The sequence below is a fragment of the Lynx canadensis genome, chromosome D1 (genome assembly GCF_007474595.2).
Source record: "Lynx canadensis isolate LIC74 chromosome D1, mLynCan4.pri.v2, whole genome shotgun sequence".
NCBI lineage: Eukaryota > Metazoa > Chordata > Mammalia > Carnivora > Felidae > Lynx > Lynx canadensis.
In genome coordinates this window covers 115,074,220-115,198,695 of record NC_044312.2, presented here as the reverse complement: position 1 = coordinate 115,198,695, position 124,476 = coordinate 115,074,220, and the positions used below count along the sequence as shown (strand labels likewise).

At 57.6% G+C, this 124,476-nt stretch overlaps 6 protein-coding genes and 2 long non-coding RNA genes across 15 annotated transcripts; 4 read left to right on the top strand and 4 right to left on the bottom strand.

Moving 5' to 3' along the window:
• Window positions 1-14,125: 14,125 nt before the first annotated feature.
• LOC115525056 lies at window positions 14,126-19,017 on the bottom strand. Its single transcript, XR_003972290.2, has 5 exons — window positions 18,904-19,017; window positions 17,874-18,475; window positions 16,810-16,999; window positions 16,432-16,649; window positions 14,126-16,046 (listed from the first exon to the last, which is right to left on the bottom strand). It is a non-coding gene; the product is annotated as an uncharacterized LOC115525056 (long non-coding RNA).
• On the top strand, window positions 16,284-25,953 carry ANO9 (anoctamin 9). Its single transcript, XM_032594957.1, has 23 exons — window positions 16,284-16,355; window positions 16,438-16,563; window positions 16,744-16,889; window positions 17,723-17,769; window positions 17,897-17,955; window positions 18,039-18,112; window positions 18,364-18,498; window positions 18,609-18,705; window positions 18,895-18,955; window positions 19,065-19,147; window positions 19,268-19,372; window positions 19,448-19,609; window positions 19,698-19,734; window positions 19,952-20,063; window positions 22,559-22,616; window positions 22,730-22,827; window positions 22,980-23,119; window positions 23,237-23,389; window positions 24,144-24,291; window positions 24,861-24,962; window positions 25,044-25,137; window positions 25,256-25,368; window positions 25,475-25,953. Exons 1-23 carry the CDS (start codon window positions 16,332-16,334, stop codon window positions 25,500-25,502), a joined length of 2,202 nt encoding a protein of 733 aa, XP_032450848.1. The 5' UTR covers window positions 16,284-16,331; the 3' UTR covers window positions 25,503-25,953.
• Window positions 25,954-26,461: 508 nt separating this feature from the next.
• On the top strand, window positions 26,462-35,017 carry SIGIRR (single Ig and TIR domain containing). Of its 7 annotated transcripts, none has more exons than XM_030331990.1 (10): window positions 26,462-26,482; window positions 30,678-30,830; window positions 31,747-31,945; window positions 32,354-32,487; window positions 32,608-32,748; window positions 33,101-33,244; window positions 33,615-33,717; window positions 33,784-33,934; window positions 34,186-34,375; window positions 34,692-35,017. In XM_030331990.1, exons 2-10 carry the CDS (start codon window positions 30,824-30,826, stop codon window positions 34,853-34,855), a joined length of 1,233 nt encoding a protein of 410 aa, XP_030187850.1. In that variant the 5' UTR covers window positions 26,462-26,482; window positions 30,678-30,823; the 3' UTR covers window positions 34,856-35,017. The 7 variants fall into 7 exon arrangements, 6 of the variants coding, with proteins under 6 accessions (XP_030187850.1, XP_030187851.1, XP_030187853.1 ...); XR_003972288.1 differs by lacking the exon at window positions 26,462-26,482 and adding an exon at window positions 28,077-29,072 and having other exon boundaries at window positions 34,186-34,601; window positions 34,692-34,781; XM_030331993.1 differs by lacking the exon at window positions 26,462-26,482 and adding an exon at window positions 28,080-29,072 and having other exon boundaries at window positions 32,390-32,487.
• An 825-nt stretch (window positions 35,018-35,842) lies between these two features.
• On the bottom strand, window positions 35,843-47,016 carry PKP3 (plakophilin 3). 2 transcript variants are annotated; one of them, XM_030331985.1, is made up of 14 exons: window positions 46,936-47,016; window positions 45,145-45,340; window positions 42,959-43,038; window positions 42,194-42,819; window positions 41,977-42,100; window positions 41,356-41,560; window positions 40,842-41,016; window positions 40,289-40,406; window positions 40,047-40,217; window positions 39,785-39,970; window positions 36,839-36,992; window positions 36,438-36,630; window positions 36,273-36,360; window positions 35,843-36,061 (listed from the first exon to the last, which is right to left on the bottom strand). In XM_030331985.1, exons 1-14 carry the CDS (start codon window positions 47,014-47,016, stop codon window positions 36,026-36,028), a joined length of 2,433 nt encoding a protein of 810 aa, XP_030187845.1. In that variant the 3' UTR covers window positions 35,843-36,025. The 2 variants fall into 2 exon arrangements, with proteins under 2 accessions (XP_030187845.1, XP_030187844.1); XM_030331984.1 differs by lacking the exon at window positions 46,936-47,016 and having other exon boundaries at window positions 45,145-45,403.
• Window positions 36,519-37,666, top strand: LOC115525055. The gene is made up of 3 exons (XR_003972289.1): window positions 36,519-36,610; window positions 36,873-37,013; window positions 37,117-37,666. It is a non-coding gene; the product is annotated as an uncharacterized LOC115525055 (long non-coding RNA).
• A 7,772-nt stretch (window positions 47,017-54,788) lies between the features above and the next one.
• B4GALNT4 (beta-1,4-N-acetyl-galactosaminyltransferase 4) lies at window positions 54,789-67,691 on the bottom strand. Its single transcript, XM_030333239.1, has 20 exons — window positions 67,541-67,691; window positions 64,396-64,499; window positions 63,917-64,012; window positions 63,732-63,827; window positions 63,552-63,642; window positions 63,369-63,469; window positions 63,121-63,188; window positions 62,829-62,907; window positions 61,690-61,756; window positions 61,412-61,546; window positions 61,225-61,334; window positions 61,044-61,144; window positions 60,857-60,957; window positions 59,820-60,714; window positions 57,037-57,326; window positions 56,738-56,891; window positions 56,510-56,582; window positions 56,244-56,397; window positions 55,777-55,903; window positions 54,789-55,367 (listed from the first exon to the last, which is right to left on the bottom strand). The coding sequence occupies exons 1-20, from the start codon at window positions 67,689-67,691 to the stop codon at window positions 55,244-55,246; spliced, it is 3,117 nt and encodes a 1,038-aa protein (XP_030189099.1). The 3' UTR covers window positions 54,789-55,243.
• Window positions 67,692-112,713: 45,022 nt separating this feature from the next.
• On the top strand, window positions 112,714-113,929 carry LOC115525096 (interferon-induced transmembrane protein 1-like). Its single transcript, XM_030332066.1, has 2 exons — window positions 112,714-112,996; window positions 113,568-113,929. Exons 1-2 carry the CDS (start codon window positions 112,811-112,813, stop codon window positions 113,760-113,762), a joined length of 381 nt encoding a protein of 126 aa, XP_030187926.1. The 5' UTR covers window positions 112,714-112,810; the 3' UTR covers window positions 113,763-113,929.
• Window positions 113,930-118,778: 4,849 nt separating this feature from the next.
• LOC115525095 (interferon-induced transmembrane protein 3-like) lies at window positions 118,779-119,890 on the bottom strand. Its single transcript, XM_030332065.1, has 2 exons — window positions 119,571-119,890; window positions 118,779-119,067 (listed from the first exon to the last, which is right to left on the bottom strand). Exons 1-2 carry the CDS (start codon window positions 119,817-119,819, stop codon window positions 118,876-118,878), a joined length of 441 nt encoding a protein of 146 aa, XP_030187925.1. The 5' UTR covers window positions 119,820-119,890; the 3' UTR covers window positions 118,779-118,875.
• Between the last annotated feature and the right edge of the window lie 4,586 nt (window positions 119,891-124,476).

Here is a 124,476-nt window from a genome sequence, read left to right as displayed (position 1 = left end):
GTGCTCGCTTCAGCAGCACATATACCAATCAGACAGCCTGTAAGGTTGCAAATTCAGAAGCTGTGAATCTGGGTAGGAATCCAGAGCCAGATACTCGTTCAGATGAAGGAAGGACTTGTGAATCCTGAGCCTTCTAACCATCCAGAAAAAACAGCTGAAAAGATGAATTTGTCACAGGTTCGTGATGAGGCTGTTTACAAAAGGCCATAATCAAAATAGATTTTGTCTTTCTCAAGGTTTTGGGAAATGCAGACAAGGGCATTGTCTTTCTGTGAAAGAGAGAAGCAGCAGCAGTGAGAAAAGGTACAGGGGCCTGTCTGGACGTCTCGGGACAGCGTCTCGTCAGATGTCCTGTGCTTCAATTCTGGGAAGTCCACTCTCAGGACACCAGCTGGTGCGCAGGGCTGGTCGGGGTTTGGTGCTGTCTTCAGATGCGTCGTGTGAGTCCAAGAGTTTATTCCCCGGAGTCTGGCAGCACGAGGGTTGGTTCAAAGTTCCTGATAAGGGCCTTTCCAGTGAGGTTGAAGAGAGCCTTTCTGGATGTGTCATCTTCCCACAAATGAAGTCTCCAGATTGCAAGCTATGATGCTTCAGGTCGTTGTCTCCAGGAGCCCACTGTGAAAAAGATTGCTCTACCAAAGCATGGTTACTTGCTTTTTAATGTTTGTTTATTTTTGAGAGAGAGAGAGAGAGAGAGGGAGCTAGTGGGGGAGGGGCACAGAGGGAGACAGAGAATCTGAAGCAGGCTCCCCGCCATCAGCACAAAGCCTGATGTGGGGCTGGAACCCACAAACCATGAGATCATGACCTGAGCTGAAGTTGGATGGATGCTCAATGGACTGAGCCACCCAGGCGCCCCAAATCACGGTTACTTTTAATGGAGGCAATTAGGCCTTTACGGTACTGACGTGTATCTCCTTTCAGCAACTGTGGGTCAGGGAGGCAGGGCCAAGTGCACTGGGCATCTTGTGACTGCCTCAAAGGGTGAGAGTCTATGAGTTTCCAAGGGAGTGGATCTGAGGTTTAGACGGACCAACGGCAGTTCTTCTGACCAAGGTATTTGGACGGTCTCTGCAAACTGTCCAATTAAGTCTTAAAAGTTATTTGTGCATCTGACAAACTCTGAGGATTGGGGATGAAATGCACGGTGACAGTGCTATAAAACCGGCTGGACAGCACAGACTTGCCAAAGCCACCGGCCAGTAAAATGGATTGCCTGGTCCTATGCAGTTCAAGAGGTGTTCCCAGGTAGGGATAATCTTTTCTAACAGAATTTTAGCCACAGAAGAAGCAGTGGCCTGTCTGTAAGAGAAAACTTTGGCCCAGCGAGAAAACATACAAACCGTGACAAAAACATATTTATGTCCACGAGATGGGCCAGCTGTGTGAAATCCATGTGTGTGAATGGGATTCTGTGGATGGCACTTCGGACAGTTAGGACAGGAAGGTGGGCACTTCTCGTTGCCTCATTAATATTTCCCCACCCGTGTTGGGTCACGAGTGCTGTCACTTCGTCAGTAGGTTAAATGCTCGTCCAGGGGTAAGTAGTGGGAGTTTTAGACTTTCTGATGGGGCCAGATTATTATTTGGTCCAAACCAGAGCTCTCTTCCTTTCCAGCCAACGGTTCTTAGATTTCCCCCTCTGGGACCAATTGCTGGGCATCCACATTATCATATGAAAAAGCACCCTTCGGACCAGATTGGCCTTGGGAGCAGCGAGCTGTGGCAAATGGTGTCCGTAGGGCGTGAGGCTGCTGAGGGATAAGGGTGCTGTTTATTGCTTGGAGGTCCCGGACAAAACTCCCACCTCAGTCACTGAGTTTTCTCAAAGTAGGTGTTCCGGGGACGAGTACGGGAGGCAGTGAAGCCCCAAGCCTGGTAGTCCTCCGTAACGGGCTTGATGCCTTGAAGGGCGTGCTTATTTACAGGGTATTCATTCGTTCTTGTTGGGAGGTGCACCGATACTGCACTCTGCCTGTATCAGCTGAAGATTTTGCCCATAGAGAGGGTAGTAGAGGACCCACTAGGGGCCAACAGCCAGTGTCCTCAGACTCAGCGATAGTGCCATCGAAGACACAGCATAAAAAAGATACTGAAGAACCATTTAATTTTCCCTGGTTGCCTATTTTGATTACTATTGTCAAATTCTAGAATTCTCTCCTCCTTTTGGGAGAAGCAAATTCTGACATGATGCTTTTCTAAGAAATCTCAGCCCAATAAAGGAGGACTAGAGGCAGAGGAACTGAGGAGAAAAGGGCGCATACCCCTCAAAGGGCCAGACAGGAGGAGTAGGCTCAGAGACAGGAACCTGTTGGGGTTTATGAGAGAACCCCACCATTGGAACCGTGTTAATACGTTGCAGCAGGGGCTGCATCATAGCTGTGGGCTGGGCACCAGGCGCACAGTTCCAGGGCCAATAAGGACACAGAGAGGTTCTCTCCCAATCTGGAGAGAAAGGACCAGAGTCCCATCAGGAGGAATTAGGAGGACACTGGGACAGCCTCACGGGAGCACTCCGTCTTCCCCAGTGCCTTGGCTCTTTGTAGTAACAGCAGAGACAGGAGGCAGGGGTTGGGTTTGTTGAGGGGCCTTCATTTGCTGGAGCTGAAAATTGAGGATTGTAGTGGTCTTTCCTTTAGGTGACTCCTCGAGGATGCCAGCGAGCTGGTTTGCCAAATTAACTCAATCCGGAGTGGACATAGTTTCCCATTATATCTTGGTCCTTTTAACTAAAAGAGAACAACCCCAGTTCAGCCTGTCAATGGACATGGAGTTAAGAGCTACCAAGGTGGATTCAGCATCTACAGCAATCCAGAATGGCCTTCGAAGATAATTTGGAGTAGATGGTGATAGTCATGAACAGGTTCGTCAGGCTTTTGTGTGCAAGCCTGGATCTTGTTCTGATCGACAGGCTTAGAAAAAGCTGTAAGCATTCAGTGGAGATTTCCAGTGAATGTTCTAGCATCTTGCCAAAACTTAGGCATCTGTTTCTTTAAATCCCTTCCAGGATGTTCCTATTAGGATGCTTTCATCCAGTGTTTGGCCCGACCCTCACCAACAAGCATGTGGACCCATTGATATAAATCTGAGCACTCAGATTAGTAAATTTGAATAACTATGTTAAATTCTTCAGCAAATTTATGGGGTCTCAGTCACTTTAGGAAACTCTTTCACTATGGCTCAAAACTCAGCCTTAATCCAGGCAACGTAAGCAATGTGGCGTTCTTCGGGACCCCAGCAGAGTTTACTGTAGAGGGGTAGGTATTAATAGGCTTGGGAGAGGAGGGGTGAGGAGAAGTTTGGAGGGAAAAGGAAGCTCAGCAAAAGGGTTAGAATGAGAGATGGGTAGAGGGGGGTTGGGGACAGTGAGGAGAGAAGAGAGGGAAACGGTGCCAGAGGCGGGGCCTGAGTGCAAGGCCGCCCCACCTGTCAGGAGACAAAGAAGATGGGGAGGGGACAAGGCCTCAGAAGCCATGTGGCCATCTTTCAATTGTTTGCCTGCCTCGGTTAGTTTACAAATAGTACTTTGCAAAAAGGCAGACTTTGAATCCAGAAACTGTTTGGAAGTCTCAAGGTATCAATGAAAATAAGCATCCAATTCAGTTTTGACAATTTTAGAGCCCATGGCTGTCCGATTGAGTTGTGAGGAAGGGAAATTTGGGGAGCTCGAAAGTTCCCCATAAAGGCCATTGAAGTTGTAAATTGTTTTTTGTTAAGTTAGTCCATATAAGAATGCACGTGAGGAGGGACCACAGTTTTTAATCATGGAACCGGCGGGGCTCCCAGAAGAGTGGGGGTAGGGGCACGCTCAAAGCATTTTGATCACTGGGATCCCATTTCCCAGAGGCTTTTATCCAGAGCGAAGAGGAAAATTCCTGAACAGCACAGCCCCAGTAGGAATGGCTGGGCTCTAGAAAGGAGTCAGACAAAGGCCAAACGAGTACTCTCTGAAAGGATAAAGCCTTAAAGCAGGTCCCGAATAAAGCCTGGAGAGCTCAAAACAGAGAGTGAAGCACAAATCCAGGCAAAAACTCACATTCAAACCCCAGGGTTGGCTAGGAAGCAGTGAGCCCAGCTGGCGCTGAGGGTGCTGGCACCTGTTTGCTCACCAGCCTCAGTCGCTGGGTGGGGTTGGGGGGGGGGGCGGTGTGTGTGTGCATCCTGCCTGCATCCCACTTCTGACACCTAGTAATGTTTTCCTTAAAAATAGATCTGCCAGTTATTTTACCAGCGAAATGGGTTTGTTTATTCAGGAATAGTAGAAGATTGCTGTTTGGGACAAGCAAGCTGTGACCAAACCATAGAGAGTTCCCTAGAACAGAAGAGAGAAATGCTCTTTTATAGAGCAAGTGGGGGAGTTGGGAGGACCTCATAAACTAGAAGTCCATTGGACTAAGAGCTGGAAGTGTAGTGACTTCTCATTGGCTGGGCCGTGATGGTCCCCCGTTGGCTGGGTTGTTGAGGGAGAGGGAGGGGAGAAAACCCTCCTTCCTTCCCTGGGGCTGTGAAGCCCACTGGGAATGCAAAGGGCTGCGGGAGTGAGGGATGCACATGAGAGCTCCTCCTGTTGGTCTCCACTGAGTGTGAGTCAGGTTTCCTTTATTCTGTTTCACTGTATAGATATCTATATAGAGATGTACTCACCTGGCGCCCTTTCCCAGGCCCACCCACCAAGCATGGGGCCTGATTGTGATGTGACTCCAAGTCGCAGTCCCTGACCACTATGCTGAGCCTCCCAATAGGCCAGGCACCAGTAGATGTGCAAAGAAATGCTGGCCCCAGGAGGTGTGCTCTCTGGCTTGTGAAACCGAATAAAGGAACCCTTGTTTAGAACGGAGTTGGGAGACCAGCAGGAAGCGTGCTCACTAGTTGTCAACTGTAGAGCCAACAGGAAGAGACACACCTCGCAGGTGGATGCCACTTTACAACCCCAGGAGGAGGAAGCGAGCTTTCCTCTTAGGCAATAGCCTAGCCAGCGAGAGGCCACTACACTCCCAGCTCCCACTTTACTCCAGGGGACTTCTGGTTCACAACAGGCCCCTAACCACCCCCTTCCTCTGTTCTGGGAACTTGCCTGTGGTTTTGCTGTAACTTTTGTGTCCCAGATTTTAATTCTCTGCTATTCCCAGATAAACTCATTTTGCTGGTAATTATGGTTGACGGTGTTATTTTTAAGGTTAACAGGCCTTCCAGGATGCCCTCTGTCCAGCCCTGGGCCAACTCCACACCCCAGGCCCTGACCCCACCCACACGGGTCTGGGCTGCCAACTTCTCTGTGGCCACCGTCCAGTGCACGTGCGAGTGTGAGGCTAGGGCTGCACCTTGGTCTCCGTCCCAAAGGCCACAAGGAGTCACACAAGGTCACTTTCACCCGAACTAGGACCGTGGTCCCCACTGCACTGGCCTGCACAGACTGACACGCCGAGACTTGCTTTATCCAGGGAAGCGATGCTGGACCCGGGTGCCTAGAGCAGGTCAGCCCCCACCCCCCCTTCTTTCCAGCAAGCACCCCACGGGCTGGTTCCTCACTCTGCCCTGAGGGCCCCTCAGAGCCATCCTCAAGGCCCCTTTTCTCCACCCCAGCTCTGTTCCGCCCAAATTCCCAGTGCTGCCCTCTGCTGTAGGGATAACTTCTTGGATATGGGTATTTCTCCCAAACTGTGCTGGGAGCCACCCCCCTCCTACGTGAAGGGGGCCACTGCCTCTCCAAGGCCCAGACACTGGACAGGATAGGGCTGGGCGGGGGTGGAGCTGGATAGGGTCTGTCAGGTTTGGGGGCCGGAGTGGAACACTGGGCAGGGGCTGAGCCAGACCCCCGGGGGGTGCCCTCTGCCCTGAGTGCAGACCACATGTTAGTTAACAGTCGCCACCAGGCTCTGGCCACATGCCAGTGAGAATTCCCAAAGCTTTACAGACGCTAACTATTGTGGGGCACCTGGGGGGGCTCAGTCGGTTGAGCATCTGACCTCTGCTCAGGTCATGATCTCATGGCTTGTGGGTTCAAGCCCCACATCGGGCTCTGTGCTGACAGCTTGGAGCCTGAAGCCTCCATCGGATTCTGTGTCTCCGTCTCTCTCTGCCCTCCCCCCGTTCATGCGTGCTCTCTCTGTGTCTCAAAAATAAATAAGAACATGAAAAACAAAAAACAAATGCTAACTACTGTGACCTCCACACCCTCTCGGGTTCTATTTTTCGTCCCTGGCTGAGAGACGGAGATGCTGAGGCACAGAATGTTGGTGAGCCCCCTACTCTCAGCTCTTCTGTCCCCACCGGAACCTAGAGCTTCTCCCGACCCCCCTGCTCTGCAAGGAGCGGTCCACCTGCGGCCTCGCCCCTGGGCCTGAGCTCACCTCCACCATGTCCCCGCCTGGACCACTACCCTTCACTCTGGGTACAGCCTGGCTCAACCCTCCCTTCAGATACACGTGGCCTGGCAGGGTCCACCATGGGACTCAGGAGCGGGGAAGTTGTCTCAGAAGCCCAGCACTTTGTGGCTCAGGAGGCCTGGTGGCAGGTCAGAGCACTTAGCAGAGCAGCTCTGACGACACGGTCCGACACCCCGTGCCTGGGGCTCGCGGGGGGCCCGAGTCAGCAGGACTCACCCCGCCTGGGGAAGGGCCCAGTGGCCCTGGGCTTCCTCAGCCACACGGGTGATTGCCTGAAGGCCCAGGCACCGGGGGCTGTGAAGGCGGCCAATTCTGGCCTCTCGCAGGCATAGCTGGTCCTGTGAGCACAGCACATGGAGCCTCAGATCCCAAGGCTCCCGAGGCCCGAAGGACCCACGTTCGTGGTGGTAAATACTGAATGTATTCACGGAAATGCTCTCGTAAAACACCCTTACAGGGAAGGGAGAGAAATCTGCGGGTGTCGCCACGACGCCTGTAAGTCTGTAAAGGTGAACACACTGCGGAGAACTCCCCCACATTCTGTTTTCTGAGGGCTGACGGAGAGGTTGGGGCTACGGGACTGTCAGCCCAGGCAAGAACGACTCTCTGCTCCTTAAAAACAGGAGCTGCTGGGAATTTAAGGCCCAGAGGCCTTGGCTAGGGGAGCATCAGGGAGACAGAGCTGCCCCCGGGGCGAGGACATCAGGGCCTGGGGTCCCCACCCTGAAGCCCTGGTCTGACAGGCAAGGACCTGTGTCTGGCCGATCCCAGAAGCAGAGGCCCAGCCTGGGAGAGGAATCTTCCCTGCAGGGGCCTGAGGACGGGGGTGGGGTGGGGGGAGGTGGGGGTGTCTGCTGCCCCAGACGGGCGCTGTGAGCCAGAGAGGCCAGACGGAGGCCAGGGGCATCTGGGACCAGCCCAGAGAGGGCTTGGGAGACCCTGACTCCAGCTGACCTGGCTCTGAGCCTCTGGGAACTGTCCTCACTGAGACATCAGAGTATGTTTGGGCCACGAGACAGGCCACTGGGGCCGGGAGGGCAGATTCCCAAGGTGAGGACGTGCCCGTTCCTGCTTGCAGGATTTTACCTGGGGCACTCCCGGTGGCTTTGTCATCCTGACCCCCTCCACAGCGTGGCCACCAGCCCCCGGTTAAAAGGAGTCGAGGCATGGGGCGCCTGGGTGGCTCAGTCGGTTGAGCGTCCGACTTCAGCTCAGGTCACGATCTCACGGTCGGTGAGTTCGAGCCCCGCGTCGGGCTCTGTGCCGACACCTCGGAGCCTGGAGCCTGCTTCGGATTCTGTGTCTCCCTCTCTCTGCCCCTCCCCCGCTCATGCTCTGCCTCTCTCTGTTTCAAAAATAAATAAAAACATTAAAAAAACAAAACCAGGGAGTCGAGGCAGCCTGGAGGCAGTGGGAACGGGAGGCCCGCCTCCTGCTGTACTTTGGCCTCACGGAGGGCGCCGGCTGGGCAGGGTGCCCTGGAGCTGGGAGGAGGAAGGAAAAGGGAGCAGGGTCCAGGGTCCATGGCCCACGGAGGCCTCGTGCTCTCCCCAAGACAGGGCAGCATGGAGCCCGACACGGGTTCCATCCTGCGACCCTGGGATCGTGACCTGAGCTGAAATCGAGAGTCAGACGCTCAGTGAACTGAGCCCCCCAGGCGCCCCGTAATGATTCAGTTTGTAAAAATGATGTGTGTTATGGAAAACTTGAGGAAAGCAAGCTGAGGGAAGAAAAGCGTAGCCCTCCATTCACAGTTATATATATTCAACCTACTCTTCAGTTATTTTAAGGCATTTTCACTCAGTTGAGACAAAAAAATGCATATGTGTTTTTAATCTGTGTTTCTTCGCTTAACTGTGTAACATAAGCATTTTCCCACATGCTCGTAGCACTTTGAAAGAATACTTTGTAACGGCTCAGCGGTTCTTTCTCAGACGTCTCCCTGCAGTTGGACACGGAGGTGGTTTATAATTTTTGCCTCAAAGGACAGATTCATATACATTGTCATTATTTTGGGGTTTTTTTCCTTAGGATAGTTTATAAAAAGTTGAGTGAATAAAGCATAAGCAGTTTTAAGGCTTCTGATTCTTTTTGCTGAATTGCTTTCCCAAAGGGCTGTGCCAGATGGGACCGGGTGATGAGATTGGCCTTTGTCTTACATCCTTCACCGAGAGTAGGACACCTGTCCCTGTCGGGCCGGGCATTCCTCCCCCACCTGGGCTGGAGACGCCTGCGATGACGCCTGTGTCAGGGGAAATCCATTGGGTTGTTTTAACATGATGCGAACGTAAATGCAGACAGACCCCCCCTGCGCCGGTGGAGTTGGAGACCAGGAGGAGACCGAGCCCAGGAGCTGGCTGGCAGCGTGGACCATGAGTTCGCATTACTCGTGCTCAAGAGCCCTTGCCTCTGTTCCCTGAACTCTAGTGGGCCATTTGAAGCCTGTTGGCCTGTGCACACTCCTGTGTGACCCCTAGCGTCCTTCTACCTTCTCAGGAAAAGTGATCGTAGTTCCCAGGCTACCTTGCAGGAAGTTGTGGGCAAGTGACCAACTATGTGACAGGTGGAGCGCCCCTCCTTCACTTTCCTCTCCCTGCTGGCTTGAATGTGGCTGTGATGCCTAGTGGTTTAGCGGCCACTTTGAGCCATGTGGTGAGACCAAGAATTTACAGTGGCAGAACAACAGTTAATACTAGTCCTGGACTAACCCTGCCATGGGGACTCCGCGGCCTCAGTCTTAGTGCACGTGTCTGGGTTTGCTCCATCACACCCGCACAGACTCTGTGCCGCTAGGTCCCTCTCTCGGTCCCTCTTTGTCACAGTTTGGTCCTGGCCCCTGCTGCTGTCACAGCCTGCCACGGGGTTCCCGAAGCAGAAATGTGGGTGAGATGGAGCCACCTAATCCCAGAACAAATGTGTGTCAACGCTGGGCCTGGACCACAGGGTCACATGGGCTGCACGATGATGTGCCCTGACGCTGTGGGCGCCGCCTGTCCCCAGTGACCTCAGGTGCCCACTAACGCTGTTCTATGTTTCCACGTGCCTCGCCCTGCTGCAGTTCCGCTCCGTCCTCAGCTTCCGAGCCGGGTGCCCCACGTCCCTGTTGGGGGCACTCTGCTCTCTGGTGGCCCAGAGCCTTCCCCAACTGCTGCCCTAGGACCATAGGATCCATGCGGCCCAGGGCCAGCGTGTGCCCTCAGGATCCCAAAGGTCCTCCCCTCTCCCAGCTGGGGTCCACAAAGCAGGGGCTCAGGGCAACAGTTTCTTCTTCATCTTCAACCCTTCCTGCCCATTTTTCCTCTAAGGGAACAAACACTGGACTTGGGGAGTGGGAGTCAAGGGCTGGATGCTCTGGGGGCGGGGGGCTGGGGGAAGTGTGTCCTGGGATCTGGAAGAGCGAAGCCTGGGATAGTGGGGAGTGCTCATGCGCTCCACTCATGCTGTACCCCAGGAGGGAGGTGCCAGTCTAACTCATCTTATAGGGGAACCCCCCTGCAGGTGAGGGCAATGCCCTCAGGTCGGGGGAGGGGTCCCCACCTGACCAGGTCCTCAGGAAGGTGTCAACACCCCCCCCCACACACACACACACACACAGGGAGGGGTGTGCCTTCCAGCACAGGAGTGGCAGCAGAAGGATCAGCCAGGAGAAGGAGGAAGAAGGAGGGAGGGGTGAGTCCCACGCGGAAGTCAGGTAGGACGCGCCCAGCTGCCTTGCCGCCACACTTCGGTCCAGCTCTGCGGGCACCGCGATCGATCGCTAGCCCCTCGCCAGGCTCTGGGACCAGCATGCAGGTGAGTCGGGCTGGGCGGGGTCCGTGCTTGTGGCCAGGCCACGCCCACCCCGTGGGCCCCTCCAGCCAGCCCTGCCAGCCTCGCCTGGAAGGTGCCCGTGGAGGTTCCCTGGAGCCCTCAAGGCTGAGGTGAGGGTGGCCAGAGCTCAGACGGAGCCCCTGGGTTGGCTGGGGGTTGGAGCAGGACAGAGGGCAGATTTCCTCCTGCCCAGCCAGGGATTCTGGGGACCCCCAGGGCCAGGCCTTTAGTGCATATGTAGGGCCTACGAGAGGAGAGCTTGTCCGTCTCTAGACTTTGCAGCTCTGCCCTGCAGAGGGAGAGGGGGCTCTGGCCTCCAGGGTGGGCTGACCTGGGGTCGGGGAGGCCCAGGGTGGCCGACCGGGCCCTCTGCTCCCTGGGAGTCCTGCCCCAGGCGGGTTGGTGGCCGGCTGGGGGATGTTGGACTCTGATTCTGGGAGGCAGAGTAGGAGACTGTGGGCGTCCCAGGGAGGTGGGCGGGAAAACATCCTGGGAAGACATCGTTTCTCCCCTCTGCCGGGGAAGGCCATCCGGGCCTGGGCCAACGACTGGGTAGCTCTGGGAGGAGACCCGTGCCGAGGATGAGAGCGAAACCAGCCTCCCACTCAGCCTCCCTGGGGCTCTGCCAGGTGTGGGCCAAGCAGGCGGCCTCCCGCCCCACCTTTGCCCGGGGCCTCCTCGGCCCTTCCAGAATCAACTCTGGCACCCGGCTGCTCAGGCTAGCACACGGGCACACCTTAGCCTGACCCCAGCTTCCTCCGCCAGCCCTTTCCCCTCATGCCAGTCCCAAGCTGGGGTGAGGGAGACACTCGGGGCTGCCTAGGGGCGGGTGGGGAGGGGGCACGGGGTTTGGCTTAGGCTCGAGAATCAGTGCCTTGAAAGGGACGTACGCAGATGCAGACGGCAGGGAGGACTTGGCGGCCCCAGCCACGAGCGGGATCTGAACACACCCTTCCACTCCAGTCCCGTCCGTGGCTCCCCATGGCCCCAGCGGCCTGAGCAGCTTCCATAATCCCTCTTCTGCCAACCCCCAGCCTCACTTCCTGGCAGCTCCCTTCTTGCTCTTTACGCTTCTGCCAAGCTCAAGTGCTGAGTTCTGAGTCCCTGGGAGTACTAACTACCAAGTCCTTGTTGATGCTGAGCACTGAGTCTCTGGGAGGTCCTGAGTACCAAGTCCTTGGAGGTGCTGAGTACTGAGTCCCTGGGAGGTGCTGAGTACTGAGTCCCTGGGAGGTCCTGAGTACCAAGTCCTTGGAGGTGCTGAGTACTGAGTCCCCGGGAGGTCCTGAGTACCAAGTCCTTGGAGGTGCTGAGTACTGAGTCCCTGGGAGGTCCTGAGTACCGAGTCCTTGGAGGTGCTGAGTACTGAGTCCCCGGGAGGTCCTGAGTACCAAGTCCTTGGAGGTGCTGAGTACTGAGTCCCTGGGAGGTCCTGAGTACCGAGTCCTTGGAGGTGCTGAGTACTGAGTCCCCGGGAGGTCCTGAGTACCGAGTCCTTGGAGGTGCTGAGTACTGAGTCCCTGGGAGGTCCTGAGTACCAAGTCCTTGGAGGTGCTGAGTACTGAGTCCCTGGGAGGTCCTGAGTACCAAGTCCTTGGAGGTGCTGAGTACCGAGTCCCCGGGAGGTGCTGAGTACTGAGTCCCTGGGAGGTCCTGAGTACCGAGTCCTTGGAGGTGCTGAGTACTGAGTCTCTGGGAGGTCCTGAGTACCAAGTCCTTGGAGGTGCTGAGTACTGAGTCCCTGGGAGGTGCTGAGTACTGAGTCCCCGGGAGGTCCTGAGTACCAAGTCCTTGGAGGTGCTGAGTACTGAGTCTCTGGGAGGTCCTGAGTACCAAGTCCTTGGAGGTGCTGAGTACTGAGTCCCTGGGAGGTGCTGAGTACTGAGTCCCTGGGAGGTCCTGAGTACCAAGTCCTTGGAGGTGCTGAGTACTGAGTCTCTGGGAGGTCCTGAGTACCAAGTCCTTGGAGGTGCTGAGTACCGAGTCCTTGGAGGTGCTGAGTACTGAGTCCCCGGGAGGTCCTGAGTACCAAGTCCTTGGAGGTGCTGAGTACTGAGTCCCCGGGAGGTCCTGAGTACCAAGTCCTTGGAGGTGCTGAGTACTGAGTCCCCGGGAGGTCCTGAGTACCAAGTCCCCGGACACTGATTGCATGCTGCCCCCCAGGGCCTGTCCCTACATGTTTCCCTCTCCCAGGAACGCTGCCCCTCCTTTTTTGCCTCCTGCCAGCCTGTTGCCCTACAAGGCCAAGCTCCGGGCCGCCTCTCCAGGCCCCCGTGTCTACTTACACCGCACATCACCCTCAAGCCTGCTCTGTCGCAGGCTGCGTCATAAAGGGTCTGGGGATGGGTGGATGGACACATGCGACGAGGAACTGACAGGAGACAGACGGACAGCTGAGGAGGTGGAGGGGGGCTGGGGGGGTGCAGATGACTGGCTTCAGAAGTTGAAGAGAGAAGCAGGTGTGGGGAGACTCGCTCAGGAAGGGTGGACCCGGGGCGTCTGGGCTGAGTAAGCGAGGGTGGGCTTCTCTGTGCTTGTACACTTTAGTGGGGGCAGGAGGGTCCCCTGCTGGCTGATGAAAGTCTGGGATGCCCATGGGGCCCAGGCAGAGGTGTGCTGTGACCCCAGGGTGAGATGTGCCACGGAGAGTGAGGGGCGGTCCAAACGTATTCCTTGTGCAGCTGGGGTGTCACCCGTGCGTGCTCCATGTGGCCCACCTGATCAGGAGCTGGGTGGCAGTCCCACCTGCACAGCAGTGTCCTCAGTCTCACTGGTGACCTAGAGGCCAAACTGGGAAGGACTGCCCCAGCTCTAACTGTTCGTGTCCTGCGCTGTCGGGGCGGGAATGTCTCCCAGGAGTTGTGGCGTCTCCAGAAGTTTCCTCGTTTGGAGCCACTCTGGCCCGTGTTACGCCGTGGGCCCTGGCCCACTAGGTGTGCGGCTCGCCGGGGGTGGAAGCTGGAAGGACTAAAGGGAGAACAATATGGGTCTCCGAGCCTGCACCCCTCATCTGTGCAGGGACTTGCCTGGGGTCTGCACACGGCCGAGGCCAAGTGTGTGGGGACAGCCCCTGTCTCTGCCCTGGGGGCCCGGGGGCCTGATGGGCACACACAGCTTCCTGGAGGTGGAGCTTGCTGGAGGTGGGGGCGACTTCACACAAGTCCAGTCCCCACGTGTGAAGGCCTGTCACCCCGGAGGACAGACGGACCGATGGACAGCCTCGTCCTGGAGGCCGTGGCTGTGGCTGTGGCCCACACAAGGGACTTGCATCCAGCGAGTGACCTCAGGGACGGTGAGCCCAGAGTACATGGGGAGCAGATTCTCAGAACCTGGTCCCTGTCTGGCCGTGGGGAGGAGGACGGCCAAATGGGAGGGGGGACCCTGACCTGACTGCCCCCGTGGGTGCCTGCCCATTGTCGGGGGTGACCAGGCAGTGACCTGGGGGGGAGGGGGGTCTCTGTCCAGTGGCGGGAATCAGATCCCCACTGTCACTGAGGTCAAGCACATGAGGTCCTGTCGGTGCCCGGGTCATCGTCCAACACGGCACTTGCTGAGCCTGTGGTGGGCGAGTCACAGAACCCGAGGCTGATGACCTGGATGTCCCTGCTCCCATCCAGTTGAGACTTTACTCTCTTCCCCGAGACAGAGGCACGTCAGCCCAGGGGCTCTCCCCGTCCCTGCAATTCTGTGAACGGCAGGTTTCTCCTCTGGCCCAAGACGGGACAGGAGTTTCAGACACTGTAAGCCACATCCGAGCGCTAGAGGCTTGTTGTCTGTGTTAGCCCAGGCTTCTGAGATGGACACAGGGAGAGTGGGCCCGACCCGGGTCCCACCCTGGGGCTAGTAGTTCCTGGTGTTCCTGGGTGGGGTTGCAGGTTTTGAAACCAATAAAAAACAGATACCCAGTTAAATTGAATTTTACACGGAAACTTTCTTTTTAGGTATAAGTGTGTCCCATGCAGTAACTGGGACATACTTATACTACAAAGCATCTGTTGTCTGTCTCGGATTCAACTGGGACTGGGCAGCCTGCATTCTTCCTGACAGCCCTTCAGGGCGGACCGGCTGGAGCAGTCCAGGGAGGCTTTCTGAAGGAGGCAGGTCTTGAGCTGGGTGGAAAGTGGTTGTGGCAGGGAAGGGGTAGGAGGTGGGCGGACCAGCAGGGGGAAGGAGGCCTGGCAGCGGGCAGGATAGAGAGGAGGGTGTGATGTGGTGCCAGACGGCCACGGCCCACACTGAGCTCGTAAGCCAGGAGAAGGGCGGCAGGGGTGGTGGGCTGGCAGGAGGCCATGGCAAGAGCCCAGCAGGAGCGAGGTGGGTGCTCTGTGGGCCCAGCCCCCAGGGCGTCCCCCGCACCCTCATCCCTGGGACGCTGCAGGGTCCCTGCGCCTCCCCGGAGAGCTGCCGGCTGGGAAGCACGCTTAGCGCCACACTGGGGTGCAGGGCGCGTCCTGCGGCCAGGCCGGAAGAGGTGGGCAGTCTTGCCTGAGGGCGCACAGGGTTGGCAACCCAGGCCCTGGGCTCCAAGGCCAAGGTCCCCTCCACATCTCAGCCTGGAGCTCCCCCCTTGGGACCCACTGTGACTGTCTGCCCTCGTCGCCCGCCTCCCGCACCTCCACTCCCTCGGCTGCCCGGCCCCGCGGCGAAAGGGCCCAGGTCTGCCTCGCGGCCTGCTGTCCGTCTGCTCATGAGGAGTGAGGCCTGAGCCCGCCCCCTCCCCACCTGTGCACGTTTAGCGCCTCTGTAAAGATTCCTGAGGGGTATAGAGACAGCACGAGGCTTCTCAGCGCCCCTCGCCCTGCTGCCCCGATGCCACAGCCCCGTGGCTGAGGATCTGGCCAGAGCCTAGAGCCCGACACGGGCACCTGCACTCCGATGTCACCAGCTGCCCCACTTGCGTCCTTCCTGTTCCCGGGTCCTTGCAGGATCCCACGTGGCACTTATCCTCACGTCTCCTTGGGCACCTCCCGTCTGTGACGTTCCCTCTCTCCCTCCTTGTCCCTGGCCATCCGGCTTTGAGTCTGCTCAGGCTCTGGAGAAAGTCTGCTGTTTTCTCAAGCTGACCCAGGACTCCGCGTTTTGTGGGGGGGGGGGTCCCTAACAGCTAACCCATACCACTGTGACCTAGACCTTCATCATGTAGGGTGGGGGCCGCCGCTGGGCTCCTCTCCTTCCCCTTCCCACGCGTCCTTTCTCGGCCGGGAAGGCTGGAGCACACTCACAAGGGGGAGCACCGAGGGAGGGAGAGAGAAGGCCCCGTGCTGTCCATAAATGCCGCCACAGTAACGGGGGCCCAGGAGGGGCCCCGGGGGCTGTGCACTCGTCCGCCTCCTCCTTGAGGTTCTGCCCCTGACTTATGATCCGTCCGTCTGGACGTGCCTGCAGCACGTACCTCTGGGGCTTCTCATCGACTTTGTCTGAGCTCAGAGCCGTGTCACGTTGGTCCCCAGGGCTCCGTGTGTCGCAGCCCGTTCACGTCTCTGCTGCGTGATTGTCCACCGTGCGTGGGATAACTTCATCCAGCCACCTGCTGGTGGGAACTCGGGCTATCGCCACAATTCCTGTATGCAATATGCTACCGGAACCATCCTGTGCAGGGGTAGGTGGCCCGGCTGTACAGTCTAGGATGTTCAGCTTTGTTTCGCAATTCGTGCGCGGGGAATCTGTTCGAGGCGGTCGGGCCACTGAAACGCCCGTAACCCAGTGGGTAGAGGGGATGCCTCCGGTGACCTGACCCGTGTTTCCCTGGCCGTCTAGAGTTCCCGCGTCTTCCTCTTCTGCGAAACCCCTCTCTGCTGCTTGTCTTTTCTCAAGGATTTGAGGAGCTGTTTGAGGAGCTGCTTCATCACCCTACATGATGAAGGTCTACGTTTTTGAACAGACCTTTGCCGGAGGCCCCGACGCCTCTCCAGCCATCCTTGCTCCTTGTGGTCCCAGCCCCGCTTGCAGCTTCCCCCTCGTCCGCTCATTTTCCTGCACCCCTGCTTTACGTGTTGCCCCGTGCTGCCCCCTCGGTGCCGAGGCGCCCCGGCCGGGAGGGCTCTCCCCGCAGGAATGAGCCCCACCCTCCTCTACTCCCAGGCTGAGGAGAGCCTCCGGATCCTGGTGGGGACCGAAGGAGACAGCCTCCCGCTGATGGAGATCAACGTCGCCGGGGAGGTGAGTCCCCTGGTGAGGGGAGATGGGTCCCACCCATCCCCGGGCCCTGGGCCGGCCCCAGCCTCGCGCCTCCTACCTCCAGACCGAGGCCTCCGAGCAGTGGGATTACGTCCTCGTGGCTGACCGCCGCACCCAGAGAAACCCCAGGCAGGCCTGCCGGCAGCGACGGTTCCTGGAGGAGCTCAGGACAAAGGGCTTCCATTACAAGGTGTGCTGGCTGAGCGCCTGGCTTGGTGTGGGGCACAGGGGACAAGTGTGTCCCGGGGGCCCGGAGACACGGCTGGGGCCTCGTGCCTGAGGTGGAAGGGACAGGCCGGTGTCAAACAAGGACGAAGGGGATGCTTTCCAAAGTGGAGCGGAGGTCCCCAAGCGCCCTCCCGCCCCCCAGAGGATGGAGGACGGCGAGAAGGTGTTCTTCGGGGTCCGAGCCGACAGCAGGATCTTTGATCTGTACCGCACGCTCCTCATGGAGCCTGAGGGTCCTGCCGCCAGAGTGCAGCCTGCCAGGCCAGCCCCCATCCCAGCCGCCACCAGGTGAGAGGCTGGCCCAGAACGCCGTGGACCTGGTCCGGTCAGGATTCCAGGCGTGGTCTCGTGCCAGAGGTCCCAGGGGCCGGGCTCCGTGACTCGGTGTCCGCGTCTGTCTGTGATAAGGGACAATTCAGTTCTTGCTTCTAGGAGAGTTCTGGAGGTTACGTGTGTTCCCCGAAGGGACGGCGGGATTTGGACCGGCCGGGAGGACCCTCCCAGCCAGCCCTCCCCCCACCCCCGCCGACCTGGGATGTGGGTCCCCACCTCCCCTCTCCAGACCAGCCGCGCCCCCCCGGACCTCTCTCCTCAGCCTCCCAGGCCTCCCGGCCTCTTCTCTGCAAGCATCTCCTTCCCCTGCTGAGACTCCACCTTCCACACCACTCTACCCTCGCTCCCCATATCCCTCCTCCGTCTCCTGCCTCTCTGAGCCTCAGTCTCCCCGTATGCAAAATGGCTCACGGGGTGCGAGGGGGATTTGTGCATGTAAAGGCGTAGAGTGTGCTCTGAATGTGCGGGGGCTCCAGGTGGGAGGTGTGATTGGAGGCGGGGAGGGGGGGTCCAGGCCCAGTATCTGGGAGGGAACGATGCAGGCCTGAGCCCTGGGAGGGGTCCTGGGAGGGGAGGGCCTACCCTGAGAGAGCCCCATCCTGGAGCCGTGGGGCACAGGCCACAGGAGGACTTAAGAGGTGGGGGTCGGGCTCCCAGGTGAGTCCTAGATTCTGGGCTCTGGTCAGGCAATCAAGGCAGGCAGGCTGGAGGCTCCACTAGGGACACAGAAGGGCCTGGGACCTGGCCAGACAGAGGATGGGGTCCCCTGAGGAGCTCTTGTGTTCCAGAATCCGAATTGTCAACTTTGTACTGAACAGCAAGACAGCAGCTGGTGGTAAGGATGGGGTGGGCAGGTGGCCTGTGCAGCGCCCCACCCCCGCCCCAGGAGGGGTGTCGATGTGGGGAGAGCAGGGCAGGGTCCCCCCTCACTCCTCTGACCTGACACTCCCTGTGACCTCCAGACACGTTAGAGGATTTGGTGAAGAATGGGGTCTTTGAGACCAGATTCGCCCTGCACAAGGTGAGGGGTGGGCCAGGGCTGGGAGAAGTCCTGAGGGTGGGACTGGAGGCAGGGAGCCCTCGCTGTCTGTCACCTGTGCCCAGGGGGAGGACGACCTGAAGAAGAAATGGGCCCGGTGGAGAAACATGGTGCACAAGCAGCCGATTGATGACATCAGGTGACACTGCCTCAGACAAATCACCTGCGCCCCCCCAGACACACCCGTGGCCCCACAGACACATGCATGTGCCCACCGACACGCCCAAGATCCCCAGACACACCCGTGTCCACGGCAGACAGTTGTGTCTGTGCTCCTGGGTGGGACACAGCAGTCTGGTCTCCCCATGTGGCACCTGGACCCCAGCACTGGCCTGTGGGGTCACATCCGGGGGTGGGGAGGGGCGGCCTGACGGGGCAGCCTCCCCACAGGGACTACTTTGGCGAGAAGGTGGCCCTGTACTTCGCCTGGCTGGGCTGGTACACATACATGCTGGTGCCCGCTGCGGTGGCCGGCCTCGTCATCTTCCTGAGCGGCTTCTCCCTGTTCAACGCCAGTCAGATCAGGTGGGGATGGGAGGCCTGGGGCGCGGGGAGGGGGGGGGACAGGACCCCTCAGGGACCCCTCCTCCCCGAGTCAGGGGAGAGCCGCCACCAGCCCATCCCTGCGCCCTCAGCAAGGAGATCTGTGAGGCGGACGACATCCTGCTGTGTCCTCGCGGGGACCATGGCCGCAAGTACCAACGGCTCTCGGACACCTGCATGTTTGCCAAGGTATGCGGCTCCGGGGGTTCTGCTCCCCCCCACCCGGGGGTCCCCTCCGGCCTGTCCTCTCCCAGCCGGGGGTCCCCTCCGGCCATCCTCTCCCATGAGCAGGGCGGAAGGTCTGCCCCTGCAGAGCCGTGGCGTGGGGGGCGGCAGGCCACAGAAGGCTGTCCCCAGCCTGGCTGCCGATCTCCCCAGCTCACTCACCTCTTCGACAACGAGGGCACCGTGCTCTTTGCCATCTTCATGGCTCTGTGGGGTGAGTCGCTGGGGCGCTGGGAGGGAGGTGGGGGGGCGGCCTGAGCCCCGGGGCCACTCCCCGCCCCCTGCCACCACCCCAGCCCTGCCCCCTCTTCCCCCACCCTCAGCCACGGTGTTCCTGGAGATCTGGAAGCGGCAACGAGCCCGAGTGGTCCTGCACTGGGATCTGTATGGGTGGGACGAGGACCAGGTGAGCGGCCGGCCGTGCAGGGCTCTTTCCAGCGCCCCGTGCGGCCCCCACAGCGCGTGGGACGCGGGTGTCCCCGTGTGGCAGGCCGTCCCCCGACTGAGTGTTGCGTTCCCTCCACAGGAGGAAATGGCACTTGAGCTCATTAACTGCCCTGATTACAAGCTCCGGCCACACCAGCACTCCTACCTGAGAAGCACGGCCATCCTCACTCTGTGTCTCTTGATGGTACTCCTGGGGGGCCTGCCGGGGGGGGCTGGAGACCTGGGCTGGCGACAGCCCTCCTGAGGACCCTCCCCGCAGATCTGCCTCATGATCGGCATGGCCCACGTCCTGGTGGTCTACCGCGTCCTGGCCGCCGCCCTCTTCAACTCCGCCCTGCTCTTCCAGGAAGAGCAGGTGACCACGGCCGTGGTGGTGACCGGGGCCCTGGTCCACTACGTGGCCATCCTCATCATGACCAAGGTGGCTGCAGGGGGAGCGGACAGAGGGAGGGCGGGGCGGGGGTCTCCACCGAGGCCCCAAGTGAGCCGTCTGGTCTCCCGTCCTGCAGGTCAACAAGCGTGTGGCCCTCAAGCTCTGTGACTTCGGTGAGAGAGGAGGCGTCCGGCGCCTCTCTGGCCTTGGGGGGAGGGGTGCGCGGGGGAGGGACAGGACCCTTCGGGGCTGGGAGCCTGGGTCCCTGGATCCTCTGTGTCTCCGCCGCCTCTCACAGCTGGCAGACAGGTGAGGGCTGGCGGTGTCTCTGAGTTGTCGGGAGAGGGACAGGTTGGGGACGGGAGAGGGACAGCCCCCGTCTCATTCTAGAGAAGCCCAGGACGTTCTCAGAGCGCGAGAGCAAGTTCACCGTCAAGTTCTTCACTCTGCAGTTCTTTGCCCACTTCTCCTCCCTCGTCTACATCGCCTTCATCCTGGGCAGGTAGGGGCGGCCCCTCCCACCGCCTGCCTTCAACTCTTTTCCCTTTAAAGGAAATACCTGCTCATCTTAATTTTTAAAACGGTTTGTGCTCAGAGCAGTTGGAGCCCAATGTAAAACCACGTGCAAGAGCCCACGGTGAACCCCCGGCTCTCTGCTCCCTGCCCTCGAGGTGACCCTGTAACCGTTCGGTGGGTCTTTCCAGAACTTTTTACACATTGAAGTACCCACACATATACACCTGTGGACATACACTGCTCTCTCCTGTAAATAATCCTATCTTCTCTTTACGCTGAAAACATACTATGGGCACCTCCCACATCCGCATGGATGCTGAGGCCTCATTTTTAAAACCACGCTATGAGCGCTATTTTGTGGAACGTGCTGGAATTTGTTTTCTCAGTTCAGCTGGTGGGCGTTCGGCTCATCTCCAATGTTTGAGCTTCATAAAGCTGCATCCCGCGTAAGACACACGCACCCCCCATTCCCTTTCCTTCTGGCAAAACGGACATGTTTTCGGTTCAACCAACATACACTTTTTTGTCTCTTCTGAAAAAAATAGTTGCTTCACCTGTTCTGTGTGTTTAAATAGCACAAGACACAAACATATTGCCAATTGGTTCCAAACTCCAGCAGAACTTACAAAACCAACCCAAACCACACCAACTCCTCCAAGTACGTTCAAAGACATCAGGCGGTGCCTAGACCTGGGCCGTCCTTGGAGATGCCCCCGCCTAGGGGCCTGCCCCTCCCCTTGCGGCTGTGTGTGCTCACGCTGGGTCCAGGGAGCCCCTGTGGTCTGCCGTGTGGGACCCCAGGTTTCCCAGGCTTCCTGAGCAAGGGTCCGTAGGAAATCGCAGGCCCCTACTGCTGGAGGCAGACCTCTCCCTGCTCTAACCTCGGCTACGCTGGCTTCTGAAATCTCTCAGCAGACTGTCTTGGTGGGTGTTTTCACTGGACGGGCTTGAGCGGTTCGCCTCTCTCCTCTGCCTCGTCCACGGCGATCTCTGTCCAGGATCATCTCCACCTCCACACAAGTCTCCTGCCCTATTCCTTTCCAGGAGTGCTCTCAGCAGTGCGCCCGATGTCTGGGCCTCCCTGCTCCTGCCTCTCCCCTCCCCAGGCCTGCCGGCCCTTCCCTGGATGCCCACTTCTCCTCTTCTCCCGACCTCGAAACATGCCAACGCCCCGGTATCTGTCCTCATGACCTGACGTCATCTAGACGCATCAGTGAGGCCCGCGTTCCTGTCTCCAGCACAGATCTCTCCCTGAAGTCCAGACTCACGGGTCCGGCTGCCTCTCGTTCCCCCTCAGATGCCCCGGCGGCACGACGGCCTTACCGCCCGCTTGTCCACGCCGTCCCTCCTGCGCCCAGAGCCCTGGTCCCCGCACATTCCCCACCTTCCCTCTGGCCCCACGCTCTCTTTGCTGCAGTCTCTCTTACGGGACCGCAGCCCCCTGAGGGGTCTTTGCCGAGTGGGCAACCACAGCAGGCTTGGCCTGTAGAATCGACCTCAGTCAAATGGACAGAAATGACCAGGCATTTGCTGGGCCCGGAGCCTCGGGTCCTCCAGTCGCGAGTGGCTTTCATACATCTTGTGTCTTTGGACACAGACGCCATTCCTTTTGTTTGGAAATGGGACCTTCTGAACGGACCGCCTAATTGCTTTTGCTTTTTTTCCTCCCGTTTTTGCTCCAGCTTCTGGGAGTTCTTCTCGGCACTGTTTCCCAACACTTTGATCGAATGTTTTACTTCTGTACACGCACTTCCCCTCAGGGCCCTCCTTTGGACAGTTCCTTCACAGCCTCCTTCTCATGCCCCCTGACCCCATGGCTTTTCTTGTCTGAGGAGCTTCCTCTTTTTTCCCCTTCTGCTCTGCGATTCCTTCTATGCTTTCCACGTTTCTTTTACTCTTTTACTCTTTCCCTAATGGTCTCCGATTTGGATGTTAGCGGCCTCCTTAGATGTCCTCCTTAGATGTTCTTGGCCCCCGTCCATCAGTGAGAAAGGCGCGTGCCAGTGGCTGTGCTCTGGGCCACACCTCTCCCGCGAGGGGCTTTTGCTCTGTCAGTCCCTGCATCCTGCCTGGTGGCAGAAGGAAGCTTGTCAGTGTTGCCGGGAGCTCAGTGGGGGAGAGACAGTATGGGGGTCTCAGTATGCAGTGGTCCAGTCCCCTAGAAGCGAGACTCTGTCTTCCTGACTGTTGGCCAGGAACCTGATTTTTGGTTTAATGCAGTTTGTATTTTTTTTTATCATGTAAGGTAAAGGAGGTGATTTTAAGCACAAAGTAATCCTGTGTGCACGGTTTCAATGGGGAGAAACTGAGGCCACTCCTAACAGGTCTTGTCAAGCACCTGTCTGCGCCTGGGATGGCCGGGCTGCTTGTGTGTGTGTGTGAGTGCGTGTGGAGGGATGTGTGTGGATGTGGGCAGGTCCCCCACCCCCACCCCATCAGAAGCAAGGTCTGCCCCTCCTCTAGCCTAACTGTCCTTCCTAGGATCAATGGTCACCCCGGGAAGTCTGTGCGCCTGGCGGGGCTGTGGAGGCTGGAGGAGGTCAGTCTGTCCGGTACACTTTGTCATGCTGTCCCTGAGCACCACCCCCCACAGCCCTGCGTCCCCATACCTGACCTCCCATCCCCACCCCTGACCCCCCCATCCCCCCACAGTGCCATCTCAGTGGCTGCATGATGGACCTGTTCCTGCAGATGGCCATTATCATGGGTCTGAAACAAACACTCAGCAACTGCATGGAGTACCTGGGCCCGTGAGGACCTCCCTCCTTCCCTAGGGCCCTCTCGCTTCCCCCCCACCCCAGGGAGCCCCCCCCATCTCCACATCTCCCAGAGCCAGCAGTCCCAAAGGGTCCTCAGCCCCCAGTTCCCCTCCCTGTTCCCCACTTGTTCTCATCACCCCCAGGTGGCTGGCCCACAAGTGTCGCTTAATACGGGTCAAGCTGGGCCACGCATCCGAGGACCCTGAGCTCAGGGACTGGCGGCGCAACTACCTCCTGAACCCAGTCAACACCTTCAGCCTGTTTGATGAGTTCATGGAGATGAGTACGTGGGGTGGAGTTGGGGGCCTGACCGCGAGTCTCAGGGGCAGGTACTGGGGGACTGGCCGAGGGGGCGGGTGGCGCGCCCCACGGCACAAGGGGACATCTCCACACCCCCCAGTGATCCAGTACGGCTTCACGACCATCTTCGTGGCGGCCTTCCCGCTCGCCCCGCTGCTGGCGCTCTTCAGCAACCTCGTGGAGATCCGCCTGGACGCCATCAAGATGGTCAGGCTGCAGCGGCGCCTGGTGCCCCGCAAGGCCAAGGACATCGGTCAGGGGCCCGACTCGGTGGCGAGGAGCACGGGCGCTCCAGCCAGGGGCGGGGTGGCGAGGGGTGCCGGGACCAGGTGGTGCCCTCGAAATGATCCCAAGATAAGCCCCCTCCCCCCAGCCCTTCCCCAGGTTCTGCCTAGGCTGAGAGCTGGCCTTGGAGAGTGGTGCTCAGGCCCCGGGAAGAGGCGGGGCTGGTGTGCACCCGCAGGCCCCTGCCTCCCTCCCAGAGGAGGATCCCTCCCGGGGGGGGGGGGGGCCCAGGCAGAGGAGCTGGGCTCTGAGAGCCCGGAGCTGAGGGAGGGAGGGGTCCAGCACCTGGGGGCAGGGGCTAAGAGGTGGCCTCCGTCACCTAGACTGTCCTTGCCGAGATGGCCAGGTATCAGGGAAGAGCAGAGGGGACTGGGTGCTGGGTGTGGGCAGAGGGAGAGGTGGGGGGGGGAGAGGCCCCACTCTAGGGCCCAGGTTAAGGTGTTCTGACCCGGGAGTGGGGCAAGCTTGGGGCAGCTGAGGGGTTCAGGCAGAAGATGGGGGCCAGGGGGGACCTGAGCCCCTCCTGGTCTATGTCCGCCACGGCCCAGGTTTTCCTCGTCAGTGAATGCTGCCCACTGAGCAGAGGCATGGGCAGAGGTGACAAGGCCCCATGACCATCCAAGCTCCCAGCCTTGGGGGACCATGGGTGGAGGTGGGGCGGGCAGTGACAGAGGATCAGGGTTTGAGGAAGCAGACTGCTTCACCCCACTGCTGTGGCCCAGGGACCTGGCTGCAGGTGCTGGAGACCATCGGCGTGCTGGCGGTCATTGCCAACGGAATGGTCATCGCCTTCACATCGGAGTTCATCCCCCGAGTTGTGTACAAGTACCACTACGGCCCGTGCCGAAAGGGGGCCGACCCTGCAGTCGAGTAAGGGGGCGCCAGGGGAGCCTCAAACTGTCCCGAGACGCCTGGGAAAACTGGCCCAACCACAGCCCAGCCCTAGGGGAGCGCAGGGGAAGGGCTTGATGTGGCCAGTGTTGTCTGTGGTTGTCATGAATCCGGGCCTGAGGGGGGTCCTGCCCTCCCATGACAATCTGCCAGGAACCCCCATGGGGGAATTAAGGTCCCAGCAGGAGCTGTTTTCTGAGCAGCCACCACCACAATGACTCCCTCCCAAAAGTCAGACCCTCTGGGGTCTGCTCCACAGAAGAGGGCCGAACAGGGGACCACTGCTCCTACAGATGGGGTTTGCAGGGGTCTCCCTCCAGGAGGCTCCCCTTGGTTTTTGCCACGGAAGGCAGGGGGGGCCCTCTGAGTCCCTTCAGTCACCCCCAGAGGCCCCTCTCCCACGCAGAGAAATGAAGGGGGTTCCGTGCTGTGCTCCACCCTGACAGCCCCCGCCACACAGGGATTAGCTCCAGGAAAGCACCCTGGAAGCCAGGAGAGGCCACGCTCTGCAGCCCACACCTGCCTCTGCCCTTCTCTCCCTCCCCCAGCTGCCTCACAGGTTACATCAACCACAGTCTGTCCGTGTTCCACACCAAGGACTTCCAGGACCCCATCCGGATAGAGGGCTCAGAGAACGTGACTGAGTGCAGGTCTGGATTCCCCCAGCCCCCGTGAGCAACCTCTGAATTCCTGCCCTCGGCCCCCTGACCTCAGGTGCTTCCGCCCGCCAGGTACCGGGACTATCGCAACGCTCAGGACTACAACTTATCCGAGCAGTTCTGGGTCCTCCTGGCCATCCGCCTGGTCTTCCTTATCCTGTTTGAGGTGGGCCAGAACCGGGGGAGGGGCCCCACAATGGAGGCGGCTCTCTCCAGCCCTTCTCCCTGGCCCCCCAGCCCCTAAAATGCCTGCTCAGCCCTTGTCCCGTCCCCCCCACGTCCAGCACGTGGCCTTGTGCATCAAGCTCATTGCCGCCTGGTTCGTGCCCGATGTCCCCCAGTCGGTAAAGAACAAGGTTCTGGAAGACAAGTACCGGACGCTCCGGGAAAAGATACGGTATGGGAGGCTGAGGCCAGGCGGGGGTGGGCCGGCTCGAGGTAGGGCCTCACCCCGAACCCCAACACTTCGCCCTGATCCCCAACAATCCCGGTCCTGCCTCCAGCTCCAGCCGCAAGAGCACAGATGTGTAGGAGACCCAGAGCTGGCCAAGAAGACTGGTGCCCGGAGCTGGTACTCAGAGCCACCACCACCTACCCCCCCCCCCCCACCGCTTATGTGTGGGGTCCCGGGAGGCCGGTGTATACGCGGGGTCTTGGAGGGCCTGCGTGCATTTGAGGTGTTGGTGAGCAGCACTCTGTGGTCTAGGAGGCCTGTTTCACGTGCTAGGGCTCAGGCTTGGTACAGCCCTGACTTGAACTCCGACTGACCCCTGCCACCCACAGAACTGGGGTGGGGGGGGTGCTTCTCAGCGGTCAGAACACAGGAAAACCAGCCCAGTCTCCTGAGCCTCTCTCTGACTTGTGGGACCCATATCCTACCCCCCCCCCCAATTCTGGCTGGTCAGGGGGCCCTGACCCCACCTCTCTGGCTCTCCTCAGCCTGAAGAACTTTCTATAATAAAATAAAAACTTCTTCATGTCAATTCTGGGCCTCTTGTGGATTGCGTCTGTCCTCAGGGCTAGATGGGAAATTCTCCCAGATGGAGCAAAGTCTGGAATGTGGTAGCCTCCTGGTCCTCCTCTGGTTTTCCGTGGGTTTCCAAGCGAGCAGCGCCGCGTTGAGATCCTACCGTCCCTGCACGGGAGGGTCAGGGGCAGGCTTCCCGGAGGAAGAGCTGGGGAGGAGGGGCAGAACCAGAACGGTGCCCCTGGGGACAGTGGAAACTCTGAGGAGTCCCCCAGGTCCAAGACTCTGCCGGCTGGTTGGGCCGGTTCGCCCTCTGCCCCCAGGCTGCGTGGCTGCAGTTCCGAGGCTTCCCGGCGCCTGAGAGCAGGACGGTCTTAAGCGCCGGACTTGGGCGCAAAGCGGGACTCTCGGGTCCGCCCTCAGGCCCTGGCTGCTGGGCGGGGCTGCACCTGCTGCGGCCGCCGGGATCGTCGCCGCTGCGCACCTGGCTCAGGTGAGCTGCCCCGCCCCCGCGGTCGGCGCGATCCCCAGGTCTTGGCAGCAGGTGAGTGGCTCAGACCCACGGAGGTGAGTTGAGGTCGCCGGCTCCTGGGAGCCGGACTAGGCTTGGAGCTTGGGGGCCCCTTGTCCCGAAGAGCCTCTGGGCCGTGGCGGGCGCGGTCCCGCAGGAAGTGGCTCGGAGTCGGGCCGGCTGTCCCCGTCGCCCGGAAGCCTGAGTTTGTCGGCGTCCCGGCCCCGTGGGCCTGGCGGCGGAGCCGGGGGGGGGGGCGGGGGGGAGGGGAACCGCAAGGGCCACGTTTCCCGCTCCGCCCGACGTGGGCAGTGGCTTCCTCGTGACCTTTGCCCAGGGGAGGGAGGTGGGACGCGGAGGCGCGCGGGGACCCTCGCCGCCGCCCGCAGCTCGGATCCCAGGCGCGAGGCCTCCCAGGGCCCCCGGGGCGTACCGAGGAGCCGGCTGGGGCCGTGCGCGGCGCTGGTCGCCGGGCGGAGCTACCGTCACGCGCGCGCTCCCGCCGTCCGTGTGTGGTCCCCACCTGCCGTGCTAGGCCTGCGCGCCCTCCGCGCCACCGCCGTGCGCGCCCGACCCGCCATCCACGGCCCCCTCGTGCGCGCCCCAGTCCGCCCTCGGCTCTCGGTGCGCGTTCCCATCGCGATACCCGCGTCCCCGCCCTCTGTGCCCGACCCCCACCCGCGTGCTCACCGCGCCTGGAGGGTGGGGGCGTGCTAAATCCGGATCGCCCCTGACTAAGGCGGAGCGCCGGAGGTGGGGTGTATAGTGGAGGAGAACGGGGCGTGTGGCCCGGGGGAGCGGGACAGAGCTCCTCGCCTGCGGGGCCGAGACCTTGTGTGCAGTTCTGTCCTGCGGGAGACCCGTCGGGGGGCGCAGCAAACGCGTGGCGCACAGAGGGCTGCAGGCCCGCTGAGCGGAAGATGTAACGAGACCGTGGGGTCCTAAGCAGCAAACCAGACGGCGGAGGGGTGGCATCGCCGCCCCTCCCCACCCCCTTCCCCCGCCGTTTCCTGCGCCGCCGCCGCCGCCGCCGCCGCCGCCGCCGCCGAGGGAGCCAGACTTCCAGCCAGAGCACAAGCAGAAGACCCGGAGCTTTCTAGGAACCCCTGGGGATGGGGGTGGGGGTGGGGTGGGGAGGGGAGGGGCGGGGCGGTTCTTGATGGTGCCTGAGGCGACGTGGGCTGGTGGGCGCTCACCGTGGAGCGTGAGCCTGGGGAGGAGGGTGTAGTTCAGAGGAAGAAGGCGGGGCCGTCCTGGCTGTGAGATGGTGGCACCGGGGGACGCACACTGAGCGACAGGAAGTCTGGCAGGCACTTCGAGAGGCAGCAAGGCTGCTCGGGGCTCTCTCTGTGTCCTCCCTGGGTACCCCTCGGCCGGTCACTGACGACTGTATGCCCGGTGCTTACACCATCCACCTGTGGGCGTCGGGCCCATTGAGGCACCTTCCAGGAGGGGCTGGTAGCAATACCCGCGCGCATCCAGGAAGCTGCAACTCGGTGGGGAGAGGGTGCGGGCAGGTCTTCCGGTAGTTCTGTGGGACCCTGAGCCCTAGATGCACCATCAGCTGAGGGTCTTGCCAGCCATGGGGTGGGGGTGGGGGTGAGCAGGGCTGGGGCAGGGTCAGAGCAAGGACAAATGAAAGCCAGTACTGAGGGTGGCCCACTGGTGGGCCTCTGCTCTGGGTAGGTGAAAGCGGGGACAGGGCCTGAAGGGGACCCTTGCCCGGTTTCTATGGGTAGTGATGCCAGCCACCGATTTCTGGGCCCTGAGTCCCACGTCAGTCTGGGAGGGAAAGTGACAAAAGGGGATGCCAGCTGCCTCGCCTCCCCCCCCCCCCAACAGCTGGGCTCAGAGCCCAGGCACCTCTATTGAGGCCTTTTCTTGTTTCCTTATCTGGAAAAGGGGGGACTGCCTTCCCATCCCAGCCTGAAACTAAGGTCCATGTGATACCACAGCCCCTGTCTGGGCACTGTAGGGGGGAAGTGGACCGGGAGGGAGCCCAAAAGCTCTGCCCAAGGCCCCATTATTGGCAGGAATACCCACAGGACTCCCGTCACCCCAGCAGGTCACAGGCCAGATGCACATTGGAGGCTCTCACCATCCTGAGTGTCACTCTGTAGGCTGTGTCTGGGAAGCGGTGACCCTATGCGATTGTGTGCGGGATGACCCTGACTGGGGGGGGTCTCCTTAGGACCCCCTCACGTCACCCGGGGCCCCAGCCTCTCCGCAACCTCCTCTCCATCGCCCAGGCTTGGCCTCGGGAAGTACACTGCCTCGGTGGGCTGGGGTGGGCCCCGGAGGAAGGAGCCGCTTGACTCGGAGTTAACAGGAAGAAGTTGAGCAGGCGGGGCAGGGGCGAGAACCACCAACTGCGCGCCTGCCTGGGTGGGGTTTGGGGTCAGGAGAGGATGTGACTGTAAAGCCAGGAAGCTGCAGGGAAAGTTCTGATTAAAACACACACACAAACAAAAGGCAGGTCCTCAGTGTGCTTGGCGATGTGCTCTGGGGCTGCGGTGCTGCGGGCCGGACCTGGGGCCCAGCTGAGCACACAGTTTGCTCCCAAGCAAGCATCAATGACCTCGACGACCGCCATCCCCCCCCAGGAGGAGAGAGCCGGAACCAGGTGACTTCGCGTGCTCCCCCCGACAGCCCTGCCGCTCCGCGTGGGCCTGTGTGTGCCTGTAAGAGCAGGGGGTGACAGGAGGCTGTGTGCGCGCCATGGGTGGCAAGGGCAGGTGTGAGATGCAGCGTGCGGTGTGGGGTTTGTACAGATGCTCGAGGCCACGCGCCCTGTGGGAGCCGTTGCAAGTACGTGTGTGCTGTGTGTGTGGCCACAAGAGTGCTGGAGGTGCGGGGGGGGGGGTGCATGTAGTGCAGGTGTGCATGGGGAGAGGGCTGTGTGTGCATGTGGTGTGCAAAACAGACCGTGCAGGGGAGGGTGCGCAGGGGGAGGTTGTGCAGTTTGGCCTTACCTTCCAGGAAGGCCGGAGACTGCCTCCCTGGGGGTAAAAGATCTTAAGAGTTTGAAAGGTGTGAGTGTTACTGCAGGAGTTTCCCTGGGACCCGCCGAGCTGGGGACCCCGGGGAGGGGGTGTGCGCTGCCCCGTCTCCCACAGTCTCCCAGTGGACTGGTTCTGCTTCAGGGACCTTCCCGAGACTGCCCCCCACCAGAGGGCTTCGGGAAGGAACCTCCTCACCAGTTCCCTACCTGATGCTCCAGCAATCCCCGAGGAAATTGAGCCAGCCGAGCCCAGGGCTCCTGGGGGTGTGGAGGCTGGGCCAGGCCCACGGCGGCATCACCCACGCAGAAGGAACGCAGGGGAGGCTGAGAGACTTGGGGCCCTAGGCTTGGGGAGGACAGCCCTAGGCAGGAGTGGAGTGAGGTCTCAGTAAGTACCTGCTGCATCAGCTGGGGCTTCGAGGAGGTGGCCCCAGGCCTCTGGCTCCTGCGCTGGGGGGTTTGGCCCCTCCTTTCAGCCCAGGTCGCCCTAGAGCTTTCTGTGTCAGGAGGCACCTGCGGCTGCTCCCAGTCCGGGTTCGGATGGTCCCAGCCCCACAGAGGAGAGGAGGGTCACCCGTGGTGGGGTGGGGGCCTCCCTTGGAGAACTAGACAATGTGGACAAAGGTCTTTGGTTTTGGACATGACAAACGGGGCGGGGGGGACACGGGTGTGGGACCCGGAAGGAGGGGGGACCCACAAGGCCTTCTGGAGCAGACTCAGTCCAGCCAGGCCCCCTCCCTCCTGCCTTGAGGACTGTGGCCTGGCTCAGCTCAGGTGCCCTGTCCCCACACACGCGTGCACACGGGACATGTCCAGGACAAAACGCTACGGCTGGGAGTATGGCTCCGAGTCCAGCAGCCCACACCCACCCCGTGGTGGCAGGCAGGTTGCATGTGACCCTCGGCGCTCAGGGCCTAGGTAAAGCGAGGTCTGCACCCTAGTCCTCCTTGTCTGTGGCGTCCCTATCCCGGGGAATAGTGGGGACACAGCCACGTGCCACCCTATGAGGGGTGCCAGGGGGCCCTCCCTGGGCCATCGTGGTGACACCGGAGCAGGCGAAGGTAAGTGTGAGGGCTCCCCAAGCCCCCTGGGCCGTGCCCACTCCAGCATGAGGTGCCACACATGATGCTGTGCTGGTGTGTGTGCCCGGCACCCTCCAGGCAACTGGTACGAGGTTACGTGTTAACTCATCCTGTTCTTGTTTAACTTTCTCCTTTGGGATGGCAGCAGCCTCTGACCCCTCCTGGTGTCCTGACTGACCGGCCACAGAGACAGAGAGCCCCGGAGGACCAGTCTGCTCAGCTAAGGAGCCCTGAGGAGCCGGGGGGGTGGCACCAGTGCCCAGCCTGCCCCGAGAAGGCCCCGGCCAGACCATGGCAGGTAGACGGGTCAGAGAGGGACAGGCACGGACCCCACTCCCACCCCCATCCCTCGGGCTGGCTCCATGCTGTGATGTTGACTGGCCTCCGGCCAGGGGTACAAAGGCCTCTACTCACCCCTCCCACATAGCCCAAGGTCCTGACCCCACAGTTAGGGCAGGCCCTGCGCCTTCTCCTTGCCAAAGCCTCTAGACTATGGTCGTGGAAGTCAGTAAAGCCGAGAGACACTGGAAATGGCAGCTAGTGGGGGGCCCCTGGGGGCAGGATGGGTAGGTGTGGGCCACCGAGAGACCACACCACCAAGATGACGGTGGTCTCCTCTCACGTCCCCTGGGACTCTTCGCCCTGATTTAAAGATCAGAAAGCGTAGGTCTCAGGGAGGTGGGAAAGCTTGCTCGTGGCCAACAGAGGAAGGTCCTGGAATCCCATGCTGCCATCCCAAGTGGAAGGAGTGGCACGCTCAGCACCTGTGCCCCCCCAAACCCCTGGTGTTTACACTTGTTGTAGCTCCCCCAGCAGAGGGGCCGGGGGAGGGGTGCAATGCCTGGCCGTACACCTGGGCGGGAGTCACAGTTGCCGGCAACAGGTGCACACAGAAAATGTGGGAGCTGGGCTCATGTCCCGGGTGGGTGGGCAGTCAGGTGGGCCCCCTGAGCTGGGGTGGGTCAGCTCAGCTATGACTCTGGCCCCTGCCTTCCAATGTCCTCTGAGGACAGAGCAGCCACATCGAAGGCAGGCAGAACACCCGAGACCCTGCCAGGCCCTGTCCCCTGTGGGACCTGTGCATGGACATGGTGAGGCCACCAAGCATCACATGGCACTGACCGTCTTGTTTTCTCCCTGGCCCACAGACCATCTGTGGTTGGTGGGAGCCCAGCATTCCAGGCATGGCTAATCACTGGGTCCTCTCTCTGCAGGTGTCTGTGACACGGCCCCCAACTTCCTCTCCCCGTCTGGAAACCAGGCCCTGGAGCCTGCCCTGGGCAGTGCGGTCTCCCTGAACTGCACGGCCTGGGTGGTCTCTGGGCCCCACTGTCCCCTGCCCTCAGTCCAGTGGCTGAAAGATGGGCTGCCGCTGGGCAATGGAAGCCACTGTGGCCTCCATGAAGACTCCCGGTAAGAGACTGGGGTGTTCAGGGTCAGGTGACTACCCTGGTTATACCCGTGGCCACCTATACCCTGGTCTATAACCACCTGGACACGGGCAGAGTGCCACTTCTGACACAGACCAAGGGTCAGTGACTGCAGGGACATATGGCCCCTTGTAGACAGCCCAGGGCCAACGGTGCTAGCACAGTCCTATGGCCTGAATTAGGCACTGACCCCCCAAAACCCAGACCCAAGATCACGTGACTGCCCCAGACAGATCCACACCCCCACCAGGTTTTGGCCACTTCTCTTAGCTTTTGGCTCAAGGGCTACTCAGGAAGCCCACACCTGCATCCTCCGTGGGTCAGTCCAGGGACATCCACTGATGCTCTCAGGCCCCAGGTAAGAGGGTTGGGCCTGGCCTGGTCTCCCCAGGATCAAGGCCAACTCATCAGAGGTGCTTGTGTCCAGTGTTCTGGGGGTCAACCTGACCAGTGCTGAGGACTATGGGGTCTTCACCTGCTCCATCCGGAATGTCAGCTCCTCCTCCTTCACTCTTTGGAGAGCTGGTGAGTGGGAGTACACTGGGTGGAAGGTGGGAGGCCTGGGGGGGGGGGGGCTGGGGAGCCTTGAGGCTTGGAGAATGCCGGGTGGAGGTGGCAGCGGTTCAGACTGCAGCTCTGTCCCAGGCCCAGCTGGCCACCTGGCGGCAGTGCTGGCCTCACTCCTGGTCCTGCTGGCCCTGCTCCTGGCGGCCCTGCTCTATGTGAAGTGTCGACTGAATGTGCTGCTCTGGTACCAAGACGCCTACGGGGAGCTGGAGATGAACGGTGCGTGGGACCAGGATGGACGAAGAGAATGAATCAGCTATGAGACCTCCCTAGGCTCAGTTTTGGGTGGGCGGGTTGCCCCGGTAGGTGTGGAGGGGGGACCCTGGAGGTCCCTCAGGGGCTGTTGAGGACGCAGTCCAGGAAAGAGGGCAGAGGGCTGGGGTCGGCAGAAGCCAGATAGGCGGCCAGCATCCAGAGCTGGAGGCGGCGTTGTGGGCGTGCGTGCGGGATCTGCCAGGTGGGATCTGCCAGGTAGGCAGGCCTGGTCCCCCCAAGCTCGTGGGGAGGGGTTAGAGGACCCGGAATGGGCGGGGGCCTGGAAAGCCGGGCGCTGACCCTTTGCCGTCCGCAGACGGGAAACTCTACGACGCCTACGTCTCCTACAGCGACAGCCCCGAGGACCGGAAGTTCGTGAACTTCATCCTGAAGCCACAGCTAGAGCGGCGTCGGGGCTACAAGCTCTTCCTGGATGACCGCGACCTCCTGCCACGCGCGGGTACCGCAGGCCCAGCCTGGTGGCCTCGCTCCAGTCCGGAGACCTTGCCCGCCCTCCCATGGCCCCGCCCCGTTCTGGGACCGGGCCCCGCCCTCCCATAGTACCGCCCCCGTTCCGGGACCGGTCCCGCCCTACGTGGCCCCGCCCCATTCTGGGCTCAGGACCGCCCCCCCATGGTACCACCCTCGTCCCGGGGCCGGGCCCGCCCTCCGTGGCCCCGCCCCATCTCCGGGCCCCGCCCCCGTCCGAGACAGGGCCTGCTCCCTGTGGCCCCGCCCCGTTCTGGGCCCGGGCCCGCCCCCCGGGGCCCCGCCCCATCTCCCTCCGGGCCCCGCCCTTCCTCGGCCCCGCCGACGCCTGGTTTTCGCAGAGCCCTCCGCCGATCTCCTGGTGAACCTGAGCCGCTGTCGACGCCTCATCGTGGTGCTGTCGGAAGCATTCCTGGGCCGGGCCTGGTGCAGCCACAGCTTCCGGTGGGTCCCGCGCAGGGTGGGGTGGGCCCCCGCCTCGTCCCCTCCCTGACGGTCCCGCCCGCGCAGGGAGGGCTTGTGCCGGCTACTGGAGCTCACGCGCAGGCCCATATTCATCACCTTCGAGGGCCAGAGGCGCGACCCCGTGCACCCCGCGCTCCGCCTGCTGCGCCAGCACCGCCACCTGGTGACCCTGCTGCTCTGGAGGCCCGGCTCCGTGGTGCGGAGAGGGGCGAGGGGAGGGGCGCCCTAAGGGGGATGGTGGTACCGGGCTCCAAGGAGGGGCTCCTCCGTGGGCAGCTCTGTGGTGTGGGGACTTGTGGATGGGACCCCGTGGGGGTGAGGGTTCTGTGGCCTGCTGCCCAGAAGAGGGGCCTCTTTTGAGGCCCCTGGCGCCAGGTGAACGCATGCCTCCAGGTGTGCTCTCTGGGGCCAAGGCCACCAGGCTAACAGCCCAGTCCTGGCCCCCAGGCGCCTTCTTCAGAGTTTTGGAAGGAGCTGCAGCTGGCCCTGCCACGGAAGGTGCGGCACAGAGCCATGGAGGGAGACCCCCAGACCCGGCTGCAGGGTGACAAGGACCCCATGCTGATCGTGCAAGGCCACCTGCCCGAGGGTCGCACCCTGCACCTGGAGCTGGACCCCGACCCTGAGGGGGACCTGGGTATGCCCCCCTGGTCCCACCCCGACCCTGAGAAGCTTGGCCTGGGGCGGAGGGGGTGCACGGGGCTGAGGAGCCCAGAAAGGGGTCCAGGTGGCGGGGACTTCCTCCCTGCAGCCCATCGGTGGGCTTGACCCCCAGCACACCCTCACTGCCTCTTTCCCGGAGGCACGCGGACCCAAGGCCTGCCTGGGAATCTCCAGGACCTCCGATGCCACTATGCAGGAGGGTGAGCAGGGAGTGACCCTCATTCATGGGTCCTAGCAGAAGTCAGGCTGTGGACAGCCCAGCCTCAGGCCTGGTGGTACCCTCTTCCCAGGTGTCCGAGGGCCTATCTTTGGGGAGCCATTAGCTCCACCCCATGCAAGTGGGGTCGCCCTTGGAGAGGGCCGGGGCAGCGAGGTGGATGTCTCGGACCTCGGCTCCCGCAACTACAGTGCCCGCACGGACTTCTACTGCCTGGTGTCTGAGGACGACGTGTAGCCTGCACCCGCCGGAGCGTCAGGATCACCAAGGACAGCTGGGTGCAGGGCGGGGTGGGGTTTTCCTCCTCTCAGCAGGACTACCAGCCATGAGACCTTGAGGGAAGTGGGGGGACTCTAGTGTGCCTCCTTGTGCCAGAAAATAAAGTCCTTTTAGATCCTGCCTGAGCCTCAGCCTCTCCTCTCCTGGGGCAGGAAGGGGCACGTCCATCTCAGGGTCTCCACGGCCCTCGGCCCCTCCCCTTCCTCATCCCCACGGCCACCCAGTCACAGGTCTGGCTGTCCACGCAGTCCCGCCCTCTCTCCAACCTCCATCCTGAGCCAGCTCAGACACATCTCTTAACGGTAGCCTCCTTGGGTCTCTCTGCTTGGGGGCGTGACGGTCCCCAGCCCCGCTCTGATCCACACAGGTCCTGGAGGAGGGGCAGGCCCCTTAGAGTCTGCAGGTTCTGAGCTTTGCAGAAGAAGCCTTTTGTTGTAAAAATGTGAGTGGGAGGGAGCAGTGAGTGAGTGAGAGGGAGGGGCAGAGACAAGTGTTGGGTGTGGACGGCCCAGCAGGGCAGCACCTCGGCCAGGGGAGGTCACAGCTCTCCCGGGAGTGGCCACCCCTCCGCACGCACGGTCCCCAACACTGCTGCGTTTGTGCCTCGGTTGGCCCCTGGGCTGCCTCTGCTGTCTGCCCTGGTCCCTCCAGTTCTCTCCCCACTGGATACTCTGGTCCTGGTCCTGGGCATTCTGACCTGGAGAAGCATCTGAGTGACTCGGGGTGAGTATCATCAGGGGCAGGCGCGGCTATGCTCAGGGACGCTGCTGAGTCCCTGGCTTGGACCCCCGGGTCGAGCCAGCCGAAGAAACTTGCAGGGCTGTGTCCATAGCTCTCTTTATTCCCAGCACTGGCAGTTCACCACCTCTGCCCAATGACCCGGTCACCACCCCACACACCGAGCAGCCTCAAGCCCTGCCCTACCCCTGCCCTATAGAAGCCAAATCCCTAAAACAGTGCCCCCACGCCCTCCCTGGTGCCTGGGCCCCTGCACGGTGGCACACGGGGCTCCCGTGAGAGGCCCCGGGCCATCAGCCTTCTCCGCCAGGCTGGCCAGCGAGCAGCGCAGAGCTGAGCCCATCCCGTGGAGGCTAGGCGACGTTGCATCCTCCTCCAGGAAGGCCTCACCTATGGGCCCAGGAAGTCCTCCTTTCGATAGCCTTTCTGCAGTGGACAGGGGGGGCCCGGAGTCAGGGTTCCTGCCCGCGGGCCCTGTGGTCCCCATGCCCCGCTCCTCCCTGGGCCTCTGGTCTCCTTTCTCATGTTCCCCACTTCCCGAATCTCCTGTTCCACGTGAGTTGCCGGGTCTGCTCCCTGCCACCCGATGTCCCGCCCCCGGGTCCGGCCCTGCCTGCCCTGGGGCGCCAGAACGTACCGCCCGGAAGTCTCGGTGGAGCTTGCTGTATTGCCACAGGTTGGCCAGGAGGCTGGAGGCTGCTCGGGAGGACTTCTCGCTGTCGGGGCTGGGGTGGGGCGGGAAGGGCAGGCGTCAGCAGGAGGACAGGCTGGGCCGCGAGGGAGGGTGCCGGAGGGGCCTCACCTGTCCCGCTTCTTCTTGATGAAGACCAGCTTTCGGAGCCCGTCGAAGTAGAGCAGGTCTCGGGCAGCGATGGGACTGGCCACCACCAGGTTGTTGAGCACGGCTACGATGTTGACCAGCACGTCGGCGGGGGGACACTTCTCGCCCACGCTGCCCGGCAGCTTCTCGATCAGGTGACTCACCACCTTGGTGGCTGCCGGGAGGCCGGGAGGTGGGGAGGTCAGGGAGGCGGCCTCCGCTCCTGGCCGCCCGCCCACCCCCCGTTCCGCACCCCCCATCTAGCCGCTCGGCTCTAGCTTGCCAGGGGCTCGCCCAAACGGGCAGCAGGAAAGAAACCCCAGGTGTGAGCCCAGCTAGGCAGGGTGAGGGCAGAGCCCGGGCTGCGGGGTGGCCTGACTCACACATCTCGTCCTTGTTTCTGGCATTCCGAGACAGGTTTCGGATGAGGCCAGTCAGCGAGCGGAGCTGGTGGTGGTCGGCGGTCCGAACCCGGTCGAGCAGTGGGTTCAGGACGCGCTCCTGCTCCAGAGCCAGGCGGCTCAGCACGCCCGCCCACTGCGGGTAGGAGAGGAGCTGGTGAGCGCCGCGGGTTGGGGCTCTTCTCTGTCCCCGTCCCACTCCCTCCCCAGAACCCGGAGGCAGGACCGGACCCCACCCTCTCTCACCTGCTCTGCTTCAGCCCAGCCAGGAGCCTCATCACGTGTGACTTGGGTCAGCCCCTTCTCAGCTCACGCCTCTCCCTAAACCCTCAGGGATCCTGGGGGCCTGTCCCTTCTGGGACACTGGCCTCACACTCCTGGCTGCCCCTCCAGTCCCCTGCCTCTCGCACCCCTGGCTGCGCGTCCTGTCCCCCGGTGTCCTCTGCCTCTTGCACCCCTCGCTGTGCATCCTGTCCCCCGGTGTCCCCTGCCTCTCGCACCCCTGGCTGCGCGTCCTGTCCCCCGGTGTCCTCTGCCTCTTGCACCCCTCGCTGTGCGTCCTGTCCCCCGGTGTCCTCTGCCTCTCGCACCCCTGGCTGCGCGTCCTGTCCCCCGGTGTCCCCTGCCTCTCGCACCCCTGGCTGCGTGTCCTGTCCCCTCCTGTGTCCCCTGCCTCTCGCACCCCTGGCTGCGTGTCCTGTCCCCTCCGGTGTCCCCTGCCTCTCGCACCCCTGGCTGCGTGTCCTGTCCCCTCCGGTGTCCCCTGCCTCTCGCACCCCTGGCTGCGTGTCCTGTCCCCTCCGGTGTCCCCTGCGTCTCACACCCTGGCTGCGTGTCCTGTCCCCTCCGGTGTCCCCTGCCTCTCGCACCCCTGGCTGCGTGTCCTGTCCCCTCCGGTGTCCCCTGCCTCTCGCACCCCTGGCTGCGTGTCCTGTCCCCTCCGGTGTCCCCTGCCTCTCGCACCCCTGGCTGCGTGTCCTGTCCCCTCCGGTGTCCCCTGCCTCTCGCACCCCTGGCTGCGTGTCCTGTCCCCTCCGGTGTCCCCTGCCTCTCGCACCCCTGGCTGCGCGTCCTGTCCCCCGGTGTCCCCTGCCTCTCGCACCCCTGGCTGTGCGTCCTGTCCCCTCCGGTGTCCCCTGCCTCTCGCACCCCTGGCTGCGTGTCCTGTCCCCTCCTGTGTCCCCTGCCTCTCGCACCCCTGGCTGTGCGTCCTGTCCCCTCCGGTGTCCCCTGCCTCTCGCACCCCTGGCTGTGCGTCCTGTCCCCTCCGATGTCCCCTGCCTCTCGCACCCCTGGCTGCGTGTCCTGTCCCCTCCTGTGTCCCCTGCGTCTCACACCCCTGGCTGCGTGTCCTGTCCCCTCCGGTGTCCCCTGCCTCTCGCACCCCTGGCGGTGCGTCCTGTCCCCTCCGGTGTCCCCTGCCTCTCGCACCCCTGGCTGCGTGTCCTGTCCCCTCCGGTGTCCCCTGCCTCTCGCACCCCTCGCTGTGCGTCCTGTCCCCCGGTGTCCCCTGCTTCTCGCACCCCTGGCTGCGTGTCCTGTCCCCTCCGGTGTCCCCTGCCTCTCGCACCCCTGGCTGCGTGTCCTGTCCCCTCCTGTGTCCCCTGCGTCTCACACCCCTGGCTGCGTGTCCTGTCCCCTTCTGTGTCCCCTGCGTCTCCCACCCCTGGCTGCGTGTCCTGTCCCCTCCGGTGTCCCCTGCCTCTCGCACCCCTGGCTGCGTGTCCTGTCCCCTCCTGTGTCCCCTGCGTCTCACACCCCTGGCTGCGTGTCCTGTCCCCTCCGGTGTCCCCTGCCTCTCGCACCCCTGGCTGCGTGTCCTGTCCCCTCCGGTGTCCCCTGCCTCTCGCACCCCTGGCTGCGTGTCCTGTCCCCTCCGGTGTCCCCTGCCTCTCGCACCCCTGGCTGCGTGTCCTGTCCCCTCCTGTGTCCCCTGCGTCTCACACCCCTGGCTGCGTGTCCTGTCCCCTCCGGTGTCCCCTGCCTCTCGCACCCCTGGCTAGGCGTCCTGTCCCCTGGTGTCCCCTGCCTCTTGCACCCCTGGCTGCGTGTCCTGTCCACTCCAGTGTCCCCTGCGTCTCACACCCCTGGCGGCACGTCCTGTCCCCTCCGGTGTCCCCTGTGTCTCGCACCCCTCGCTGTGCGTCCTGTCCCCCGGTGTCCCCTGCCTCTCGCACCCCTGGCTGCGTGTCCTGTCCCCTCCTGTGTCCCCTGCCTCTCGCACCCCTGGCTGCGTGTCCTGTCCCCTCCTGTGTCCCCTGCCTCTCGCACCCCTGGCTGCGTGTCCTGTCCCCTCCGGTGTCCCCTGCTTCTCGCACCCCTGGCAGCATCCTGTCCCCTCCGGTGTCCCCTGCCTCTCGCACCCCTGGCAGCATCCTGTCCCCTCCGGTGTCCCCTGCCTCTCACACCCCTGGCTGCGTGTCCTGTCCCCTCCGGTGCCCCCTGCCTCTCGCACCCCTGGCAGCATCCTGTCCCCTCCGGTGTCCCCTGCCTCTCACACCCCTGGCAGCATCCTGTCCCCTCCGGTGTCCCCTGCCTCTCGCACCCCTGGCAGCATCCTGTCCCCTCCGGTGTCCCCTGCCTCTCACACCCCTGGCTGCGTGTCCTGTCCCCTCCGGTGCCCCCTGCCTCTCGCACCCCTGGCAGCATCCTGTCCCCTCCGGTGTCCCCTGCCTCTCACACCCCTGGCTGCGTGTCCTGTCCCCTCCGGTGTCCCCTGCCTCTCGCACCCCTGGCGGTGTGTCCTGTCCCCTCCGGTGTCCCCTGCCTCTCGCACCCCTGGCGGTGCGTCCTGTCCCCTCCATCTTGGGTTTTGGCTCATCCACCTGGCTGTGTTCATCCCGCTCCAACAGACTAAACTGGAAAGCTCCTGCACCCTCCTCATTCACCCTTCGTGTCCCCAGTGCAAGGCCACACGTGGGTCCTCACCCTGCGGTCGCCCGCGGTGATGTTCTGCAGTGCTCCCGCGGCTGCCTCGGTCGTGTGTGGGTTGAGCTCACAGCGCTGCAGCAGCCGGTTGTACAGCCCCACGATCTGGGGGCTCCACAGCCACTCAAGACCCTTGGGGTCCTTAGACACCTCGGCGAAGGTCAGCGCATCAGCCGTGAGGGGCAGCTGGGTGGGAGGTGTGGAGGGTCAGCTGGGTTCGGGCCGGGGGGCCCTGCTCCCAGCTGCCCAGGCCCGCGCCCACCTCTCGAAGCCGCCGGCTCTGAGGCGTGAAGCAGCCCACCACCTCGCCGGGTGGCGCCCCGGCCGTGTCCCTGCGGCCCCGGCCCTCGAGCCGCTGCAGGGCGGAGGGCGGCATCTCATCGTACAGGCGGTAGGACAGGTTCCTCAGCACGCACACGGCGTTCTCCACACTCTGCAGAGGGCGGACCATGGTCAGCGTGGGCCAGCACCCCCCAGGACCTTTCGGCAGTGGCCGCCCCTCACCTTGTCCTCACACTTGCCCACGTCCAGGGCGTGGTTGATGTAGGTGACCAGGGCATCCACCAGCCCGTGGCACTCACGCATCTTCTGGCGAGTGGCCTGGGAAGCTGAGCTGAGGTTCCTGCGGACGGAGGCAGACCGGGGAGACCCCCCCCCGCAGTGGGAACCAGTCCCAAGGGCCGAGCCCTTGAGCCCCAGTCACCTCCTTGCCCTGAGCTGCGCCCCGCCCCCTGGCACCTGCAGCCCCTCTGCATGCCCATCCTCCCCCACCCCCCGCCAAGTGTCCAGAGTGGAGGGGAGCCTGCGGACCCCAGGGCCTGCTGCCCTCTGACATATCATCGCTCTGCCTGGGACCAGCACCTCACTTCTGTGCCAGCACCCGTACCTTGCGTGGCCGGTCTGCTTCTGCCTGCCGCCCTGGCCAGCCCCACCCTGCCATTCAGACCTGGGACTCAAGCGCCCCTTCTCCAGGCCTCCCCTGCCCCCTTCCAGGCACCCAGTTCTTTCCCCACGGCCACCGTCTTAGCCTCTCTCTCTGCCCCCCGCCCCGGCGCACCTGAGGAAGCCCGTGGCATTATAGAAGATTTCAGCCTCAGAGGCATTCTGCTGGATGAGGGGTGGTCCTCCGGCCCCCGAGAGGGGGCTCAGCACCAGGTCTGTGAGCTGTTCCAGCGTGTCCCTGGCCAGGCGATCCTTCAGATGGTCGCTGGAGGACAGGTTCCACAGGATCCCTGGGGCAGGCGGGGCCGTGGCCATGGTCAGCAGTCGCCCACTAGCCCCCGCCAGGCCCTCCGGGGAGGGTGGGGACGAGGCTCCCAACCTCTCCCAGGGCCCCTCCTGGCGTTTGGAGCCTCGCTCGAGAGCCCCGTGGAGAGAGCCTGCACACAACCTACAGGTCACGGGGCTGTGACACAGCCGAGAGACCGTGCTTGGGGACACGGGGCCTGGGGGCTGGAGGCTAGCTGCAGACCTGTGGCACAAGAACAGTCGGGACCAATGGAAGTGGCGGGGACAGAGGAACAGAGAACAGAGGGAGGGAAGGAGAGGGCTGGCGTGGGCTGGCAGGGCACCTGTGACGTTCTTGCGCAGCTCGTCGTCATGCTCACGCAGCGTGCGCAGCAGCTCGAAGATGCCGTTCTCCTCCACCAGGGCCAGCTTGTTGTCCGCGTTGTCGTAGATGAGGTTGCGCATGGCGCCCGTGGCGTGGCGTTGCACCTCCTGGTTGGCGTGGTTGAAGAGCTTCACCAGCCTGGGCACGGCCTGAAGGCTGCGGGCCTGCACGCACAGGCACGCGGGTGTGAGCAACGTGCACACAGGCGTGTGCAGACGGGTGCGAGTACGGGAGGGCGTGTGCTGGTGACGGAGACGTGCAGGTGTATGCAGGCGTGTCAGGCGTGTGCAGGGGTGCGCAGGTGTCTTTAGATGTGTGCAGATGCGTGTAGGTGTGCGCAGGTGTGCGCAGAGGCATGCAGCTGTACTTGTATGTATGCACATCCCTTCCTCCTGCCCCTCGTCTGCTGGGGAGGCTCTGGGCCAAAGGGGGGGTCTGCCTGCCCACTCAGCGTGGGGACCGTTGAGGGGTGGTTAGGGACCGGAGATTAATGACAAGTGGGAGGATCACCGAGGGTGGTAGGCAGGGGTGTTCACGGACCAGTGGGCCGCAAGTGGCACCAGCGGGGGCGGTCGGTCACCTGCTTCTTGGCTGCCGCGTCGCTGTAGCACTTGTGCTGGATGTAGGCCGCTCCCAGCACCTGCAGGTTGGGGTCTGAGGCCATGAGGTACTTGACTGCTGAGGGCAGATCGATGTCGTCAAATCTGTAGGGACGGGGGCCAGGAGGGGTCAGGCTGACCCTGGGGCCGGGCCCGGGCCGTGGCAGAAGTCCCCTCCCCAAGCCAGGCCCAGCTCACCCGCTGCTGAGCCTCTGCAGAGTGCGGTGGCCACCGTAGCTGTCCAGTCCACGCACATCCGGCAGGTGGCTGGAGTCGGCCAGGCTCAGGCTGAGGCTGCGCACGGATGGTGCTCGGGCCACAGGCTCCAGGACACCCCCTGGGGCCACCCCGGCCACGCCACGGCTGCGGTGGCCGCTCTGGAATCGCTGCAGGGTCCGCATGGCCGGCGCACGGATGGTCCGGCTGGGCGGCCCCTCAGCGGCTCCCGGCCAGTCCAAGCCCCCTGACCGGCCGGAGCTGGCCTGGCGCTCGTAGCCAAAGGCCCTGTAGGCGGAGGCAGCTGGGGGCTCCAGCTGCTCGGATACCACGCTGTAGCGGTCATCCAGGCCCCCGGCCCCTAGCCTCAGCGAGCGCAGGGACAACGTGTCGTAGTCCACCCGGCTCCCCGCCACCCCACGCTCGTGGAAGGACATGGGCCGGGTAGGCATGGGTGCGGCAGGCTGGGCTCCCCCGTACCCCGCGACCCCAAAGGCGCTGCCCCCGTTGTGGGCAGAGCTCAGCCTCCGACTGGAGCTCAGATCCACAGCTGAGCGGGAGGACCAGGAGGCCGGGCTGTAGGCAGGCTTGGCAACGGGCCGGAAGGTCTGCGGGGCAGGGAGGAGAGCAGTGAGTGGGTGCTGGGGGCTCACCTGGCACCAGCCCCTCTCCCTGACCCGGCAGCTCCCAGCTTCCCCCAGAGCCTCCCCCACGAGCCTCTCCTGAGGCTGGAGAGAGTGTACTCACAGAGACGTTGTCCCCACCGAGGCTCTGGGAGCGCGAGCTGAAGCCAGACTGCAGGGTGTGGTAGTGACCGCGGGATGTGCCTGCCGACAGGGACAGCGGTGGCCTGGCTGGGTCAGATGCCTCATGGGTCTCCTCCGCTTGTGGGTCAACCCTGGTCGGACCTCTCCCACGGCCCCCTGCCCCTCCAGCTGTGCTGGGGGATGGGCACGCTCACCACCCCGCCCCCCAACCCCCACCCCCGACCCCCTGGCTGCCTGGGAAGTGTGCCGGGACTCCATCAACTCTCTAGTCCCTGCCAGGACACACACCTGACCCCCTCCTCCAGGAAGCCACACTGACCTCTGTGAGCCCGTCCTTTGCTGTGGTCACACGGGAGTGATGCCACACTCGCCAAGGACACACAGTTCCCTGTCCCACCTGGAAAAGCCACGCCCGCCCCATCCAGCCACACAGAAACTGAGGCTGCTGGCGCCAGCCCGACTCTGTGGTGAGTGGACAGACAGGGGGGGTGGGTGAAGGGTGGAGAGATGGCAGAGGAGGAGGAGGGAGGGCTGGTCGGACCGTTGGAAGGAGGGGTGGATGGACAGATGGATGGCTGGTTTGATAGACAACAGGTGCATGAGCTGGAAACACTGAGGACGGTTGGGTGAAGGTCAGACCAAGGCAGAGCAGGGGGATGGACTGGGGTGAGGTGGCTCCGGCGTCTCTGGACAGGGAGGAGGTGCCCGGAGGGGGATCAGCCTCTGCCAGGGTCCCTGCTAGGGCCATATCTTGGGGGAGAAGAGTCACACGTCCCCAGAGAGCCTAGGCAGGGTGAGTGGCTGAAAGGACTCATGATGTGAGTGAAGGGAGGGGGCCTCACCCCTCCCCCGGCCTCTTCCAACTAGGTCTGGGGGGCTCCCCTCCCAGTACATTCCCCAGACCCGCCCTGGTTAATGAGGCTTCTGGGCAGGGGCTATTAACCCTTTGACGCTAGTGAGGCTCAGCCTGGGGGGACACACCCCCAGCCTGGGGACCTTACTCCCACCCCCAAATTATAATCCTCCCCCTAATTGGCAGGGTAGCCAGGGTGGTAATTAACCCTTCCCTGCTCCCTCCTCCACCCCATGACCCCTGGGCACCCAACTACTTAGCCCCCAGCAAGGCTGAGGCCCAGGGAGGAGAGGACCCAGGAATCCAGGCTGCTCCGGCAGGCCCCTATGCTGGCTGAGCCTCTCCCCCCCAGTCTGGCCAGCATCTGGAGACCTGTCCTGGGAAAGGGCCCTCTAAAGGTCACGCGAACCACTGTGGAACTGGTGTCTTGGCTCCTGACATCCTGGGAAGTTCACCTTACTATCTAACCTTGATCCCTGTTGCTGCAGTCTGGCCAGGGAGGAAATGGCATTTCTAGAACAACTGCTCTGAACTCACTGTGTCTGTGGGATCCTTTAACAGGCATGCGCCCACATGCACACACACACGCATGCACACTCACGCATTTGCTCTCGAACTCACACACACCCTCGTAGAGCCGGGGTTCCGACACAGGGCTGTCTGCCCGCACCGAGGGGGCACTCCCCCACCTGATGTTCTCGGGAATAATATCTGGGTCACTCCTGCGGGCCCCCACCCCCACCCCGCCGCAATTCCACAGGGAGACCCCGGTCCAGACAGGCAGGTGGCTCTGGTCCAGGCTTCCCAGACCCGCCCCCTCACGTTTCTGTCTGCTTATTCCCTTGGGGCCTGGAGGGTGGTGGGAAGGGACGCTGGAGTCTGGGTGTCTGTGTCTCAGGGTGTTTGTGTCTTAGTGGGACTGACGTGTATGTCTGCGCGCCCGAGGCCGCGTGCGAGCCTGTGTTACGTGGGACCGGACGTGTGCGCGGTCCCGTTTTGCCGACAGAGGCAGGCCCGGGTGGCCTGCCATGTGCCGATCCTGCCATGTGCCGACGGCGGCGCTCGGGGCGGAAGGGGCGGCGGGGCCCGAGCTCGGGGGTCCCTGCCGGCTGGTGGGAGGCCGCACCCATGCCTTCTCCCACACCTGGCGGGCGGGGCGGGTGACTCAGTGCGAGGCCTCGGTGAGTCAGGGCGCTGAACCCCATGCCGGCTCTACCCCGGCCTCTGGCCCTCGTACCGCCACACCCACCGAGGCCACCTCTGCCCACTGCCGTTCCCGCTGCCCGGCACCCACCCTGCAGGCGCCCGCTTACCTCTGGCCACCTCGGTGGCGCCCTCGGCCTCCGCCGCCCCGTTGTGCCGAGCCTGCCGGCCCAGCTGCAGGAGGCGGGCGCAGACCTGCTCCTGGACGCGGGCCGCCCGCAGCCGCTCAGCGTCGGGCCCCTCTGCGCCCCGACGGTCCAGCTGCAGGTCGGAGGGCAGCGCCAGGGAGCACACGCCGGCCTCGGGCTGCAGGGCCGACAGCAGGAAGTTACCGTCCTGCATGGCGGCAGGCGCGCGGGGCTGGGTGTGCGCCCGGCCTGGGCCGCCGCCGCCGCCGCCGCCGCCGCCGCCGGGGCCTCCTCGGCCTGAGCAGTCTTCACCGTCCCGTCCCCGAAGTCCCCTCCCCACTGGCCTCGCCCAGAGCCAGCCTGGAGACAGACGCCTGCCCAGCCCTGAGCTTGGCTGGGGGCGGGGACACCTGGGCCAGGTGAGAGGGAGGGGCCACCACCAGCTTAAGGTGGAATTTGGGCGGAAGAACAGGCCCCACGTCCCGGCCTGGCCTCCCCGTTCCTTCCGCCTGTTCCGGGACGGGGCGGCAGGGTCCGGGCCCATCTGGGTTCCCCGGCCACAGTGGGGCCTTTGGGGTAGGGGCGGGATAATCAGGCCCCACTGTCCTGAGTGTCAGGGAAGGGCCAGGTTAGGTCACTGGGGAAGCTACGGCCAGCCACCTCCAGGAGTCTGAAGGGAGGGATCTTCCCTCCCTGGGTGACTGGGGGCCCTGAGCCAGGCAGGGGTCAGCATCCTGGGTCACTGTTAGGAATCAGGGGTCGATGCTAAGGGTGAGGACTGAGGACAAAGGGCTTGGGGTGGGGGAGCTTTGGGGTAGAAGAGGGCCCCATGGACCTCGATCTTTGGTGCCCAGGAGACCCCAGAAGCATACAGATAGACTGGCCCACACCCTAGTCTTGTGACCCTCTGGATCTCTGTCCTGTAGACCCCAGAAGTTGCCCCCATCTCCCCAACTTCTGCAGAGGCCTCCAGAGGGCTGGCTTGGCCCTCTCTCTCACCCCTCCCTGGCTTCTGCCCCCCAGGCTGTGAGGTAGAAGGCCATTCCCTACATGTGAGTCAGGGCTCAGCTCAACAGAGCTCTGATGGGGCAGGGTAGGTAGGACTACCACAAGGCATTGACTCAGAGCCCCCCCCCCCCCCCGTCCAGGCTGGGGGTGCAGGAGCAGAGGCTGTGTCAGGGGAGGAAGAACCCAGGAATCTGGCAGAACAGTGATTAGGAGGGGTCGGCATCAGGGGTGGGGAGGGGGGCCCGGGCCTATCAGGGCTTGCCCCCAGAAAGTCTCCCTGGGGTGCTCCCATCCAGCTGGACCAGCATGCTGCAAGGCCTCCTGGGTAGGCCCGGAGTAAATCTAGGCTAGGCCCCTGGTGGATGGAGTAGGGGCAAGGGGTGAGCTGGGCAGGGCTGGAGGGGCGGGGGGCTTGAGTGGCTTCAGGTACCTCCTGGGGCCCCCTTGAGGAGTCACTGTGGGGCCCACCCTAACAGCCTCCTCTCTCCGGCGGGAGTCCCTCACGCTGGCCCCTGAAGACAACTGCCTTAATCTGCAATCAGTCTTTTCAGGGGACGTGGCCCCAGGTGGGGATGGTGGATGGGGGCCCGGGGGTGAGGAGGGAGGTCAGGGTCAGAAGGCAGGCCTAGGAGTGAGGTCAGTGCTGGAGAGGAAGGGGCAGGGTGGGGACAGGCTCAAAGGGGAGGGGAGGGTCCTCGGAAAGGTCAACGTGAAGCCTGGGGTGGGACTGCTGGGCCGAGGTGGGCGCTTGGGTGGGAGACCTACCGTGCTGGGGGTCTGGATCCTGCAGGCTCCATGGCCCAACCCGGAGGCCACTGCTACAGGCAGAGGGGTCCTGGACTCCATCCCAGGCCCAGCGCGTCCGTCTGGGGCGGCCTCTCGCTGCCGGACGGGACTGTGGGGGCACCAGGAGGGCGGGGTGGGAACGCCCGCACGCCTAGCTCATCAGACCGGTTGCTTCCCTGGGAGACGTGTTTTGTGTGGAAAAATCCTGGGAGACAAGTTTGTGCGGCGCTGAGCTCACCTGAAGGCACACGCCTGGCACGGGCCTCGGGCCCGCCCTCCATCTGGGGTCTACCTGGGCCCACCTGGGGCCCTGCCTGGGGAACCAGCCTCGAGGCTGCAGGTAGGGGTTCGAAGGGCTTGTGGGGTAGCCCCAGGGGTAAGCCGGGTCAGCCGGGGCTGCAGAGGAGTGGAGGGGGCTTTGCTGGGGTGGCACGGCTGGCTCCCACTGCCCCAAAGCTGTGCTGAGCATCCCTGAGGACATGTGGACCCCTCCCCCACCATGGACCTCTTACCTCTGTGGCCCAGCATTCCTAGGAAGTCTGGGATTCTGGGCGCTGTAACCACCGCAGGGCCAGGGGGCTGGCCGTGGCCCAGACCTGTTACCAGCACTCTGAAGCCCAGGCTGGGAGCCACATCTGGCCTCTGCGACCAGCCTTCTGCTCTGTCCTCCTCAGAGTTCCCCTTTCCCTGTAGTGCAACGAAGATTCAAGCCTAGGCTTGATAGTAGGCTTCCTGGAGGAGGTGGGTTTGTGGCAAATGGAAGATCCATCTAGGGAGCTTAGAAAACGGATAGGGCCGTTTGTGGGGCAGGGCCTGGGAACCCGCGTCTAACCCTCCAGATGGCTATGGTGCATCATCAGTGTCGAGAACCTGAGGCCTGGGGCCCCCACGGGGGAGTAAGTTAGGCTCTCACTTGGGAGGTGGGCAGCTCCTGGGGGGAGCCTGGACTCTGCTCTGGGGAGTTCGAAGGAAAGGCTGTGGCAGCTTGAGTGGGGTGACTTAGCATTTATACTCCTCCATTGCACTGGGCACAGAGGATGTGCCAGGTGGTCGACTGGAGGTGGGGACCCCCAGGCGGCTGTTAGAAAAACCTCTGGAAGAGGAGCGGGGGACAAAAATCAGGGGGCAAGGGATGGGGAGGCCACCAGGGCTCAGTGCCAGAGTGGAGGGAGGGGGTGGAAGGAGGACCCCCTAGTGCTGGCTTCAGTGACCTGGAACTGGAGGAGGGGCCCAGAGGGCACCCCAGCCCTACCCCACCATCGGGAGCGGGGTGTGGAGTGGTGGTTATTAGGGAGCAGAAGATGGGGAAAGTTTGCGGCAAAAGAATATCGACAACAAATGTGGGCGCTGGCGCACAGAGCGGTTAAGCGGATCGCCTGGGACTACACAGCCCGCAAGGGTGGGGGTGGATCGGTGAACCTGGCGGGAGCTGACGGCTGGAGGGGAGGGCGCAGCAGCTCACTGGCGGCGGGAGGGCCAAGGCTCGCATCTTGTTTCCTTCCCGCTCCAGCCCCCCCCCCCCCCCCCCCCGGGCGCAGACTCCCAGGCTTCCTGTGAGCCTGTGCCCACGCTCGCAAAGCTTCCAACGTTCCACGGGCTGGGATCCCGCCAAATGCAGCCTGCGCCCGCTTCATCCACAGAGCCCACCTGGGTTAGCGCGATGGCCACCAACCCCCTGGCCCTGTGGGCAGGCTGGCCTCTGCGTCTAATTCCCGGGGACCCTGGTTGGGACGTTTGGGACCTGGCATCCTCTGTGCCCCCACCTCTTGCCTTGCGCCTTTGGTGTGGAAGGTAGGTGAAGGATACGGGCGCCAGGTGGCCCAGGGAGCGGGGTGGCACTTTGCATCTCCACACCCATCCACCCAGCTGTTCCCCCGCATCTGTCCGTCTGTCCGTCCGTCCGTCCGTCCCTGTGTGTTGGTCAGATGTGTCCTGAACTCTTCTAGGCACCTGGGGCTGTTCTGGGGAAGGCAGGTGTGACCCAGATGTGTGCAGCTTTCCCCGGGAGCTCTCCTGCCCCGCAGGAGAAACCGGCACTGACCTGCCCTGCCCCGACCCGCCCCGACCCGGGCCCGTGTTCTCCGGGATCTTCACCTCTGAAGCCCGCTGACCTCCTGTGCCTGTGCATTGGCTAAATTTCTGGCATCAGTTGGTTCAAACTTTTGATCCTGGCATGTATTTATTTCAGAAAAGTTTTCTCCTGCTACATCACTCACATACTTTTCTTCTCTTGTCTCCTCAGAAATCGCTTTTAGCTCTGTTCTTTTCCATTTCATTTTGTGCACTTTTCTTGGACTTGTCTTCTGTGTCCCTGGTTTTTATCATTGATTTTTAAAGAAGACTGAATTTTTTAGAGCAGTTTTAGGTTCACAGCAAAATTAAGAGGAAGGTACGGAGATTTCCCCGCCCCCCCCCATGCATAGACTCCCCCCTTTCCCAGCATGCCCCCCCAGAGTGATACATTCGTTACAATTCACAAGCCTACATGGACACATCATTACCACCAAAGTCCACAGTCCACACTGGTGGTGTATACTCCGTGGGCTTGGACAAATACGTGATGACATGTGCCCATCATTGTGTCAGCCAGAGTGGTTTCACTGCCCTAAAACCCTCGGCCTACTCCTCCCTTCCCCCACCCTTACAACCCCTGATAACCACTGGTCTTTTCAGCTGTGTAAGAAACTGGCAAATGTCTTCCAGGGTGACCACACCAGTGTGCATTCCCACCAGCAATGACAGAGTTCCTGGTGCCCAATGTCCTCATCAGCGTTTGCTGTCAGTGTTCCAGATTTGGGCCATTCTAACAGGTGTGTAGAAGGATCTCGTCGTTTTTTTTTTTAAATTTTTTTTTTTTTTTTCAACGTTTATTTATTTTTGGGACAGAGAGAGACAGAGCATGAACGGGGGAGGGGCAGAGAGAGAGGGAGACACAGAATCGGAAGCAGGCTTCAGGCTCTGAGCCATCAGCCCAGAGCCTGACGCGGGGCTCGAACTCCCGGACCGCGAGATCGTGACCTGGCTGAAGTCGGACGCTTAACCGACTGCGCCACCCAGGCGCCCCAGGATCTCGTCGTTTTAATTTTCATTTCCTGATGACGCAGGACACACAGCGGCCATTCGTGTGCTCACTTGCCATCCGTGTATCTTCTTTGGTGAAGTGCCTGTTAAGGTCTCTGGACCACTTTCTACTGTTTATTTAAAAATGTTTTGTTTTGGGGTACCTGGGTGGCTCAGTCAGTTAAGCGTCTGGTTTCGGCCCAGGTCATGATCTCCCCGTTTGCGGGTTCAAGCCCCGAATCGGGCTCTGTGCTGACAGCTCGGAGCCTGGAGCCTGCTTCAGATTCTGTGTCTCTCTCTCTCCTTGCCCCTCCCACACTCACGCTCTGTCTCTCTCTGCCTCAAAAATAATTAAACAAACAACAAAAAGACATTTTAAAAATGTTTTGTTTTGTTGTTTATTTTGTTATTATTGAGTCTGAAGAGTTCTTTCTGTATTTTGGATAACAGTCCTTTATCAGATGTGTCTTTTGCAAGTATTTTCTCCCTGGCTGTGACTTGTCTTCTCATTCTCTCGATACTGTCTTTCACGGAAGTTCATGAAGTCCTGCTTACCAATTACTACTCTCATGGACCATGCCTTTCGTGTCATGTCTAAAAAGTCATCATCATGCCCCAGGTCATCCAGGTTTTCTCCTATGTTGTCTTCTAAGGGTTTTATAGATTCGTGTTTTACATTAAGGCCTAGGATCCATTTCGAGTTAACCTTTGCGAAGGTTTAAGGTCTGTGTCTGTTGCACGTGGACGTCCAGCTGGCCCAGCAATGTCGTTGAAGAAACGGTCTTTGTTCCTTTGTCAAGGACCGTGTTTATGTGGGTCTGTTTCTGAGCTCTCCGTTCTGTTCCATTCACCTATTTGTCTACTTTCCATCAACATCACAGTCTCGATCACTAGCTTTTCAGTCAGGTGGCATCCACCGAAGTTTGTTCTTCTCCTTCAGTGTGGTGTTGGCCATTCTGGGCCATTTGCCTCTTCGTATAAACTTTAGAATCAATTGTTGATATCCACAGAATAACCTGCTATGATTTTAAGTGGGATTGCATTGAATCTACAGATCAAGTTGGGAAAGAACAGACATCATGGTAATATTGAGTCTTCCTATTCATGAACACAGATATTTCTCCATTTATTTGATTTTTCTTTGATTTTGTTCATTACAGTTTTGTAGTTTTCCTCATATAGATCTTGTGCATATTTTGTTAGATTTATACTGAAGTAACTAATTTTTTTGGTATTAATGTGAATGGTATTGTGTTTTAAATTTCAAATTCCAGGGGCGCCTGGGTGGCGCAGTCGGTTAAGTGTCCGACTTCAGCCAGGTCACGATCTCGCCGTCCGTGAGTTCGAGCCCCGCGTCGGGCTCTGGGCTGATGGCTCAGAGCCTGGAGCCTGCTTCCGATTCTGTGTCTCCCTCTCTCTCTGCCCCTCCCCCGTTCCTGCTCTGTCTCTCTCTGTCCCAAAAATAAATAAAAACGTTAAAAAAAAAAAAAAAAGAACTGCTTTAAAAAAAAAAAAAAAAAAAAAAAAAATTTCAAATTCCAGGGGCGCCTGGGTGGCTCAGTTGGTTAAGTGGCCGACTTCGGCTCAGGTCGTGATCTTGCGGTTCGTGAGTTCGAGCCCCGCGTCAGGCTCTGTGCTGACAGCTCAGAGCCTGGAGCCTGTTTCAGATTCTGTGTCTCCCTCTCTCTGACCCTCCCCCATTCATGCTCTGTCTCTCTCTGTCTTAAAAATAAATAAACGTTAAAAAAAATTTTTTTTTTAAATTTCAAATTCCAATTGTTCATTGCTGGTGTATAGGAAAACAATTGACTTTTGTGTATTAACCTTATTATATCCTGCAACATTGCTACAATTGCTTATTAATTCCAGGAGGGTTTTTTCTTTTTGTTTCTTTTTCTTTTTTTTTGCTGATTCTTTTAGATTTTCTACGTAGATGATCATCAGCAAACAAAGCCATTCATGTACGTAACCCTTTTATTTCCCATATGTATACTTTTTATTTCTTTTTCTTGTCTTATTGCATTAGCTAGTACAGTTGACCCTTGAACAACATGGGTTTGTGCTGTGCGGGTCCACTTATTGGTGGATTTTTTAAAAAATAAATACAGTACTGTGCTGTATTTTCTCTTCTTTATGATTCTCTTAATAACATTTTTTTCTAGCTTATTTCAAGAATACAATATATAATACGCATATTTAAAATACATGTGTCAATTGGCTGTTATTGGTAAGGCTGCCCGTCAACAGTAGGCTGTAAGTAGTTAAATTTTGGGGGCGTCAAAAGTTATGCACAGATGTTTGACTGTGCAGGGATTTTGCCCCTAACCTGGAAGTCAGCTGTACTTCCAATGTTGTTGAAACGGAGTGGTGAGAGGCATTTACTGCTAATTAAAAAAAAAAAAAAAAAAAGTCCTCAAGTGTCACCTCTGAGCCCTTGTACCCCCAGTGGCATCCTTGGTAGCTTTACAGCCTTCAGATCTTTTCTGGGATGTCACCTTCTCAGACTTGCTTTTTCTGACCACTGTTTACAACTGCAGTCTCACTCAAACTTACTATTCCCTTTCCTGGCTTAATTTTTTCTACAACAGTTGCCACCATCTAATATGCTAGACGTTTTCTTATTCTGTCTCTCATCCGCCAAGTTCTACAAGGACAGACTCTTGTCTCTTTTGTTCACCTTTCCTCAGCACCTAACACAGTGGGTGTTCAATGAACAGTTGTTAAGATAGATTAATAAATTATGGTTTATGTATAGTCCAGATTATATGTGATTTTGAGATTTTCTTCTGCTTCTGGAAGTAATCTTTTTTTTTTTTTTTTTTTTTTTTTGGTGTGAGCCTTCATCTGCCTGTTGCTTGCATGCCCCCTGCCCTTTAGAGGATGTATTCCTTTTTTTAATGTTTATTTATTTTTGAAAGAGAGAAACAAGGTGTGAACCAGGGAGGGGCAGAGAAAGAGAGGGAGACACAGAATCCTAAACGGGCTCCAGGCTCTGAACCCTCAGCACAGAGCCTGACACAGGGCTCGAACTCATGAACTGCAAGATCATGACCTGAGCTGAAGTGGGATTAACTGAGTCACCCAGGCGCCCTGAGAATGTATTTCTAAATCCAGCACTCGTTTTTTTCTTGTTATGAAATATCTGTGAGTGGAGAAAATTCCCACTCACTAGATACTTGAACTAGATACTTGGGGAGAAGTGGGCAGTGTGAGCTAAAGGCATCTGGTAGCTTCTGAGCAGGTATGTGGCAGCGTGGTGGTGTCCTCTGCCCCATAGGCACTTGTGCTCCGTGGACCCGCAGGACTTGTGAGGCCCACGTTGTTACGTGGGACTTGGTGTCTACACACATCTGCTGGCTACTCTGGTCAGCAGTGGCAGTGGTCAATGTCCCTTCCAGCAGGGTCATTTCTAGAGTCTTCTTAGGGCCAGATGGCGGTATCCATCTGGTTCTTCTTTCATTGGAATCTTTCCTGCTGCCCCACGTTCATGGTGAGGTATGACCTAAGGAGACAACTTGGGTCAATCTCACAAGAGTTATTTGGGCTGCTGGGTGCATGTACCGCCTTCCCACGGAATGTCAGTGAGGAGGTACAGAGAATCATGGCCCCAAAGAATCCAGGCCCTAACCCCGGAACCTGTGGCTGTCAACTGACATGGCAAAAAGAACTTTGCAGATGTGATTACGTAAAGAATGTTGGTGGAGATGGGGAGATTATCCGGGAATAATGGAGGGGAGCAGTGTAACCACACATGTCCTTACAAGAGGGAGGCAGGAGGGCCAGAGAGATGTGATGATGCAAGCAGAGGTGACAGACACAGGAAGGGAGGGCTCTGAAGATGCTAAGCTGCTGGCTTTGACATAAGCAGCAGCCCTGAGCCAAGGAACTCAAGTGGCCTCTAAAAGTGGGGACAGGACAAAGCAGAGTCATTTCTAAAGCCTCCAGGGGCGCCTGGGTGGCTCAGTCGGTTAAGCGGCCGACTTCGGCTCAGGTCATGATCTCGCGGTCCGTGGGTTCGAGCCCCGCATCGGGCTCTGGGCTGACAGCTCAGCCGGGAGCCTGTTTCAGATTCTGTGTCTCCCTCTCTCTGACCCTCCCCTGTTCATGCTCTCTCTGTCTCAAAAATAAATAAATGTTAAAAATTTTTAAAGCCTCCAGATCGGGCCACAGAAACCTTGTTTTTGGGCTTCTGACCTACAGAACATGGAGGTCATACATTCTGTGTTTCTGGAAATCTGTCACGGCAGCCACAAGGACCTCATATAGGCAGCTGCTTAGTACCAGGCAGAGCACTGGGACCCCCAGGGAGGGGCTGGGCCTTGACAGCGTCATCCAGCCTCTGGGTCAGCACTCTCCTAGTGTGCTCCCGACCCTGAACTTCCACTGACACGAACAGAAGTAAAATAATCACCCCCCCCCACCCCCATCATGGCGTAAACCAGCTTGAGTTGGGTTTTCTGCCTCTGGCAGCTCAGCCGAGTGCCACTCCCAACGTGGCCACAGAACGGGTGCCGAGCTCACCTTGACCTTCTAGGAAGACCGGGTAGGGCTAACATCCAAGTTCTGTTTTCAAAAGGAGTGAAACGACCGAACGTTCTTTTCTCAAAGCTGTGCAGGCCCTGCCCCGTGTCTGTCACTGGTGGCCACATGACTCCACGGGCACCGAGCAGCAGGAAAGAGGCCCGAAGCCCTTTCACCTCCAGGTCCCACCTCTGAAGGTCAAGAGGAGAGGGCAGGAAGAGAGTGGTCTCGGGAGAGGGTGGGGTCGGTAGCCGCTGCTGCTGTGGGACAGGAAGGGGCCTCAGGGGCAGAGAGAGTGTCCGTGAGGGCAGGGCTCCTGGCAGTCACTGAGGCTTATCTCTGCCCTCCCAAGAGAACCAGGCAGAGGACAAGTCAGAACTAAAAAAAATATTTCATTTCATTCTGAATAAAAAACGGAACAGACAGAACTCTCGGAAATCCTGAAAACAACGTCATCGCTACAGCAAAATTTCACAGAAATCATCGCGCAGAGTGTGGAGACCAAGCCCGGGCCCCAACCAGCTGTGAAGGCTGCCTCTCTGGGGAGGGGCACAAAGGGGGCGGTGGCCTCGCTGGGCCAGGCACAGGTGGTGGCCATTCCCCTGCGATAAGCCTTGCCGGGGTTCCCAGGGACCAGGCTCAGGGCCCGGCCTCCAGCCCCCACCAGGGGACGGGGGCCAGGGGCCGGGAGGGGGTGGCCTGGTCTTCAGGATCCCTCGGTGCGGGAGCCCTTCCGGCCACGTGCGCCCCACATTCCCCGCTTGGAGTGGTAGTGGTGGTAGAAATTCCGCACTCGGAGTCGCTCCACCTCCAGCCCTGCCTGCAGGACCCTGGGTGGAAAGGGGGTGTCAGGACCCCGGAGAGGGGTGCCTATAGGATCTGGGTGGTAGGGGGATAGTTGTGGCTGCCCTGGTTCTTCCGGAGCCTGGGGGCAGGGCAGCATGGAAGTGCTCAGGACCCTGGCCCAAGGGCTAGGGGTGTCAGGCCTTCCACTACTGTGGGACCCCGGTGGGAGATGGGGACTCAGGGCCACCACTGGGCCTATAGGATCTGGGGACAGAATTTGTTGCAAGGCTGTTCCCGAGTCTGCAGAACCCTAGAGATAGGAAGAGGTGTGGGGTGGGGTGGGGTCACAGATCCTGGGATACGAAGCGGAAGTCCCTGCAGCACGTGAGGACCCTGGGGTACCCTCCCCGCTCAGAGGAGGTATCCTCAGTCCCCGAGATGGGGGGCAGTCACCTGTCCAGGAGCTCCCAGTCCTCGCCCCCCCACTGGTCCCGGAACTCCTCAGTGTTCATGCCCCCGACGCGGTCGAAGTCTGACTTGTAGATCCCGAAGAGGCCGAAGCCATTCACCTCCCAGTAGCCTGGGTAGGGAGGTGCCCTTCAGACACCAGAACCTGCAAGCCTTCCTCCCCAGCCTCCAGAGGGGGTCTGCTGCAGGGTCCCATCCTTAGAGGGGCGTCAAGGGTCACTCTTCTGTGTGGGGTCATAACCTGCGGCCCTGCACACGACTGGGGTGCTGGAGGAGGTTCCCAGGCATGACCCTGGAGGCTCTGGGGTCCTAGGCAATAGGCGGGGCATTGATGGATCCCCAGGCCCACCTCCGGGGTTAGGAGAGGCCCCCAGGGGCCTGGGCCTCACCCTGCCGTTGGTGGAACTCCCAGTGTTATTGGGGCATGGGGGGGGGGGCATCCAGGGCATTACCGTGCGGGTCCCCCGGCGAGCTCCCACAGCCCAGGCGCATGACCACGGGCGCAAAGGCCAGTTTGCCCTCCACACAGTGTTTGCGGATGCCGTCCAGGATGTTGGGCGGGAAGTGGATGTGCAGATCACAGAGGAAAACGATGCTGCTGGCATCCTGGAGGCCGAGGTCACGGGGAGGCCTGAGCACGCCCCTCCGCTCCCCCAGCGGAGTTCCTTCCTTGGTGGTCTGGACGGGCTGTCCCTGCTCTCCCAACCCTCCCACGCACCTCCACTGCGTCCACTCCAGCCTGCAAGCCCGCCGAGCGCTCAAAGTTTCCAGTTCGCCTCAAGTACTGGTACCTGCGGGAGGTGGGGAGGAGAGCGGGGGGGGGGGGGGGGGGGGGGCGGGAGGTCACAGGCCCTGACCCCTGCGGGCCGGGGCTAGAAAACCCGCGTCCCCGAAGGGGCGGGGGAGGCAAGACGCGCTCGGCCGTCCCTGGCGGGGGCGCTGTTACCGGGGCAGCCGGGCAGAGCGCAGCGCCTGCTCGACGTCCATGTCCTCGCTCTCAAAGTCCACCAGGGTGATGCTGAAGTGCGAGTCCCCCGTGCGGGCGTGCAGCGCGGCCATGTCCGCCAGGAACTGGGCCACCCAGCGCGCCTGGTTCTTCACTGGAGGAAGGTGGTGCCGCTGAGCCCACCCCGACCTGACTCCGCGGGACCCGGTGCACGGCCAGCGGCGCTCCCACTGGCCGCGGGGGCTCGGGGAAGCCCAGCCCACGTCCCAGGTGCCCGGGCCCGAGGCGGTCCCGCGCACCTGGCACGATGAAGTGTACCATCACATCCTGGCGCCAGGCCAGGCGCAGCGGCCGGCAGAGCTCGGGGCGGCCGTCGGGGCGCGTGGGGGCGGCGGGAGCGGGCTCCGGGCTCTCTCCGTCGGCGTCGGCGCCTCCCGCGTGGGCTCCGGGCAGTCGCAGGAAGACGTACTCTGACAGGCGCAGGCGGCCGCCCCCGCGCTCCTGCAGCTCCAACTCCAGCAGGAAGCGGCTTCCGCGCGCGGAGTCCCGGCGCTTCTCCACGTTCACGATGCGCAGAAGCGCGTAGCGCCTGGGAAGCGGGGGCTGGGTCGGCACGCTTGGGCTCCGCGCTTGCGGCCCTCCCTCTTCCCTGCCCCCTTCGCCCCCGAGTGTCCCTGCGGGTCGCCCCCAGCCCCAGAAACCAGGCGGCCACTCAGAAGAGGGGCTGGGGCAGCTGCCGTGAGTTCCCTCGTGTCCCAGGCTGCCGTACCCCGCCCACGCCGCGTCCTGCCGGGGAGCTCCGAGAGGGCGGGCGCCCATTTCGTGCCTCCCCTCCCTAGGGCAGCCTCCTCTGTGGTCTTCGCGTCACCGCTCACGCATGCGCAGTGACCTTTATGACGGCGCCACCCACTGTCCACAGGGCGAGGTTCGCTGGTCTTACACTGCCATTCTAGGGCCTTAAGCCGGCTCGGCTTGCCTTCAATGTCCCCGCGTGCTGAGTGAGCCCACTTCCTCCCGCACTGGCTCTTTTCTCCGGGGTATCCAGTCTGCAAGCTTGCCCCAATCCTCCCCGGCTCTTTCCGAGGCCCCTCAGATAAGCCTCCCTTTGCCTCTTCCGGCACCAGCCCCGGGGCGGTCCTGACCCAGGGGAAGATGCCGCTGGGCCGCCCTGAGCCTCTTCTGCCCCTTCCCTCCTGGCCCTGCTGAGCGCCTTCGTCCTCCACTCTGCTACCAAGCAGAGGCTTCTCATCCCGGGAAAACGGGACCTTGCCCTTGACTACAGTGGCTTCTTCCTTTCTCCAAATGGCCTCCCTTTGCAGCCCCCTGACCATGGGAGCCTACCTGTGTGACCCCCAAGGAGTCCCCACTCCTCCCTGCAAACCCCGCCATTCCCACTGTGCTCTCCCCGAGCGTCAGGGACTTTCTGCCCCAAACACTCTGGGTCTTTCTGAACTCTCAGTCCCTAGGCCCACCCACACCCTACTCTCACGAAGCTTTGAGCCAAGAACTCAGCCACCTAGAATCAAATCCCTGCCCTTCCCACACCATCTCTTCACTGCCCTGGCACAAGCCAGGCAGTCATGGCCCCTGTGGGCTCCCATCCTGTCCACGCCCCTCCAAGGCAGCAACAGGCCTGTCTGCAACCCCAACAGGTCGGCCCCTGTCTTGCTCAAAACCTGGTACGGTCTGCAAGAAAAATGAGTCCTGAGCAGGTTGCTCGAGGCCCACGATGGCCCCTTCTCCGTCCTCTGCACACCGGGCCCCTGGCCTCCTGCCCCAGTGCCTTTGCCTACCAGTGCTGTCTGCACTGGTTCTACTCCTCTTTTAAGGCTCACAGAACCCACCAGTGTCTCCTTTGGGGCCAACTTTGGGGCCTCCCATTCTCTGCCCCGCTAGCCTACATATGGGGGTGGTGACAGGCCTGGATTCCTGGGGGGTGGGGGCGGGGATCAGAGGCAGCAATGGGACAGGAGCCCTGCGCTCCCCTGAGCTGGAGAAAGACCCTCTGGGAAGACCCAGGAGCCCTGTACCAGAAGACGAGGAGGGGTCCAGGCACTCTCAGCCTGACCTTTGGGTCTCTACTTGGAGGAGAGCCCTGGCTGGTTCAGATTCATTCTTGGGTTCAGGCCCAAGGTGACAGGGTGGGTTTGGAGGTTCAGGACAAGGGAGCCCACCTGGGTGCCTGTGAGGAGGTGAGGCTTCTAACACTGAACAGGAACCCTGGACACTAAGAAGCCCCAGGAGACAGGGAAGAGACAGGGAGAGACAGCTCTTCCCTTGGAGGTCCGTGTGCCATGCCCAGACCAGCACCCTGTTAAACCCTGGGAAGGTCTGAAGGTTCCACAGAGGCCAGGACTTCCCCTTCCCAGGCACACACTTCCCAGGGCCTCCCTCCCACGCACCCCCCCAGGGCCTCCCCTCCCACACTCACCTCCTCCAGGGCCTCCCCTCCTACATGACCCCCCCACACCCTCCCACACTCACCCCCCAGGTCCTCTCCCTCCAGGTACCCCCCTCCTCCCCTCCGCCCTTTCCCAGGCGCATTTCCTCCCAGGGCCTCCCCTCCCACAAGCACCTCCCAGGGCTTCCCCTTCCCAGGCTCCCCCCCACCCAGGTCCTCCCCTTCCCAGGCGCACCCCCCCACCCAGGGCCTCCCCTCCCACATTCACCTCCTCCAGGGCCTCCCCTCCTACATGACCCCTCGACCCTCCCATACTCACCCCCCAGGTCCTCTCCTTCCCAGGAACGCCCCCTTCCCCCCTCCTCTCCTCCTATACGCATTCCCCAGGGCCTCCCCTCCCACTCCCCCCCCCCCCCCCCCGCCCCTCCCCTCCCACACGCACCCTCCCCAGGGCCTCCCCTCCCACACTCACCCCCCCAGGGCCTCCCCTTCCCAGGCGCACATCCTCCCAGGGCCTCCCCTCCCATACGCACCTCCCAGGGCTTCCCCTTCACAGGCACCCCCTCCAGGGCCTCCCCTCCCATATGCCCCCCCCCCAACATTCACCATCCCCCAGGTCCTCCCCTTCCCAGGCGCACGCCCTCTAGGGCCTCCCCTCCCACGCGCACACTCCGGACGCACCCGCCGTGGCGCGCGTTGAGCCGCTCCATGTACTGGGCCACCACGTCCACGGCCTCGGCCTCGGGCAGCTGCAGGTTCCCCGACACGTTGCAGCGCAGGTCGTTCCAGTCGGAGCGTAGCTGCTCGAAATCCACGGCGCCCACGCTGAACGTGCGCTGCCAGTCAATGGCGTCCTCGCGCCAGCGGCCTCGGGGGGCTCCCGCGGCCTCCTCGCTGTCCTCATCTTCGCCCCGCGCCCCGTCGTCGTCATCGTCTGCCTCCTCCTCGTCGCCCGCTGCAGGCAGCTGCGCCCTGGACACTTGGGACAAGCTCAGGAAGGAGGTCACGGGCTGAGCTTCCGACGACAGGTTCGCGGCCGCGGTCGGAGCTGGGAGTCCCAGCAAGCGCGGCTGGCCCTCCAGGCTCCCCTGGGTGGCCTGCGCCCGGGCCGGGGGCCTCAGCTCTGCGCCCGGGGAACCACCGGTCCTGCGGCCTCGAGACCGCGGCGGTCGTGGGGGCGCCCGCAGCTGCACCCGGGGAAGAGGTCTGGGGCGGAGGAAGACTCCGGGGAAGGGCGGCCAGGGTGGGCCGCGTGGGCCGAGAGGCGCCCGCAGTCCCGGCCGCACCCGCGTCACATACACCTTCGGGGGCTGCTGCTGAGCCGCAGCTCGGGGGCGCAGGGCGCGGCCCAAGAAGAGGGGCAGGGGGCGCGCGGCCCGGGCGGCCCAGCTCAGCGCCCGGGAGCGCCGGGTGGTGGGCAGGTCTCCGGGGCTGGGAGGCACCGGCGGGGCGGGCGTGGCTCCGGGCGCTGTGGGGGCCGCGGGCAGGGGGAGGTGGTGGCGGCTCTGCAGGGGGGACGCCTCCGTGGGCTCCAGGCTGTCTAGCAGCTCCCCCTCTTCCTCATCGTCCAGGAAGTCTGCGGGAAGCAGCCCAGGTGGGCACAGGCTGGGGGGGCGCACTCCACGCCCAGGTGGGCACATGCTGGGGGGCGCGCGGGGGTCACTCCACGCCCAGGTGGGCACAGGCTGGGGGGCGCGCGCGCGGGGGGCGGTACTCACCATCCGGGTTGAGAAAGAGGAAGGCTCGGCGCTGCACCTCTTCCTCCTCGTCTTCCTCTCCCTCCTCCCTGTCCATCTTCATGTATTTATAGAACCCAAACCTGGGGCGGTGAGGGGCATCAGAGAGGACCCCCCCCTACCGGCCGCTGGCCCCCCCCCCACCCCATCCCTTGCCTGCCCCACCCACCTCTCCAAGTACAGCGGCGACTCTCGGTAGAAGCACTTGTTTTCCGTCTCCATGTGCGTGAGGCGCGTGTGGTCATTGGGGTAGACAAAGGACAGGTACACCTGTGGGCGGGGCAGAGGGCTCAGGGGACCCTGGGCGGGAGGCCGGGGCCTCAGGGAAGGTCTTGGTGAGGGGCACTTACAAACTGCAGCCCCTGGTATCTCGCGATTGGAAAGTCCTTGACAACATAGGTGGGGGCGTAGGTGCAGGGCTCCAGCACGTTCTCCAGACTCGAAGGCTCCACCCGAGGTGCTGTGGGAGGAGTGGTCACAGAGTGGCAGGCTGGGTATCCCTGCCCCCCCCTCCCCCCCTCCACGGTCCCCTCTCACTGAGGAAGAAGGTGTCTCGGGGGTCTGGGCGCAGCATGTCAGCTCTGGGCTCCTCCTGTGGCAGGCGCCCCCCCACGTGGCTGGCTGGAGACTGGGGGACATGGGCCACGTGGTCCATCTTCAGGGACGATTCATCTGGGGACAGAGGAATGTGTGGGGTCCTCAGGAGTACCCAAGGACCACTCCTCACCCCTCCCCACCCACATCCAGAGACCACCCCAAAGAGACCGCAGATCAGGAGCCCACCCCCCTCCCCAAAGAGGCACTGGGCTCCACACCTGTGTACAGGGAGATGTGAGCAGAGCCTATGACCTCAAACTTCAGGCCTGGCAGGAAGGCTCGCCACTAGGGAAGGGAGAGAGCGGTCAGGACCAAAGCTCTGTGGTCCTGGAGCTGGAGAGGAACGGGTCTTTTCTGAACGTGGGCATGGGGAGCAGGTGGGGACAGCCCCTTCGAGGGCACAGGAAGCTTGGAGGTTGGATGGCAGAGGGGTTCTTGGTGGATGGGACACCCCCCTCCCATGCTCCCTCCAGGCCTTTCCTGACACCCTAAGCACTTCCTTGCCCGCTGGTTATGGCTTTGCCACCGCCTCCTTCCCCATGCTGCAGCCATCGCCTTCCTGGCGGTCACAGCTAGCCTTCTAGAGGCCCCTACCCCTCGCCTCACTGGACCTCACCCTCCCCGTTTCCCCATTCCTGTGGCAGCTCCTTCTCAGTCTCCTCCTTTGCAGACTCGGTTCCTCCCTCCCTCAAGCTGGGGTTCCTGGGAGCTGTTCCAGGCCCTCTCCCTTCCTAGCTCATTCTGGGTCTCCTGGGCACCCCCTTGGCTTCCATAAGATCACCCCAAGCCTGCGTTTCCAGCCTGGACTCCCTGCTAGCTGAGCTGGGTTGATGCCTAGCACACACAGTCGACAAATGCCCCATCTCCCCTAGCCAGGCTCAGGCCCCACCTCCCTGCTTCAGGGACCATGTCTAAACGATCCGCCCCCGCACAGGCTCTCTGCAGCAGTGGCCAAAGGGTTTTTCCTGAAATGCAAACCCAGTTGCTTTGGGCTGTCCAGGGTTCGCGTTGCAGGCCCTGCCTGGCCACTGGATCCTCTAGGGTTCTGGAAGAACTCTGCTGTTCTTGAGATCTGGAGTTCACCTGAGGCACCCCAATTCTCTCCTCACTGGATCTCCCTACGAATGTCTCATCTCTCAAGACTCTACTCAAGCACCACTTCTCCATGTAGCCTCCCTGGGCAGAGTTGATCTTGGACCCCCCCGTCCCTGAGTGTCTGCTTTGCTAACTAGATGGGAACTCCTGGGGTGAGGGGGCAGGACCCACACCATTGTCCTGCAGGGAGTGTTGGGAGCAGAGAGAGCAGGGGAAGGGACGTGGATTCTCCAGAAGCCCACGGATGGCAGGCCACACTCACGCCCACTTCCACGTGGTCTGAGCCTCGGTCGTCCTGCTTGTGCAGCAGCTCAAAGTAGTACCTCCGGGAGGCCATGAGCCTGGGGACATAAGCGGTCAGGGGGACATGCTCCTACCATGCTCCAGGAGCCCCAAACAGAAACCCCAGAAAAGGTGGGGTGCTCAGGGGCGGTCCCTCGGGGCGATGGCAGTGTGGCCACGACAGTACAGGTGCAGTGGTTTCCTGTGTGCTGGTGCATGTTCCCCCCCGCCCCCCAATACACCCCGGTGCACACACGCTCCCAGTCACTCACCGCTTGGGCTTGGACACCTGCGAGCTGAACTTGGTGAATTCCCCAGGTGCTGTCCACTCTGAGCCAGTCTGGGAAGCGATACAGAAGGGTGGGGGGGTTCACCCTCTCCTTGGGGGCACCAGCCTCATCCAGTCCCCGTCCCTCAGAAGCTGGAGGAGACAGGTGACGGAGGCGGAGGAGGCCCAGTGAAGACAGATAGGGGTGTGGGTGGAGGGGCTGGGGTGGGAGGGCTGTGGGGTTAAGGGTACCTTGCCCACAAAGGCCACCAGCTGGGCACCCGCCGGGCTCTCATTTGGGCTCAGCCAGAACTCAGAGTTGTCATCCGAAGCCACAGAGAACTGGACGTCTCCTAGGCCACAGGACAGGGGCTCAGGGGGGTGGTGTGGGGCCCTTCCTGCTGCCCCCTCCCTGGCACATCCCCACCCCCGCACCATCTCTCGCCGGGTGGATGAAGCCGAAAATCCGTAGTCCGTAGTTCTTCCACTTGGGGGACACAGCCAACTTCTTCACGGTGGTGCGAGTCTGGGGGGACAGTGGCCTCTGACGTCAAAGCCTTTCCCTGTCCTGCCCTGCCCCCCACCCCCTGCCAGCTCCCTACCACTGGCACTCACGTGCGGAAACAGCGGGAAGTGCAGGTTCCTCCTCAGATGGCCCACGGCGCCTCCGCACCAGTCCTCAAACACATGCAGGTTCACCTGCCCCTTGTACTGGGGGGCGGGAGGTGGGCCTTACCTTCTGCACAGCCCCCCCCCCCCCGCCCTCCCCTGAAGCTCATCACAAGCCAAGCAGAGCTCACCTCTTCCCACCAAGGGGGAACCTGATGGGTGAGGTTCAGAGGGGGTGGTTTTCCAGCCCCCACAGGAAACAGCATGTTTGGGTCCCGTCCTTCCGGCTACAGGACAGAAAAGGCACCAGGGTCAAAACAGCAATGGGAAGACAGGGAGGGGTCACCCCCCACCCCCACCCCACACACACAGCGGGACACACCTCACAAGGACTCCCCTGCACACATCCAGCCATAAAATCCCGAACCCGTGGTACCCCAACCACACACACCCAGAGGACCCTCACCACACCTGCCCAGGCAAGCACTGGCCAGCACGCTCGCGCACACCCATGCCCGCCGGACGTGAACTGCAGGCTGGGCCGTGCTCCGTGCCTGCACCCGCGTCCTCCATCCACCCAGCCCACAGGTCCCGAGGCCACTGGCACACTAGTGGCCTCAGGGATGTGTGTGTGCCGCACACACGTGTTCTTCCCCACAGCCCTGCTCACCACCTGCTCCTCCTCCCGACTCTCGCTGGAGTCCTCCGCCCTCTGTGTGGACAGCGCAGCGCGGACGCCCCTGCCCTCCGTCACACCGCTCAGCTTCTCGCCATCTGTGGGCGGCACGTGGGGCATGACTGGGGCCCAGGCTCTCTCCGAGGCGGCCCCTGCCGCTGGGGGTCAGGTGGGGACAGCAGTGTCTCCTGCTGAAGCCTTCGCACTTCAGTCTGCTCCCCGTGCTGCCCAGGGCCCCACCTGTGGCTGTGCAGTTGCTCTCTGGGTCCTTCTTCCACATTCCGCCTCTGGGGTGGGCGGCCCCCTCTCAAGCCCTCCACCTGGCTTTTCCTAGCCCCTGACTGGTACCAGGGAGCAGAGTCATGTGTGTGCGTGTGCTAATGCATATACATACACACTTGTCTGGCCATCCTCACCGCGGCCCTGCCTCCGGGAAGGCCCCCAGGACTACTGCACTGTGCCCTCAGCACTTTTCCCTCGTCCTGAGGGTTCCGTGTCTCCCTCCCTCATCAGAACTGCGTGCTAAGGGTCAGTGCTAGCGCTTGTTATTGGAAAGCTGGTGCTTTTGTCTTCAGGCTAAGCCAGCCCCTGCTCACGGCACATGTGCCACCTGCTGGCCTTGAGAGGGGTTCAGGACCAGAGGAGTCCTGGCACCAGCCTGGACAGAAGAGGAACAGACATGCTGGTCTGGCTGCTGGGGGGCCGGGAGCCAACATGGCTCCAGCGACTGTGACCCCGAGGAACCCCTCCTAGGTCTGTCTGTGGCTCTCTCCAGAGCTTGGCACCCTTATACACAACCCCTATCCTAGGGCCGACCATCCCCATGCCCCTAACTCCCTCAAATTCCCAGGCTTCTTGCCTAAGCTGTGGACCTGAACATCCCACCCTGTCCTCTGGGGGGAGGGGTGTGCCACACCTTGGGACTCAAGGCTCTTCTGGGAGGCTTTATTATATCCCACCTCTGCCCCCAGCCCCGTGCTCCCAGCCAGGGATACCCAATCCAGGAGCACCCCCTCTGCTCCAGGGCAAGCCGGAATTTCGACATTCATGCCCATCCTTCAATCCAGACCCACAGATTCCTGTGTGGACACAATTGGCCTGAGTCCCTTCTCCGGGGGAGGGGAGCTGACCTTAGTTTCCTGCCTGTAGGACCCCTGTGGTACTTGCCCGCCTGCTCCTTCTTCTGAGTTCCTCCCCCACTGTCCTCTGTCCAGCTGGGAGGTGAGCCCCTAAGAGGCTCCTGGCCAAATCCCCCCAGCCTGGCCCTATGCTCCCTGCCCACCAAGCTAAGTCCATGGGTACCAGGAGCCTTCTGTGGTGGGGTCCCAGCCCAGGCTTCCACCACTGTCCAGCACAGTGAGATCCCCAGAGGGCTCCTGCCACATGGGTATCCTGCAGGACACCAGGAAGGTAGACCCCCTGTCCCGCTCCAGTGCTGCCTCCCCAGCTGGAAGTGAAGACAGCACTGACCCAACAGTCAAAAAGTCCTCGGGCGTGTCCAGCTGCTCCGCTTCTCACCAGCCTTACCCTGGTGGGAGCCCAGGTGGCTGGGCGAAGAGGCTGCAGCCCAGAGCCAGGACCCATGGGCTGGGGCTTTCCTGGAAGGTGCCCCATGAGAGTTTGACCTTCCAGGACGCTGAACAGCTCCTGCTCACCCAGGAGTCGTAAGGGCAGTCTGCCGGTCCAGCTGAGAGCAGAGAGGCCCTCGGAAATGGGGTTCCCACACTTCTACTCCCTCCCAGTTGCTGAGCTAGACTCCCCAGCTACTCAGGAAGTCAGTTGGTGAAGACTGCGGTTGCTCAGAAAGCCACAGAGGTGGCTGGGGAGGGGGGGTGGGTTTTCTTCTGTGTCACTGGGTCACGATCTGGGATCCTGCCTTATTTGCTGATAGCTGGGGGAGGGGGGCTTCTTTTAGGGACTGAGCTGTGCTGGGGACCCCTCATGGGTGTGGTGGCTGTGAGGGGTGTAGACTCTGGGGGGTTGGGACAAGCTCCACACCCCTGGCCTGGGAGGTCTGTGGAGCCAGGTGTCCAGGCACATGGAAAGGAGGCAGAAGGGAACCGAGCAGGGAGGCCCTCAGTGGAGTGGCCCTGGGTGCCGTGGGCCAAAGTCACTGTTAGGAAGAGGGTGAGGAAGCGGGACCCACGCCCCTGACCTCTCACCCTAAGGGCACCCAGCACCACACTTCCTAAGAAGGGGTAGGGGCAGCCCGGCTGGGAGCTTCCCTGCCTGGGCAGAGGAGGCTTCTGCTCTGGCCTCTGCTGGGAGGTTTAAGGTGTGTGTGGGGGGGGGGGGGGGGTTACTCGTGCCCTGAGGTGCCTCCCTCTCTCCCAAGCCCTCCCCCTTCCCCAGGTTCCAGGCTCCCTGCTTCTCCCCTTCCCACCAGGTTGTCACAGGCTCATCCCTCCTGCCAGGCACACTCTCCCCCCAGATGTCGTGGGCGGGCAGCACCACCTTCAAGGGGCCATCCAGACCCCCCTGCCCTGGCTCTTTCGCACCACACTCACCAGGAACTGATTTGCTTTGTGGGTTTATTGTCTTCACCGGAGTGTGAGCTGGAGGAGCCTGGGAAAGTTTACTCCAGGCAGTTCAGGGGTCCCCAGGCTGGACCCCCATCACTGTGCTTCCCCACCCCCACCCCCACCCCCACCCCAAAAGCCTGCCCCTTGTCACAGGGTTAGTTAGGGCACCCCTCAGGAAGCCTTCCAACTGCACCAGTCAGCTCCCTCCAAACCCTCCCCGACCCCCACCCCGAGGGGAGGCTGGACCCCTCCCTCCTCTCTCCCCCAGCAGACGGGTAAACTGAGGAGACAAGCGGTGGGGGTGCGAGGCCTTCCTGAAAAGCCCAGCCTGCAGGGCCTGCGGGCGATCTCCCTGAGAGCCCGCTGTTCACCCCGTCACTGCTGGCTCCAGGTCACATCCCGGAGTCGGCCCAGGTTCGGGGACGCTCCCCAAGAGGGTCGCGGGCGTCACTGCTGACGTCATTGGGCTCCGGGCCCGGCCGAACCGCGCCCCCTGCCCAAATACCGCAGAGCCGGGAAGGGCGGGCGGCCGGGGTCTCCGGGCGCGGTGCGGAGGCCCGGCCCCCCAGCGCTCCTCGGGGTGCCCCCGCCCCCCGCCCCCGGACGCGCCCCCGTACCTCGCCCGTAGCCCAGGCGCTGGCGCAGCGCGCGGCCCTGGCGCACCAGGCTCAGGTGCACGTACGTGAGCCACGCGGCGCAGGTGACCAGCACCAGCAGCAGCAGCAGCTTGATCTGTTTGCGGATCTTCTTCACCGGGAACCACGGCATCGCGCCCGGCCCCGCCCCGCCTCGGGCCGCGCTCAGCGACACCGCTGCGGCCCCCGGTTCCCGCGCGCCCCGCGCCGCGGCCCCCGGCCCCGCATGGCCCTTTGTCCGCCGCCCGCGGCCACACCGAGCGGCCGCGACCCCAGGCTGCCCCCCGCCCCCCGGCCGCGGGCCCGGGGTGGGCGGCGGAGCGGCTCCCGGCGGTGCCCCCGCCCGGCCCCGCCCGGCCGCTCGGGCTCCACGCTCCTGGGGGCCGCGGCGGGACCCAGCAGCATCCACGCTGCGGTGCTACCCACCGTGAAACGGACCCGGCGGCCGCGCGGCGCGAGCCAACCGGGGCCCGGCCGGCCCGCGGGGAGCCAATCGGCGGCGCGGGGGGCGGGGCCGGCGGGTTAGGGTGTGCCCGCCGCCCGTCTCCACGCAACGCGCGCGCATCCACCTGGGCGCGCCGGCCCGCGCAGCTCCCGGGCGCGGGGGGCCGGAGGTGCGGAGGCCCGGGGACGGGGCCCCGGGAGGGGTTCACGGAGGACGGGGAGGTGCGGGGGACAGGGGAACGAGGGTCCGGGGGGGGGTGCGCGAAGGACGCGGGGACACGGGACAGAGGTCAGGCGGTGTCCAAGGGACAATGTGGTGCGAAGGACGCGGGAAGCAGGGACGGGGGATGGGGAGGTGCAGAGGCCGGGGGCAGGGGTGTTGGTGGGTGGGGACGGGGGCGGGCATAGAGGCAGGGGACATGCAGAGGACCGAGGACTGGGGTTGCTCGAGGGACGGGCTGCAGAGTCAGGGGGACGCGGGAAGTGTAGAAGTGCGGCGTAGGGGAGACACAGAGCCCTGGAGGATGTGGACGTGGTTACGCGGGGGTGGGGACCAGGGTGTGTAGGGACGGAGGCAGTGGAAGGCGCAGGCTGTGTGGGTTGGGGGACAGTCGGGACACAGGCAACAGAGGACTCAGGGACAGGAAATGGGGGGGCACCAGGGCTTGGGGAATGTGGGGGAAAGCTGGGGATAGGGGTACAGCCTGGTCTTGGAGTTGGAGCCAGCCTCTAGAAAACAGTGCAGCCAGAAGGAACGGGGCTCCAAGTGGAGGAAAAGACGTTTGGGAGAGAGACAGGTGGTAGGTAATGATGATGGGTGAGGGGGGCAGGAGTGGGTGTGTGGGCCTTGCCACGGAAGTGAGACAGAGGAGGGTCTCCAAAGCACGTGGCTTCATCCTGCAGGGCCAGAGGCTTAACCAGGCTTCCACGTGGGTGGGCGGCAGAGGGGCCTGGTGGTGGCTTCCAGCGAATGCAGAGTGAACACGGAGAGAAGTTGCACAGACAGATGGGGCAGGGCACACTGGAAGGGTCAGGAGGGGTGCGCAACGTACGTCTTCCACGTCCACTGTGGACTTGAGTGCTGGGGTCTGGCGTGCGGCTCCCGCTGAGCTGATGGTGAACTTTGTGCACTTGGTTCCAGTTCTTGCCTGGGCTGTTCTGACCTGCCCAGCGGCCAGCCCGACCCTTCTCCCTTTACCCCTTCCTGCACCTGTTCCAGTTTTGTGTTGCTGTGTAACCAACCACCCCAACATTAGTGGTGTGAAACAAGGCCTACTTATTGTGTTCATGGATTCTGCGGGTCAGGAATTTAGACAGGGCCTCATGGGACAGCTTTTCTCTGCTTGATGATGTGGTGGGAAGATGCGAAGGGCTGGGGTGACTGATGGCTGGGCTGCAGTCATCTCGTGTTGGTGCCTTGGTGGAGACGGCTGGGCTCAGCCAGCCTGGTTCACCGGAGCATCTGGACATAGCCACTTCCAGGAGGTGGGCTCTGGGCTCCAGCAAAGGGGCAAAGTGCCCGATGGGTCACCACACAGTAGTTCTGCCACATGCTGTCACAGGCCACCCAGGTTTGAGCAGAGGGGACGTGGACCCCACCTCATCCCGAACAAATTGTGTGGGAAGTTGCAATTTGGGTGTAACATGCACACGCCCTTCCTTTTCTGTCCTTTTATTTTAATGTTGGGGCACAGAATCAAGCTGGCCACATCCCACGATTACAGCATTCTGTCGCCTACCCTGTGGACAATGCCCCCATCTTCAAATGTCCTCACCCACCCCCTCTCGTTCTTGCCCCTTCCCTCCCCCAACTCACCTTCCATATTTAAGTTGTCTGCACACTCATTAAAACATATCAAGCTGTGTGTTTTAAACGTAGAAGTATAGTAGAGAATGGTCATAGGAACCAAAATCTGGGACGTAGGTGTGTTTATTGCTGCTGGAGTATTGTTTCTTTGTGCCCCCTTAGCAGACAAGGCAAAGAAATATATGCCTAGACCAATTGTATATACACGAGCCTGTTAATGTTTCTCTGTGCAGCCAGCTGTACCTACGTTAAGCTAAACACGGGTTCTTACTCCGTCTCCGACCACCACCCGTTACCCCAGGGCCCATCCTCCCCTCGATCCCCTGTAACCTCCCACTCAGCGGTGAGACCGCACGGGGCTCCCACCGGCCGCCGGCCTCGTACTCAGTTGTTCACTCCAGGACGCGGGGCCGCAGGATCAGAACTGGTCACCTGACCCGGCCGGGAACAACTTCGTCAACTAGAGCCCGGCGCTCGCGGGCGGGTGCCCTGCCTTGAGTCTTACGGACTCCCGCCCCTTCAGTGAGGGGGTTTCACGCGTTTGTGACACCCCGAGAGTCTGGCCACCGTCTGCATCCCTTCCTGGGTCCCCGACGTCCGAAATTATCTTTCTTTAATTCGCGAACATTAGGTTTACTCTGTGTTGTTGAGTTCCGTGCACGTTGACAAATCTACCGTTACAGTAGCGTTCAAAACAGCGTCAACATCCTCCACACCCCGTGCTCCCCCCAGTCATCTCATCCACCTCCTTCTGTGTCCCTGGCAGACACTGGTCTTTTTACTGTCGCCTTATTTCCCCTTATCAGAATGTCGTATAGTTGGGGTCTTTCCAACTGGCTTCTCTCGGGAACATGCATTTATGGTTCATCCATGTCTTTTTGTGTTTTGGTAATTATTTTCTTTTTAATCACTGAATAATATTCCATTGTATGAATGTACCAGTTTGGCCATTCACCCGTGAAAGACATCTTGGTTGTTCCTCGCTCCCAGTTTTTGGTAATCACGAATAAAGCTGCCACAGACATTTGTGCGCAAGTTTTTGCGTGGACATAAGTTTTCAACTCGATTGGATAAACACCCAGGAGTGCAATTACTGGGTCATATAGCAAGACTGTGTTTAGCTTTGGGGGCGTCTGGGGGGCTCAACTCGTTAAGTTTCCAATTCTTGATTTCAGCTCAGGTTGTTATACCCAGAATTCATGATTCCCAAAGACCCCTAGGGAGCCTAGTCTGATGCAAAAGCAAATGGGCCTTTATCCGAGCTAGCTCTGAGCTCAATCCCCTACCTGCACCGAGGCAGTGGTGAGATACCGGGGAGAGAGTTTCTTGAAGAATTTTTTTTTTAACGTTTGTTTATTTTTGGGACAGAGAGAGACAGAGTATGAACGGGGGAGGGGCAGAGAGAGAGGGAGACACAGAATCGGAAACAGGCTCCAGGCTCCAAGCCATCAGCCCAGAGCCCGACGCGGGGCTCGAACTCACGGACCGCGAGATCGTGACCTGGCTGAAGTCGGATGCTTAACCACTGCGCCACCCAGGCATCCTGGGGGTAGAGAGCTTCAAAAGGACAAAAGTTTTATTGGGGCCTAGAGGCAGTTGGTGAGGTAATGGCTGTGGCCTCAGCCGATTGGCTGGGGAAGGGTCGGAGTCCTGTTAGGCAGGTGAGCGGGAGGTTACTCAAGGGGAGGAGGTGTGGTCAAGGTGAAGGACACAGAACAAGATGGAGTTGGCCATCGTAGGCCCGCCCTTTCAAGTTCGTGATCCCAGGGTCCTCAGATTGAGCCCCGAGTCCAGCTCAACACTGAGCGTGGAGCCTGGTTAAGATATTCTCTCTCTCTCTCTCTGTCCCTCTGCCTCTCTCCCCTGCTTGTGTGTATGCTCTCTCTCTCTCAAGAAAGAAAGAAAGATAGAATCTTTACAAAGACTACGTTTAGCTTGGGAAGAAACTGCCAGATGTCTTCTAACATGGCTGCATCAATTTGCATTCCTTCCAGCGATGAATGAGACTGCCTTTTCTTCCACATCCTTGCCAGCATTTGGCGTTGTCAGCTTTTAGGATTTTAGTCATTGTATTGATATCTCATTATTTTAATTTGTAACTCCCTAATGATACATGGTGCTGAGTATCTTTTCAAATTCTTATTTGACATCTGTACATATTTGGTGAGGTGTCTCTTCAGATCTCTTGCCCATTTGCCCATTTTAAAATTGTTTTCTTATTGTCGATTTTTGAGAGTTCCTTGTGTACTTTAGATATAGCCCTAAATTTGATATATGTTTTAGAAATATTTCTTCTAATCTGTGGCTTGTCTTTTTTTTTTTTTTTTTTTTTACTGTTTTGCTAGTATATTTAGCAGAGCAAAATTTAAAAATTTTAATGAAGTCCAGCTTAACAATTTTTTCATTCATGGATTTTCTTATCTAAAAAATCATTGCCAGGGGCGCCTGGGTGGCTCAGTCGGTTAAGCATCCGACTTCAGCTCAGGTCATGATCTCGCGGTCCGTGAGTTCGAGCCCCGTGTCAGGCTCTGTGCTGACAGCTCAGAGCCTGGAGCCTGTTTCAGATTCTGTGTCTCCCTCTCTCTCTGACCCTCCCCCGTTCATGCTGTCTCTCCCTGTCTCAAAAATAAATAAACGTTAAAAAAAAAAATAAATAAATAAATAAATAAAAAATCATTGCCAAATCCAAGCTGACTTAGATTTTCTCCTATGTTATCTCCCAGAAGTCTTAAAGCTTTGCAATTTATATTTAAGTCTATGACCAATTTTTTAGTTAATTTTAGTCTGTGTCTAGGCTCATTTTTTTTGTTTATGGATGTTCAGCTTTTCCACCACCATTTGTCAGAAAGACTATCCTTCTCCATTGTGTTGCCTTTGCTCCTTTGTCAAAGATCTGTATCTGTATGGATCTATTTCTGGGCTCTTTGTTATGTTCCATTGATCTATTTGTCTAGTCTTTTGTCAACACCAGGCTGTAACTTTCTAGGAAGTCATATAGTGTCAGTCCTCTAATCTCGTTATTCTTTTCAGTATGGTGTTGTCAATTTCTGGCCTTTGCCTTTTCATATAAACTTTAACGTCACTTTGTCAACATCTACAAAATCACTTGCTAGGGTTTAAATTGGAATTACATCGAATGTATAGATCAAGCTGGGAGGAACTGACATCTTAAATGTATTGAGTTCCTCTCAATGAGCACAGAGTCTCCATTCATTTAGAACTTTGATTTCTTTCATCAACATTTTGTTGTTTTACTCATGTAGGTCTTGTACGTGTTTTGTTAGGCTTATACCTAAGTGTTTCATTTTTTACAGGGCTAATGTAAACGGTATTGTGTTTTTTTTTTTTTTAATTTTTTTATTTTAGGGAGAGAGAAAGAGAAAGAGCAAGCAGGGAAGCAGGGCAGAGGGATAGAGAGAGAATCTTAAGCAGGCTCCACACTAAGCACAGAGCCTCACTTGGGGCTCTATATGAGGACCCTGGTATCACGACCTGAGCTGAAATCAAGAGTCAAATGCTCAACCGACTGAGCCATCCAGGCTCCCCAATGGTATTGTGTTTTAAATGTCAGATTTCCATTGTTCATTGCTGATATATAGGAAAGCAATTGACTTTTGTATATTAACTTTGTATCCTGCAACCTCACAACAATTTTTTATTAATTCCAGGAATTTTGTTGTTAATTCTTTGGGTTTCCTACATAAACAGTTATGTATTCTGTGAACAAAGATAGTTTTATTGTTTCCTTCCCAATCTGCACATATTTTATTTACTTTTCTTGTCTTATTTCACACCCTAGATTCCCAGTATGCTGTTTAGTGGCCCTGGTGAGAGGGGACACCCTTGCCTTGTTCCTGATTTTAAGGAGAGAGCATCTAGTTCCTCACAATTAAGAAATTTGTTAATTGTACATTTTTGGTAGATGATTGTTAATCGAGTTGAAGAAATCCCCCTCTATTCCTAGTTAGTTGAGAGGTTTAATTTTTTTTTAACATATATTTATTTTTGAGGCAGAAAGTGACAGAGCACGAGCAGGGAGGGGCAGAGAGAGAGGGAGACACAGAATCTGAAACAGGCTCCAGGCTCTGAGCCGTCAGCCCAGAGCCTGACGAAGGGCTAGAACTCACAGACCGTGAGATCATGACCTGAGCCGAAGTCAGATGCTCAACCAACTGAGCCACCCAGGCGCCCCTAATTAGTTGAGTGTTTTAATTATGAATTTCACTAAAATGCTTTTTTTAATTTAATTTTTTTATTTTTTATTTACAAAAAATTTTTTTTTTCAACGTTTATTTATTTTTGGGACAGAGAGAGACAGAGCATGAACAGGGGAGGGGCAGAGAGAGAGGGAGACACAGAATCGGAAACAGGCTCCAGGCTCTGAGCCATCAGCCCGGAGCCTGACACGGGGCTCGAACTCATGGACCGCGAGATCGTGACCTGGCTGAAGTCGGACGCTTAACCAACTGCGCCACCCAGGCGCCCCAATTTTTTTATTTTTTTTTAATTTACATCCTAATTAGTTAGCATATAGTGCAACAATGATTTCAGGAGTAGATTCCTTAGTGCCCCTTACCCATTTAGTCCATCCCCCCTCCAGTAACCCTCAGTTTGTTCTACATATTTATGAGTCTCTTCTGTTTTCTCCCCTCCCTGTTTTTATATTATTTTTGTTTCCCTTCCCTCATGTTCATCTGTTTTGTCTCTTAAAGTCCTCATATGAATGAAATATGGTTTTTGTCTTTCTCTGACTGACTAATTTCACTTAGCGTAATACCCTCCAGTTCCATCCATTTGCAAATGTTGCAAATGGCAAGATTTCATTTTTTTTTTAATGTTTTTATTTTCGACACAGAGAGAGAGAGACAGAGCACGAGTGGGGGAGGGGCAGAGAGAGAGGGAGACAGAATCTGAGGCAGGCTCCAGGCTCCGAGCTATCAGCACAGAGCCTGATGCAGGGCTAAAACTCATGAACCATGAGATCATGACCTGAGCCGAAGTCTGATGCTTTACTGACTGAGCCACTCAGGCGCCCCTAGATTTCATTCTTTTTGATTGCCGAGTAATACTCCATTGTATGTGTGTGTGTATATATATATATATATATATATATATATATATATACCACCTCTTCTTTATCCGTTCATCCATCAATGGACATTTGGGCTCTTCCCATACTTTGGCTAGTGTTGATAGTGTTACTATAAACGTGGGGGTGCATGTGTCCCTTCAAAACATCACACCTATGTCCTGTGGATAAATGCCTAGTAGTGCAATTGTTGGGTCATAGGGTAGTTCTATTTTTAGATTTTTGAGGAACCTCCATACTGTTTTCCAGAGTGGCTGCACCAGCTTGCATTCCCATGATTAAAATGCTTTTTAAGAAAGCTCTTTTGATCAAATGTTTTTTCAACATCAATTGATAAGATCATATTTTTCTACCTTAGCTGGCATATATGATAGATTATACTAGTTGATTTTTAAAATATTGAACCAGCCTTGCACACCTAGAATAAATCCCACTGGTTACTAGAATATACTTCTTTTGTGGTGTATAATTCATTGTTGGATTGGACTTGCTAATAATTTGTTGAGGATTTTTGCTTTTGTGCTCAAGAGATATTTGATCTGCAATTTCCTTTTCTTTTCATGTCTATCTGGTTGTGGTTTTGTCAGGGTAATGCTGACTCAGAATGAATTGAGGATTCTTTCTGTTTCTATTTTCTGGAAAATATTGCAGAGAATTGGTATCATCTTTTTCGCTTCAAATATTTGGTACAATTCACCAGTGAAGCCATCTGTGCCTGGTGGTTTCTTGTTTGGAATATTATTAATTATCAATTTAATTTTATCAATAAACATAGACCTATTTAGTTTACCTATTTCTCCTTATGTGGGTTTTTGTAGTCTGTGTCTTTCAAGGAATTGGGCCGTTTCATCTAAGTTATCAAATTTGTGAGCATACAGTTGTTCATAGTATTCTTCTATTATCCCTCTAATGTCAGTGGGATCTGTAGTGATGGCTCCTTTTCCATTTCTCATTGTAGTAATCTGTTTTCTCTTTTCAATTTTTATTAGTCTGGCTAGCAGTTTATCAATTTTATTGACTTTGTCCCTCATATAAACAGCTTTTGGTTTCATTGTTTTTTTCCCTATTGCTTCCTGGTTTCAATTTCATTGATTTCTGCTCTAATTTTTATTATTTTTTTTCCTTCTGTTTGCTTTAGGCCTCTTTGCTGCTTTCTCTAGTTTCCTAAGATTCCTAAGGCTTTAAAAAAAAAAATGTTGGGGCGCCTGGGTGGCGCAGTCGGTTGAGCGTCCGACTTCAGCCAGGTCACGATCTCGCGGTCAGTGAGTTCGAGCCCCGCGTCGGGCTCTGGGCTGATGGCTCGGAGCCTGGAGTCTGTTTCCGGTTCTGTGTCTCCCTCTCTCTCTCTGCCCCTCCCCCATCCATGCTCTGTCTCCCTCTGTCCCAAAAATAAATAAACGATGAAAAAAAAAATTTAAAAAAAAATGTTAACATTTATTTTTGAGAGGCAGGGAAGGGGCAGAGATAGATGGTGACACAGAATCTGAAGCAGGTTCCAGGCTCCAAGCTGTCAGCACAGAGCGGATGCCAGAGGCTAGAACTCATGAACTGTGAGGTCATGACCTGAGCTGAAGTGGGAGACTTAAGTGACTGAGCCACCCAGGCGACACGAGGTCTTTCTTCTTTCTAATTAATTTCTAATTTCTTCTTTTAATTCTATTGATTTCCCTGTAAGCACTGCTGCATCCCAAACATTTTGGTAAGTTGTGTTTTCCTTTTAATTTAGTTCAAGTTATTTTATTTTATTTTATTTTTAATTTTTTTTCAACGTTTATTTATTTTTGGGAGAGAGAGAGACAGAGCATGAACGGGGGAGGGGCAGAGAGAGAGGGAGACACAGAATCTGAAACAGGCTCCAGGCTCTGAGCTGTCAGCACAGAGCCTGACACGGGGCTCGAACTCACGGACCGCGAGATCGTGACCTGGCTGAAGTGGGACGCTTAACCGACTGCGCCACCCAGGCGCCCCAAGTTCAAGTTATTTTAAAAATTTCTCTTGGGACTTATTTTTTTATTCACGCTCAGTCACATGTTCCTCCCGCCACACCTGTGCGTCTGTGTCCATCTGCACTGGGCTAACTCCACTGCCTCAGGTTAAAACAAAATCCCTCAGGTTTGGGTCCAGCGCCTCTCCTCCCCATCTCCTGGTTACAGCGTGTCCTAATTTGTGCTTTAGTGTGATCAGAAATGCGATAGGGACCGATCGGGATCAGAATTCGGGTTAAGCCAGTGCCGCCATCGAGGGGCCGATGGCAGCAACCTGGTGACGGGTCCTCTGGGGGAGACACCCTCCTCTCTCCGCGGCTCCGTGCCCCTCTCGCCGCCTCCCTGCGGTCGCACTTTGCCCAGGCGGCCACCAGGTGGCGTCGCAGGCCCATGCGCGGCAGAGGAGTCAGGCCCTCCGCGCTGCTCTTGCGGGAGGGGTGGCGATGGGTGCCGAGCCCGGGTTGAGGGTGTGCACCCGGCGGGCAGCAGAGGACCCTGGAACCGTCCGAGGGAGCGGCTCCCGCGGTGTGCTGGGGGCGTGGGGGTGGGGTGGGGGTGTGTGTGCATGTTTCCTGGGTCACCCGGCTCGGGATGAGACCCTGTGCCCTGGGGTGGCCGGCTGGGGTGAGGTTATCCGGAGGGTTCCTGGGAAGCCCGGGTGGGCGGCCATCCGGACCCTCCAGACCGCAGGAGGGGGCGGAGGACGGAAAAGGGGCGCGGGGGGTGCGGGGAGGCGGGGACCGGGCCGGGGCTCGCGGGGCGGGGACTGGTCTGGCTGCGCTGTTGCCGCGTCGGAACCCGGTGACAGCAAGCGAACTTCCCCACCTCTCGGATCCCCCCAGGTGGCCGCCGGCTCCTGCCAGGGCGCGCGGGAGGGGTCTGGACACGGGCAGCCCAGGAGGCCTAGGCTGAGGCACTAAGTGTGAGGGGCACTGGCTCAGGGGTCAGATGAGCCCTGCTGTCCGTAGAGCCTTTTGTGAGACACACTGAAAGCTCAAGACCCGGGGCGGGGCGGGGAGGGGAGGGGGAGGCAGGTGTAGGGACGCAAGTCGGCTGAAGCCGCAGAGAGCCCAGCTTAGAATAGCGGCCGTTCGTGGGGCCCCAGGCACTTCGCTCAGCTCTGAGCCCCCGCAGCCGGAGGGCGACTCCCTCAAACTTGTCCGGAACCTTACACTCCTTGCTTGAGTTGCCTGGTGGGGTGGAGGCAGGCTCCTAGACCTGCCTGTGGAGTGAGACTTGGGTAGGGGACCTCAAGGCTCTAGACGGGGGCCACCTGGAGGGGAAACGCTGGTAGGCACTGTCCCGTGGCTCATCCCCTGGTTCCAGACTGTCCTTTCCTGGAAATTTTCCTCCTGAGCCTGCTTGGAGATTGGAGTCAGTGTCGCTGTCTGGAGCAGAGGCTGGGTTTATCTGTGGTCCAGTGTAGCTTTCCTAATGTCTCTGTTGGGGCAGAGGTCGCATCCAGTAGAGACAGTCAGGCCCCCGCTATCCAGGCCTCCTCTCTGGGCACCCTGGCTTTGTGCAGGTGTGGCCTGGCCCTCTGCAGACCCTCTGTGGGTGACATTGGCCGCTGCTCTTGCTGGGGGAAGTGAACTGACCCAGGGGGTGTGTCCTCTGAAACAGGCAGCCTCATTTGCCAGCTTGCAAGTGAGTGTGATCTCAGATGCTTATGGTTCTTAGGGGAGAATTCTCCATGCGCATCAAAGAGATAAGCTGGGGGCCCTTCTTTCTGGAGGGTTTCCTGCCATCCCCCCCCCCGCCCCACCCCGGGCAAAACCTCTCCTCCCCTCCCGCTTCAACCACTTAGACCCGATGCCGACCCCATGGCCGACCAGGCTGCCCCTGCTGGGGATGGGCCCAGACCTTCCCCACAAAATCAGCCCTGTAGGTACTCTCCCAGGGCTGCTGGTGTCAGAGCCCTTGCTTCCTAAATCCCCGACCTAGGCAAGAGCTGTCTGCTCCTTAGACTTACATTGTATTCTGGGCCCCAGTTCCCTTCCTGCCACCCCCCTCCAAGTTATCGTTCACCATGTTATTGTTGACACAAAGTGAACAAGCGTTTTAGAATCTTCTGCAGGGAAGAAAGCGTTTCACCCAGCCCGGGTTAGGCCAGCTGTCCAGGAAGCATGCCTCACAGGGAAGGAAGTGCTCCGGAAGAGGGACAGATTTCACCGGGAAGGAAGTGCTCGGGAGGAGGGACAGATAGTTCACAGGGTTCTCTGTCTCACATCTTGTAAAAATTCAGAAAGATTTCTGATCAGCACCCAGGCAGGAACCACGGGTTATAACACCAAGAATTGTAGGGAACAGGGGCATTGATCGATGTCTTAAGTGATGTGGGGAACAAAGGCAGAAGGAAATGGCAGATAGAACTCAATTTCCATATCACCTGCAGCCCATTGACCAACACTTGAGGCCTGCGGAGTAGAACATTCCTCCAGGAATTTCCTACTGTCTTAATGCTAATGCTTTGCTAGGGGGACCAACCACCTTAGCCTGACAATAGCCAGGCCTCTGGGATCCTGAGTTGTCTTTAGCATACGAAAATCTCACTGGAAACTCCCCCTGGACTTTAACTCTCCCCAGCTCCCAAATACACACAGCTCTTTCTGCCCCCAGGTCCTGTCCCCCGTGCTTTAATAGAATCACCTTTTTGCACCAAAGACGCCTTTAAGAATTTTTTCCTGGCCATTGGCTCCAGACCCCACGAACCCCACCATCACCCCCAAAATCTCATTCAGGACAAGAAGGCTTTCCTGTAGGCCACACATTCCCAAAGCTGGTGTACGGTGCTCGCACGGCAGGCCTTAAATCAGGCTTTTGGTCTGAACACAGTTTACGTGCAGCCGTGCTGACTTAGAAATGGAAATGGCTTTCCTTGTACCTCAGGCCTTTGGAAAATGTTTCCTCTGGTCATTATCCAGAGCACTGAAACAGAAGTTGCAATATTAATTTTTAATGTTTATTTATTTACTTTTTTTTTTTTTTAAATTTTTTTTTTTCAACGTTTATTTATTTTTTTTGGGACAGAGAGAGACAGAGCATGAACGGGGGAGGGGCAGAGAGAGGGAGACACAGAATCTGAAACAGGCTCCAGGCTCTGAGCCATCAGCCCAGAGCCTGACGCGGGGCTCGAACTCACGGACCGCGAGATCGTGACCTGGCTGAAGTCGGACGCTTAACCGACTGCGCCACCCAGGTGCCCCTATTTATTTACTTTTAAGTAGGCTTCATGCCCAGTGTGGAGCCCAACCCAGGTCCCCAACTCAGGACCCTGGGATCGAGAGCTGAACAACTGAGCTACCCAGGTGCCCCAGAAGTTCTGCTTTTAGACCTCAGGGCAGCACGAAGAAGCTCAGATTCTAGAACAGCGTTCAAAATGCCCGGAATTGAATGTAAATCCTTTTCCAATATCCAGTATACAGGAGAAATTCTCATTTGGGAGTTAATCCTTTCCCTCAGTAAGCTAAGCCTTAAAGAAATTGCACTAAGACTCCTAGGTTCACATCCAAAGGTTCTAAGTACTGGGACATGGGGAAGTCCTTGGGGAAAAACAACTTAGTCACTAAAAACAAGGGATTCTGTTGCTTCAGTTTGTTGTTCTGTTTCTGATTACCAGCCCACGTGACTTCCCGGCTAGGGGCCCCCTTGGGGCCGGCGAGGTGGAAACCCTGGCCGCTGGGATGGATTCCTGCCCCTCAGAACCTGCTCGGACACAGGGAACCTTTGTCTGCTGGCTTCCGGCTGCCGTGAGACTTGGGTACTGGCTCCAGGATCAGCGTCAACCATTGCAACAGTTGTTTGTGTGTTTGCTTTGAAGTCTTTCCCCTTGTCTCTGTGGCTCTGCCCTCTGGAGGCCTGAGGAGGGGTGGGGAGGGCGGCACCGGTTTCTGGGCGTCCAGCGGAGGGGGCAGCTTTCAGCTTCAGCAAACACCCACAGTCTCTCTCCTTGAAAAGGGCACAGAGGAGCAGGATTTTGACATGACCAGGCCTGCACCCACACAGACTAAGAAGCAGATCACGCTGCTTCCCAGAGGTCTTCTGGGGGGAAGACGCGGGGCTCCCCGGGAGCAGAGAGACTGGGGGCAGCCCAGGGAGAAAGGGGCAGAGAAGGAAACGCCACGCTTGGTTCAGATGGTGAAACGGTGCAAGGTGTTTGTAGAGAGCAAGATGGAGTCACTCGTGTCAAGCAGGGGCCTGTGTCCGACAGTGATGCAAGTAGTTAGGTCACCGCAGCTGTGAGACCAGCACCAGCTGATGACGCCCCAGAACTGACGGCCAGCAGGACCAGAGGGGCTCTGCAGGGGCCCAAGACTGATTAGATCCCTTTTAAAAAGGAACAATTAAAAAAATTTCTTTTAATGTTTATTTGTTTTATTTTTGAGAGACAGACACAGAGTGTGAGGGGGGAGGGGCACAGAGAGGGAGACACAGAATCCGAAGCAGACTCCAGGCTCTGAGCTGTCAGCACAGGGCCTGACGTGGGACTCGAACTCGCGGGCTGCGAGTTCAGGACCTGAGCTGAAGTCGGCCACTTAACCCACTGAGCCACCCAGGTGCCCCTAAAAAAGGAATGGTTTTTGCAGCAAACCGTCAGGCTCTTCAGACACAACCCCTCTATGTCTGACCACTTCAAAGAGGCGGCTGCTGCCGAAGGGTCTGCCCGATGGATCTCCGAACAGAACTAGACCCTCTGCAGCCTGATCGTAACATGCGGTGGGTGCCGAGAGCTGATCTGTGGCCGGATCTCGGCTTCACACCCACAGACTGACTTCCCACCCTTGGTGTTTCTGTGTCGTGTGACTTATGTTCTGCTCCGCGTGCTGCATAAGAAGCCAAGTTAAGCACGCGGTGGAATATGTCACTGAGTTTGGCATCCTGAACCCGCTTTAGGACCGAACGGGGCTGACGTCGTGGAAAGCCACACCGTGTGTGCGGCCTCACTGTGTGCTGTGACTCTGCTGTTCCCCGGCTCTCTGGTGTGGAGAGGCCGACGCCAGAGGGACACCCCCTCCAACCCGAGCCCCCACTTCTGCACCTGCCTTGGCAGATTGGGGGGGTTGGATGGAAGCTGCCACAGGGCCGGAGGATCCCCAGGGAATGGCCACAGCGGAGGGGACTTTAAACAGCACCCGGGTGGGTCAGTGTGTGACATCGACCCATAACATCAAAAAGAAAGCACGACTAACATAATTAAAGATACGAACCCTGAGCAGGAGGGAAGGACTGTAAGGAACCGAATTTGAATATTGGGCTTGCGCTTGTCAATCTTAAAAATAAAATAGACAGTCATTTTAGCAAAAGGACTTTATTTGGTAAAGCAGAGGAATTGTGACCTGGGGCATGAGGGCTGTGGCGAACCGCAGGCAGGCCCGAGAGTGAAGGAAAGTCCGCGGCCATCAGGGCTCAGGGCAAATCAGGCAGGGCTGCTGAGGGCAGACGGTTACTGGAGGGGAACGCGAGCCCCAGGTTGCGCAGTGTCTGGTGGCTCTGGGTGGAGGTCAGTGTGTGGTTTTTGGGCGCAGCGAGACCGTCCAGCTTTTTCTAAAGGCAAGACGCGGACCCGGTGTGAGAAACGTTCTCTCCTGTCAGGATTACCTTCCTCCTGCGCCGTCTCGCAGGCTGCAGCATGGAGGGGTGGGCATGAGCGGCCCCCCTTCTGGGCTCCTTGACTCCATTTTATTAAAAAAAATTTCTTTTAATGTTTATTTATTTTTGAGAGACAGAGAGAAACGGAGCACAAGTGGGGGAGGGGCAGAGAGAGAGAGGGAGACAGAATCCAAAGCAGGCTCCAGGCTCTGAGCGGTCAACACAGAGCCCGACACGGTGCTCGAACCCACGAACCGCGAGATCATGACCTGAGCTGAAGTCAGCGCTTAACCGACGGAGCCACCCAGGTGCCACTCGACTCCATTTTAAATGAGGTTTCCTTTGAGAATGCAAGCTGGTGCAGCCACTCTGGAAAACAGTATGGAGGTTCCTCAAAACACTAAGAATAGAATTACCCTACGACCCAGCAATCGCACTACTAGGCATTTATCCAAGGGATACAGGTGCGCTGTTTCGAAGGGACACAGGCACCCCAATGTTTATAGCAGCGCTATCGACAATAGCCAAAGTATGGAAAGAGCCCAAATGTCCATCAACGGATGAATGGATAAAGAAGATGTGGTCTATATATACAATGGAGTATTACTGGGCAACCAAAAAGAATGAAATCTTGCCATTTGCAACTACATGGATGGAACTGGAGGGTATTATGCGAAGTGAAATTAGTCAGAGAAAGACAAAAATCACATGACTTCACTCATATGAGGACTTTAAGAGACGAAACAGATGAACATAAGAGAAGGGAAACAAAAAGAATATAAAAACAGGGAAGGGGACAAAACAGAAGAGACTCAAATAATGAGAACAAACTGAGGGTTACTGGAGGGGTTGTGGGAGGGGGGATGGGCTAAAGGAATCTACCCCGGAAATCATTGTTGCACTGTATGTTAACTTGGATGTAAATTAAAAAAAAATTAAATTAAAAAAATCACTATCACACACAAGAAATGAGGTTTCCTTTATTTAACATTTCTCCCTTTTGATCAAGCTCTTTCTTTTTTAAATTTTTTTTTTTCAACGTTTTTATTTATTTTTGGGACAGAGAGAGACAGAGCATGAACGGGGGAGGGGCAGAGAGAGAGGGAGACACAGAATCGGAAACAGGCTCCAGGCTCCGAGCCATCAGCCCAGAGCCCGACGCGGGGCTCGAACCCACGGACGGCGAGATCGTGACCTGGCTGAAGTCGGACGCTTAACTGACTGCGCCACCCAGGCGCCCCAAGCTCTTTCTTTTTTTTTAATTTTTTTAACGTTTCATTTTATTTTCGAGAGAGAGTGAGAGTGTGAGTGGGGGAGGGGCAGAGAGCGAGAGGGACACAGAATCCAAAGCAGGATCCAGGCTCCGAGCTGTCAACACAGAGCCCAACGCGGGGCTCAAACTCACAAACTGTGAGATCAGGACCTGAGCCGAAGTCAGACACTCAACCGACTGAGCCCCCCAGGTGCCCCATCAAGATCTTTCTTGAAAGCATCGTTAATCAGATCAGCTTTTCTGCATTTAGTGGCTTTATCCCTGGGTGGTTGGGAAGCCCTGTGCCCTGTCAGAGGACGGGTGCACAGGCTGGAGACTGTGGACCCTGCAGTCTACGGACATTGCCCCCACAAACACTGAGACAGCGTCGCCCTGTTACCGGACAGAGAACCGGTTCCGAACTCAGTGAGGTTCAGCTGCTCACCGCTTGACAATGAGCACTCGAGAGAGAAGTGATGTGTGGAAGGAAAGGTTGCTTTATTCAGGAAGCTGGCGACCTGGGAAGAGGACGGACTAAGGGCCCAAAGACCATCTTCCCCGTCCAGGTGAGGGCGTGGGAAGAGGGAGGGGGGCTGGGCGCAGGAGAAGCAGGTGCCCGGCCCGCAGTCGTGTGTGGACATGACCCCGGGCAGACTGGCTGGCGTCTGCGGCAGCTGTTTCCAAATGTGGTCAGGCCTTCTCTTCCGGGAGAGTCTGGGCCTTCACTCCTCGAGGCCTGCAGTCTGCAGGTCTCAAGGACAGTAGGTCAGTTCTGCTGCAGACCGACCTTAGGTCTGCAAAGGGGCAGTGCACGTGCTGGCAGCAGGTCGACCCTTAGGCCCGGGTGCAGAGTGCGGCCACGGCTCTGTTTGCAGAGGCTTGACGGGCGGCAGGTACGAAGTTCAAAAATAGTTATGCAAAGCAGAATTAAAAGTAACGCGACGAATCCTGTTTGCAGGGTGATTCTAAAGGAGGGGCCCAGACCGGAAGGCGGGCAGCCAAATAGATCAAGACCACGAAACGTCGGGGAGATCGGTTGTTCCCTGACCGTGAATTTCCACTTCTCCAGAGGCATTTATCCCGCAGCGGGTTGAACTCGCTATCGCACAAACACCTTGCTCATCGAGCGATCCTAATCGAGGCTATGTGGCCGTCCAAAAGTGCTTTGGCCGCTGGGCTGCCGCTGCTGTGGCCGTGGAGCTGGCCGGTTCTCCCAACGTCGGGGAGAGATTTCTGACCACGTGCTCATCAGCACTGCTCCAGCCACGGAGGAAAGACCCCCCCGCTGGAGGCCGACGCTGAATCACGTGTGCCTCCGCCTAAGTGCGGCAAGCCAACGGGAAGCTTCTCGCTGGTCGTAGCTGTTGGCAGGGACCGTTAAGTGGCCCAATAACTACTGACCTCCAACGTGCCAGCTGTCTTAAAATTCGTACGCCACTGTCCGCCACACACGAAACCAAAACCAGGGGGAGCGCCGAGGACTCCTGGTTATCGATAGGTTCATTAGCCACAATTTCCTGATTGATCCTTCCAAGCCATGGGTCAGAGGAGTCCGGACGACACTCTGTGAGGCCATCTCTTCCTAAAGGTGTCTTCTCTAAAACCTTGCAAAGATGTGAAAACTCATTTGTATGTCTGTTGCGTGTGGGCAGAGAGATCACACTTGGATCAGGAAGCTGTCTGATGGGCAAAGACGCAGGGACTCGGCTGAGCCGCGAGGCTGTGATCGGGGCGAAGCTGGACCAAGGTGTCCAAGGTCTTCCTGGGCCTAGTCTCGCCTGCAGGGAACATCCGTGGGCTTATGTGGATAATCAGCAGTGGCCTTTGGGACTAAAGGGAAATTAGTTGCAAGTAAGAACAAGAGGTCTCAGACTTTGTGAACACATAGGAGTTTCCGGTGACAGATCCACCAGTAAGAAAGGTTTTCCCTTTTTGTAATAGATTAGGAAACGTGGATAGGAGCCCTGTCTTGCCCCCAAGAGAGAGAGAAAATAAAACGAGGAGCCAAAGCAAGAAAGGGTACATAGTCCTGGTCGGTCACCTGGGGGAAGCGTGTCATGAGGTGCTGCCTGCTTCAAATCCGGGAAGTCTTTACTCGCAGGCCACCAGGTGGTGTGCAGGGCCAGTCGGGGTTCGGTGCTGTCTTCAGTGCATCACGTGGGCCCGGAGTCTATTGCCTGGCATTTGGCTGGTGGTGCCTGACAGGGGCCTTTCCAGTGAGGTTGGAGAGTCTTCTAGCAGCTGTGTTTTCTGGTAGAAGAATCTCTGGGTTGTAAGATGTGAGGCTTAAGGTCTTCATCTCTGTAAAAAGATTGCTCTCTCAAAACATGATTATTTTGGGGCGCCTGGGTGGCTCAGTCGGTTGAGCGTCCGACTTCGGCTCAACTCATGATCTCGCGGTCTGTGAGTTCGAGGCCTGCGTCGGGCTCTGTGCTGACAGCTTGGAGCCTGGAGCCTGCTTTGGATTCTGGGTCTCTCTCTCTCTCTCTCTCTCTACCCCTCCCCTGCTCATGCTCTGTCTCTTTGTCTATCAAAAATAAATAAACATTAAAAAAAACACGGTTATTTCTAATAGAAGCAATTAAGACCGTCCAATGTTAAAGCATATCTCCCTTTATTAGCTGTGGGTCTGAAGAAGCAGGAACCAGGTGCACTGGGTGTCCTGGGGTATCTCAAAAGGTGAGAGACTCTGAGTTCCAAAAGGGATAACCCTGACATTCAGGACTAGTGATCGTGACTCTGGCCAGGATATTTGGAGGCTCTCTATGAATTTTGCCAACTGAGTCTAAATGCTGCCATTAGTGTGTTTGATTAGCCCTGAGGATGAGGGTGTCGTGCACAGTGAGGGTGTTGTGAGGGTGAACAAGCAGCACAAACTGGTCAGAGAATCCAACTAGCAGAGTGGGCTCCCTGGGAACCATGAAGTTCAATGGGCGGGGGCAGGAAGGCATGACCCTTTCCAGTAGGACCTTAGGCACGGAGGCAGCGGGCCGTCTACAAGGACAACAGAGGGCTATTGCACGTATGCAACTAAGTACGTGTATTGCCACAAGGAAAAGTAGTCAAGAGTGTCTGAATTCTGGAGGGATTGCGTAGGGAGAAGAAGTCACTGTTTTAGCCTTGTTCACAAAGATTTTGCTGAATTGCTATAATCATAGGTAGCTTCCGAGAAATAGTGTGCTGAAAGCCAGTTCAGCCGTGCGATCCTGGAGTCCTCGGGGACACGTACTCCAGAGCACTCGCCAGAGTCTGTTCTGTGAATTTCTTCTAGATCCTGCGGGTTGCAAAAGCATGGCGGTCAAGCAGCAGCTGTCTGCAGGTGATGAACGGCTTAAACGCCCATTGCTAATATCTGGCGGGAGCTCGCTGTGGTGGAGCTGACAAGGGGGCCTATTTCCGTGACATACGTTTTAAAATTATGACCGATGGCATTAAATCGGGACAGGTCAGGTTTCCAGAAATTTCACATAATTTCCGGAACATTTGTAACGTATACCTACACAGACATAACGTAAAGAAGGTTTAGGATTTATTTGACAATGCTTCCTGTGGATTTTAACGTATCAGATGAGCTGAATTAGTTTCAGATCTCCCTTTTATAAGGAAAGAAAACACATCTTAAGATATTTCCGGGACCCTCTGGTAAAACTCAAAGTTAGTTCAAGGTCGAAAAGACATCACGTAGAATTTGCATTTGGGAGAGTTTGTCAAAAAGATCAAAAGATCTTCAAACAGTCAAATAAAATCACAGGTCGCTGTGAAACAGTGTTTAGCTGTCCCTCTAACCAAAGTGAGTAAGGCTTCGCAGGCAAGCACAGAAGCTTCCGTAGTCCTGAGCAAGACTTAGCTCCCTTAAAAAAATTTTTTTTAACGTTGATTTAGTTTTGAGAGACAGAGCGTGAGCAGGGGAGAGAGAGGGAGACCCAGAATCCAAAGCAGGCTCGAGGCTCCGAGCTGTCGGCACAGAGCCTGTCACGGGGCTCGAACTCATGAACCGTGAAATCATGACCCGAGCCAAAGTCAGACGCCCAACCAAATGAGCCACCTGAGGGCTGAGACTTAGCCCTCTCCATATCCAGAGGACTAGGTCTCCTCTCTAGTGAGCAAAGGGCTGGCACATGGGACATTATTTTGGCAAAAGATAGAATCCTTGTTTTCTCTGCAAATAATTTGGAAAACTAGAGGGAACCGTTTCACAATCTCCTATGAGGAGCAGACTGATGCCTTTTGGCAGATGAAAGAAAATTATGTCCCAGGTTTACCTAATTACAGAAGTATACTATGGATCTTAAAGCTGTTTTTCAAACCCTGAGGACAAATTCATTCAATCTCTTCCAGTTCATCACACATAAAATTCCTCTCACAAAATTCCTTTTCAACAGACCTTTTACAACTTTCTGTCCATTTCACTTATTATTATTATTATTTTTAAATATTTATTTATTTACCTTTGAGAGAGAGAGAGAGAGTTGGAGCTGGGGAGGGGCAGAGAGAGAGGGAGGGAGACAGAGAATCCCAAGCAGGCTCCACACTGTCAGCACAGAGCCTGTGGGGGTTAAACCCATGAATCGTGAGACCATGACCTGAGCCGAAGTCAGGCACTCAGCTGGCGGAGCTCCCCAGGCGCCCCTCCTCATGTGTTCTTTTACCAAAAATGCACATCCCACTTTCCCTGCATATGGAGATGTTTCCCTTATTTGTAGCAGTTTTAATCACAGATGTTAATTAGAATGTTGAACCCTTAGGAGCCCTAATTTTTGGTGAAAACAAGGAACCAGCGATTGTGACGTGAGGGTTCTGCAGATGGGCGAGTTTATGGGCACGTTTTCAAGAGGACAGTCCTGCATTGGTGTTATTTCCAGTGTGGCGCAAACACGCGCACTAACAGACCCAATATCGTTAGATTCTCTGTAACAGGAACCCAAATTGGACAAACCTATATTCAGTAACTTAACGTTTCAATATTTTATTTTATTTGGAAATGATCTAGATATGCAGTCACTATCCATCTTTAACTTAACTTAGCAAAACTTTAAGGTTTCCGGTTACCAAAAGCTTTGGGGGAAATTATTTAAAACTTTTATCCCGCTTACATCTATTTAATCCATGGGTTCTCAACAATTATGTTCAGATTACCTACAAAAATTTCATCATCCTGAGTTATTTTTCTTGCTGACAAATGTAACAGAGCTGCCCTGCACTTAGGGACCAACAAGCCCAGGTGGAGTGAAAGTTGTGTGTCTACATCACGTTCAATGCTGATCGTTCAGAAGACATGTCTGACACAGGGGAGCTGAAGGGACCCCATGAAAAACTTCATTTTTGCTCCCTTTCCCCCTTTTATTCTTTCTAGGACCTGTACCCCGGCCCTACACACGACTTCTCGTACAGGTAACGTATACCCTCGTGAAGGTCAGGGAGGCAGTGACCTCCTTGGAGTCTTCCAGCACAACAGGTAACACTCAAGGAGGGACCGGGCAGGTGTCAGGAACGTTCTCCCAAGACCACCGACGCACCCGGAGCCCTGGCTCCAGGGCACCAGTGACTTATGGAGTATGCCTAGATGCTCATCTTTGTTCCTGGGTTACTGAGAAGACGTGCCCCAGGCCCCAAGCGAAGGTGAGACTCCCTCTCCTCTCCTTTCTGAGTCTCCCAGACTCTTTTGTGTCTTTAATGAACTGTGCTCTCACTTCCTCTTGGTTCATGTTTAATTTCCATCCTGCGAGAGGCCAAAGACCCTCCTGGCTGGTCCTGTGGACCCCCTCTGGGTCCTGGGACCAGCCAGCCTCCAACAAACTTAAGTTAGCTTCACTACTGAGTATTTTTCCAGATCATGAACCTGAAAAGCATTTGGGTTAGTTTCTATTATATACCTGAGAATTTTAGGAATACTTAATTTATATAAGTACTTAATTTTCTTTAAGCCAATTAAATAGATCTCTTTTAAATTAATCTTGGCGATATCATCTAGAGGTAGAAAAATACCAGGCAACTGCAACATACACGTATAAAGACAGATACATACAGGACTTGACAGCTTCCGTTCCAAAAGTTTCTTATCTTATCTCGTCTCGTCTCATCTCATCTCATCTCATCTTTTCTCATCTTATCGCTTATTTATTTTGAGTGAGAGAGAGAGAGAGAGAGAGAATCCCAAGCCAGCTCCACACTGTCAGCGCAGAGCCCCACATGAAGCTCCGTCTCATGAACTGTGAGATCATGACCTGAGCCCAAATCAAGAATCAGACACTTAACAGACTGAGCCATCTGAGCGCCCCTCCATTCCAAAATTGTAGCCATGAATCAGGTACAATAATACAAAACTCACTGGCTATAATACATTTTTTTATGCAAATTGTGTTTCTGGCAGATGGAATAAGTTATGGTCATCTGCTCAGATGGCTAAAGCCTTTTATTAATATTTTGGAAAAAACACTTAAGATTTTTAATTTGCCCAAGTTCCAAATAAAGTTTCCTGCTTTTGTTCACCTTCTGATAATAATGATCTCCTTGAGGTTTATATTTCAAAGACATGGCCTAGACATAGTTATAGGGGCAGAGTGAAGGAGTGTGAGGGCCTATGGAATGCTCCCTTGTATGGTAATCTTAAGAACTGTGCTTGGCTGTAATGGGTCTGATGTAATAGGGCTGATGGTCACTTAATGAGCCTGTGTGCTTTGAGCTCAGTGGTGGCTCTGGGCCCGTTGGCCTTGCTCTACACGGCTTGGGCAGGGGCCCTCCTTCAAAAGTAGGAGTTGGTGTTGGTGTTGAAATGTTTTCAGAAACCCTTTGAGGATCTGTTTTCCAGCGTCCCAGCTGATTACCAAGCAGACATCGATTTCTGGGCCAGCATTTTGACGGTGGAGCCCCAGAAGGCGCCCTGGGAGGCGCAGGTGTTGTTGGGGTTTCTGGCCTTGGAGCTGCTGCAGCTGTAGGGCTGAAAGTTTGATGGACTTCTGTTTTCAGTCTTGCTCCAAAGTCCTTTCCAAGCGCTCAGCTCTGGCCACAAGTCCAGTCAGGCAGGTGGCCTCCCTCCTGACTTTTGGTCCTTTTATCAATCCACTTCTCTCGGGAGATAATCCATTTGAAAACAGAGCAGCTGGGGCAGGATGGGGACTTTTTGGTTCCCAAGACCAGGGATGGAACCATCCTCCCGAAGGAACCAGGGATCCTGGAGAAATGGCTGATTGAAGGGCCGGTGAGAAGGAGTGCCCTAAGCCACAGACAAAACCAAAGAGGGGCTGTTGGAAGAAAACAGGTGCCAGCCTGAAGGAGCTCCTTACAGCAAAAGCTGAGTAATTTCAGCAAAAACACAATGAAAATATTGAATTGTAAGCCAGAGAATAAAATCTATATCTGTACATCCTCACTAACCTAGATAGGTACTCGATTAAATCAACAAGTGAAAGGTTAGGGAAAGCTCATCCTTACGGCAGAAATCCAATCAATAAATGGAGAAGGAAAGACGAAAACAGAAAATCGCCAACTGAGTACACCCCACAATGAGAGTTGTTGGCCTGAACCACTGGTGGGTGTGGATGCTTCAATTGTGGGTGAGAGTTGGGAAGAAATGTGATTTTCATGGTCTTAAAGTATCTCTTCAACATATTAATTACATACATAGGAAATATAGTAACCTTACATGGAGATACCCAGCAGACACCACCTTAACGGAGGGTCAAGGTCAACATCGCTAGTAGTGAAACATCAGTATCGTGATCTCCGTGGTCTGACGAGAACATCTCAGCATCATTTCTGTAGGACTGTTGCCAAGAATGCACACACTCATCCCAAAAATAAGAAACCACACAAACACCAGTTGAGAAGTGTTGTACAGAGTAACTGGGTGCTGGAAGCCGAGCTGTCCCAGCCTGAGTGGCAGGGCCCGTGCTGTGGACGGATTGGTGACTGCAGGGCGGCCCGCCGACAGGGAAGCTGCTGGTACTCCCGCTTTTAGGTAATTTGGCCTTATTAAAGTACCTGGGGTATTGTCTGTTGGGGAATTGCCCTCAGCAGGCCCCCTGGGAAAAGGACCATTAGGGAAGAAAATAAGTTTCCGCAAGAAATCGTGCGGCCTTACGTTTAGCCCTTGCCATCCCCTATGGAGACTCCTCTACTTACAGGAAGGATAGCCTCGCGCCATTGCCAGCAAAGAGGGCCTGTAAAGGAGAGACATAGAAAGCCTCACTCTGGCAACTGAGGAGTGTATCTCTGGGCACAGGTGACTTCAGCCCCTAGGCCCACCCGGCCCCCCGGAGGCATTCCAGATGATGACTGAATCTAGTCGGTTCATTGGTTCCTAGGTGCGTTGTCTCTCTGAGAATGTATGAGGCGTGGGTTTCTAAGGCTTTTTCGGCCCCTTTCTGGCACCTCAGACGGAGGCAAACACATTGTTGTTCTGGCCTCATGTGGTTAGGAGGTCATGTCCCTGTAACTGTTCCACTTGAGGTGTTGAGAAATGGAGGGCCTTTCACGAGAACAGCAAAGCAAATGCTTTCTGGATTATAGATAAACGCAGATGCATAATGGAATAATGTAAGAAATTAATCTATAATCAAAGGGTATGCGGGAAAGTTAGGGGAAAATCACCATGTTATTTCTTAAAGGTTGTTTACACGTAGGAACATTTTCAAAATTAGGTAATGTTAGAAAAACATAGATGACATACGCTATAAGGAAATCACTAGCATATATAAGGCCACGTTTACTGCAATATATCGGCCAGTTCAACACACTGCTGTCGTCTGTGTCCATTTTTATTTTTTGTTTTTATTTTAGTTTTTTATTTTAGTTTTTTTTTTTTTTTTTAATTTTTTTTTTCAACGTTTTTTATTTATTTTTGGGACAGAGAGAGACAGAGCATGAACGGGGGAGGGGCAGAGAGAGAGGGAGACACAGAATCGGAAACAGGCTCCAGGCTCCGAGCCGTCAGCCCAGAGCCCGACGCGGGGCTCGAACTCACAGACCGCAAGATCGTGACCCGGCTGATGTCGGACGCTTAACCGACTGCGCCACCCAGGCGCCCCAGTTTTGTTTTATTTTCACCGACGCTGTTCTTCCTTTGGGAGCCCCTGGTTGCTGGAGCTGGTCTCCGGCAACTGGGGGTCACCCTACAAATGTATTTGGATCATGAAAAACAAGGAAGGACAGAGGAGCTGGTCATTCAGAGCAACACGGTACCCTGGGACAGAAAAAGGACCTTAGTGAAGAAGCGTGTGGACTTGGAATAAGGTCTGTCGTTTGGTTAGTAGTGTTACAACAGTGTTCATTCCCTGGTCTTGATCAAGGTACTATGGTTACCCGAGATGCTGCCAACAGGGCAATCTGGGTGAGGGAGGTTGAGAAACTCTACTATTCTTGCTTTTTTTCCCCATAAATCAAATTGCTTCAAAACAAACAGGAAAGAAAATCGATGTTAGGCGTGTTGAAAGAAGTAATACAAAACGGAGAATGAGCAAGGCCGCAGAGTGGCTGAGTTCAGACCCCGGTGCCTTGGTGCCAATCCCTGCCCTGCTGCTTCCCAGCTGTGTGACATTGGACAGGTTACCTAACTTCTCTGTGCTTCACTTCCTCTTCTAAAATGAGGACGATAACAACACTTATCTCACTGGGCTGTTATGAGGGTTAAATATATTAATGTATGTGAGGCATCCAGAACAGTGCTTGGTATAGACTCAGTGCTCTGGAAGTGCTGGCTTTTGTCCCTGTTTTGATGACCAGAACTGGAAACAGGCGGTGGGCCCAGCTGAAGAGCAGATTCGTGTGTTGAGAGATCGATGGAGAGCTCTCCTGGAGGAAACACGGGAGAACAGAGACGCAGGGGAGCCTGCGTGTCGATGCTATGAGTCCCCAGACCGGAGGAAAAGGAGAATGGAGATGAAGTACGTGAGGAAACGAGGAAGCCAAAGGTCCCAGAATTAAAGGAAGACGAAGGGCTTCAGGCTGAAGGTCTGCAAAGAAATAACCACACTTAGCTCACACACCAATGAAATTTAGAGTATCGACGCGAGACAGGAACAGTAAGAGACCCTGTGAAAAATCGCTTTTTCGCTCCTTTTCCCACTTCTATTCTTGTTAGCACCTGCACCCCCACCCTACACATGCCTTCTCGCGCAGGTAACGGATGTCCTTGAGAAGTTCTGGGACTTAGGGACTTCTCTGGAGTCTTCCAGCACAGCAGGTGACATCTAAGGAGTGGCTGGGCGGACAATGTCCTCACAAACATTGTCCAAGACCCCTGACTCCAGGGCCTAAGCAGCTTATGGAGGACACCTGAGCCCTGGCCCTGGTTTGCCCGGCTCCCAGTGTTGAGAGGGCTGTATGCCAGGCCGCCACCCTCAACGACAGCCCCAAACTCCAAGACACTCACGCTCTTTTTCCTTTCCAAGTCTTCTGGACACTCTGTCATATCTACACTCTTTGTCTGTTTTTTTTAAGCTTTTATTTTATTTTATTTTATTTTATTTTATTTTATGTTTATTTATTTGAGAGAGAGAGAGAGAGAGAGTGTGTGTGTGTGAGTGGGGGAAGGGGGAGAGAAAGGAGAGAGAGAAAATCCCAAGCAGCCTCCACCCTGTCAGCATGGAGCCCGATGTGGGGTTTGAACTCACGAACTGTGCGATCATGACCTGAGCTGAAACCAAGAGTTGAACGATTAACCAACTGAGCCACACCGGCGCCCCTACGCTCTCTGTCTTCAACAAACTCTGCTCTCACTTCCTCCCTTCCTCTCCGCTCACATTTGATTTCCATCCTGCACGAAGCCGGTCCTGAGGGCCCCCCAGGTCCTTGGGCCTGGCCAGCCTGCATCAAAAACAAACTTTCCAGAAAGAGAAAGTTCCGTAGAGAAAGAACAGATCACCTGTAAGGGAACAAGAATCATTGATACCAGATTTCTCCTCAAACCATATGAGAAGTGCTATTTTAAAGAATCAAAAGAAACAAATCTAGAATTTGACATCCAGCTAAGTTGGCATTCCAATGCAAAAGCATAAGAAAGATATTTCCAGGAGGCCGTAGAACACAGACATAGAAAATGTTCTTGGTTGAGGAACTGAAAGAGAAAAAAACACAGGAAGAGTGGGAGCCGTCGAAGTGAGTGGACTGAATGCCTTTGCAAGGTCTGTCCTGGGAACAACCACCCACAGAAAGGAAGGAGCAAGGGGCAGAAGTGAAGGAGAGGTGGCCATATAAACCCCAGATAAAATTCTGGGCGACGCCTCCAGGAAGGAGGGTGACAGCCAGGACCTGAGAACGCACCGCAAGAGTGAGTGCGGCTGGACCCCTGTGCTCAGGGCAGCGTGGGTCTGGAGAACAGCCATCCACGGCCAGCACGTGGTGTGTGTCCACTGCTCACAATTCTGGGCACGAAGTAGGTGCTCAGTAAACATTTGCTGAATAAATATATGTGTATACTTTTTATAAAAGTCATAAAACTGCCATAAAAAGTCAAAAAAGACATAAAAAGTCATTTAAAAAAGTCATAAAAATGATTCATCCCATGAATATCGACAACGAAGGAAAAAAGCAGAGAAGTAAGTAGTAAATATGAAAACTACGATAGAAGTAACTCCTGTTAGAAGAATCATCACAACAAATATGAACTAAAAGACAGAGAGCCCACAGGAGATGCAATTGAAGAAAAGATCCAGAAATACGGAGAAATCACAACCTCTGAAATCGGATTTTGGTAACTGCAGGTGCTTTCCAGGGTCATCAGGACCCTCTCTGGGTGGTGGTGGGGGGGGGCAGGTAATCATCCCAGGCCTAAAATCAGCTCTGCATGGAGCACCCAGGGAGACCAGAAAACACATCCGAGGGTCAGCAGCAAAAGACAACAGAAACTCTGGGTGCTGGACTTCTAGACGGCAAGTTCACCGAGCTCCCGGGGACAAAAGGTGAACTGAAACACATTAGCAGGGAATGGAGAACCATAGAAAGTGATGTTGCAAACCTGCAAAGAACTAATCAGAAGTTCTAGAATGGGAAGATTCAGTAACCAGAATTAAGAACTCAGTGGGTGGGTTTGTTGCTCTTGGGTCGCATGAGTCCCAGGGAGCTTGTTGGGGTGAATACTGGGAGTTCAAGGGCCTCGCCTCAAGAAGACGGAGGAAGAGACCATCCAGACAGAAGCACAGACACGATGTGCAGGAAACACGATGGGTGTGTAAGAGATATTGAGGACATGGGGCGCCTGGGTGGTGCAGTCGGTTAGGCGTCCAACTTCAGCTCAGGTCATGATCTCGCAGTCCGTGAGTTCGAGCCCCGCGTCGGGCTCTGGGCGGATGGCTCGGAGCCTGGAGCCTGTTTCCGATTCTGTGTCTCCCTCTCTCTCTGCTCCTCCCCCGTTCATGCTCTGTCTCTCTCTGTCCCAAAAATAAATAAAAATGTTGAAAAAAAATTTTTTTTGAAAATCTGTTTTTATCAGGCTGCTTATAATTTTATGTCTTTGGTTTTCTGCAGTTTTGCTATGATGTTTTGAGGTGTGGCTTCGTTTCTATTTATCCTGGGAGAGACTTGAGTTTCTTAAATCTGGGGTTGACCGTCTTCCCCAGTTTTGGAAAGTTCTCAGCCATTAATTATTCGAACATGGATTCCCCGCCCCCCTGTTCTCCAGTCCTCCTTCTCCTGAAACTCCAATTAAACACACGTGGGAAGCTCTCACTCTGTCCTCAATATCTCTCTCTTTTTTTTTTTTAACATTTATTTATTTTTGAGACAGAGAGAGACAGAGCATGAACGGGGGAGGGGCAGAGAGAGAGGGAGACACAGAATCGGAAACAGGCTCCAGGCTCCGAGCCATCCGCCCAGAGCCCGACGCGGGGCTCGAACTCACGGACCGCGAGACCGTGACCTGGCTGAAGTCGGACGCTTAACCGACTGCGCCACCCAGGCGCCCCTAAAAACAGATTTTCAAATAAGGGGTAAAACTTACACTGTAGCTGATTTTATAATATCAGTGACAGCTGGGAAAGAAGGCCGCAATACGGCATCCTCAGTGCCAATCTGAAACTCCACGCCAACTACAAATACGCAAGAAAGAAGGCGAAATGAAGATACTTTCCGGAAAATAGAAGTCAAGGGGCTTTGGTCACCAGCTCCCACTAAGGGAGCTGTTCACCCAGAAGGAAACCAGTCTGGATGGAAAACACTGAAGGCCTGGTGAAGGGCAGGGACGCGAAGTGTGTGTCCATGCGGACTCAGTATCCGCCACACCAAACAACGACACATCTTGGTATGTCAGAAAATAAAAAAAAAAAAAAAAAAGCACAACAACGACGCATAATCCGGAAGGAGGTCAGTGGGACTGAGAGATCCCAAGGTCCTCGTGTGTCCAGCAGATAAAAACAACTTATGGCCTCAGATTCTGAGAAACCAGAGTTATGTCATCATTTATGAAGTAACCACTAAAATAATAGGAAGAGTGTGGGAAAATTCAAGCTTTCAAAGGAAGACACAAAATAATGAACTAATAAATGCCAGACAACGCAGAGATACCGTGAGAATTAGCAAGAGTCTGGGGAGGGTTCTGGGTACAAAGTCCACGGACAGTTGCCTGTGTCTCTATAGCAGCTGGCCACGGAGCACACGTAAAGTGGCCAAGCTTCTTTGGTAGGTGGCTTGCAGCCCGTGCCCCAAGTCTCCATCCCCCTCCCCCAACAGGCTGGGGGTCACTGCAGCCACGGCCTTCCCCACGCGCTGTGGTTAACACAACACGGCATGAGGTAGGCCAGTGCCAAGACTTCTGTGGGGACCCTGACCTGGCCGTAAGAACAAGCCCGTGCTGGGGCGCCCGGCCGGCTCAGTCAGTAGAACACGAGACCCTTGACCTAAGCGTTGTGAGTTCAAGCCCATGTTGGGTGTAGAGCCTACTTTACAAAAATCCTGTGAGAGAGGAGCTGTCCCCTCCCACCTGCAGCTGACCAGAGTGACGGGGGAGCCCAGGCAAGGCCAAGGGAGGCTAGTCGAGGCCAGCCCGGAGTCCTGAGATCTCACAGACCCTTGAGTAAGAACAGACGTATATTGTGTATACCACTGAGGTTTTGTGGCCATGTATTATGCAACCTTATTGCGTATAGATACTTGCTACAACCTGACGCATCATCGGGGACACACAAATTAAAGCCACAAAGAGATATCGCTTCATGACGCCCTGAGTGGCTAGTGTTGTAGAACTGGGAGGCTCCAGGGACCCCCAGGGCCAGCTGTGGGAATGTGTGTCGCAGCAGCCACCGTGGAAAACAACGTGGCCTGGTCCACTGAAGTGGGAGACATTTATATCCCTTGACCTGCCACACATACCACGGAAATGCGGATCCACGTGCAGGAAAGGCACTTGAACACAAATACACAGCCACGGCCGCCAGCACCACTGGCCATCCACAGGAGAGCAGACAAGCTGTGGCTTATTTAGATCATGGAGCACGACACGGAAATTCGAAGAAATGGACGACAGCCGCACATGGGCGAGGCTCGCGGCTGTAACACCGGGTGAAGGGAGGTTCAGCAAGGGTTCATTCACGAGTCCAAACGAGCAAAATTAAAGCACAGTGTTTGGGGTTATCCTGAACTCACTTAGGTTCAGTGTAACCCACACTTGGGGGTTAGAACTTGGATGAAAAGCAAGAACGGGTTCACCATAAAGTCTGGAGAGCGGTGACCCTGGCGGGAAGGCGGGGAGGTTACCGCAGGGGTCAGGTGCCTGCTGGGGCATCAATGGTTTTCACTTGGGCCGTAGTTGCACGGGCACCACAGTCCAGCAGCTCGTTAGGTGCACTTTTATGTTTTATTTATTTTTTTAAACAAAAAATTTTTTTAACGTATATTTATTTTTGAGAGACAGAGAGGCAGAATATGAGCAGGGGAGGGGCAGAGAGAGAGGGAGACACAGAATTCGAAGCAGGCTCCAGGCTCCGAGCTGTCAGCACAGAGCCCGATGCGGGGCTCGAACTCACAAGCCGTGAGATCATGACCTGAGCCGGAGTCGGACGCTCAACCCATTGAGCCACCCAGGCGCCCCCACTTTTATGTTTTATGCACTTTGCTGAATATTTGCTAAGTGTCACAGTGAGAAAAGCTAACAGTGTGTGCACCCAAGAGCCCGGATTCAGTATCTCAGGGGCAGATTCGTCACAGACTGTGTTTCTGAAGTCCCCAAATTCTGCCTGGAAAAGATCTGGGGAACGTGTGAGGCCAAGACTAAAATCTCCAAGGAACAGGAGAGAATCTGAGGGCTGCTGACGACCACCCCAAGGCAGATGCCTCAGTTAGGGTCGGCTGCGTGAGGCTGTGCAGCACACAGCCTGGAGGACCTCTGTCCCGCCCTCGTTGCACTCTTGCAGAGTCACGCAGGGACCAGATAAGGTTCTACCTTGACATGTGTCTCCGCGGTCACTGGGGCAGGAGGAAGGGAACCCAGGGAGTCACAGCCTGGATTCCGGGGGACGGGGAGCTACAACCCTACCCCAGCCCAGGAGAGCCAGAGGCGTTTGGCAGACAGGACTAAGGACCATCACGTTCTGACAGCACCATCCCGAAGTCTCCGGTTTTATGAAGATCAAAAGTGATCAAAGTCGCCACTTCCAGCCCAGATGTGTCTCCTCTCAAGTGGGAGAACTCAGAACTGAAAAGACGAACCAGTCACCTCCACACCCCCGGCGCTCAGCCGAAGAGCAGGGATGGCACTGATTGGAGGGGGGAGCAGGGCAGGAATTCTGAAATCCCTCCAGGTGGCTCTGGTGAGGGCCCCTGACCCCAGGTGGGGACGGTCCTTGCCCCCAGGAGGGGCTGCCCCCGGGAGGGGCTCCCACACCCCTCGTCCGCACTCTCTCAAAGCAGGGTGCTGGGCAACTGGGGTCACAGCTTCCTCGGGGCGATAGAAGTCCTCCGTGTATGTAATCAACTTTTAAGATGTCGGTTTAATTTCAGTCAGGTTCATGTGCCAAGAGTCACACCGTTAGCTCCCTCTTTCCTGGTGCTCAGCTGTGCTGTGTCTCTTCCCTTTATCACCCTCCGCCCTCAACCCGGACTGCAGGTGCCCGGCTTGTGAGGCTCGGGTGCCCGGGCCACACCGCTGATCGGATTCTCGCAGCAACGCTCAGCCTTAGAACTCAGGAGTCTGCCATTTCGTCTTTTACTGGTTAAGGTAGAAAAGCTGTCGCCTCTTCTGACGGTGGTCTGGGCTTTCTCGGTTTCTCTGTTCCTGCTCAGTGAGCAGCCGGTCCTGTCCTGAGCGCACGAGGCCAAAGACGCAGGCAGCGGTGAGCGGAGCACAGGGCTGTCCCCCATCTTACCCTGGGGCTGCCCGCGTCTTGGGCTCTTGGTCTGTCTGTCCGGGTTCCTGGACCGAATTCCAACATGGGGGTGCTCCCCCACCCAGAGCGCCAGCCAATTCTTGGACGCCAGCTGGGTGTCAGAGAACTCTGTTCTGATACTGTCTGCCCAGAGATAGTGTCAGAGCCCACAGTTGAGGAATCAGCCCTGCAAGACAGCTCCCGGCCCCACGTCAGATGCCAGTCACAAGCCCCAGGCCGTCGCCAGAGATCCTGACGGACCGGAGGCTCCAACCCTCACCTCACGTTCTTTTACTTTACTAGAGCGACTCACGGGACTCAGGGAAACACTTCCTTATGGTGACCAGTGTGTTGAAGGGTGTGACCGAGGGCACGAATCAACAGTCTCCCAGAGGAGCGTCCGCACTTGTGGAGCTTGGTGGCACGTGGGAGAGTTCTGGTCCCCCGTGTGGAGGACGTCTGAAAAGAGAAAAAGGACCAGAAATCTGTCCTCTTGGGCTTTAATGTATAGTCATGATTGACTAAGTCATTGGCCGTTGCTGATTCAACCTCTGGGGGCATGGAAAGCTCCAACCGTCCCGCCCGTGGGTGGGTCCAGCAGCACCGTCACTAATAACAAGACCCTGTGTCACCTTTTCTCGGGAGCTGTGCATGAAGACCAGATGTGCCTGAGAACTGTATTTGGCGGTCTGATGACAAATATCTATTTCTTATAAATCATTATATTGCAGTCCTTCCTCCGAACAGCACAGGGCGGGCGACTCACCGTCTGCTCTCCTCACTGCTTGTGTTAGTCCGGCTTTCCCAGAGAAATAGAGTCACACAGGGAGTCGGCTCGTGTGGTTCGGAAGGCTCACCGTCTGCCGCCTGCAAGCTGGAGGCCCGCGGGAGCCAGCGTGCCCTCTGGCCCGAGTCGGGGTCCCACGGCAGGAGGAGACGGAAGTCCCAGCTCAGAGCGAGGCGGGCAGTGTGAATTCTCCCTTACTCCACACTCGTGTTCTAGTCAGGCCTCCAACACATTGGAGGAGCATCCCCCCAACCCCGCCCCGACACCGGAGCAGGTCGCTGGGTCCATTGATTCACATGTTAATTGCATCCAGAAATACACTCACAACACACCCAGGGGGCAAGGTTTGCCATCTGGGCCCTGCGGCCCGGTCAAGCTGCACACGGCGTTACGTGGGTCAGTCTTTCCGGCCCCAAGAACGGTGTCTTTGTTGCGGGAGGCCAAGGCCGCATTTTCAAAGTTTTACGAGATGGCATCAAGTCCCTGTGAAAGTCAGGGTGGGCCAGACTGTGCTGCGGTATCGAGCAATCCCAAGTCTCAGGGACTTCAGAGAAAGCTTGGTTTCCTGCTCGGGCTGCCCCTCAAACGTGGGGCTGCGCTGCCCGGGGTCCGTGGGCTGTCCTCAGGGACCGAGGGTGGAGCTTCTGCTTCCGCGAGCGCCCCAGCGCCCCGGGAACGCGGTGGGCCGCACGCCATCTTGCCTGGAAGACACGCCCTTTCTCTCAGAGCCCCGTTTCTCTGGCAGCGGAGTCCCGGTCTCGACTAACTTCAGGCGGGCGGGCAAGGGCTTGCCTGCCATCGCGAAGCGCAAAGACAGCTGCCGTCTCGGTGGCTGGCACGGGTGACCTCTGCAGAGTGGAGCTGATGGGGCCCCAAGGACCTGGCGGGTTTCGGGGGACAGGAGGGGGGCTCCGGGGGGCCGAACCACCAGCACCCCCAGCCTCCAGGGCCGGGTGTGTGGGTGTGCAAGAGAGCAGAGCCCCCCACCCCTGAAACCCACCGAGGAGCACTCTCCATCCTCTGCCCTGGTCTCCAGGTCTTCTGTCATGTCTGTCCCAATCTTCTGTGCTTGTCCAGGCCTCGTCTCCAAGCTCTGCCTGTCCAGCTGACCCTGAGGCGCACCGCACAACCGCAGCTTTGGAAGGCACCTCTTGTGCGGCCAGCACCGCCGCCCGGGCTGGGGACGGGCGGGGCTGTGGCCTTGGATGACACCGTATTCTCGGCTCCGCACCTCCAGGGAGACCGGGAGCCTACTAAGGGAGAGTATTTCAGATTGCTTTTGTGGAGGCCGAATGCCATCTGCTCCTTATTTCTTTGTGAAGTGAAACCCTATTTATTCCCTGCTCGTTTGGCCAGTAAGAGACCTTTTCCCTTAAAACGCTAATTCATGAAGTTCCAGAATGTGGGCTTCACAAGAGGAAGAAGAGACGTCTTCCTGCACCCCGCACATGTGAGATACTTGGTTTGATAGAGTAGCCATTTGGGTAGGTTCGCAGAAATATCAGTCTTCTTTTCCTATGCAGTTAGAAAGCCAGGTAATTTTTCTGTTACGGGTTTGTTATTTCTCTCTGCTTATCTGCTCTTGGAAATTCATCAGAAAAAGCCTTGCAAAATTCCCAAGACTTTAAATAGGAAGAGCACGTCCTGTTGTGAGCAAGGTTCCGAGGCGATCTGACAAGTTGCTGCCGGGACTGGGGGGCAGATGGGCAGCTGTGTGACCTCTCTGCCCTGGGCCAGAGTCAGATGCGGGGAGACACTCTGGCCCATCCGTGAAAGACGCATGAGAGCAGGGAAGTGTGAGTCTCTCCCAAATGCCCTCCTCTTGGTACCTGGCCTGATGACACCTTGCCAGGACCACGTCCTCTTATCTGCCACCAACAGACCGTCCACGGCGTGACTTTGGTAGGGTGGAGGCCACAAACCTATTTTATTGTTTAAAGTTGTTATTTAAATTCCAGTCAGTTAACATACAGTTTAATATCAGTTTCAGGTGCACAATGTAGTGATTCAACACTTCCATACATCACCCGGTGCTCATCCGAGTGGCCTCCGTGATTCCCATCACCTGTCTAACCCATCCCCCACCCACCTCCCCTCTGGTGACCATCAGTGTGTTCTCTGTGTTTAAGAGGCAGTTTCTTGGTTTGCCCCTCTCTCTTTTCCCCCCTCTGTCCGTTTGTTTTGTGTCTTAAATTCCGCATCTGAGTGAAGTCGTATGACACTTGTCTCTGTCTGACTGACTTATTTCCCTTAGAATAACACTCTAGCTCCATCCGTGTCGTTGCAAATGGCAAAGCTTCTTTCTCTTTTACGGCTGAGTAATATTCCATTGTATATACACACATCTTCTTTACCCATTCATCAGCGGATGGTATTTGGGCTCTTTCCATACTTCGGCTATTATCAGCACGGGGGCGTGGGGCACGTATCCCTTTGAGTTAGTGGTTTTGTAAACTTTGGATAAATACCTAGTAGTGCAATTGCTGGGCCGTAGGGTAGTTCTGTTTTTAGTTTTTTGAGAAGCCTCCACGCTGTTCTCCAGAGCAGCTGTACCAGCTTGCATTCCCACCAACAGTGCGAGAGGGTTCCCCTTTCTCCACGTCCTCACCAACACGTGTTGTTTCCTGTGTTGTTAGTGTTAGCCATTCTGACAGGTGTGAGGTGGTTTCTCATTGTGGTTTTCATTTGTATTTCTCTGATGCTGAGTGATGTTGAGCATGTTCTCATGTGTCTGTTGGCCATCTGGATGTCTTCTTGGTAAAAATGTCTATTCATGTCTTCTGCCCATTTCTTCACTGGATTATTTGTGTTTTGGGTGTTGAGTTTGATAAGTTCTTTATAGATTTTTGTTACTAACCCTTTATCAGACATGTCATTTGCAAATATCTTCTCCCATTCCAGAGGCTGCGTTTTAGTTTTGTTGATTGTTTCCTTGACTGCAGAAGCTTTTTACCTTGAAGAGGTCCCAATAGTTTATTTTTGCTTTTGTTTTCCTTGTCTCAGGAGACATCTCTAGAAGAAAGTTGCTGTGGCCAAGGTCAAAGAGGTTACCACCTGTGTTCTCCTCTAGGATTTTAATGATTCCCTGTCTCACACTTAAGTCTTTAATTCATTTTGAATTTATTTTCCACAAACCCAATTTTAAATATTCCAGTAACCACATTTTAAAAAAGCAAAAGGAGGGGCACCTGGGTGGCTCAGTCGGTTAAGCATCCAACTTCGGTTCAGGTATGATCTCATGGTTCATGAGTTAAGGCCCTGCATCAGGCTTTGTGCTGACAGCTTGGAGCCTGGAAACTGCTTTGGATTCTGTGTCTCCCTCTCTCTCTGCCCCTCCCCGTGTTGGGAAAATAAGTAAAGTTCTGCACCATAAGATAGCTGAAGGGACTAAAACAAGCTCCAGTTCCCAGCTTAGAGACTCCTCTTCCGGGTTCTTCCTGCCCTGTTTGCCGTGCGTGTGAAAGCCGCCACGAATTCGGAAGATGATGCTATAAATTACCCTTCCCACCTGTATTTGGGGCTCAGATCTTTGGAGAAATGGTCTCCTCTGAGCCCGCCAGTGTTAAATAAATCTCCGATCCACCAAGATCTCCGAGTGCCGCTTGGTTTTTCTGCCAGCGTTCCAGCCTGGTTCCGTAACATATGTGGTTCCCTGACTGGGAAACCCAACCTCACTGGCCCATTGTTGCCACCAGTTTGGGAGAACGGCGAGGCGGTGACAGAATGAGGGGTCACAAGGGAGAAGGCGCGCCCTGCCTGGATTTTGGCAGTCTCCCACTTGGTCACCTTGGGTCGGCCCCCCTCCGCCGTTCCCACCGGACTCGAGGAGACTTGGCAGGCGAGGATCTGGACCCGACGTCGGATATCGGTAAGGCCGGGGCCCAATTCTGTCCTGTCCTGCCCACTCACAGTGGTGGAAGGGGGACCTGATCACTCCCTGGAGACCTCAGTGGTCTCATCTGTAGGCATTCCATGGGAAGGAATGTCATAACCTCTGGTGTGTATGTGAGTGTGAATGTGCGACTCGGTCTGGCTTGCCTGCCGAATTTGATTCTGTGGCTCCACAGATGGACACCCTTAAGATCCCCAAAATCCCACGGAGTCTGAGTGGGCCCGTCTGCGATTCCGTGGTGAATGGCATACAGTCTATGGCGGCATGGGAATAGTTTCCGATTATAAGTCACAAAGCTGAGACCAATACGGCTAAGCGTCACCTAAGTTCTTTCAGGACATGGCCAGATGTGCATCTGACTGGTCTCCTCATTAGAGGGGGCACCCCTATCCCTCTGTCTGTCTTTGCAACTCTGCCTCATGGGAACGTCATGGGGTCGGGACAGAGCAAAGAAGGAGCTTTCGGGAGACTATGGAATTAAGATAACCCCCGGCAAGTTAAGGACCCTATGTGAGTTAGAATGGCCCACTTTTGGTGGAGGAGGGCCCTCTGAGAGAACCTTGGATGTCCCAATGGTCTGCTGCATCTGGCATGTTGTCTCCAGAGACCCAGGTTACCCTGATCAGTTCCTGTATAAGTCCCGACCTCCACAAATTCTCACCGGTGAGCCGGAGGAAGAACCAATCTTGTCCCCGCTGTATGAACCTCCTGCTTCCCAATACTGTGCCGCCTTTCATCTCCCCACCACCTCCAGGTTTGGCAGATTCTCTCTCCTCTGGAACCAGTGGCCAGATTGCGCCCTCCGCCAGGTGCAGATGGTCTCCAGATGCCGGTCCACAGCCGCAGATACCAAGAGGCTCTCCTCTGGGGGATCTTAGCAGGGGCGAAGAAGCCCATGAATATGCCCAGCCCAAGGGGAATCCCCTGGGGATTATTATGAGAGGCTATGTGAGGTTTATACCCCATTTGACCACAAGGCACAAGAGGGCCACAACTAAAAGACAGGAAGGTCCAGCCTCCAAGAGGGGGGAGGCTCAAAACCTCCTTAGCAAGAGAACAATGTGCCTTCTGCAAGGAGAAAGGACATCAAAGTAGGAATAGATTATGTGAATTCAGGGGCCACACATATGAAGTCCCCCCCTTCAGGTCTGCCTTCCCCACTGTGTGGGCCGAGGACAACCCCTCCCCCTCACCCCACCCCCGCCACTTGCCCACAACCGGGCCCATCATTGTAGAGTAAATCCCAGGGGCTCAACTGCAGAGACAGCGGCAATGCCCCCCAACAAGAGGCAAGGGCAGGCATGGAAGAAATCAGGCATTCTGGTTGAATGCCAATCATCCTGAACACCCTGCTCTTGCCAGTCAGGAAGCCAGGAGGAGGGTACCGACCAGTTCAAGTCTTGCACTCGGTGGTCCCAAACCCGTACACCAGCTAGACCACACCAGACACAGGGCGTCAGATGCAACTGACTTGGACACACCTCGCACGGGGGTTTAGAACTCTCCTGCCCTCTTTGGGGAGGCACTGGCCGGAGACCTCGCTGGCTTTCCAAGGGAGGCCACATGCTGCACCCTTCTCCAACATGTGGAGGACCTCCTCTTTGCCAGCAATACCCGAGAGAACTGCACAGAGGGCACAAGAGCCCTCTCCAAGTACTGTCAGACTCAGGGTATTGGGTCTCATGGAAAAAGAACACTAGGGCTAGACAAAAAAGAAGGTCATCACCTCCCTACCCTAGCCCCAAACGAAGGGGGGGCTATGAGAATTCCTGGGGGCTGCGGGATGCTGCCAAATCTGGGTTCCCAGATTCTCAGCAACAGCAAGACCCCTCTATGATCTCTTGGTAGGACCAGATCGAGAACCCTCCGGACAGAAGCCAAAGCCGCCTTTCTAGAGATAAAGGCTGCCTCAGGGCAGGCATCAGCCCTCGGTCTGCTGAATATAGAGAAGCCTTTTTTTTTTTTTTAATTTTTTTTTCAACGTTTATTTATTTTTGGGACAGAGAGAGACAGAGCATGAACGGGGGAGGGGCAGAGAGAGAGGGAGACACAGAATCGGAAACAGGCTCCAGGCTCCGAGCCATCAGCCCAGAGCCTGACGCGGGGCTCGAACTCACGCGCCGCGAGATCGTGACCTGGCTGAAGTCGGACGCTTAACCGACTGTGCCACCCAGGCGCCCCTAGAGAAGCCTTTTAAAGTGACTTTGAGAAAAGGTGGTACAGCCACTTCTGTCTCTGTCCCCTGCCCCTTACTCCTGCATTTTCCTACATCTCCAGATACAGCTAGGGGTGTGGATGCCTCTCCGCCCATAGGCACACAGTGTGATGGAGGGCTGAGGGTTTGAGTCATTCCGTGAAGTCATATCTCAGTACCTGCTTGGGTCAGAAAGATGTGTGTTTCAGAAGCCCCAAGGAGGAGGCTGAGACTGCGCCCTAAGGTGATTCTTGATGGTGGAGTGGATTTATGCTTTGGTGTTCATTTAAGAGAACTTTGCTGTGTCTCAGCCTGGGAGAGGTGGCAGCTCTCAGCCCTGAGTGAAAAAGGAAGGCCGCAGAGGCCCAGGGACTCTCACCTCTCGTTGCCAATGCCTGCAGAGCCAGAACTGGGCTCGTCCTGGGGGGGGGGGGGGAGGAGAGTCGATAGACAGCTGTGTGGTAGGTTGGTGGGGGGATTACTGCTTTCAGATTCCAGGTGATGAGGTCGATGTACCACTGGGCATCCTTGAGGGCCCCTTGCCAGCAGGTTTTGGCTGGCCACACACTGTTTCAGTGTGGAATCTCTTTGTGCATGAGAAGAAACTCTCATGCTTCTCCAACTCTCGGTAGCACAATACCAGGGGCTCCTCTGTGAGAATCCACTGGTCACTCTTAAACAGTGCAGATGCTGAACCCTGCGACTTTCCTACCTTGTGAGGAGTGGAAACCAGTTCACGGCTGTTCTGAGGTGACCAATAAAATATTTGCAAGCTGCCCAGATCTGCGTGACCAGGCTGGACAGAACCCAGACCTCACTCACCTTGTTCAGTGATGGTAGAAATTTCATCACAGAGGGCGTTCGAAAGGCAGCGTACGCAGGGACACGCCTTGATCCGAGCCCTCACCATTCTCAAGGACAAGTGACTCAACCGAGTCCCAGTACGCCTTTGCTACTGTAGACACACAAAGAGAAGGCAATCTACGAAGGAAAGGGCCTTTGCCGAGGCAGGGAAGAAAGCTCCTCGAGGCTGTGTGGCTTCCGAAGTTAACAGTTCTACACTGCAAAGGACACCAGAATGGAGACAACATTACAGCACAAGGAAACCCGTCTAGCCGACAGAGCCGCTGAGAAAGCAGCTAATAAGGAGGTGCTGGACACGATGATTGGGGATGGAGTCGAGGTAATGGTCACAGCCGTATGTATTCATCCTCCTGCTGGAATGCAGACTGCGAATGAGTTCAGGAATCCCCAGCCCCGGCTGGCCCCAGGTATCATGGATCCCGGCATCCAGAAGGAGGCGCCATCGTGGCCACAGAAGGAGCACCCGCCCGCGGTGCTTGAAGCTGACTTGATGAGGGTGACCCGAATAACTCCCACCTGCCCTCCGAGACGCTCTACATGCTCAGGGACGTCCGGGTGCTGGGCCGCGTCGAGAAGCCGCTCTTCCTGGAGCTCTGCCGACACATGGTCTTCCAGCGGCTCAGCCAGGGTGACTACGTCTTCCGGCCAGGCCAGCCGGATGCCAGGACCTATGTGGTGCGGGATGGGCTGCTGGAGCTGGGTCTGCCAGGGCCCGATGGGAAGGAAGTGGTCCTTGGGGACAGCGCCAACGGCCTCCTGAGCATCTTGGACGTCATCACCGGCCACCGGCATGCCCAGGGGCACTGTGTCTGCCCGGGTGGCCTGAGACTCCATGGTGCTGCAGCTGCCCGTGGAGGCCTTCTCTGCCGTGTCCCCCAAGTACCCCGAGAGCTTGGGGTGGTACGGATCACCATGGGGAGGCTGCGGCGGGTCCTTCAGCCGCGAGATCCAGCCCCTAGCCGCTTCCCCAGCCCCGCCTCCCGGACCGCACCAGCCCCGGGTGTGGCTCCAAGCGGGTGGTCAACACCTCAGCTATCGAGGAGCCAAGGGGGACTCTTGGCCAGCCACCTGACCGCATCGGGGCCCCACTCCCTGGACCTGGAGAGGACCGGTGACCGCTCCCTCCTGAACAGCCCGGTCTTGCCCCATCGTGCCAAAGCTGGCACCATCATCGCCGGCCAAAGTGACCAGGATGTAAACCTGCACTTTGTGCTGAGGGGCTGTCTGCATGTCTACACCCCCTCTCACCAGGGGACTTGTCGAGGTCAAAGACTGTGGACTGGGCCTCGTACAGGTATCACTCCAGGGGTCCACCACTCCAGAGTCAAGAGGGCCAGGCCTGAGGAGCCCCACACTTGGGAAGACTGGCCCAAGTCCGATCTTCAGCCCTGCTCCAGCCACACCCCGGAAGCTGGCTGGTCTACGCGTGGCAGAAGCTTGAGGAATCACCGGCCTGTTAAGATAAGTAGACTGTTACTCCTTGCCATCAGGTTGGCAGAGGCTGCCCCAGAAAGCTGGGGAAATAGAGAGATGTTCTTGTTCGCACTCACTTTCCTCTTATGGATAGGATGTTCTGTTGGTATTGGTTTCCTCTAATCTGGGCCCCATTTGTAAGTGTGGGGCACATTGAATGGAAGAAATCAGGGGCTTAAAAGCTCATACTGTTGTAACCTCTTTCGGTCTGCTGGTTTGCCTGCCAGGAAGGAGGTTGCCAATGCCATTTTGGGGAAGTGTTTTCAATGATGTTTACAATGATGTATGTGTGTCTGGCTTGGGGCGGCGGAGGGGGGGGGGAAGAGACTGATAATTCTCAGGATAAAAGTTGGTGTTTAGAATAACCTTCAGCCTTAAGGCCTAGGCTAAATGAGCTGTGTTACTACCATCCGCCTGGGGCAGGAATAGCCATGGGGATAGGCATTAACATAGACAAAGGCTCTTCTGTGGGACCAACAGTGGCCAACTCCAACTCCCTAGTGTCCTTACAAAGCCAAATAAGTTCCCTGGCGGGAGTTGCCCTCTAGAACAGATGGGTGCTTGACCTCCTCACTGTTGAGAAAGGGGGCGCCTGCATCTTCCTTGGAAAAGAATGCTGTTACTTTGTAAACCAGTCAGGAATAGTCACGACTAAGGGTTAAGGAACTCAAGGAAAGAATTCCGTGTAGACAACAGGAAAATATCATTCAATGGAGAGGATGGGATCTCACAGACTGGGCATCCTGGCTCCCTGCCCTGGCAGGGCCCCTCCTTTCCATAATTTTGTTTGTGACCATTGGCCCCTGTATGCTAAACACCCTGATATGTTTTATTGAAGACGCTCTTGCTCGCCAAAGTGCAGCACGCATCTTAGCCCTCCGAGGGTACCAACCCCTAGAGCTAAAAAGTGATGCCTGATAAAAGATTTTTAAAAAGGCATCAAAGTGGGGAATGTTGGGAAAATAAGTAAAGTTCTGCACCATAAGATAGCTGAAGGGACTAAAACAAGCTCCAGTTCCCAGCCTGAGACTCCTCTTCCGGGTTCTTCCTGCCCTGTTTGCCGCATGCGCAAAGCTGCCACGAATGTGGAAGATGACGCTATAAATTACCCTTCCCACCTGCATTTGGGGCTCAGATCTTTGGAGAAATGGTCTCCTCTGAGCCCGCCAGTGTTAAATAAATCTCCGATCCACCCAGATCTCTCTGAGTGCCGCTTGGTTTTTCCGCCAGCGTTCCAGCCTGGTTCCGTAACACCCTGTTTCTCTCTCTCTCTCTCTCAAAAATAAATGAAACATTAAAAAAAAAAATAGATAAAAAGGCAAAAGGAAATGAGTGAGTTTTTTTCCAATGTGTATTTATTTTTGAGAGAGAGACAGAGTGTGAGTGGGGGAGGGACAGGGAAAGAGGGAGACACAGAATCCGAAGCAGGCTCCAGGCTCTGAGCTGTCAGCACAGAGCCCGACACGGGGCTCGAACCCACAAACCGTGAGATCGTGACCTGAGCCGAAGTCGGATGCTTAACCAACTGAGCCACCCAGGCGCCCCTAATGTTTATTTATTTTTGAGAGAGAGAGAGAGAAAGAGAGAGAGAGAGAGAGTGCGAGCAGGGGAGGGGCAGAGAGAGAGGGAGACACAGAATCCGAAGCAGGCTCCAGGCTCTGAGCTGTCAGCACAGAGCCCAACACGGGGCTCGAACTCATGATCCAGGAGATCATGACCTGGGCCCAAGTCGGACGCTTAACCGACTGAGCCATCTAGGTGCCCCTGCGTAAGAGTTATTTTAATGATCTATTTTATTTGAAGAAATAAATCTAAAATATCTCAACATATGACCAATATAAAATGCTATCAATGAAATACATATCTCATAAATAGGTTTTTTCTCACCAAGGCTTCAAAAGGACGTGTGTTTTATAGTTACTGCAGCTCTGCACTGGAACTCACTCTGTGGCCACAGTGAGGCCAGCCTCGAAGCCGCAGAGGGGTGGGAGCCAACCTGGGTCGGGGACCACCAGTAGGGCAGTGAGGACAACAGGGCCGCCAAGTGTGGTCACACGACAGGACAGGACAGGAGGCACCGAGGGCCTTGGAAGCTCCAGAGGAGACAGGGGATGGGCCTGGCCTGAGGCCACAGAGAGCAGAGCAGGGGCACTGGTGGCTCAGTGGCATTGAGCCAGGATTGGGGCGGGCGGGGGGCGGGGCGCGAGGCCTCCATCCGCCCTGTTCTTGGTGTGCAGAGGTGGGCTGGGGGTGGGGAGGGCGGGGGACAGTGTGGCCATCTAGCAGCCGAGTTACAGGATTGCTTTACCTCAGGTAAGACATTTCTTTTTCTCTGATGACCCCATCTTTCCGTGGGGGTGGATTGAGGTGGAAGAGGAAAGTGTGTAAGTTCAGGAAGGACCAGCAGTGGGGCAAGCCCCTTGAGGAGTCGGCTCTCTGTGTGTTTTCTCTCCACCCTTTGTTGCATCCACACGACTCCTGAAACAGAATGCTATGGGCACCAGTGACAGTCACAACAAAGTTTATTGCAATGAGAGGCAAGGCCGACAGATCTGGACCAACACTTTTGATCGGAGTGCGGCCCCCAACAGCCGGGGTACAGAGTTTTTATAGCCGATCACATCGTTTGATCATCACCTGGGAACAGATAAAAGAAATAGTTCCCAGATGAGTTAGAAACAGTTGCCGGAAGAGGTGATTATTTTAGACTTTCTGCCTTTAAGTTGCAACCAGTGGATCTCCTTGACCCTGCCTCTGATGCTCTTTTCTTTGAACTTCTGTTTCCTTAATTGGTGAAGCCTAATTTACAAGAGTAAAGCAAGGCTGTTATCTCTTAACCTTCAGGGTCAAAACAAAGCTGTTATTTTTCAAGCTACAGTGTCAACACAAAGCTGTTATCTCTCAAGCTACACGTTCGCCTTACACTACAATTTAACCCTTACATCTTTCCCTTAAGATCCTGCGCCTTAGGTGACGTGATGGGGCAGGAGGGAGGGAGGAAGGGTGGGGTGCTCAGGAATGCTGGCCCTGTGCTCCCAGCAGCTGCCAAATGGCCCAAGTCCTCCTTTCTCCCACCACAGCCGGCTCCCGGTTTCCGGGACCCTTGGGAGATGCTGGAGGCTGCTGAGGTGTGGGCTTCGGGGGGCTCTCTCTGGGGGCTGGAGTGGGGGGAGTGGGGGGAGACTCACATCCGAGGAAAAGTCCTCAGGGCCCACACACCCCTGACGGAGGATGTGGTAGGGGAGCAGAGACAGGACCCGACCTGAGAGCCTGGGACAGGAAGCCCCCCTGAGACCACAGCCCTTCCTCCTGCCCCGCCCTGGTGTAACCTGACACCCAGTGCTCCTTCCATGTCCCTAGTGCCCGACCAAGTCACCCAGTTACAAAACACCAGGAAAAAGAAACTTCTGAGAAAGCAGAAGTACTGAGTTGAGACAGGGAGAGAGACCCTGATATGGGGCTGAGCTCTAGCAGGGACCACCCACATCCGGGCCTCACCCTACAAAAGTTCAAGGCTCTGGCATCCCAACAGCACTTCCTGTCCCTCTTCCCTGGTGCCCACAAGGTATTTCCCCAACTTAAACATGATCAAGGAGGAGCATGATCTTCCTGTGATGGGGGCATCCCAAGGCCCAGCTCCCACGGCCACCACCGTGATCAACATCCAGACTGAGACGTCCGTGCCCGACCACATCACCTGGTCCCTGTTCAACACAGTCTACATGAACTGGTGCTGCCTGGGCTTCGTGGCCTTTGCCTACTCCGTGAAGGTGGGTGTGTGTGTTGGGGGGGTTCTCCCAGAAAGTGCAGGTGAGCCTGCGGAGGTCCGTCTGCACTGAGGGTACCTGGTGTGCGGGGAGCCCCTGTGTGTGTGAGCGTGTGTGTGACTATTCCCAGGGAGAGAACAGGGTGAGGCCGCATGGGAGGGCATGGGAATGGCAGGGTCACCCTATGTCCCCACCCTCCCCAAGAAGGTCTCCTTCCCAGAATAATTAGGGAAATTACATCCTCCACACTTTGGACTCCGAACTCAAGTCTGGTCCAGAATGGACACGAGGTAGTCGAAGGCTGTTCGGCCCTGATGGGGTGTGAGGCCAGTGACTGGACCTACGCAGAGGGAGGGGGCACCCTGGGGTCTCCAGGAGAGGCCGAGAGTCTGAAGAAGGAGCCGGAGGCCCCAGGAGGGACGGGACCCAAGGGCCGCTGTCCCGCTCAGGCTCTGGGAAAGGGGGGTGGGTCCCCGACCGGGGCGAAGGGCATGTGGAGGCTGCTGTGGACGGGGACCGGCCTGGCTCTCGCCAGGACCCGCCCCTGATCCCCCTGTCCATCTCCTCTCCCCAGTCTAGGGACCGGAAGATGGTGGGTGACCTGATCGGGGCCCAGACCTATGCCTCCACCGCCAAGTGCCTGAACATCTGGGCCCTGGTCCTGGGCATCCTTCTGACCATTATATTCATCATTCTTTTCTTCACTGGAGCACTGGTGTTTTCAGTAAACATAATGCATACTATGAGGCAACAGAGAGGTTACCACTAGCTGCTCATGGCAGGAGACACCAGTCCTCCAGCATCGATTGTGGCTGTGCTTCCCATGCTTCCTGGGCTGTTGTGTTGGGCCCGTCCCTCAGCACCCACCCCTGTACCCTGTGCTTGAGCAGACTTCCCTGACCACAACTGAACGCAATAAAGTACCCTTGTGTGTGACGGTGCGGTGACGTCCCCTGGGTGGGGGGCCCTGCCGGGAGTCGCCAGCCTGCCCCTGAGACCGAGCCCACCGCCCCCCTTGCCCAGCTGTGCAGCTCTGGCTGGGGCAGGGCATGTCCTCAGCTGGTGCTGGTTTCTGGCCTCCTGCTGGGAACAACAGCTGCACCGGGGTCCTAGGATAGGGGACCCTGGCGCGAGGAGGTCCCGTGTGCAGAGCACCCTTGGGCCTGAGGGTGAGGGTCCCTCCCCAGGTGTGTGGCAGGGTGGTGCTGGAGAGAACGGGAACGGGCAGCTCGGGCCCTCTGGGATGGCCGTGGGGGTTGGCACCTGTGGGCGCAGCGGACGGAGCCGCGGGCTCCCAGCCCCTCCTGGGAGTTCTAGACTTCGCTGCACTCGGCAAGCCCCCCAGCTCTGTCTTTGCTCCTCTGGGGCTGGGGGTGGGGACAGAGCTCTCCACCGTGGGCTGACTGCAGAAGCCAATCATCGGACCTGGCGAGGAGGCCCCGATGGACAGGAAGCCTGAGGGGAAGGACTCACTCCCTCAACCCAAACGGAACCGGCCCTGCAGGGGGAGCGACTGCCCCTGCAGGGGGAGCGACTGCCCGGTGCCCCAGGAAGGGTCTCCCAGCCGCTGGGGCCTCAGGCCTTGGTGTGAGCTTTTGCCAGAGCCCAGGCTGCACCTGGGGACCCGGAGGCCATCCTCAGCCCTGCAGGAAGAGCTTGCCCCAGGCAGGCATTCCTGTCCCAGGCCCCAGAGGGACTGGGTGGGGTCGCACTGTGGTGGCCAAGCCCCCAGGCCCTGCACAGCCACCCCGGAGAGGCTGACTGGCGAGTCCCGGTGGCCACAGGCGGCGGTCAGGGAGGGAGCCCCTCGTCTCCGTGCGCTTCGCCCGCTGGGACAGCCAGGCTCGCCTGGGTTCCTGCAGTGGGGCCAGGTCAGGCCCTGCGGCTCCCCTCCCGTTGACGTCTGCAGCTCTTCACACTGGGTTCCCGGTTCAGTCCCCGCACAAGGTCCACACCCCCGGTGTCCACCTGTGCACACCCTGTCCCTGGGCGGGACTCTGGTTGGGGTGCCCTGGGTGGGCCGTGAAGCGCGCAGGGGTCCCAGGGCTGTGAGCGGCAGTGGGACGGCCCCAGGCAGGTGGGGGGTGGAGAGGGGACGCTGGTGGATCCGGCCCTCTGGGTCCCGGAAGGGCTTGCTCCAGATGGCCCAGGGGCCAGCCGGGGTCAGGGGAAGGGCCGGCCACGTGCCCCAGGCCCCTGCCCAGCTGGACAGGGGGCTCAGCCTTTGGGACGCGCAGCGGGTGGAACCTGGCCAGCTGTGCGCATTTGTATCCCGACCTCCAGTTCCTGCCTGTCCTGCTCCGAGCTCTCCTGCTTGTCCCTGCATCCACTGGGCCTCACACCCCACGTTCCCTGGAGCCTCCTCAGTTCATTCCCGGTCTCCCACTTTCCTGCCCAGACTTACGTCCTGAATCCCAGGACAGAGCAGGTGAAGCTGGAGAAGCCACCATATGGCTGTGCCAGGCAGGACGGTAGGACACCGCTGTCGCAGATGGAGGGTGAGGGCCAGCCGTGTCACTCAGTGCTGTGGACGGTGGGACATGGCTGACAGGGAAACAGCAATGACGGTAGGATGTGAAGGTCAAGTGGGCTTAAAACTGCCTGCTGGGGTGGCCCGGTGGCCATGAGAAGGACAGGCAAACGATGTTCCTCAGCTCCTTCCAGCCAAGGAAGCTGGGATGGGAAAGCAGGTCCCTGAGCCCGCACTGTGAGCTGGTCTCAGAACAGATCCAGGGACTGAAAGAGCGTGGAACCCCGGGGGAAGGATGCTGCCGCCCGAGGTTCTTGGGCCAAAGCCCATCCCTCAGAGCGTCCGCACGGCAGCACAGGCTGGGTTCTTTGTACCGGACCCTGAAGACCTGAGACTCACACTTCTTAAATACTGTTGGACTCAGGGCCCAGGTAAGTATCTCAACAGCCAAAGCCTCATCCTGGCCTCTTTTTCAGGTCGGGCACATCGGGTCCAAAGAATCAGGGGCTCCAGGCCCAAATCAAACTCTCAGGGGGGCCCCTGGAACTCCCCAGGACGGAGGCAGTTTCCACTCCTCAGACGAGTTACCGGAAAAGAAAGAAAGGGTGGTTGGCTCATCCTCACATTGGATCAGTGGCCCTCAGGGTCAGAGCCGTGGCGGTGGGGCCAGCCAGGTGGAGACGTCTGCAATTGCCCCCCCGCCCCCACCGGGAGAGAAATAAAGAACAGTGTCTCATCCCGAAGGGCAGCAGAAATCAGTGCCACCCTCAAACCTAACGGGTGCAGCGGTGCTGGCCCCCACCAGAGCCCCATTTCATTCACCAGTCTGACCCCCGGACCCAGGACCTTGGCAGAGACAGTGGAGTGCTGCAGACCGGCCCGGCGGGAGCCCCGCGTCGTCAGCTGCTGTGCCAGATGTAGACCCAGTGGTCCTCAGGGCTGGGGTGTGTGGACAGTGACCTGCCCAGATCTCTAAAGACGGACACGGGCCACCAGGTGGCAGACGTGCCTACCACGAGCAGGGCTGTCTCAGCCCCGCCAAGTCAGCAGGGATGCGTGAGAGGGTGGAGGTGGAACGTTCCAGATCAAACGGGCAGTTTGCACCCCCGTGTCACCCACCACTGCTGTGCACGCCTGTCCCTCTGCTCCCACCAGGGCTGCGGGGAGAGCCCCCGCGAACCAGATGATGGAAAAGGAAGATTTCCCAGCCCGGTGCTCAGGGGTCAGCTCAGTGTGAGCAGAGCTCTGGACAGAGCTGGGGCTTGTACCCACACCCACCCAGGGTGTCCTGCGGTCTAATGCTCTACATACCCCCTCGCTCAAGGGTGTCTTGAGGATCCACGGGAAGGGAATGGTTCCTGGGAGCACAGCTGCAGGCAGGCACTGGCCACCCTGTGGGTGTGGGGAGAAGTGGGCGCTCATAGAATAGACATGGAGAAAGTGTCCCAGCGCTCCAGGGGCGGCAGGAGACAGAGGGGAAGGTGGGACCGGGGGCTTGGGTAGAGGTCTGTGGATGTGGATGCACAACTGGGCACGCAGGTTACATGTCACTCTCAGGATGAAATCCAGGCTCGGTAGCCTGAGAGATGTCCTGTAGGAGAGGGGCTCCACAACTAAGATTAAATCTTGTAATTATCAATCACATAAATTACGTACCACGCAAGCCATCATTCTGAAAACAGATTGGCAAGTTGTCAGCACGTTTTACCTTCGTGCACGAGAGGGGACGTCTTTAGCAGCCACGTGGTGGAAAGGGACACACAGGTGAGCTACTGCCCGCCATCTCCGCTCCACAAGCAGGGGCAGCGTGGGAGGGGCTCCGAATGACCTCGGTGGGGGTTGCATCCCACAGACACCGGCGAGGGCTCAGACTGGTGGCACCCCGCTGGGGCCTGCAGGCATCCGTCCCAGCCCCTCACTGCCCTCACCCCACGCGGGGCCCCGGGGCCAGCTTCTCTCCCTCTCCGCCCTCTGACTGCCCATGTGCACACGGGCTCGCTTAGTGGGGACAGCCCTGAGGGCAGTGGAGCCACACAGGGCCCTCGACAGGCAGGGTTCAACGCAGGTGTGGGTTCCAGGGGACACCAGACGTGGTAAGTGCAGGAAGCAGCTGACACACGGGGAGGGGACCCAGGGAGGGGCCCCAGTGCCCGAGACCCAGACTTGAGGCTGGTCTGGGGGCCTGGACGCCACGGGGCCTCCAGGGTGAAGGCAAGGGCCAGGACCCGGCCATCGGCACCCACAGCGCGCGGGCCAGGACCACAGGCGGCGAGAGAACAACTTGAGGGGCCCTACCCCATGTTGGGCTGTGCTGGGAGGTGGGGAGGTGGGGGGCTGGGGGTGGCGGGGCCGGCTGGTGGGGTATGCATCCCAAGTGTTTCCACAGAGCACCTGGGAGGGAATATTCTCTTCTGGCTTTGCATGGAGTGATCTCAGGAGGAAGCTGGACGGCCAGGGCTCCTGAGGTGCCCAGATTCAGTCCTGAGGGGGGATGAGGGTAGGAAGTACAGATGTGCTCACGGCACAAGAGGGTCTGGGCAGCTCCTGGCCAAGGCCTTGGATCCCTTTCCGGGCTCTGGGGTCAGGGAAGGTCGCAGTCACCCTGCCCAAAGGGCAGGGATTTGGGGCCTACCCCTTGCCGGCCGAAGCAAGTCTTTCCCCACCCCGGAGGGGCAGATCTGCCCAGGTGCCCTCCTCCACCCAGGGTACCCCAACCGGCCTGGTGCATCCTCGAGTTAGGGCACTGTGGGAGCAGGGACAGGTGTGGGTGAGCCCCAGCGGGAGTCTGGGTGTACAAGGGAGGAAAGGGGAGGCTATCACCACCCTAGTTCCACCTCACTTGTCCAGCTGGTGTGGGCTGGGTGGGCACTGGGCATGCACATTGCCCACAGTGTGGAGGCCATGACAGAGGAGGTTAGGGAGCTGACTTCCAGTCAGGGCGAGGGCACGGCCGGCTGGGGCTGCAGCTCCAGAAGTGGACTGTGGGCTCCCTGTATCAGGTGCCCTGCGACTCTCCCCAGCCAGTGCATTCCTGGAAGCTAAGAAAGTTCTGGCCTCAGTGCCGCCTTGCCACAAATGAACCCATTCTGCTTAGGGCTCAGACCTCTGGGAAGTAGGGGCCCCTCCATACAACTATTGTCTATTAGTTGCCCCCAGCCCGAAGCCAGATACCCGCAAGGCCTGAGGATGTGCCTGGGACCACACAAAGGACACAGGGCTGGGTGCAGGGGGGCAGTGGGGGACATGGGCCTAGGGGCAGGCTGAACAGTCTCAATGGGGCCCCTCCCAGGTACAAACACAGCACCCACCCACACACACACACACACATACATGCTTTATTGAATTCAGTTGTAGACTGACGTGTACACAAAATGCTGTGACAGGAGTGACGGCCTCAGGCCATGGACAACTGCTAGTACCCTCCATAACCTTTCATCATTTCTGAAATTGCTTGGAAAACCACCAGTGAGCCAGTGAAGAAAAGAATGATGAACGTAAGGGTGAGAAGGAGGCCCAAGACCAGAGCCCAGATGTTCAGGCACTTGGCGGTGGAGGCATAGGTCTGGGCCCCGATCACGTCACCCACCATCTTCCGGTCCCTAGACTGGGGAGAGGAGATGGACAGGGGGATCAGGGGCGGGTCCTGGCGAGAGCCAGGCCGGTCCCCGTCCACAGCAGCCTCCACATGCCCTTCGCCCCGGTCGGGGACCCACCCCCCTTTCCCAGAGCCTGAGCGGGACAGCGGCCCTTGGGTCCCGTCCCTCCTGGGGCCTGCAGCTCCTTCTTCAGACTCTCCGCCTCTCCTGGAGACCCCAGGGCGCCCCCTCCCTCTGCGTAGGTCCAGTCACTGGCCTCTCCCACTGAGAGGCGGCTTCCGGTGAGTTCCTTTGTTCTTTCTGGGAGAGCCCTGGAGCCACATCTCAGTCTGAGGGATGTCCTTGGGAACTGGGGACAAAGGCCACTCCTGACCGTCCCCGGGTCCCTCCTGCAGCCTCACTGCTACCACGCATGGACTCCCCATCCCCCCCCCACATGCCCTCGGGGCAGGCGGACCTCCGCAGGCTCACCTGCACTTTCTGGGAGAACCCCCCCAACACACACACCCACCTTCACGGAGTAGGCAAAGGCCACGAAGCCCAGGCAGCACCAGTTCATGAAGATTGTGTTGAACAGGGACCAGACGATGTGGTCGGGCACGGACGTCTCAGTCTGGATGTTGATCACGGTGGTGGCCATGGGAGCTGGGCTCTGGGGCCCCCCGAGTACCGCCACCTCATGCTCCTCCTTGAGCATCTCATAAGTTGGGGGGACACCAGTGTGGGTGCCAGGAAGGAAGGGCTGGGCATTGCGGTTCATGGTGCGAGACGGAGACGCTGCGGTCCGGATGCTGGGGCTGCTCAGGGCTCTCCCCTCCCGGGTAGTTTCGATTTCTTCAAAGATTTCTTTTTCATGGTGTTTGGGGAATTGGGAATTGGTTGGGCACTAGGAGGGCGTGACCAAGCACTGGGTGTCAGGTTACACCAGGGCGGGGCAGGAGGAAGGGCTCTGGTCTCAGGGGGGCTTCCTGTCCCCGGCTCTCACGTCGGGTCCTGGGTCCTGTCTCCGCTCCCCTACCACAGCCTCTGTCAGGGGTGTGTGTGGGCCCTGGGGACTTTTCCTCAGATGTGAGTCTCCCCACCCTGTCCCCACCCCAGCCCCAAGCCTGCTGCAGGCTCCCATACGGACTCCACACTGCAGCCCCCAGAGAGAGTCCCCGAAGCCCCAAAGCCCACACCTCAGCAGTCACAGGCCTCCTCTCTGTCTGGACTCTGTTGACTTTTCCTGGCTCTGAAGTCCACGTTCCAGAGGTGGGGCGGCAGGGCGGGGGGTGGGGGGGGGGGCGCTGGCAGGTCAGGACCCAGCAGCCTGTGTCGCCTGCCCTGGAGGGAGCCTCTAGCATCTCCCAAGGGTGCCGGAAACCAGGAGCCGGCTGTGGTGGGAGAAAGGAGGATCCGGGCCATTTGGCAGCTGCTGGGAGCACAGGGCCAGCTTTCCTGAACGCCGCATCCTTCCTCCCTCCCTCCTGCCCCATCATGTCACATAGGTGTTGTCTGGGGGGTCTTGGTAGGAAGTCCCGGTCATCTTCTTCCACTGTCAGGCCCATGCCCCCCTTCTCAGGACAGACTCAGGTCAGCTTTGTCGGCAGGACACCGCTCTTTCTAAGAGTAAAGGGTCAAGTTGCTCTCTCGCCGCCTGTGGTCCTGGCCCGCGCGCTGTGGGTGCCGATGGCCGGGTCCTGGCCTGCCAGGAGCTCTTGCCTTCACCCTGGAGGCCCCGTGGCGTCCAGGCCCCCAGACCAGCCTCAAGTCTGGGTCTCGGGCACTGGGGCCCCTCCCTGGGTTCCCTCCCCGTGTGTCAGCTGCTTCCTGCACTTACCACGTCTGGTGTCCCCTGGAACCCACACCTGCGTTGAACCCTGCCTGTCGAGGGCCCTGTGTGGCTCCACTGCCCTCAGGGCTGTCCCCACTAAGCGAGCCCGTGTGCACATGGGCAGTCAGAGGGCGGAGAGGGAGAGAAGCTGGCCCCGGGGCCCCGCGTGGGGTGAGGGCAGTGAGGGGCTGGGACGGATGCCTGCAGGCCCCAGCGGGGTGCCACCAGTCTGAGCCCTCGCCGGTGTCTGTGGGATGCAACCCCCACCGAGGTCATTCGGAGCCCCTCCCACGCTGCCCCTGCTTGTGGAGCAGAGATGGCGGGCAGTAGCTCACCTGTGTGTCCCTTTCCACCACGTGGCTGCTAAAGACGTCCCCTCTCGTGCACGAAGGTAAAACGTGCTGACAGCTTGCCGAGGGATGTGTTCTGCCTAATCATATGTATTTTGACTCTCATTTGTCCATTTAAAAAAATTTTTAATGTTTGTTTATTTTTGAGACAGAGAGACACAAAGTGTGAGCAGGAGAGGGGTAGAGAGAGAGGGAGACACAGAATCCGAAGCTGCTCCGGGCTCCGAGCTGTCAGCACAGAGCGCCACATGGGGCTCGAACCCACGAACCATGAGATCATGACCTGAGCTGAAGTCGGATGCTTAACCGACTGAGCCACCCAGGTGCCCCATTTACTTTCATTTATTTAATTTAAAGGGTATATGATTTAATTTTTAATCAGGTAAAATTTGCATAACACAAAAGTTTGCCATTTTACCCATCAAAAGTGCACAATTTACGTGGCTTTTCCTATTTCTCGGTCTGTGCAGCTCTCACAACCACGTGGCCCTGAGTGTTTTCCCCGTGGCAAACGAAACCAGGTACCCATGATGCAGTGCCCACATCTGCTGAACCTTACTTCCTAGAAGGGCCTCTCCGCCTTCTGTGTGGTTGGATTTCCCTTCTGTCACGCATTCCGTGTAGGCCTGTAAGCCTACAGGCCGCGGCCTTCTCGTTGGCCTTATCTCACTGAGCTCATGCTTTCAGTGCTCACCCGCGTGGCCACACAAATCAGAGCTGCCTTCCTTCTGATAGGTGACAGGTATTGTATGGTAAGGGTACCGTGTATTTGCTTCTTCAGTCATCAATTTACAGACATTTTTGGTTCTTATGAATAATGCTGTTGGAAACACTTGTGTGCAAGTTTTGTGTGAACACGTTTTTCTGCCCTTCAGTGCATTCCCAGGCGTGGAAGGACTGAGTCATGTCAGAACTTTCTGAGGAGCTGCCAGACTGTTTCCACAGCATGTATGACAGCTTCTACTTCTCCTATCCTCACCAACACTTGGGGGTACCGTAAACAAGTTAGAGCCGCTCCATTGACTGTCAGCGCTGTGTCCTTGTGGTCTGGCGCGTGTCCTTGGTGAGTGCTGCCACGAGAACCCTTCTCACCTGCTTGGGGGTCGTTCATGGGCCTGCAGAACGTCTGGTCAAGCCTTTGTCCTTTTACTCATCGGGCTGTTTGTCTCCTGGTTGAATTGTAACAGTTCTTTTACATTCTGAACACCAGTCCCTTATCGGATATGGGAATTGCAAGAATTCTCTCCTAGTTTTCTGGTCGCCTTCTCACTTTCTTGAGAGAGTCCTCTGAGGCACAAACGTGTTAATTCACTGACGACGTGCGATTTATCCATTTTTGTTTGTTGCTTGTCTCATGTTTAAGAAGCCTGTTGCCTAATCGAACCGTTTTGTCTGTGTAACCGTTTTGCAGTTTTAGCTCTTATATTGGGTCTTTGAAACATTTTGAGTTAATGTTTGTATACTTCGCAAGATAAAGGTCCATCTCCGTTCCTTTCCGCGTGGATGTCAGTTGCCCAGCGCCATTTTAGAAAGGTATTGGCCCCCTTGTTGAATGTCAGTTGACCGTAAAGTACAGGGTTATTACTGGACTCTAAATTCTATTCCGTTGGCCTGTATGGCTGTCCTCACGCCAGTGCCACACTGTCTGGATTACTACGGCTTCATAGGAAGTTTTGAAATCACCAAGTGCAGGCCTCCAACTTTGTTCTGATTTGTCCAGATTGTCTTGGCCTGATGATTCCATGTGAATTTTAGGATCCACTCGACCATTTCTGGAAAGAAAAAAAAAAAGAACAACAAAGAACGCAGAGGGAATTTTGATGGTGATTACATCAAAACTGTAGATAAATTTGGGCAGTATTGCCATATTAACCATATCAAGAATTCAGGGGTGCGCACGTGGGTTGGCTTTTGTTTGTTTATGCCTCTTTAATTCCTCTCAGCGATCATCTGTAGCTTCCAGCACACCAGTCTTGCAAGTCTGTGGGTAAATTTCTTGCCAAGCATCTTAGGGTATGATGCTGTTGTAAATGGAACTGTTTCCTTGGTTACATCATAGGGTTGCTCGTTGTTGGTGATTTGCATGTGTTGCTTTTGTCCCCTGCAATTTTGCCAATCTCTTCAATTTTTTTAGTGGCTTTGTTAAGATTGTCTATTATAAGGTCATGTCATCTGCATGTAGAGATACTTTTAGTTTTTCCTTTTCAATCTGGATGACCCACTTTTCATTTTCTTGCCTTGTTGCCCTGATTGGAACCTTTAGTCCAATGTCGGCTGCACGTGGAGTGAGCACACATTATCGCCTCGTTCTGGATCTTGGGGGAAAGCTTTCAGTCTTTCATCATGGAGTGCAACATCAGCTGTGAGTTGTCCATAGACGTCCTTTATCAGGTTGACGAACTTCCCTTCTATTTCTAGGTGTGTGTGTGTGTGTGTGTGTGTGTGTGTGTGTTATCAGGAAAGGTTGTTGCATTTTGTCAAATACTTTTTCTGCAGGAACTGAGATGATCACATGGTGTTTTTTCTTCATTCTTTTAATATGGAGTATTATACTGATTGATTTTTTTTTTCAACGTTTATTTTTATTTTTGGGACAGAGAGAGACAGAGCATGAACGGGGGAGGGGCAGAGAGAGAGGGAGACACAGAATCGGAAACAGGCTCCAGGCTCCGAGCCATCAGCCCAGAGCCCGACGCGGGGCTCGAACTCACGGACCGCGAGATCGTGACCTGGCTGAAGTCGGACGCTTAACCGACTGCGCCACCCAGGCGCCCCCTGATTGATTTTTTTAAATTGAAGGAGAGTTGACACGCAATGTTAACTGGTTTCGAGTGTACAACATAGTGATTCCACAAGCCTGTCTGTTATGCTGGGCTCAGCACAAGTGTAGCTGCCATCTGTCACCACACAACATATGACAACGTCATCGACTGTATCCCCTATCCTGTGCTTTTCATCCTCGTGACTCACTCATTCCATAAGTGGAAGCCTGTACCCCCCACCTCCCTTCCCTCTGACAACGATTTTGGCGTCATTGGCCTTCTGCGTGAGAACCTTTGTGGTGGGGCCAGCCAGGTGCGGACATGGACGTCAGCTGACCTGGTGGCAGACCCGCCCACGTAAGCAGGGTTGTATAAGATCACCAAGTCAGAGCTCTGAGTGGGCCCAGTACCAATGCATTAGAGGACACAGTGGAACGTTCCAGATCAGAGAGGCCCTTTGTATCCCCGCATGTGCCGGAGCTCCCAACATTC

Excerpts from the sequence above, each read along its gene's own strand:
- ANO9 (XM_032594957.1), top strand. The coding sequence starts at position 16,332 with ATGGAGATCAACGTCGCCGGGGAG. Across the intron at positions 19,735-19,951 it reads CCTCAAGCTCTGTGACTTCG|AGAAGCCCAGGACGTTCTCA; the intron begins GTGAGAGAGGAG and ends GTCTCATTCTAG. Across the intron at positions 23,120-23,236 it reads TGATGAGTTCATGGAGATGA|TGATCCAGTACGGCTTCACG; the intron begins GTACGTGGGGTG and ends CACACCCCCCAG.
- LOC115525095 (XM_030332065.1), bottom strand. The coding sequence starts at position 119,819 with ATGAACCGCAATGCCCAGCCCTTCCTTCCTGGCACCCACACTGGTGTC. Across the intron at positions 119,068-119,570 it reads CCTTTGCCTACTCCGTGAAG|TCTAGGGACCGGAAGATGGT; the intron begins GTGGGTGTGTGT and ends TCCTCTCCCCAG.
- SIGIRR (XM_030331990.1), top strand. Across the intron at positions 33,245-33,614 it reads CGACCTCCTGCCACGCGCGG|AGCCCTCCGCCGATCTCCTG; the intron begins GTACCGCAGGCC and ends TGGTTTTCGCAG. Across the intron at positions 33,935-34,185 it reads TCTGGAGGCCCGGCTCCGTG|GCGCCTTCTTCAGAGTTTTG; the intron begins GTGCGGAGAGGG and ends CCTGGCCCCCAG.
- PKP3 (XM_030331985.1), bottom strand. The coding sequence starts at position 47,016 with ATGGAGTCCAGGACCCCTCTGCCTGTAGCAGTGGCCTCCGGGTTGGGC. Across the intron at positions 41,561-41,976 it reads ACGCGGCAGCCAAGAAGCAG|GCCCGCAGCCTTCAGGCCGT; the intron begins GTGACCGACCGC and ends CTGTGCGTGCAG. Across the intron at positions 40,407-40,841 it reads AATGCCACGGGCTTCCTCAG|GAACCTCAGCTCAGCTTCCC; the intron begins GTGCGCCGGGGC and ends CTCCGTCCGCAG.
- LOC115525096 (XM_030332066.1), top strand. The coding sequence starts at position 112,811 with ATGATCAAGGAGGAGCATGATCTTCCTGTGATGGGGGCATCCCAAGGC. Across the intron at positions 112,997-113,567 it reads CCTTTGCCTACTCCGTGAAG|TCTAGGGACCGGAAGATGGT; the intron begins GTGGGTGTGTGT and ends TCCTCTCCCCAG.
- B4GALNT4 (XM_030333239.1), bottom strand. The coding sequence starts at position 67,691 with ATGCCGTGGTTCCCGGTGAAGAAGATCCGCAAACAGATCAAGCTGCTG. Across the intron at positions 63,470-63,551 it reads CATCCACCCGGCGAGAGATG|GAGACGTCCAGTTCTCTGTG; the intron begins GTGCGGGGGTGG and ends CCTGTGGCCTAG. Across the intron at positions 60,715-60,856 it reads CCTCTTTCTCAACCCGGATG|ACTTCCTGGACGATGAGGAA; the intron begins GTGAGTACCGCC and ends TGCTTCCCGCAG.